At 46.6% G+C, this 143,138-nt stretch overlaps 12 protein-coding genes across 12 annotated transcripts; 4 read left to right on the top strand and 8 right to left on the bottom strand.

The window, feature by feature from the left end:
* Positions 1 to 4,349: 4,349 nt before the first annotated feature.
* Positions 4,350 to 5,288, top strand: LOC102451426 (olfactory receptor 8D4-like). The gene has a single exon (XM_006122737.3). It carries the CDS (start codon positions 4,350 to 4,352, stop codon positions 5,286 to 5,288), a length of 939 nt encoding a protein of 312 aa, XP_006122799.3.
* A 5,770-nt stretch (positions 5,289 to 11,058) lies between these two features.
* On the top strand, positions 11,059 to 11,997 carry LOC102451184 (olfactory receptor 5AR1-like). Its single transcript, XM_006122736.3, has one exon. It carries the CDS (start codon positions 11,059 to 11,061, stop codon positions 11,995 to 11,997), a length of 939 nt encoding a protein of 312 aa, XP_006122798.3.
* An 8,744-nt stretch (positions 11,998 to 20,741) lies between these two features.
* LOC102450256 (olfactory receptor 5AR1-like) lies at positions 20,742 to 21,680 on the bottom strand. The gene has a single exon (XM_006122732.5). The coding sequence runs from the start codon at positions 21,678 to 21,680 to the stop codon at positions 20,742 to 20,744; it is 939 nt and encodes a 312-aa protein (XP_006122794.4).
* A 6,609-nt stretch (positions 21,681 to 28,289) lies between these two features.
* On the top strand, positions 28,290 to 29,228 carry LOC142829033 (olfactory receptor 5W2-like). Its single transcript, XM_075926098.2, has one exon. The coding sequence runs from the start codon at positions 28,290 to 28,292 to the stop codon at positions 29,226 to 29,228; it is 939 nt and encodes a 312-aa protein (XP_075782213.1).
* Positions 29,229 to 36,315: 7,087 nt separating this feature from the next.
* Positions 36,316 to 37,254, bottom strand: LOC142829026 (olfactory receptor 5AR1-like). Its single transcript, XM_075926086.2, has one exon. The coding sequence runs from the start codon at positions 37,252 to 37,254 to the stop codon at positions 36,316 to 36,318; it is 939 nt and encodes a 312-aa protein (XP_075782201.2).
* A 7,829-nt stretch (positions 37,255 to 45,083) lies between these two features.
* Positions 45,084 to 46,022, bottom strand: LOC102450955 (olfactory receptor 5AR1-like). The gene has a single exon (XM_075926100.2). It carries the CDS (start codon positions 46,020 to 46,022, stop codon positions 45,084 to 45,086), a length of 939 nt encoding a protein of 312 aa, XP_075782215.2.
* A 6,702-nt stretch (positions 46,023 to 52,724) lies between these two features.
* Positions 52,725 to 53,663, bottom strand: LOC149524417 (olfactory receptor 5AR1-like). Its single transcript, XM_089778856.1, has one exon. The coding sequence runs from the start codon at positions 53,661 to 53,663 to the stop codon at positions 52,725 to 52,727; it is 939 nt and encodes a 312-aa protein (XP_089634982.1).
* Positions 53,664 to 58,241: 4,578 nt separating this feature from the next.
* LOC102450530 (olfactory receptor-like protein OLF2) lies at positions 58,242 to 58,829 on the bottom strand. The gene has a single exon (XM_006136547.3). It carries the CDS (start codon positions 58,827 to 58,829, stop codon positions 58,242 to 58,244), a length of 588 nt encoding a protein of 195 aa, XP_006136609.3.
* A 7,415-nt stretch (positions 58,830 to 66,244) lies between these two features.
* On the top strand, positions 66,245 to 67,183 carry LOC102450303 (olfactory receptor 5AR1-like). Its single transcript, XM_006136546.4, has one exon. The coding sequence runs from the start codon at positions 66,245 to 66,247 to the stop codon at positions 67,181 to 67,183; it is 939 nt and encodes a 312-aa protein (XP_006136608.3).
* Positions 67,184 to 74,296: 7,113 nt separating this feature from the next.
* On the bottom strand, positions 74,297 to 75,235 carry LOC102450061 (olfactory receptor 8U9-like). Its single transcript, XM_006136545.4, has one exon. The coding sequence runs from the start codon at positions 75,233 to 75,235 to the stop codon at positions 74,297 to 74,299; it is 939 nt and encodes a 312-aa protein (XP_006136607.4).
* An 18,116-nt stretch (positions 75,236 to 93,351) lies between these two features.
* LOC102449095 (olfactory receptor 5AR1-like) lies at positions 93,352 to 94,290 on the bottom strand. The gene has a single exon (XM_006136542.4). The coding sequence runs from the start codon at positions 94,288 to 94,290 to the stop codon at positions 93,352 to 93,354; it is 939 nt and encodes a 312-aa protein (XP_006136604.3).
* A 24,351-nt stretch (positions 94,291 to 118,641) lies between these two features.
* Positions 118,642 to 119,990, bottom strand: LOC149524416 (olfactory receptor 5G3-like). Its single transcript, XM_089778855.1, has 2 exons — positions 119,645 to 119,990; positions 118,642 to 118,697 (listed from the first exon to the last, which is right to left on the bottom strand). The coding sequence occupies exons 1-2, from the start codon at positions 119,988 to 119,990 to the stop codon at positions 118,642 to 118,644; spliced, it is 402 nt and encodes a 133-aa protein (XP_089634981.1).
* Positions 119,991 to 143,138: the final 23,148 nt, after the last annotated feature.

The raw sequence follows: 143,138 nt of genomic DNA, 5'->3' as shown, positions 1-143,138 counted from the left end.
CTTAAACAGTTACAGGTTTATTAAAGAAGCTTATAAATCATATGGTTACAATGGCTATTGCTCTTTTCTTAACTGCTAGCAAATATAGATCTTAAAAATGGTTACAAAGAAAATAAAGAAAGAAAATAGAAATAATGGTACCAAGTGACAGCTTAATCTTTAAAGAGCTCTAAGTCTATGTGTACAGTTAAGACAAAGGACACATCCAGGTACAATTTTTACCCCTTTCTGTGCCTCTCGACTCCAGCGGGTCAGGCCAGGGCTGGTCCCTCAATTCCTAGGAAAGACGAATACGAGGTGGGCATCCCTGTGGAACCTCGGGAGGTCAATCACCTAACCCGACCAGCAGATAGATGGTAGATTGACGCTCAGAGTAAATGTGCTGCTGGACCCATCTTTATACCCCTGGGGGCTCGTATCCTCTTTCTTATCTTAAGATGCCAAATTGTACTGGTCCGTTTTGTGGCGCCAGTTCTTACTAGCAAGTTTCAAGTTAATTTACACATGCAAGAGATATAACTAAATTGTGAGTACTAAACTTTTTTTTACTGGGTGAAAGATTCCTCCCCCCACGGATGGCTGTGTGTTTGTATCAATATGGGTTTGAGTCAAGGGCACTCCTCGGCAGCCTCTTGGTCAGCAATTGGCGTATCTCTGTTTACAGCCATTCACAGTCACAGCAGCCTGGGCCTTTTGTTCTGTGTGCCCTGCATGCTCCAGGCAAACAAAAATGGATGTTACAAGGGGGGATTCCTGTCTGGCTGCAAGTCTCCAGTATGACTTTTTATCTAGCCAAGGGATCTGGGGAGATTCCCGTTTAGAAGATACACTGCAATTCCCATGCCCTGCCAATAGCTTATGAAACATTTTACTGGCACACAAAACCCGAGGCTTCTCTTCCTGATACAGTCTCAGATATCCAGCTGTTGCAATAGACACTCACCAGACATTCCTTTTATGCTTCCTGACTTGTAATCCTGTAACCCCCCCTTTCTCTCTCTAGTCAATAAATGAGGTCTCTTTTGTAACTAAACCCATATGGGTTGTCGTTGAAATATCCAGAAACATCTATGTGAGCACCAGGTTTGTGTATATCATTTTCAACGTAATAAAAAGTCAGATTTTATATGAGCCGGTGTTGTTCACGAGGGTGCTGGACAATATAGGACACACATTCCATTCAGTTTTACTAGGCCCTGTGACCTAGTGGCTAGTGTCCTGTGATTCTCTTCTTCATGAATCTTCCAGACCTAGAGCACAGAGGCTTCGGTGGGAGTTATTTGCACAGGTGTTAAAGGATTTCCCCCAGTTTGAAAGGAACAGTTTTGGGAGCAGAATCCAAATCTTACATACAAAGGGCTGGTGCCCCTGTTGTAGTTCGGTCTGATTCTGAGCTAGGCTACAGCAGTGGGCCTCTGGGTTAACTCTAAGAACATGAGAATGGCCAGACTGGGTCAGGCCAATGCTCCATCCAGCACAGTATCCTGTCTGTCGACAGTGGCCAATACCAGATGCGCCAGAGGAAGGGAACAGAGCAGGTAATCCTCACATGATCTCTCCCTGTCCCCACCTCCAGAGCCAGGGACACCATTCCCACCCATCTTCTCTAGTAGCCATTGATGGGCCTAATCTCCCAGAATCTATCTAGCTCTGTTTTGAACCCAGTTAAGGAACTAGCCTCCACCAAATCCTCCGGCAAGGAGTTCCACAGATTGACTATGCACCAGGTTAAAAAACTCTACTGAAATTATAGGGAGTTATAATATATTGGTACATAGTATAATAAATTGGTGAGAAACTAGGCAAAGCGTCTGGCTGGTGGTATCCAGAGCAACAATGGGAAATGATGTCAAGAGACATTTGGAGAAGTAACCAATCAATACATTGGAATAGGTTCACCTCAGGTGGGGTCATATTTATTTATGTGTGTATCTATTTAAAGTATTTTTACCCTGCTTCTCTATTTCAAATATGCGACGTGGCTTACAAAACATTTTAAAAACACAATAAATAAATATCTATAAAGTAAAATATAGGACCCTAAAGAGGGGGGGCAGATAAAACCTGCTAAAACACCTCAAGAGGAGGGACACGCACACCCCTAAACACCAATAAAAACCGTGGCAAAGTGCTTTTGCGGAAAAGCATCCTGCCAATATAGACGCGCTTTTCCGAAAATGCTTTTAACGGAAAACGTTTCCGTTAAAAGCATTTTCGGAAAATCATGCCAGCGTAGACGTAGCCTGGGTGTGGAGGGATCCCAGATGCCATTTCTTGGTCACCTGGAACCAGGTTTCTAATCTATCCCCTTTTGTAGCTACCAGGAGTTGAGGGGCCCCATGGTCCCAACCACTGCTCTGGGTCCTGGCCCATGGACACCAGAAGCAGCAGTTGCCTGCTAAGTGTCCTCACTGCCCATTGCTGCTCACTCCCTGGGGAACTCCTCCAAGAAGCTGCCCTCTCCTTGCCCTCTTCCCGGGCTTTGAGATCAATTCCTCACTGCACCCTGTGCAGGGTTCTACAAATCGCCATAGCCCAGTATGGCCGGTCTTCAGCCACCGGACCTAGGCTTCAGCTGAGTCTTTAAACCAGCCCTCGCTCAGAGCTGTCCGAGGTATCGCTGCCTTCCCAGACAGTCCCTGGGCCTACCTGACTTGAGCTCCAGAGAGGAACTGCCAGGCCTTTGCCCAGCAGCTTCTTTATACAAGGTTTGCTGGGTCCTGATTGGCTGCAGTAAAAGCAGCCACTCTAGCTTGCCTGGAGGACCTCGCCTCTACTTTTATTTCCTATTGTGGGGAGTGGCAACTTTGATTTCATCGGGGGGGAGGATAGCTTGGTGGTCTGTGCTTTGGTCCCCTAAACCCAGGGTTGTAAGTTCAATCCTTAAGAAGGCCATTTAGAAATCTAGGGCATAAACCTCTAGCAGGGGGCTTTGGACATAGTCCACCACATATCAGGGCACATGCTCCCCTCAATCCCCACCCTTATGTGTAGCTTCCCCCAGTCTTCCCCCCTGCCAGGATGGAAGCAAGGCCAACCATGTCTGGAAAGGGGCCTTTGTTGCTAAACTCAGGCTGGCTGGAAATTTTTCTTGAAAAAGCTTTTGTTTTAAAGTGGGAAATGGGATTTTTATCCCAATTACAGTTCATGCAATTGTTTCACATCCAAAAAGCAAATTCCCCTTCTCGCCAAACTGCCCCAGGGCACTTCCACACAAGGGCAGAGCATCAGTCATGAGAGGGGGATGGAGTCCAGCCTGGGAGATGGGTCGATGGCAGAGAAACGTGAGTAGTGGTACCCGGGGTATCTCTGTGTGTTTTATTTCTGAGCTGAAATGTTTTCAGTTGAAAGACATCGGTCTCCACAAACACACCCTTTGTGGTTCAGCTCTACACAGGACCCAGCTTGCCACGACAAGAGCAGAATGAAATATCCCTCAGGCTTCAACTCTGCAACTCTGATAGAAATTGCATCAGTTACGGACACATGGGAAAAAAGGCACCAAATAAATCCCCGGGGCATCAGCTCCATGGCTGAGATACACTGAGCTTGTTAATTTGTTGTTGTGTCTCTCTGTGCTCAGGTATTCCCAGTGGCTCCAGGGATCTTGTCCCATAGATCACAGATCTCAGTATAAAACTTCCCAATTGCACAAAATATCAGTTTCTGTCGATGGAGAAACACCGGCACGTCTCTCTCTGCTCTCTGCAGGTACGTGCTGTTGTCCTGCATCAAAGTCACACACCCACATGGACACCGTGGCGATTTGTAGGCTCAGAACTGAAGTCCCGGCTCCTACCCGTTGAGCTAAAGAATAAGAAATTTGGTTGGAATTTTAGGCATGGAAGCCATTGGCTTCCTTTACGTCTCAACGGTTTCATATGGACTAATGTAAATGGCGTTATCAGATGCCAAAGAGCTTAATTATATCAGTGAGCAAGTTTCACCCCAAAGTAACTTGCCGAACCACAGAGCTCCCCTTTGTCAATAAAAGTTAGAGAGATTGACACTCATTTACCATCATCCCTTTCTGAGCTAAGTCCCTGTTTGCTGCTCGGATCAATTATCAGGAGTGTTTTTCTGTGTGTGTGTGGGCGGGGAGGGGGGAGGGTGATGATTAACCTGAGAGTCCCTGTATGTGTGCAGTGTGTGAAATTGATCAAACAAATAGAATGAGCAGCTGTGAATACCGAGCTCTGTGGATGAATCCCTTCCCTGATCTAGTACTAGTATCTATTAAGAAACTGACCTCCATTTTTCATCACTTACATATTACAGTGAAGGGACAGGTTCCCCAAGCCATTCACCTGCTCACATCCCTGTAGCTCCCTGATCTCGGTTCAGAGAAGATGGAAGAGGGAAATCACTCGGAGGTGACTGAGTTCTTTCTCTCAGGACTGACAGATCGTCTGGAGCTGCAGGTCCCCCTGTTTGTGTTGTTTCTACTGATTTATATTATCACTGTCATAGGGAATGGGGAGATGATCTTGTTAATCACAATTGACCCCCGACTCCACACCCCCATGTACTTTTTCCTCCAGAATTTGTCTTTCTGTGATCTCTGCTGTTCCTCAGTCATTACCCCTAAGATGCTGCAGATTTTCTTAGCCGAGAGGAAAAGCATTTCTCGCACTGCCTGTGCTGTGCAAATGTATTTCTTTCTTTATTGTGTAGATATTGAGTGTCTCTTGCTGGCTGTGATGGCATATGACCGTTATGTGGCCATCTGTAACCCACTGCTCTATACGGTCACCATGTCCAGTCAGCGCTGTAACCTTCTCGTGGCTGGGGTGTGCACCGTGGGGTTGGTGGATTCTCTGATACTGACGTGCTGTATATTCCGGCTGTCATTCTGCCGCTCCAATCTCATCAGGCATTTCTACTGTCACTTCCCCCCAGTGCTGGAGCTCTCCTGCTCTGACACCCACACCATTGAGATTGTGATGTTTGCCTCCACCTGCTACATTATATTGAGCAGCATTGTGACTGTCCTCCTGTCCTATGTGTGTATCTTCTCCACCATCCTGCGGATTCGCTCTGCCGAGGGCCGGTGCAAAGCCTTCTCCACCTGCGCTTCCCACTTGTGCGCAGTGGGCATGTTTCATGGCACCCAACTCTTCATGTATTTCCGGCCCCCCTCCAGCTATTCCATGGACACCGACAAAATAGCCTCCGTGTTCTACACAGTGGTGGTCTCCATGTTGAACCCCCTCATCTACAGCCTGAGGAACAGGGAAGTGAAGGACGCCCTGAGGAAAGCAATGAACAAACTCCTAACCCAGTCTTGATTGAGTTCATCTCAGTGCTGGCGGAGTGATGGGCAGTGGAAAAAGGGCAATTCAGTTCCCACCCCATAGTGATGTCATTTGACACATCTCGTGGTGGTACTTTTGATTATTATCTTGTTGTTATTATACATGTGTCCGTATTGCCATAAGGGCTGCAGATACCTACAGAGATCAGGGGTTCTTTCATTCATTGCCTCTCTGTGCACATAAAATTATATTTGATGTGCTTTGAAAACAGGGAGCTAATTGTATTAGGAAAAGAGGGGGCATCAAATCTAGCTCCCTCTTCTTTCCAGTGGTGTTGATTGAATTGGGCAGTTCCAAGGGTGACGTGTGTGATTTCTGTGGGTGATCAAAAGGGAGTTTTTCCACCTTCCTGCTACTCTGCAGCTCTTTCTGTGCTCTGTGGGGTTCCTGTACCTATTGTCACCTGCTGTGTGTCCAGGCATGAGGAAAGAGGTGATTTCCATGTGCTAGGGCAATGGGACAGTTATGTCACTGATGTGTTGAGCATGCAACAGAGTGGGAATCCAACCCCTTATTCTATACAATACCGCACTATTCTCCTGATGAACCATGAGTTCATGACAAATGAGTTGAGAGTGTCTTCCGTAGTCTTGTCAGCCGACGGTCAGAGCAGTGTGTGTGTGTGTGTGACACCCAAGTCTTTAACTGCTAAGACACGAAGTCTTGTCGCAGCGGGCAGCCAGGAGGTTGAAGGGAGCCCCGAAAAAGTTTAACGTCCGTGTCTTTACTGCTAGGACTGGGGTCCCTTCACAGAGGGCAGCCAGCAGGCCAACAGACACCCCTTTTATTTATAGGATGAGCTTACTACACCTCAGACTTTAGCTGCTAGGATACAGAATCCCTTCAGAGCGGGAAGTCTGGGAAAGACTGAGAGATGCCCCAATGGATCTGTCACCTGGGAGTGACACAAATCCAAACGCCCAAGCTCTTCCTATACCTGTCCCTTATGACCAGCTGAAGTTCCTTTAAATTGTGCTTGGTTCTGTTACAGCAACTGAAGGAGTCAGGTTAAAACTTAAACAGTTACAGGTTTATTAAAGAAGCTTATAAATCATATGGTTACAATGGCTATTGCTCTATTTCTTAACTGCTAGCAAATATAGATCTTAAAAATGGTTACAAAGAAAATAAAGAAAGAAAATAGAAATAATGGTACCAAGTGACAGCTTAATCTTTAAAGAGCTCTAAGTCTATGTGTACACTTAAGACAAAGGACACATCCAGGTACAATTTTTACCCCTTTCTGTGCCTCTCGACTCCAGCGGGTCAGGCCAGGGCCGGTCCCTCAATTCCTAGGAAAGACGAATACGAGGTGGGCGTCCCCGTGGAACCTCGGGAGGCCAATCACCTAACCCGACCAGCAGATAGATGGTAGATTGACAATCAGAGTAAATGTGCTGCTGGACCCATCTTTATACCCCTGGGGGCTCGTATCCTCTTTCTTATCTTAAGATGCCAAATTGTACTGATCCGTTTTGTGGCGCCAGTTCTTACTAGCAAGTTTCAAGTTAATTTACACTTGCAAGAGATATAACTAAATTGTGAGTACTAGACGTTTTCTTTACTGGGTGAGAGATTCCTCCCCCCGCGGATGGCTGTGTGTTTGTATCAATATGGGTTTGAGTCAAGGGCACTCCTTGGCAGCCTCTTGGTCAGCAATTGGCGTATCTCTGTTTACAGCCATTCACAGTCACAGCAGCCTGGCCTTTTGTTCTGTGTGCCCTGCATGCTCCAGGCAAGCAAAAATGGATGTTACAAGGGGGGTTCCTGTCTGGCTACAAGTCTCCAGTATGACTTTTTATCTAGCCAAGGGATCTGGGGAGATTCCCGTTTGGAAGACACACTGAAATTCCCATGCCCTGCCAACAGCTTATGGGACATTTTATTGGCACACAAAACCCGAGGCTTCTCTTCCTGATATAGTCTCAGATGTCCGGCTATTGCCATAGACACTCACCAGACATTCCTTTCATACTTCCTGACTTGTAATCCTGTAAACCCCCCTTTCTCTCTCTAGTCAATAAATGAGGTCTCTTTTGTAACTAAACCCGCATGGGTTTGCATTGAAATATCCAGAAACATCTATGTGAGCACCAGGTTTGTGTATATCATTTTCAACGTAATAAAAAGTCAGATTTTATATGAGCCGGTGTTGTTCACGAGGGTGCTGGACAATATAGGACACACATTCCATTCAGTTTTACTAGGCCCTGTGACCTAGTGGCTAGTGTCCTGTGATTCTCTTCTTCATGAATCTGCCAGACCTAGAGCACAGAGGCTTCGGTGGGAGTTATTTGCACAGGTGTTAAAGGATTTCCCCCAGTTTGAAAGGAACAGTTTTGGGAGCAGAATCCAAATCTTACATACAAAGGGCTGGTGCCCCTGTTGTAGTTCGGTCTGATTCTGAGCTAGACTACAGCAGTGGGCCTCTGGGTTAACTCTAAGAACATGAGAATGGCCAGACTGGGTCAGGCCAATGCTCCATCCAGCACAGTATCCTGTCTGTCGACAGTGGCCAATACCAGATGCGCCAGAGGAAGGGAACAGAGCAGGTAATCCTCACATGATCTCTCCCTGTCACCCACCTCCAGAGCCAGGGACACCATTCCCACCCGTCTTCTCTAATAGCCATTGATGGGCCTAATCTCCCTGAATCTATCTAGCTCTTTTTTGAACCCAGTTAAGGAACTAGCCTCCACCACATCCTCTGGCAAGGAGTTCCACAGATTGACTGTGCACCAAGGTAAAACTCTACTGAAATTATAGGGGGTTATAATATATTGGTACATAGTATAATAAATTGGTTAGAAACTAGGCAAAGCGTCTGGCTGGTGGAATCCAGAGCAACACTGGGAAATGATGTCAAGAGACATTTGGAGGCGTAACCAACCAATACATTGGAATAGGTTCACCTCATGGTGGGGTCATATTTATTTATGTGTGTATCTATTTAAAGTATTTTTACCCTGCTTCTCTATTTCAAATATGCGATGTGGCTTACAAAACATTTTAAAAACACAATAAATAAATATATATAAAGTAAAATATAGGACCCTGAAGGGGGGGATAGAACCTGCTAAAACACCTCAAGAGGAAGGACACGCACACTCCTAAACACCAATAAAAGCACAGGTAAAAGCACATGGGGCATACAACACCCCAGACCAGCGGATGCTCTTGACCTCTGGATTCCATGCCCAGAAAGAAAGCCGTGGCAAAGGGCGCTTCACGGCCTTTGTCCTGGGAGCAAAGAGGCTCCGGGGTGCAAATCTCAAAGCCATCAGAGCTAGATGTAAGCTCTGCTGCCCCAAAAAGTAGCTCCTGAAGTGAGAAAGGGGAACATTGACGTGCTTAGCAAACAGGGAGCGAGTTGATCTGGTTTGAGGGTTCTAGCCAGGTTCTGCTGCTGTCCTTCTCCACTCATTGCAAGTGCAGGCAGGAAGAACAATGAGGAACCAGCTGTGCTCAGAAGTCACCTCTGTGGGGTCCTGACAGGTGTCTTGCTCTGTAAAATGTTGCACCATTCGTCATGCTGTGGCAAAGTACTTTTGCGGAAAAGCATCCTGCCAATCTAGACGCACTTTTCCGAAAATGCTTTTAATGGAAAACGTTTCCATTAAAAGCATTTTTGGAAAATCATGCCAGCGTAGACGTAGCCTGGGTGTGGAAGGATCCCAGATGCCATTTCTTGGTCACCTGGAACCAGGTTTCTTATCTATCCCCTTTTGTAGCCACCAGAAGTTGAGGGGCCCTATGGTCCCAACCACTGCTCTGGATCCCGGCCCATGGACACCAGAAGCAGCAGTTGCCTGCTAAGTGTCCTCACTGCCCATTGCTGCTCACTCCCAAGGCAACTCCTCCAAGACCTGCCCTCTCCTTGCCCTCTTCCTGGGCTTTGAGATAAACTCCTCACTGCACCCTGTGCAGGGTTCTACAAATGACCAAAGCCGAGCACAGGTAGTCTTCAGCCACTGGACCTGGGCTTCATCTGAGTCTTTAAACCAGCCCCCGCTCAGAGCTGTCCAAGGTACCACTGCCTTCCCAGACAGTCCCTGGGCCTGCTTGACTTGAGCTCCAGAGAGGAACTGCCAGGCCTTCACTCAGCAGCTTCTTTATACAAGGTTTGCTTGGACCTGATTGGCTGCAGTAAAAACAGCTACTCTAGCTTGCTTGGAGGACCTCGCCTCTACTTTTATTTCCTATTGTGGGGAGTGGCAACTTTGATTTCACCTAGGGGGGAGGATAGCTTGGTGGTTTGCGCTTTGGTCCCCTAAACCCAGGGTTGTGAGTTCAATCCTTAAGAAGGCCATTTAGAAATCTAGGGCATAAACCTCCAGCAGGGGGCTTTGGACATAGTCCACCACATATCAGGGCACATGCTCCCCTCAATCCCCACCCTTATGTGTAGCTTCCCCTGGTCCTCCCTCCTGCCAGGATGGAAGCAAGGCCAACCATGTCTGGAAAGGGGCCTTTGTTGCTAAACTCAGGCTGGCTGGAAATTTTTCTCGAAAAAGCTTTTGTTTTAAAGTGGGAAATTGGATTTTTATTCCAATTACAGTTCATGCAATTGTTTTGCATCCAAAAAGCAAATTCTCCTTCTCGCTCAACTGCCCCAGGGCACTTCCACACAAGGGCAGAGCATAAGGCATGAGAGGGGGATGGAGTCCAGCCTAGGAGACAGGTCCATGGCAGAGAAATGTGAGAGGTGGTACCGGGGAATCTCTGTATGTTTTATTTCTGAGCTGAAATGTTTTCAGTTGAAAGATGTGGGTCTCCACAAACACACCCTTTCTGGGTCAGCTCTACACAGGACCCATCTTGCAGTGACAAGAGCAGAATGAAATATCCCTCAGGCTTCAACTCTGCAACTCTGACAGAAATTGCATCAGTTACGGACACAGGGGGAAAGAAGGCAACAAATTAATCCCCAGGGTATCAGTTCCATGGTTGAGATTCACTGAGCTTGTTAATTTGTTGTTGTGTATCTCTGAGCTCAGATATTCCCAGTGGCTCTAGGGATCTTGTCCGATAGATCAGAGATCTCAGTATAAAGCTTCCCAATTGCACGAAGTATCAGTTTCTGTCGATGAAGAAACACCGCCACGTCTCTCTGCTCTCCCCAGGTACGTGCTGTTGTTCTGCATCAAAGTCACACACCCACACGGACACCATGGTGATTGGGAGGCACTGAACTGAAGTCCTGGCTCCTACTCCTTGAGCTAAAGAATAAGAAATTTGGTTGGAATTTTAGGCATGGAAGCCATTGGCTTCCTTTACGTCCCAAGGGTTTCATATGGACTAATATAAATGGCGTTATCAGACGCCAAAGAGCTTAATTATATCAGTGAGCAACTTTCACCCCAAAATAACTTGCCGAGCCACAGAGCTCCCCTTTGTCAATAAAAGTAAGAGAGATTGACACTCGTTTACTATTATCCCTTTCTGATCTAAGCAAGTCCCTCTTTGCTGCTCGGATCAATTCTCAGCAGTGTTTGTGTGGGGGGGGATGATTAACCTGAGAGTCCCTGTATGGTTGCAGTGTGTGAAATTGATCAAACAAATGTAATGAACAGCTGCGAATACCTAGCTCTGTGGATGAAGCCCTTCCCTGATCTAGTACTAGTATTTATTAAGAAACTGACCTCCATTTTTCATCACTTACATTATTACAGCGCAGGGACAGGTTCCCTGAGCCATTCACCTGCCCACATCCCTGTAGCTGCCTGACCTCGGCTCAGAGGAGATGGAAGAGGGAAATCACTCGGAGGTGACTGAGTTCTTTCTCTCAGGACTGACAGATCGTCCGGAGCTGCAGGTCCCCCTGTTTGTGTTGTTCCTACTGATTTATATTATCACTGTCATAGGGAATGGGGGGATGATCTTGTTAATTACAATTGACCCCCGACTCCAAACCCCCATGTACTTTTTCCTCCGGAATTTGTCTTTCTGTGATCTCTGCTGTTCCTCAGTCATTACCCCTAAGATGCTACAGATTTTCTTAGCTGAGCGGAAAAGCATTTCTCGCACTGCCTGTGCTGTGCAAATGTATTTCTTTGTTCATTGTGTAGATATGGAGAGTCTCTTGCTAGCTGTGATGGCATATGACCGTTATGTGGCCATTTGTAACCCGCTGCTGTACACGGTCATCATGTCCCGACAGCGCTGTAACCTGCTGGTGGCTGGGGTGTGCGCTGTGGGGTTGGTGGATTCACTCTTACAGACGTGCTGTATATTCCGGCTGTCATTCTGCCTCTCCAATCTTATCAGGCATTTCTACTGTGACGTCCCCCCAATGCTGGAGCTCTCCTGCTCTGACACCCACACCATTGAGATTGTGATGTTTGCCTCCACCTGCTACATTACACTGAGCACCATTCTGATTGTCCTCCTGTCCTATGTGTGTATCTTCTCCACCATTCTGCGCATCCGCTCTGCCGAGGGCCGGTGCAAAGCCTTCTCCACCTGCGCTTCCCACTTGTGCGCCGTGGGCATGTTTCATGGCACCCAACTCTTCATGTATTTCCGGCCCCCCTCCAGCTATTCCATGGACACCGACAAAATAGCCTCCATGTTCTACACAGTGGTGGTCTCCATGTTGAACCCCCTCATCTACAGCCTGAGGAACAGGGAGGTGAAGGACGCCCTGAGGAAAGCCATCAACAAACTCCTAACCCAGTCTTGATTGTGTTCATCTCAGTGCTGGCTGAGTGATGGGCAGTGGAAACAGGGCAATTCAGTTCTCACCCCATAGTGATGTCATTTGACACATCCCGTGGTGGTACTTTAGATTATTATCTTGTTGTTATTATACATGTGTCGGTATTCCCACAAGGGCTGCAGGTACCTACTGAGATCAGGGGTTCTTTCACACATTGCCTCTCTGCGCACATAAAATTATATTTGATGTGCTTTGAAAACAGGGAGCTAATTGTATTAGGAAAGGAGGGGGCATCAAATCTAGCTCCCTCTTCTTTCCAGTGGTGATGATTGAATTGGCCAGTTCCAAAAGTGACGTGTGTTTTTTCTGTGGGTGATCAAAAGGGAGTTTTGGCACCGTCCTGCTACTCTGCAGCCCTTTCTGTGCTCTGTGGGGTTCCTGTACCTACTGTTACCTGCTTTGTGTCCAGGCATGAGGAGAGAGATGATTTCCATCACACCGTACTAGGGCAATGGGACAGTTCTGTCACTGATGTGTTGAGCTTTGCATTTTTAAGCCCTTTCTGTAATTTGGTACCCGTGGGCTAAGGGAGTGGAGTGTCCACTGTTCTAGACATGGGGCTCTTGGCGTTTCTAAGTAATATTACAGATCTGATATGATATGTTTGCAACTTTATTTTTACTTTCCATCATCAATGAGGTAATTCCTTGAAGACTGGACAATTGTTTGAAATAAGAAAATCTGCCAGTCTGGACAATAGGTAGTTGCTTTTCTCAGTAAAACTTTTCACAGGGAGAAGTTTGAAAAGTATTCATGAATCCAGGGTGCCAATGGACAGGTATGAAAATGTGGCTCTTAAATTCTCTCTGCCTCCCTTTTCCCCATCTCCGAGTGGGAGGAACCAGATGGGTCTGTCTTATTTCAGGCTGCCTAAATGTCTATGTATGTTTCTATGGCCCTCATGAATGTAATGCCTCTGAGCACCTTGCAGGTTTGATTGCCTATATCATCACCATTTCCATGTCAGGCAGTGCAGTGTGATGTGCATGTCACAGAGCAAGAGCTGAGCTAAGAGAAGGAAAATGTCTTTGCTTCATCTTTGCAGAAGAGATCTGCAGTTGAGTCAGGAACTAACCCCAAATTGCAAATTGGCTTCCTAGAAGATCTTTCCTTCTCACAGTAATAGATGAACAGGGATGTCAAGTTGATATGCAACAGATTGGGAATCCAACCCCTTTTTCTATACAATACTGCACTATTCTCCTGATGAACCATGTGTTCATGACAAATGAGTTGAGAGTGTCTTCCATAGTCTTGTCAGCCAACGGTCAGAGCAGTGTGTGTGTGTGTGTGTGACACCCAAGTCTTTAACTGCTAAGACACGAAGTCTTGTCGCAGCGAGCAGCCAGTAAGTTGAAGGGAGCCCTGAAAAAGTTTAACGTCCGTGTCTTTACTGCTTGGACCTGTGTCCCTTCACAGAGGGCAGCCAGCAGGCCAACAGACGCCCCTTTTATTTATAGGATGAGCTTATTACACCTCAGATTTTAGCTGCTAGGATACAGAATCCCTCCGCAGCGGGAAGTCTGGGAAAGACTGAGAGATGCCCCAACGGATCTGTCACCTGGGAGTGACACAAATCCAAACGCCCAAGCTGTTCCTATACCTGTCCCTTATGACCGACTGAAGTTCCTTTAAATTGTGCTTGGTTCTGTTACAGCAACTGAAGGAGTCAGGTTAAAACGTAAACAGTTACAGGTTAATTAAAGAAGCTTATAAATCATACGGTTACAATGGCTATTGCTCTATTTCTTACCTGCTAGCAAATATAGATCTTAAAAATGGTTACAAAGAAAATAAAGAAAGAAAATAGAAATAATGGTACCAAGTGACAGCTTAATCTTTAAAGAGCTCTAAGTCTAATTGTACACTTAAGACAAAGGACACATCCAGGTACAATTTTTACCCCTTTCTGTGCCTCTCGACTCCAGCGGCTCAGGCCAGGGCCAGTCCCTCAATTCCTAGGAAAGACGAATATGAGGTGGGCAGCCCCGTGGAACCTCGGGAGGCCAATCACCTAACCCGACCAGCAGATAAATGGTAGATTGACACTCAGAGTAAATGTGCTGCTGGACCCATCTTTATACCCCTGGGGGCTCGTATCCTCTTTCTTATTTTAAGATGCCAAATTGTACTGGTCCGTTTTGTGGCGCCAGTTCTTACATGCAAGTTTCAAGTTAATTTACATGTGCAAGAGAGATAACTAAATTGTGAGTACTAGACGTTTTCTTTACTGGGTGAGAGATTCTTCCCCCCGTGGATGGCTGTGTGTTCGTATCAATATGGGTTTGAGTCAAGGGCACTCCTCGGCAGCCTCTTAGTCAGCAATTGGCATATCTCTGTTTACAGCTATTCACGGTCACAGCAGCCTGGGCCTTTTGTTCTGTGTGCCCTGCATGCTCCAGGCAAGCAAAAATGGATGTTACAAGGGGGGTTCCTGTCTGGCTACAAGTCTCCAGTATGACTTTTTATCTAGCCAAGGGATCTGGGGAGATTGGAAGATACACTGCAATTCCCATGCCCTGCCAACAGCGTATGAGACATTTTACTGGCACACAAAACCAGAAGCTTCTCTTCCTGATACAGTCTCAGATATCCGGCTGTTGCAATAGACACTCAAGAGACATTCCTTTTATGCTTCCTGACTTGTAATCCTGTAAACCCCCCTTTCTCTCTCTAGTCAATAAATGAGGTCTCTTTTGTAACTAAACCCGCATGGGTTTGCGTTGAAATATCCAGAAACATCTATGTGAGCACCAGGTTTGTGTATATCATTTTCAATGCAATAAAAAGACAGACTTTATATGAGCCGGAGTTGTTCACGAGGATGCTGGACAGTATTGGACACACATTCCATTCAGCACTACCAGGCTTTGTGACCTAGTGGTTAGTGCCCTGTGATTCTCTTCTTCATGAATCTGCCAGACCTAGAGCCGAGAGGCTTTCGTGGGAGTTATTTGCACAGGTGTTAAAGGATTTCCCCCACTTTGAGAGGAACAGTTTTGGGAGCAGAATCCAAATCTTACATACAACGGGCTGGTGCCCAGTTGTAGTTCGGTCTGATTCTGAGCTAGGCTACAGCAGTGGGCCTCTGGGTTAACTCTAAGAACATGAGAATGGACATACTGGGTCAGGCCAATGCTCCATCCAGCACAGTATCCTGTCTGTCGACAGTGGCCAATACCAGATGCGCCAGAGGAAGGGAACAGAGCAGGTAATCCTCACATGATCTCTCCCTGTCACCCACTTCCAGAGCCTGGGACACCATTCCCACCCGTCCTGCCTAATAGCCATTGATGGGCCTAATCTCCCTGAATCTATCTAGCTCTTTTTTGAACCCAGTTAAGGAACTAGCCTCCACCACATCCTCTGGCAAGGAGTTCCACAGATTGACTGTGCACCGAGTGAAAAAACTCTACTGAAATTATAGGGGATTATAATATATTGGTACATAGTATAATAAATTGGTGAGAAACTAGGCAAAGCGTCTGGCTGGTGGTATCCAGAGCAAATCTGGGAAATGATGTCAAGAGACATTTGGAGGAGTGACCAGCCAATACATTGGAATAGGTTCACCTCATTTTGGGGTCATATTTATTTATGTATGTATCTATTTAAAGTATTTTTATCCCACTTCTTTATTTCAAATATGCGACGTGGCTTACAAAACATTTTAAAAACAAAATAAATAAATATCTATAAAGTAAAATATAGGACCCTAAAGGGGGGAGATAGAACCTGCTAAAACACCTCAAGAGGAGGGACATGCACACCCCTAAACACCAATAAAAGCACAGGTAAAAAGATATCATGGGGCATACAACACCCCAGACCAGTGGATGCTCTTGACCTCTGGATTCCATGCCCACAAAGACAGCCGTGGCAAAGGGCGCTTCACGGCCTTTGTCCAGGGAGCAAAGAGGCTCTGGGGAGCAAATCTCAAAGCCGTCAGAGCTAGATGTAAGCTCTGCTGCCCCAAGAAGTGGCTCCCGAGGTGTGAAAGGGGAACATTGACGTGCTTAGCAAACAGGGAGTGAGTTGATCTGGTTGGAGGGTTCTAGCCAGGTTCTGCTGCTGTCCTTCTCAATTCAGTGCAGAGCAGTCAGGAAGAACAATGAGATTCCAGCTGTGCTCAGAAGTTACCCCTGTGGGGTCCTGACAGGTGTCTTGCTCTGTCAAATGTTGCACCATTCGGCTACGTGTCGGCTCCCTCTGTGCACCATCCTGTTCTGTGCAGAAAGCCAGCACTCTGACGGTATGTCTAAGTTGCATTCCTCTTTGGAGAGGCATGCAAATGTAGACATCCAAAATTGCAAATGAAGCAGAGATTTAAATATCCCACTCGTATAATCATGGACGGCCGCTATTTCGAAAGAAAAGATGCTGTTTACACGCGGTTATTTCGAGAGAAAACCCTTCTTCCGAAAGAACCCTTAAACCTCAGAGGCAAGCAGATCGTGTCAGCCTTTAACTGAGGCAGAAAGGAAGGAATCGTGGGACGGACAGGAAGGAATCACCCTAAGGAGAAATTTCCACTTGTCTCCACATATTCACCAATCAAAATGTTCTCTAGCCCAGTGTGAGGTTCTTCAATGTAGGGGAAGCCTTGTGGCTTTTTACATGACTCTGGAAGACTAGGCCTGAGATGCCGTTGCGTGCTCTGTGTTGTGTGTCATGGTGGGGGCACCTCAGAGCAGCCCCCACTAAGACAAAACAAAAGGAACAGGTTTTATTCTGGAAAGAACACAGAGCAGGATTCGAATCCATCACCCTCCTCTCTGCTTGCTGAAGCATAGTGAGCCTTGGGCTACAATAGGAAGGAAAGAGCTTTAGCAAGGGAGGAAGAGGAGTGGTGGGAAAGTGGGGGAAAGTGGCTTTAAGGGGCAGGGGAAAACTCCCGCATTGATTCAGGGAATATCCATAGTAATGTCACGACAGTGATTTAGCCCTAGCGAGGCGTCAGTGTCATAGCGTAGATGTTCTTTCCACACTCATGGAAGGGGGGTTTCCATTGATACCATTAAGCCACATCTCCCAAAGTCAGTAGCTGGGTCAGTGGAAGAATTTTGCAGACAGTTAGTGTAACGTAACTGCGTTGCCCAGGGTGTGAAAAGTTTCTCAGACCCGTGTATCAGAGCTCGGCCGATGTAATTTTTAAGTGTAAAACAGACCTCACAGAAGCAACCCATGGAAGAGACGTTTCATGCCGCTCCCAGTGATCTTTGCTGTTAAACTGCTGGGGAATCGTGGCATGATCATGCTAATCAAACCAAATTATCAGTTAGACATTCCCATGTTGTGTTTTTCCCTCGGGAATTTGACCTGTGTAGAATTTTGAGATTCCCCATTAATCACCTTCCAAGTTTGTACCTGAGCTGATAACAGAGAGGAAAGCCACATCTTATGTGCTGTCTATACTGCGTTGTGGATTTCTGTGGAACTACTCAGGTGCTCCTTCGGGCAGTGATGTTGTAGGACAAATACATGGCCATCTGTGACCTCCTGCATCACACCACTGTCATGTCCTCCACACTCTGTGTCCCGCCAGTGGCTGGGTCATTCCCCAATGGGTTTATAATGGAATGATCCAAATTATACCCATGTTAAAATTGTCCTTCTGTGACTCCAATGTGACTGAGTAACTGTTCTCTGACTTTTCCCCTTGTTTGTTTCTCCCTTGCTGTGAAACCTACATTCACTTGATCATTCTTCTTGTCATGGCTTGCTTGTTTGGGGTGTTCACCAGCCAGATCGTTCCTTTCTCCTCTGTTTTCATCCTGTCCCACACCCTGAAGATCTGCTCCACCCATGGGAAGCGGGGAATTTTCCACATCGGCACCTCTCACTTGATGGTCGTTATTACATTCTACAGCCCCGTTCTGTGTATCTCTGTGCAGCCTAACACCAAACTCATAGGGGATCAGGTCTCTGATCCGTGCAATGGTGACCCCTGTGTTCTACAGCCTGCGGAACAAGGCCACTTGGAAAAGGGGCATAGAAAAAGTTTTGCCCCTTAGGGAGCAAAAGGTGGAAACTTCTGATGCGTGAACCCCCATGAAAACAGGAAAACAACGCTAGATCCTTCTGAAGACGTTTGCATAACCCCATCAGTTTGGTCTGTCAGTCCAGAGACACACTCAGGGTATGTCTACACTACATGCCTCCGTCCACGGAGCCATGTAGATTTGTTTATTGGGCAAAGGGAAATTAAGCGGCTATTTAAATAATTGCCGCTTCATTTAAATTTAAATGGCTGCCGCGCTGAGCCGACAAACAGCTGATCAGCTGTTTGTCGGCTCAGCGCGCTAGTCTGGACACTCCGCTGTCGACATCAAAGCCTTTTGTCGACTGCCCCGATAAACCTCATCCCACGAGGAATAACGGGGTGGTTGACAAAGGGCTTTAATGTCGACAAGGGAGCGTCCAGACTAGCACGCTGAGCCGACAAACAGCTGATCAGCTGTTCGTCGGCTCAGCGCGGCAGCCATTCAAATTTAAACGAAGTGTCAATTATTTAAATCGACGCTTCATTTCCCTTTGCCTACAACCCTAATCTACATGGCTCCATCGATGGAGCCAGGTAGTCTAGACACAGCCTTACATTGGCATGGGGATGTGGCAGGAGGCAATGATGTGGTCAGGAGGCAATTGTGTGCAGAGACCAGAGTTTTCAATAAGTTCTCGCTGTTTGCGGACTAGGAGCCAGAGAACTGCAATGCACGGAAGGAGACGGTGGGATGGTGGGGATGGTGATCATAGAAGCACGGTTTGTGACTGGTAGGTGAGTTTCATGTCTGTGCAAATGTGCAGTTTTGGGCGTATCAGCTCTCCGTTTTCCAGTCTGTCTTGAGCGTGGCTCAGCCCATGGAGGCTGCCCCCGGAGCCGACAGCTCACAGGAAACACAGAGACTGGGAGGAGGAGTTAGGAACTTCCTGAGTAATCCAGGGCACAGTGTTTCCTGGGGGCATACTTGCAGTGACTGAACCTGCTCCTTGAAGTTTCTACGGGTGCTTAGGGGACATGGTTTTGTCTACATTCCTTGACAAAGAATAGAACTGACTTGTAGCATCACGTTTTCCTCCTAATGCCATGAATCCTCCAATATCTACCCAGTAGGCACCACTTCAACGAAGGGGGGAACCAATATGCCCTGTAGCACTGAGGAATACCTGGGATCATTTTTCTACTGCAGTGACAAAGGGAGGAATTTCATTCTGGGGCTCCAGCAGTTTTCTTAAGTGCGGCAAGACCAGAGGAGCCAGTCTCAAAACTGCCAAGCCTAAAGGAGCCGGGCTCAGCCCTGGCCAGCCCTAGCATACGCTTGGCTCTGAGAATAGGAACGGGTTATGTTCAGGACTCCAGAGGGATCCATTTCAAAGTTCAGGCTCAGACCGTTAACGTGCATCGAGTGCTGAAGTTTTACAGCCTACATGTATTGCGTACGAACCCTCCTGCGTGCAGGCTTGGACCAGCACAGTATTTCAATGGGCAAGCACATATACCTGAATGGGATACCACCCCTCATTGCTGCAGAAAGCAAGAATTTGGTTTAGTTTTTACATTTTCCCCACTTGATATCAATAGCGCCTTTTCCGCCGTTCCTACATTGCAGGGCTGCTGACGCCATGTTTGTAGGAGTGGGATGAAGCTAGCAAAAATCACACCCTGCCCAGCAGAGCCTGGAGAGCAAGAGTTTCAAGAATGGCTAGTGCCTTGAATTTTGGGGTGCTCAACTTGAGATGTTGTCATCACAGGGGAGCACAGGAGTGCAGAATCTATTTCCCTTTTCAGTGAGCATTAGCGAACAATGTAGCATCTAAACTGTTCTGTAATGTTCTCTACAGATGTTAAGATCCCCATGTCTGGGAATAGGGACACTCCACACTCTTAGCCCATGGGTAACAAGCAATGGAAAGGGCTTTGAAATTCAACGGCTCCCCACAAAAGCAACATAACTCTCCTACAGCCCGCGCTCAGTGTCAATACCCCTGTACGACATATGTGAAGTTGACGTGAAGTAGTGTGGGATTAGCATACAACAGCCCTGAGAAAGATCCAGGATAGAACATAACCCAGTGACAAGTTGGCTGTCCACCCATTGCTTAATGATTATGATAGAGAAAATTCACACTTTTTGTGCTATTTTCTGTTCAGTTCAGTGCAGACTGTCACAGAGGAGGTGCACACACTGTGCTCTCTCTCGCTAATGCAACACTTACTGTTACTTGCTCTGTTGTTGCTTCACTTAAAATACTTGCCAGTGGATTGGAAATCACCTTTCTCCTCCTTGTGCCAGGACACAAAGCAGATGACAGTATATAGAAGAAATCCACAGAAAGGGCTACAGAGTAGTAGGATGGTGGGAAACACCATGAGAAATCACACACTTCACACTTGGAACTGCATAATGAAATCAACGTGGTTAGAAAAGAGAGGGAGAGAGATTTGTTGCACCCCCCTTCTTTCTCAACACAAACAGCTCCCAGCTTTCAAAGCACATCACATCTATATTTGTGTGCACACAAGGGCAGTAGCCAACAGCAGACCAGATCTCAGCAGGGACCTGCATCCCGTGTTGGAATACAGACACATGCATAATAACACCAAAATAATAATCAATAAAACCACAATGGGCTGTGTGAAACGACCTGCTAATTGAAGTCACCTGCTTCCATTTCCCATCTCTCCACCAGCTCTGAGTCAATCAAACTCAGGACTGGGTCAGGAGTTTGTTCATGGTTTTCCTCAGGGCGTCCTTCACCTCCCTGTTCCTCAAGCTGTAGATGAGGGGGTTCAACATGGGGATCACTAGTGAGTAAAACACTGAAGCTCTTTTGTCCGTGTCCATGGAATAGCTGGAGCTGGGTCGGAAATACATGAAAAGGAGGGCTCCATAAAAGATGCCCACTGCAGTCAAGTGACAAGCGCAGGTGGAGAAGGTTTTGCGCCGGCCTTTGGCAGAGCGAATCCGCAGGATGGTGTAAATGATACAGACGTAGGAGATGAGGATGGTCACAACGCTGATTCCTACAATGTAGAACATGGGAGCCAACTGTAGAATGTCATTAATGCGTGTGTCAGAGCAGGAGAGGACCAGCAGTGGGGGAATATCACAGAAGAAATGATTGATGATGTTGGAGCGGCAGAATGACAGCTGGAATGTATACCACGTGTGTATCACGGAATTCACCAACCCCACAACACACACCTCAGCCACCAGCAGGTTACAACGCTGCCGGGACATGATGACCGTATAGAGCAGCGGGTTACAGATGGCCACATAACGGTCATACGCCATCACAGCCAGCAAGAGACACTCAAAATCAGCAAGAAAGATACAGAAAGTAATCTGCACAGCACAAGCAGTGTAGGAAATGCTTTTCTTCTCAGATAAGAAATTCTGCAGCATCTTAGGGGCAATGACTGAGGAATAGCAGAAATCACAGAAAGACAAATTCCAGAGGAAAAAGTACATTGGAGTGTGGAGTTGGGAGTCAATTGTGATTAACAAGATCATCCCCCCATTCCACACCACAGTGATAACATAAATCAGTAGGAACAACACAAACAGAGGGACCTGCAATTCCGGACGATCTGTCAGTCCTGTGAGAATAAACTCAGTCACCATAGAGTGATTTCCGTCTTCCATCTCCTCTGAGCAGAGATCAGGCAGCTGCAGGGGTGTGGGTAGTTGGATGTCTCAGGGAACCTGTCCCTTTGTTGTAAAGAAGTAAGTGAAAAAAAAGGGAGGTTAGTTTCTTAATAGGTAGCAGTACAAGTTCAGAGAAGGGGTCAGTCCACAGCGCCAGATGTTCATTGCTGCTCATTCTACGTGGTTCATCAATTTCACACACTGCACCCATATAAGGACACTGTGGTGAATCACAGAAACTCTCCTGTTCACTAATCCGGGGAGCAAACAGCAACTTGTGACTCTGCTGAGGGAAAATCGTGGTAAAAATCATCACCATGTGCTGGGATTATTCCGTATCTCAAGAAGGAGTGAGAGTAAATGAGTGTCGGTCTTTCCACCCTCTGGACAAGGGGAGCTCTGTGTCTCTACATGTCGGTTTGGTGTGCTGTGTTAATTAAGCTCTTTGGCATCTGATAATGGCATTTACTTTAGTCTGTATCAAACCCTCAAGACTTAGTGGAACACACCAGCTTCTGTGACTACATCATCACCTATTTTTTTCAATAAAAAATGTCCTTCCTTTAGCTCAGGTTGTAGGAGCTGGGGCTTTTAGCGCTGCAGGACTTCAACTTAGTACCAGACAATCACCATGGTGTTTGTAAAGGCGTGTGACTCTGATGCAGGACAACAGCACGTACCTGCTGACAGCAGAGAGAGATGGGATGGCGCGTCTCCATCCACCAAAACTGACACTTTGGTGCAATAAGGATGTTTTATACTGAGATCTGTAAACTGTGGGACAAGCTTTCAGGAACCACTGAGAATTCCTGAGCTCAGAGGGACACAACAACAAATTAATGAGCTCAGGGAATATCAGCCATAGAGCTGATACCTTGGGGAATAATTTGTCACCTTCTTTTCTCCTATGTTAGTTAGTGATGCAATTTCTATCAGAGTTGCCTGAAGGATATTTCATTCTGCTCTTGTCACTGCAAGTTGGGTCCTGTGTGGAGCTGACCCAGAAAGTGTGTGTTTGTGGAGATCAACATCTTCCAGCTGAACATTTACCATTTCAGGTCAGAAACAAAACACACACGGATGCTCCAGGTACCACATCCCACCTTCTCTACCATGGGCCAGGCTCCCAGGCTGGAATCCATCCCTCTCTGGTGCATGATGGTCTGTCCTCCTGCAGAACTGAGCTGGGACATTGCTAGAGTCCCACCATTGGCTGAGAAGAGAATTTGCTTTAGGAAGGAAAATGTTTCCATGATAAACCAGTTGGAATGAAAATCCAATTTCCCACCAAAAACACTTTTAAAGAAAGTTGTCCCGTCAGCCTTAGCCCCAGATTGGGAACCAAAGGAACAAAAAGCCCCATCTCCATTCATGATTAGCTTGATATCCATCCTGGCAGGGGCATGGACTGGTGGAAGGAAAGAAAGAAGGAAGACAAAACTCTGAGATAGGCATATTGCTGAATAGCTTTAATCAACAGGAGAATTTCCCAGAAAGCTCAGGGCTCCCCCAATTTCCCCATTTTTAACTTAGGAGAGACCTGCTCTATGGAGCTGAGTGGGACCCAAACACAGGGAAGAGCTGCTATCAGCTCCTCGTACCTCAGGAGGCCAAGAGAGAAGTTCTACTTTGGGGACATTCAACGCCATCAGCCGCACGTCTTGGGCAGGAGTAAACAATTAGCCCATTTATTGGCTTGATTCTTCTGGCTAGGGATCCATAAGGAAGCTGCTAACTTTTGTGCATCCTTCATGGATGGCCAGCAAGTGGCGCCAAAAGTTTCAGGGGAGGCTCTCCTGACCCCCTTGTGACTACATCTTTGAAAGAACAGGGGGATGATATTGTGACTCCCTTGAATAAAGGTGTCCATGCCCTGCAACACCTACGGGTCATTTTGTACCGTGCCATGTGTTATCCAGAAGCAGTTCCTTTGTGCTCCTTAACTTGTAGCCACCAAACTGACACAGCTATCCTCTTGGGTGGGCCTACCTGCAGAAATCCTGATGGACCATGGGACAAATTTCAGGTAATGATTGTTAAGAGGGATCTAGACACCTTGCAAGATAAAGCCCCTCCGAACCTTGGTGTACCATTCCCAAACTGGTGGTCTGCTGGAGTATTGCAATCGAACTCTAAGAGTTTATTGAGGAAATTTCTAAATCCTGAGCCTTGTAATTGGGACCAGCTACTTTCCTACTTGATGTTTGTGGTGCGGGAGCTACCTAAGGCCTCATCAGGGTTCTCTCCATGTGAGCTGTTATATGGCTGTCAGTTTGAGGGACACTCAGCCTTCTCAACGACGCATGGGATGAGCGAGCCTGTTGAACCCACAGATGCGAGAATGATGCAGGAACAAGTGGGCCAGGCAGCCAGATTTGCCCAGGAAAATTTGGAAAAAGCTCAACAAACCCAGGCTCGCCATTACATTAAGGTTGCTCAGGAAAAGCTCAGTCAACCTGGGGACCATGTCTTCTTGTTGCTACCCAGCTCCAAAAGTAAATTCTTGGCCAAACGGCAAGGCCCCTCTGAGGTGATATGATGAGTGGGTGAGCTGGCGATCCATTGTCCAGAGAAGAAAAAGGAAAAACAAATATGTCTTTTGAATTAACTAAAACTCTGGAGAGCACAGGAGTCCCTATTCATAGAGCCCCTTGGAAGTGCCAGATGATTTAGGTCCAGAAGTGAACGTCTCTCAGGCTATGCCAATGTGCCCACAACACACGGCCTCCTTCCGCATTTGCATTTCCTGGAACATTCCAATGTCCTTTTCCCCTCACGACCCAGTCAGATGCATTTGGTGGCAAATCACAACTGGGCAGCTCCAATGGCCAAACCCGAACTCAAAACCTACTGATTTCCTGAAAAGCTCCTAAAGCAGGAGGTTCAGGCAATCTCTAGAGTTTGGAGTTAATGATGAGCTCCAAAACCTTTGGTGTAGTCCAGTGCTCCCAACGATGTATGTATTTCACGGCCCAGAATGCAGCCTCACAGTTTGACACTTCTCCCATGCCCCACAGGGATGAACTCTTTGACTAGCTGGCAAAAGCACAGTAAGTAACCACTTTGGACTTAAATTAGGGCTATTGGCAAATACCACTGATGGAAGACTCCTGAAGGGGGAAAAAACACCCTTTGCCACCCCATTAGGGCTCTTCAGCTTTACAGCTCTGCTCTTCAGACTATATAGGGTGCCAGGCACACCTTTCTTTGAGGGGGAAGGTGTGTGATGGGGTGGATAGGCCTGACGCCCCCTGCTGGAGGTTGGTGGAGCTGCCAGACCCTGCCTCAGGGAAAAGAGTAGAGAACCAGTCCTCCAAGTCAGCTAAAGTGGCTTCTTCTGCTGCAGCCAATAAGGGCCCAACAAGCTGATATGGAGAAGCTGCTGGGATAAGGCCTGGCAGTTCCTCTCTGGAGCTCAAGCCAGGAAGACCCAAGGACTGAGTGGGAAGACAGTGATACTATGGACAGCTCCGAGTGTGGGCTGCTTTGCAAACTCATCTGAATCCCAGGTCTGGAGGCTGAAGACCAGCCATGATGGGCTGTGGCAAATTGCAGAACTCTGGACAGGTTGCAGTGAAGACTTCATCTCAAAGTCCTGATAGGCCACAGCTACCCAGCAGGACTAATCTTAAATTAAGCTACGTAACTTGAGCTCTGCTAATGGTGTAGGCAGCTTAAGTTGAAATAGCTTAATTTGATTTTTCGTGCTGTCTGCACAGCAGCTATTTTGAGAGAGAGCACTGTTCCCCCAACTTCCCTTAGGCCTCGTACAATGAGGGTTATAGGAGTCGGGGTAAGCAGTCCTTCAGCATGACAGTATTTTGACATTATGTCGACATAACTGTTGTGTAGACGTAGCCAAAGAGGGCAAGGACAATTCAGCTTCTTCCCAGGCAACTGAGAAGAAAGGGCATCTGGGATACGTCTACTTCCAGATCCAATCAGAGAGGAGCTTTTGGACACACATCCATGGCCACTAGGGGGAACTCGAGAGCCACCTTTGGGACTCTCAGAAATACACAGTAACGTGGCCTTTCGTGAGCGAAACCCTCTTCATCACATGATGAACTGGAGTTGAAATAACAGAACCCAAGTTCTTTACTTTAAAAGTTGCCATTCTTCTAAAATGGCATTTCAGCAGCCAATCACAGAGAGAGTGTGTGGAATTGGCATTCCTCTGCAGATGTGATACTGTTTCCCTGGGCTTGAACAAAGGTATGAACTGAATGTCCCATTATAATGTCTGTGTCCGCTACCTTTAATATCTCATTGTTACATCAAAAGCTAACTATGGGATGCTTCCAGCCCACTTAATTATCCTCATTAGCAAGGACAGGTAATATTTTTCTGTTATAAATAACATGGTTTCTGATACCTTCATTCCAGCTCCTCATCTGAAGAAGTGAGTTTTGCCCACAAAAGCTCATGATACTATATTTGTGTATGTGTTAGTCTCTTTGGGTGCATATACAGAGCTTCCTTACCTTGAAATTTGCATTAGGCAAATTGTGTAGCTTATTTTGAGATAATTTTGAAATAGTGCACTATTCCAAAATTTCCCTTACTCCTTGTAGAATGAGGTTTACAAGGATGTCAGAATAGCGAGCCCAAAATAATGGTCTTGCTGTGAAGACACGGGATAACTATTTTGGGATACTCTGATATCCCAAAATAGCGTTGCAGTGTAGAAGTACCTAAGGTGGTACAGGACTACTACTTGGTTTTCAAGTTACAGACTACCAGGCTAGCCTTCTGAGACTTTTTTAGTGTATTTGTCCTCACAACATCCATGCTATGTAGCACAATTTCACAGAGCACGAGATGAGGCACAGAGAAAGGAAATGTCTTGCTTCAGTGTCAGAGAAGAATTCAGCTTTTGAGCTAGGGACTAAGCCCCAAAATACACAGTACTGGACTAACTACTAGGAGATCTTTCCTTGTCTTGTCACTAGAGGATCAGAGGAGTAAAACTGATGCGAAACAGAGCAGCGATCCAGCCCCTTGTTCTACACCATTGGTTTTCAAACAATGGGTCATGAGCCAGGACTGGGTGATGGAATGTCAGACACTCAGTCTAGTTGTGCAGGGGGATCAGGTGACCCGTGGGGATGCTAAGTCAGACCTGTACAATAACGTACTGTTCTTCAGATTAACCTCGTATAACTCACAAATGACCTGAGTGTACTACTGAGGGAACTGTGTCAATTCTCATGTTGAAGATAAATTGATATCCATGCATGTCATTTGTAGAGTATGACTCATTTGACTGGTACACAAAACCAGAGGCTTCTCTTCTTGGTACAGTCCCAGGTGTCTGGCTGTTGCCACAGACTCGTTTAACTTTGCTGTAGTTGCTACTTCTTACATTGAAGACAGCAGTCCTGTGGCTGTGGGACTCTAGTGATGTCCCGGGGCAGTTCCACAGGAGGACAGACCATCATGCACCAGAGGAGATGGAATTCAGCCTAGGAGCCTAGGAGCCTGGCCCATGGCAAAGAAAGGTGGGATGTGGTAACTGGGGCATATCTGTGTGTTCTGTTTCTGAGATGAAATATGAAGTATTCAGCAAAAAGATGTTGATCTCCACAAACACACACTTTTTGGGTCAGCTCTACACAGGACCCAGCTTGCCATGACAACAGAAGCATGAAATTTCCCACAGGCTTGGACTCTGCAACTCAGATAGAATTTGCAGGAGGAAAGTGGGAGACAAATTAATCCCCAGGGTATCCATTGTATGGTTTAGATTCCCTGAGCTCATTAATTAGCTATTGTGTTTCTCTGGGCTCAGGTATTCCCAGTGGTTCCAAGAATCTTGTCCCATAGATCACAGATCTCAGTATAAAACCTTCCAATTGCACAAAGTGTCAGCTTTGGTGGATGGAGAAACCCCGGCACGTCTCTCTCTGCTGTCAGCAGGTACGTGCTGTTGTCCTGTGTCTGAGTCACACAGCCACACAGATGCCATGGTGATTGGTAGGCACTGAATTGAAATCCTGAAGCACTAAAAAGCTCAGTCCCAGCTCCTACCCAGAATAACATCTTTGGCTGGAAAAATGGGGCAATTAGTTTGTCACAGAAACCGGTGCGCTCCATTAAGTCCGAGGAGTTTCTTAAGGAGTAATGTTAATCCCGTTATCATAAGCCAAATAACTGAATTAGCACAGTACACAAGACTTTCCCCAAACCGACATGCTGAGCCACAGAAATCCCCATGTCTAAACTGGATATAGAGATGGACAGTCATGTACTCTCTCCCCTTCTTGAGCAAAGCAATAATCTCATCACACTAAGATGGTTTCACCTTGACTCTCTCACAGCAGACTCACAAGTAACTGCTGTTCGGTTTAGTGAACAGGAGTGTTTCTGTGTGTCTTGCGTGATTTACCATCGTGTCCTTGTATGTGTACAATGCGTGAAATTGATCAAACGAATGGAATGACCAGCTGTGAAGATCTGGCTCTGTGGACCTGATATGGTAGAGGTGCCTGTTAAAAAACTGATCTCTATTTTTTTTTCACTTACATCGTTACAGAGAAGGGACAGGTTCCCTGAGGCATCCATCTGCCCACATCCCTATTGCTGCCTGATCTCTACTCAGAGAAGATGGAAGAAGGAAATCACTCAGAGGCGACTGAGTTCATTCTCTTAGGACTGACAGATCGTCCGGAGCTGCAGGTCCCCCTGTTTCTGTTGTTCCTTCTTATTTATGTCATCACCCAGGTGGGGAATGGGGGGATGATCTTGTTAATTATGATTGGCCCTCAGCTCCACACCCCCATGTACTTTTTCCTCAGGAATTTGTCTTTCTGTGATCTCTGCTATTCCTCTCTAGTTGGCCCTAAAATGATGCAAAATCTCTTAGCCGAGCAGAAAATCATTTCTCGTGCTGCCTGCGCTGTGCAAATGTTTGTCTCTGTCTTAATTTCAGATATTGAATTTCTCTTGCTGGCTGTGATGGCGTATGACCGTTATCTGGCCATTTGTAACCCGCTGCTCTATACGGTCACCATGTCCAGGCAGCGCTGTAACCGGCTGGTGGCTGGAGTGTGCGCTGTGGGGTTGGTGGATGCAATGATACTCACATGTTGTACATTCCGGCTGTCATTCTGCCGCTCCAACATCATCAGGCATTTTTACTGTGAAATCCCCCCGCTGCTGGTGCTCTCCTGTTCTGACACCCACACCATTGAGATGGCATTGTTTGCTTCTACATGTTACACTGTCATGATCAGCGTTGTGACCATCCTCCTCTCCTATGTCTGTGTCATCGTCACCATCCTGCAGATCCGCTCTGCTGAGGGCCGGTACAAAGCCTTCTCCACCTGCACTTCTCACTTGACTGTGGTGGGCATGTTTTATGGAACCGTCCTTTTCATGTATTTCCGACCCACCTCCAGCTCCTCCATGGATGTAGACAAAGTGGCCTCAGTATTTTACTCACTGGTGATCCCCATGTTGAACCCCCTCATCTACAGCCTGAGGAACAGGGAGGTGAAGGACGCCCTGAGGAAAGCCATGAACAAACTCCTCAGCAATTCTTGAATCTGTTCATCTCTGTATTGGCTGAATGATGGGGGTGTGGAAACAGGGCAATTCAATTCCCAGCCCATAGTGATGTCATTTCACACAGCCTGGGGTGGTATTCTTCGTTGTTATACTGCTCTTATTATACATGTGTTTCTATTCCAACACGGGTTGCAGGTTTCTGCTGGGATCATGGCTTCTTTGGGCTATTGCCCTTGTGTGTGCACAGGTATAGATGTGATGTGCTTTGAAAGCTGGGAGCTGATTGTATTGGGAAAGGAGGGGGCATCAAATCTCTCTCCCTCTTTTCTCTGCTCGTGTTGATTTCATGGTGCAGTTCCAAGGGTGATGTGTGCGATTTCTGTGGGTGAACCAAAGGCAGTTTGCCCACCGTCCTGCTACTCTGCTGCCCTTTCTGTGCTCTGTGGGGTTTGTGTCACCTGCTTTGTGTCCAGGCACGAGGAGGAGAAAGGGGATTTCCACCCCAATGGCCTGCATTTTAAGTGAAGTATCAAGAAAACAAGTAACAGCAAGTGTAGCATGTTCAAGAGAGAACATGGGGTGTGTGCCGCCTCTGTGACGGTCTGCACTGAACAGACTTCAAAATAGCATGAAGACTGTGAATTTTCCCTACCATGTGAATTAAATGAAAAGAAAAATTGTATCAGATGCTGGATATTTATAGCACTTCAGCAGGTTCGCTGTGGGTTCTTCCTCTTAGAGCTGTTGCCCTATATCATAGACTCTGAATAACAGGGATTGTGCGATTGATAGGGCTGGGGGACTGGGTGTGAGAAATGGGCAGAGAAGGGCCAGTAACTTATTTGTGAGTTCACAGTGGGTAAAAGAGTTGAAAAAATGATATTAGGGCAACCTGATCCAAATCTGAAACTTCCCTACAAGTGTGGCCAATGGAACCTCTACAAAACATTTACCAACGTGGTTTGGGTGGGAGAAGAGGCGACGGTGCTGCTTTCCATGTAGAGTTTCACAAAATGATTGGAGCAGTCATGTGAGATATGGGAGACATGGGTCAGTCCTCTCTTTGTCTGATGGGGAGAAGCAGTTGGACAGTGGGTCTTTCTCAGGGCTGGTCTACACTAATCCCACGCTACTTCAAGTCAACTTCACTTATCTCGAATGGAGCTGTGCACACCATGCTAGGGCAATCGGAGAGGTACGTCACTGATGTGCAGCACTTTTGAATTTCAAAGCTCTTTCTATAGCTCGTACCAATGGCTGAAGGAAGTGGAGAGTCTGGAGGGATCTTTGCATGTGTAGGAAACATTACAAACTGATAAGACGCTCCAGTGTTTGCTGATGCTCACAGGAAAGGGAAATAGATTCTGCACTCCTGAGCTCCCCGTCAATTTCTGCACCATCAATAGAAATTGTTTGAAAAATGACCATTTGTGTTTGCAGCTTTGTGTTTACGTTCCATGGTCAATGAGGATGTTCCCTGAAAAATGTAGATTTTTTTTTAAATAAGTAAATCTGACCGTCTGGACAGTATGTCGTTGCCTTTTCCCAGTCAAACTATCCAGAGGCAGCATTTTCAAAAGATTCACTAATTCACGGTGCCTCTGGACAGGTATGAAAATGTGGATCTTACATTTTTTTCTGCCTCCCTTTGCCCATCTGTAAATGGGGGTAGCCAGACGTGCTGCCTTATTACAAGGTTCATAATGGTGTCTACGTCATTCCTTGGCCCTCATCTCTGTAGCACTGCTGAGCACCTCGCAAACTTGATTTCTCATCACAATTTCCATCTTGGGGAGCGCTGTATTATCTGCTGTATTTTGAAGAACTACTGAAACCACCCTGCCCACATGGAACCATTGGAGTTACCATCTGCAAATAGACCTCTGAAAATTAACAGCAGCAGACCTACAAAGGAAGAAATCAGAAAAGTCATTGCCCATCTGAAAAGCAGGAAAACACACGGTCTAGTCAACATCCCCGCAGAAGCAATCAAGGCAGGAAGTGAGACAAATGTCAATATCATATATAATCTATTTGAGAAAATTTGGGACACGGAGGTGATCCCACAAGATTGGAAACAGGGCTACCTTATCAAGCTTCCAAAGAAAGGCAATCAGAAGGAACTGAAGAACTGGAGGGGCATCGCATGACTGTCTATTCCTGGAAAAGTGTTCAATATGATTCTCTTGGAGAGAATAAAGAGAGAAACTGATAGACAGCTCAGGGAAGAACAGGCCGGCTTCTGAAGTGAGCGATCTGGTAGTGATCAAAGAGCAACTCTCAGAATGATCAAAGGACAGTTCCTTGAGTGGAATTCCCCCCTGTTTGTAGCCTTTATAGACTTCGAAAAAGCCATCGACAGCATTGATAGACACCTTGGCTACGTCTAGATTGCATCCCTTTTTCGTAAAATGGATGCAAATTAGACGTATCGCAATTGATAATGACGCAGGGATTTAAATCTCCCCTGCTTCATTAGCATAAAAATGGCTGCTGCTTTTTTTTGGCATGGAGCTTTGCCGGAAAAAAGCACCAGTCTAGATGCGGAGCTTTCGGAAAATAAAGCCTTTTCCGAAAGATCCCTTATCCCTCTTAAAATAAGGGATAAGGGATCTTTCGGAAAAGGCTTTATTTTCCGAAAGATCTGCATCTAGACTGGCGCTTTTTTCCGACAAAGCTCCGTGCTGAAAAAAAAGTGGCAGCCATTTTTATGCTAATGAAGCGGGGGAGATTTAAATCCCCACTTCATTAGCAATTGCGATATGTCTAATTTGCATCCATTTTATGAAAAAGGGATGCAATCTAGATGTAGCCCTTGCGGAAACTGCTGCAACATCTTGGAATTCCCTCTAAAATTATTAACCTGACCCATTCTATGTACGGACCCTCGACATACCAAGTTGTTCACAATGGTGTCTTGAGAGAATCCTTCAGCATACTCTCAGGAGTGTGACAAGGAAGCCTACTGTCACCTTTCCTGTTCTTGGTCACAATGGACTGGATTAGGAGCAGGACAACAGATGGCCATCAACGGGGCATTCAGTGGACACTTTTCAAACAACCAGAGGACATTGATTTTGCTGACAATGTTGCCCTCCTTTCACACCAATCTGAAAGCATGGAAGAAAAGGTCGCAACAAAACTGCTTCAATGACTGAACTGAGCATCAACAAGAGAAAGGCCAGGACAATGAGGATCGCCAGTTCAACAACAACACAATCATGCTGCGAGGGGATGATCTGGAAAATATGGAGCAGTTCACGTACATGGCCATCTGTGAACTCCAACATCGCACCACTTGATACTGTGCCCAGGCAGGGGTTGGGTCATTCCCAGCTGCGTTTGTAGCAGGAATGATCCCAAGTATGACCCTGTTAAAATTGTCCTTCTGTGACCCCCATGTGATTGACCTGCTGTTCTTCTCTGATATTTCCCCTTCTTTGTTATTCCCTTGCTGTGCAAGCAGCATTCACCTGACCATTCTTCTGTGGCTTGCTTGCTCCTGGTATTCACCAGCCAGACCATTCCCTTGTCCTCTGTTTCCACCCTTTCCAGCACAAAGATCTGCTCTACCAATGGGAAGCACAGAATTTTCCACACCTACACGTCCCACTTGCCGGTCATCACCACATTCTACAGCCCTGTTCTGTGTATCTTGTGCAGTCCAATTCTGAACACACATGAGATCAGGTCTCTGATCCGTATGATGGCGACCCGCTGTGATGTACCCCTCGATCAACAACCTGTGGAACAATTGGAAAAAAGGCATAGAAAAGAGGTTCCCCCCATAGGGAGCAAAGGGTGAAACCTTCTGATGAGTGAACTCCTGTGTCAGCAGGAAAACAACACTGGCTCCTTCTGAAGATATTCTCATCACCCGGCAGATTGGTCTCTCAGGTCAGAGCCACATGCCGCCATGGGGTGTGGTGGGCCCTTGTAGCAAAAATGTGTATCTTAGTATTTGTTATAAGACTGTAAGTATGATATATAATTTCATGTAGAATGACTTGCTTATAAGTTCTGTATTTTCTGTTTCTCTCTCTCGTGATTAGATGTCACTGTGGCTACATCTAGACTGCAAAACTCTTTCGGAAGAGGCTTTTTCGAGAGATTCTTTCAAAAAAGCCTCTTTTGAAAAAGAGCGTCTGGACTATCAGCAGAGTTTTTGAAAAAGCGAGCCACTTTGTTGAAAGACAGTCTAGACGCTCTCTTTCGAAAAAGCACAATTTGCATTCATTAGCGCCTTTTTTGGAAAGAGTACTTTCGAAAAAAGGCGTTATTCCTCGCAAAATGAGGTATTCCATGATCGAAAAAACTGTCCCGTTCTTTTGATTTACTTTCGAACATGGCTGCAGTCTAGATGCAGGGGAAGTTTTTTCCGAAAAAAAGGCTACTTTAAAAAAAAAAAAAAACTGTAGTCTAGACATACCCCATAAGGCCTTCCTCCCTGCTAAGAACTGCAAATGAAGTTGTACCCCTTGTAACTATTGATCTTGTCTGAAACTCTGTGCAATTGTGTGGTGTGACTGGAGCAGGGGTGTGAGTGAAACTCATCAGAGATGCCCAGGTGATCAAGAAGAAGTGGAAACTTTGAAACATGCATTGTGTCTGGAGGCTGAATTGAATTGGCAGCATTGACGAACCCTCAAGAGTGAGAAACAACGATGGGAACCCAGATATTCACCATCAAAGTAACACAAATTAACATCCTAAGGATGGATGACTGCAGCATGACACTGCAACACCCACAGACTCCAATGGGAACTGACATGGATAAGAAGGGAAGCTCTTGCCATGGGTCGCTGGGTTCAGTCCCGCAAGCCAAGCCTCCGAGGATCCTCAGAGGAACCCGGACTCCTCGCTCAGTCAGCCTGGCCTGGCCAGTAAGACTGACTTAGCCACCATGGACTGGTAACCATGAACCATCTGTAGGACCTGTGTGTGTATGTGGGTTTGTCTTTAAAGACTATGCAAACTGCTTCTCTACTGTATTCTCAATAAAAGCAGCGGATTGCCTTCTCCCCTGAAAAAGATCCTGTGTGCTTCTTAGAAGCGTAATACCCTTTGGGGTCAGGAGGCAATTGTGTGCAGGGAGTAGAGTTCTCAGTTTCTTCTCGTTGTTTGTGGATTGGAAGCCAGAGACCTGCAATGCATGGGGTGAGCTGGCAGTCGCAGAAACACAGTTTGTGACTGGTGCGAGATTTTCATGTCACTGCAAACGCACAGTTTTGGGCGTACCTGCTCCCCATTCCCCTGTGCTTGGCTTAGCTCATGGACACTGCCCCAGAAGTCTACAGCTCACAGGAAGCAGAGAGCCCAGGAGGAGGGCTTAGGAGCTTCCTAAGGGAATCCAGGGCACAGTGCTTCCTAGGGCATATTTGCAGTGACAGGTGTGGGAGTTTCTGAGTCTTCTGCTCATAGTTTCTACTGGTGCTATGGGGACATGGTTTTGTCTACATTCCTTGACAAAGAATAGAACTGACTTGTAGCATCACGTTTTCCTCCTAATGCCATGAAACCTCCAATATGTCCCCAGTGGACACCACTTCAAAGAAGGGGGGAACCAATATGCCCTGTAGCACTGAGGAATACCTGGGATCATTTTTCTACTGCAGTGACAAAGGGAGGAATTTCATTCTGGGGCTCCAGCAGTTTTCTTATGTGCGGCAAGACCAGAGGGGCCAGTCTCAAAACTGCCAAGCCTAGAGGTGCCAGAGCTTCGCTCTGGCAAGCCCTGGCATACGTGTGGTCCTGAGTGTAGGAACGGGTTATGTTCAGGACTCCAGAGGGAACAATTTCAAAGTTCAGGCTCAGCTCATTAACTTGCATCCAGTCCTGAGGTTTTACAGCCTACGTGCATTCTGTACAAACCGTCCTGCGTGCAGGCTTGGACCAACGCAATAGATTAATAGGCAAGCACACAAACCCGAATGGCATGCCATCCCTCACTGCAGCAGAGAGAAAGAATTTGGTTTAGTTTTTACATTTTCCCCACTTGGTCTCGATAGCGCCTTCTCCGCCGTTCGTACATTGCAGGGCTGCTGACATGATTTATGTAAGAGTGGGATGACCCTAGGAAAAATCACGCCATGCCCAGCATAGCTGGAGAGCAAGAGTTTCAAGAATGGATAGTGCCTTGAATTTTGGGGTGCTCAGCTTGCGAGACTGTCATGACAGGAAAGCTCAGGAGTGCAGAATCTATTTTCCTTTCTTGAGAGCTTCAGCAAACATTGAAGCATCTAAACAGTTCTGTAATGTTCCCAACAGATGCTAAGATCCCCATGTCTGGGAATGGGGACACTCCACAGCCCATGGGTAGCAAGCTATGTAAAGGGATTTGAAATGCAATGGATCCCCACAACAGCGACATAACTCTCCTACTACCCTTGCTCAGTGTCAACACCCCTGCATGACATGAGTGAAGTTGACTTGAAGTAGTGTAGGATTAACATAGACCGGCCCTGAGAAGGATCCAGGATAGAACACAACCCAGTGACAAGTTGGTGCTCACCCATTGCTCAATGCATATGATAGAGAAAATTCACACTTTTCATGCTATTTTGTGTTCAGTTCAGTGCAGACTGTCACAGAGGAGGAGCACACACTGTGCTCTCTCTCGCTAATTCTACGCTTGCTGTTACTTGCTCCGTTGCTACTTTACTTAAAATACTTGCAAGTGGATTGGAAATCATCTTTCTCCTCCTTGTGCCTGGACACAAAGAAGGTGACAGTATATAGAAGAAACCCACAGAAAGGGCTACAGAGTAGTAGGATGGTGGGAAACACCATGAGAAATCACACACTTCACACTTGGAACTGCATAATGAAATCAACGTGGTTAGAAAAGAGAGGGAGAGAGATTTGTTGCACTCGCCTTCTTTCTCAACACAAACAGCTCCCAGCTTTCAAAGCACATCACATCTATATTTGTGTGCACACAAGGGCAGTAGCCAACAGCAGACCAGATCTCAGCAGGGACCTGCATCCCGTGTTGGAATACAGACACATGCATAACACCAAAATAATAATCAATAAAACCAAAATAAGCTCTGTGAAATGACATGCTAATTGAAATCACCTGATTCCATTTCCCATCTTTCCACCAGCACTGAGTCAATCAGACTCAGGACTGGGTCAGGAGTTTGTTCATGGCTTTCCTCAGGGCGTCCTTCACCTCCCTGTTCCTCAAGCTGTAGATCAGGGGGTTCAACATGGGGATCACCAGTGAGTAAAACACTGAAGCTCTTTTGTCCGTGTCCATGGAATAGCTGGAGCTGGGTCGGAAATACATAAAGAGGAGGGTGCCATAAAAGATGCCCACTGCAGTCAAGTGACAAGCGCAGGTGGAGAAGGCTTTGAGCCGGCCCTCGGCAGAGCGGATCTTAAGGATGGTGTACATGATATAGATGTAGGAGAGGAGGGTGGTCACAACACTGATTGCTACAATGTAGAACATGGAAGCCAACTGCACAATGTCACTGATGCGGGTGTCAGAGCAGGAAAGCACCAGCAGTGGGGGAATATCACAGTAGAAATGATTGATGACGTTGGAGCGGCAGAATGACAGCTGAAATATACAAAACACGTGTATCATTGAATCCACCAAACCCACAGCACACACCCCAGCCACCAGCAGGTTACAGCGCTGCCTGGACATGATGACCACATAGAGCAGCGGGTTACAGATGGCCACATAACGGTCGTACGCCATCACAGCCAGCAAGAGACACTCAAAATCAGCAAGAAAGATACAGAAAGTAATCTGCACAGCACAAGCAGTGTAGGAAATGCTTTTCTTCTCAGATAAGAAATTCTGCAGCATCTTAGGGGCGATGACTGAGGAATAGCAGAAATCACATAAAGACAAACTCCAGAGGAAAAAGTACATGGGGGTGTGGAGTTGGGAGTCAATTGTGATTAACAAGATCATTCCCACGTTCCACACCACAGTGATAACATAAATCAGTAGGAACAACACAAACAGAGGGACCTGCAGCTCTGGACGATCGGTCAGTCCAGTGAGAATGAACTCAGTCACCACCGAGTGATTTTCCTCTTTCATCTCCTCTGAGCAGAGATCAGGCAGCCGCAGAGTTGTGGGCAGTTGGATGGCTCAGGGAACCTGTCCCTTTGTTGAAATGAAATAAGTGAAGAAAAAGGGCGGTCAGTTTCTTAATAGGTAGCAGTACTGGATTAGAGAAGGGGTCAGTCAATAGAGCCAGATGTTCATTGCTGCTCATTCCACTTGGTTCATCAATTTCAACTACTGCACCCATACAAGGACACGGTGGTTAATTGTCACAGAAACTCTCCTGTTTACTAATCCGAGCAGCAAACAGCAACTCGTGACTCTGCTGAGGGAGAATCATGGTAAAAATAATCTCCGTGTGATGAGATTATTCCTTATCTCAAGAAGTGGTGAGAGTAAACGAGTGTCGGTCTTTCCACCCTCTTTGGGCAAAGGGAGCTCTGCGGCTCTACATGTCGGTTTGGTGCGCTGTGCTAATGAATCTCTCGGGCGTCTTATAATGGCATTTACATTTGTCTGTATCAAACCCCCAAGTCTTAGTGGAACACACCAGCTTCTGTGACTACATCGTCACCTATTGTTTTCAGTCAAGAGTTTCCTTCCTTAGTTCAGGAGGTAGGAGCTGGTGGGTTTTGTGCTGGAGGACTTCAACTCAGTGCCTGCCAATCACCATGGTGTCTGTACAGGTGTGTGACTCTGATGCAGGACAAGAGCACGTACCTGCTAACAGCAGAGAGAGATGGGATGGCGCGTCTCCATCCACCAAAACTGACACTTTGGTGCAATTGGGAAGGTTTATAATGAGATCTGTGATCTGTGGGACAAGCTCTCGGGAACCACTGAGCTCAGAGAGACAAAACAACAAATTAATGAGCTCAGGGAATGTCAGCCCTGGAGATGATACCTTAGGGAATAATTTGTCACCTTCTTTTCTCCTATGTTAGTTCATAATGCAATTCCTATCAGAATTGCAGAGTCCGTGTTTGAGGGATATTTCATTCTGCTCCAAAAGTAAATTCTTGGCCAAACAGCGAGGCCCCTCTGAGGTGATGTGATGAGTGGGTGAGGTGGAGATCCATTGTCCAGAGAAGAAAAAGAAACTAATAAATAACTTTTCTTTATTCACCCTCTCCGCTCTACTCACGATTTTATATACCTCTATCATATCCCCCCTCAGTCTCCTCTTTTCTAACGTGAAAAGTCCCAGTAGCTTTAACCTCTCTTCATATGGGACCCGTTCCAAATCCCTAATCATTTTAGTTGCCCTTTTCTGAACCCTTTCCAAGGCCCAATTATCTTTTCTGATGTGAGGAGACCACATTTGTACATGGTATTCAAGATGTGGGCGTACCATAGTTTTATACCAGGGCAGTAAGATAGACTGGTACAGAGAAGATAGACAAGAATGGGTACAGAGAAGAGCGACAAGAATGATTAAAGGTCTAGAGAACATGACCTATGAAGCCAGGCTTCATGAACTGGGCTAGTTTAGTTTGGAAAAAAGAAGATTAAGGGGAGACATGATAGAGGTTTTCAAATATCTAAAAGGGTGTCACTAGGAGGAAGGAGAAAATTTGTTCTTCTTGGTTTCTGAGGACAGGACAAGGAGTAATGGGCTTAAAGTGCAGCAAGGGAGGTTTAGATTGGACATTAGGAAAAAATTCCTAACTGTCAGGGTGGTCAAATATTGGAATAAATTGCCAAGGGAGGTGGTGGAATCTCCCTCTCTGGAGATATTTAAGAACAGGTTAGATAGACATCTGTTAGGGATGTTGTAGACGGAGCTTGGTCCTGCCTTGAGGGCGGGGGGCTGGACTCGATGACCTCTCGAGGTCCCTTCTAGTCCTATAATTCTATGATTCTATAATTCTATCACTGTGTCTTATTTTCTATCCCTTTCTTAATAATTCCTAACATCCTGTTTGCCTTTTTGACCGCTGCTGCACATGATGTGGAAGTTTTCAGAGAACTATCCACGATAACTCCAAGATCTCTTTTCTGATTTCTTGTAGCCAACTTAGCCCCCATCATACTGTACGTACAGTTGGGGTTATTTTTCCCAGCGTGCATTACTTTACACTTATCCACATTAAATTTCATTTGCCATTTTGTTGCCCAATCACTCAGTTTGGTGAGAGCTTTTTGAAGTTCTTCACAGTCTGCTTCTGTCTTGACTATCTAAAACAGTTTAGTATCATCCGCAAACTTTACCACCTCACTGCTTACCCCTTTCTTCAGATCATTTGTGAATAGGTTGAACAGTATTGGTGCAAGGACTGATCCGTGGGGGACACCACTAGTTATCCCTGTCCATACTGAAAATTTACCATTTATTCCATCCCTTTGTTTCCTGTCTTTTAACCAGTTCTCAATCCAGGAAAGGCCCTGCCCTCTTATTCAATGGCAATGTAATTTAAACAGGAGCCTTTTGTGAGGGGTGTTGTCAAAAGCTTTCTGAAATCTAAGTATATTATATCTACTGGATCCCCCTTGTCCACATGTTTGTTAACCCCTTCAAAGAACTGTGAGGGTACGTCTACACTACAGCGCTAGTTCGAACTAACTTAGTTCGAATTAGTTAATTCGAACTAAGCTAGTTCGAACTAACGCATCTAGAACTAAAAACTAGTTCGAACTAGCGTTTTGCTAGTTCGAACTAGTAAGTCCACATTGAGTGGACTCTGAACAGGGCTTAAGGATGGCCGGAAGCAGTGCCGGCAGGGCATAAAAGGAGGACTTAGAGCATGGAGATGCTGTCTCAGGCTAGCCGAGGGCTGCGCTTAAAGGGTCCCGACCCCCACCCCGGACACACAGTTCTCAGGGGTGCCCCGCTTGCAAAGAAGTTCTGGCTTGGAGTGCCCTGAGTGCCCACACTGGGCACATCACAGCACTCGGCCATCAGCCCGGCTGCACTTGCCGCAGGCTGCCATCTGGGGAGAGGGAGTAATTGGGGGGCTGCAGGAGAGCTTCCACCCCCAGAAGCCCGCAGAGCCAGCCCAGTCCTCCCCATCGGGGGCTCGTACCCCATTCCTCCCTCACCTCCTTCCACTTGCCCTTCCCTAGCCCCCCTTCTTCTTGATGTACAAAATAAAGATAACGTTTCTTCCAACATTGACTCTGTCTTTATTGAAAAAAACTGGGGGAGACTGGGAAAAGGAGGTGGGAGAGGGGAAGAGAAAGGCTGGGAGAGGGGAGGGCAACTAACATGATCAGGGGTTGGGAACAGGTCCCAGATGAAGAGAGGCTACAGAGACTGGGACTGTTCAGCTTAGAAAAGAGGAGACGGAGGGGGGACAGGATAGAGGTCTCTAAAAGCAGGGGTTGGGTGGAGAGGGTGCATTCAGAAAAGTTCTTCATGAGTTCCCATAAAGAAGGACTAGAGGACACCAAAGGAAAGGACTGGGTAGCAGGCTTGAAACTAGTAAGAGAAAGTTGTTGTTCTTGACAAAGCAAATAGTTAACCTGTGGAACTCCTTGCTGCAGGAGGCTGTGAAGGCTAGAACTAGAACAGAGTTTAAAGGGAAGTGAGATCAAGTCATGGACGTTGGGTCCATGGAGTCCTATTAGCCAGAGGGTAGGAGTGGTGTCCCTGCCCAAAGTTTGTGGAAGGCTGGAGAGGGATGGCACGAGACAAATGGCTTGGTCATTGTCTTCGGTCCATCCCCTCCAGGGTCCCTAGGGTTGGCCGCTGTGGGCAGACAGGCTACTGGGCTAGATGGACCTTTGGTCTGACCCAGGACGGCCATTGTAAGCTCAGGGCTCAGTGTCGGGGGTCTCAGTGGACCCCCTTGATTTTCATGCACACCTGGTCCTGGGTGGCCAGGCTGGCAGCTCTCCTGCCCTAGACGGCCACTTTCCTGTGCCTAGTGCGGAGATCGTGGACGAGGTCCACGATGTCCGCACTAGCCCAGGAAGGTGCCCGCCTCTTGCGGTCCAGGGCAAGCTCCCGGGAGCCGCCAGCCTGGTCCCGGCAAGAGGGGGTGGGCTGGGGGGCATCGGGTGGGTGGATCTGTGCCGTGCCAGGTGCAGGGTCTGCTAGCTGGGTGCTGGCAGGCTTGCACCTGGCACGGGCACCGTAGCCAGCCCGTGCCCCTTTAAGGGGTCCGGGGCCGGGAGGGGGGCATAGAGTTTCCCTGGTGTTGGCCAGAGTGGCCACCAGGGAAACCTGGGGAGGGCTAGCCTCCCACTAGTTCGAACTAAAGGGCTACACAGCCCTTAGTTCGAACTAGCTAGTTCGAACTAGGCGTTAGTCCTCGTAAAATGAGGTTTACCTAGTTCGAACTAAGCGCTCCGCTAGTTCGATTCAAATTCGAACTAGCGGAGCGCTAGTGTAGCGCATAGGAAAGTTAGTTCGAACTAACGTCCGTTAGTTCGAACTAACTTTCTAGTGTAGACATACCCTAATAGATTAGTAAGACAGGATTTCCCTTTACAGAAACCATGCTGACTTTTGTCCAACAAATTATGTTCTTCTACATGCCTGACAATTTTATTCTTTACTATCGTTTCGACTAATTTGCCCGGTACTGAAGTTAGACTTGCCGGTTTGTAATTGCCAAGAACGCCTCTAGAGTCCCTTTTAAATATTGGTATCAATATTATGAAGGGGTGGATAGTCCCGAAGTCCCCTGCTGGAGGTTTGTGGAGCTGCCACACCTTGCTTCAGGGAAAAGAGTAGAGAACCAGTCCTCCAAGCAAGCTAGAGTGGCTGCTTCTGCTACAGCCAATAAGGGCCCAACAAGCTGATGTGGAGAAGCTGCTGAGATAAGGCCTGGCAGTTCCTCTCTGGAGCTCAAGCCAGGCAGACCCAAGGACTGAGTGGGAAGACAGTGATACTATGGACAGCTCCGAGTGTGGGCTGCTTTGCAAACTCAGCTGAATCCCAGGTCTGGAGGCTGAAGACCAGCCATGATGGGCTGTGGCAAATTGCAGAACCCTGGACAGGTTGCAGTGAAGACTTCATCTCAAAGCCCTGATAGGGCATGGCTACTCAGCAGGACTAAACTCAAATTAAGCTACGTAACTTGAGCTATGCTAATGGTGTAGGTAGTTTAAGTTGAAATAGCATATTTTGATTTTTGGTGCTGTCTACACAGCAGCTATTTTGAGAGAGAGCACTGTTCCCCCAACTTCCCTTATCCCTCGTACAATGAGGGTTATAGGAGACATTGTAAGCAGTCCTCCAGCTTGACACTATTTCAACATTATGTCAAAATAGCTGCTTGTTGTGTAGACGTAGCCAAACAGGGCAAGAACAATTCAGCTTCTTCCCAGGAGACTGAGAAGAAAGGGCATCTGGGATACGTCCACTCTCAGAGCAAGCAGAGAGGAGTTGGTGGACACACATCCGTGGCCACAAGGGGAAACTCGAGAGGCACCTTAGAGACTCACAAAAATACACAGTAACATGGCCTTTCGTGAGCAAAACCCACTTCATCACATGGGGTATGTCTAGACTACAGGCTTTTGTCGACCAGGCTTTGTCGACAGATACTGTCGACAACACTTCTCTCAACAAAGAGCATCTAGACTACATCCAGGTCTGTTGTCAAAGCAAGGTGCTTTGTCGACATGACAGTATAGACGCAAAGGACGGTGTAGAGACAATAATGCCTTCTGTTGACAGAACTCTGTCAACAAAAGGCTTTATTCCTCGTAGAAAGATGTTTTCCGCCATCAACAAAACTGCCCAGTTCTGTTAAAATTATGTCGACAGAACTCAGAAGTAGTGTAGACGCAGGTATAGTTCTGTCAACAAAAGGCCTCTTTAGTTGACAAAACCCTGTAATCTAGACACTCCCTGACTTGTAGCATCACGTTTTCCTCCTAATGCCATATATCTTTCAATAGCTCCCCAGTGGGCACCACTTAAAAGGAGGGGGGAACCAATATGCCCTGTAGCACTGAGTAATACCTGGGATAATTTTGTTACTGCAGTGACAAAGGGAGGAATTTCATTCTGGGGCTCCAGCAGTTTTCCTACATGCGTCATTGGTGCGGCAAGACCAGAGGTGCCAGTCTCAAAACTGCCAGGCCTAGAGGTGCCAGGACTCAGCTCTGGCAAGTCCTGGCATATGTTTGGCCCTGAGAATAGGAATAGGTTATGTTCAGGACTCCAGAGGGAACAATTTCAAAGTTCAGGCTCTGCTCATTACCTTGCATTGAGTGCTGAGGTTTTACAGCCTACGTGCATTGTATACGAACCATGCTGCATGCAGGCTCAGACCAGCACAGTATTTTAATAGTCAAACACACAAACCCGAATGGGATACCATCCCTCATTGCTGAAGAGAGAAAGAATTTGGTTTATTTTCTACATTCTCCCCACTTGATCTCGATAGCGCCTTATCCACCATTCCTATGTTGCAGAGCTGCGGAGGCCATGTTTGTAAGAGTGAGATGAACCTAGGCCGTGTCCAGACTCAGGGTTTTTTTCGGGAAAAGTAGCCTTTTCCCGAAAAAACTTCCCCTGCGTCCAGACTCAAGCCGCGTTCTTTCGAAATTATTTCGAAAGAATGCGGCTTTTCTTTCGATGGCGGTAAACCTCATTTCACGAGGAAGAACGCCTTCTTTCGAAAGTTCCTCTTTCGAAAGAAGGCGTTCTTCAATGTAAAGAGGCCGTCTTCGAAAGAGAGCATCCAGACTCACTGGGTGCTCTCTTTCGAAAAAGCGGATTTCTCTTTCGAAAGATCCGCCTGCAGTCTAGACGCGATCTTTCGAAAGAGGCTCTTTCGAAAGATGCTTTCGAAAGAGCCTCTTTCGAAAGAAGCCTGCAGTCTAGACATAGCCCTAGGAGAAATCACGCTATGCCAGGCATAGCCTGCAGAGCATGAGTTTCAAGAGTGCCTTGAATTTTGGGGTGCTCAGATTGAGAGTCTGTCATGACAGAGCAGCCCAGGAATGCAGAATCAATTTCCCTTTCCTGTGAGCATCAGCAAACATGTAGCATCTAAACAGACCTGTAATGTTCACTACAGACATTAAGATCCCCATGTCTTGGAATGGGGACACTCCACACCCTTAGCCTATGGGTAGCAAGCTATGGAAAGGGATGTGAAATACAATGGATCCCCACAACAGACACATAAGTCTCCTACTGCCCTCGCTCAGTGTCAACACCCCTGGACGGTATAAATGAAGTTGACTTGAAGTACTGTGGGATTAACATGGACCAGCCCTGAGAAAGATCCAAGATAGAACATAACCCAGTGAAAAGCTGGCTGTTCAGCAATGTGGGTCACCCGTTGCTCAATGCATATGATAGAGAAAATTCACACTTTCCCTGCTATTTTGTGCTCAGTTCAGTGCAGACTGTCACAGAGGTATTGCACCCACTGTGCTCTCTCTCGCTAATGCTACGCTTGCTATTACTTGCTCTGTTGTTACCTCACTTAAAATACTGGCCGGTGGAATGGAATTCACCTTTCCCCTCGTTCTGCCTGGACACAAAGCAGGTGACAGTCAATAGAAGAACCCCAAAGAAAGGGCTACAGAGTAGCAGGATGATGGGCAAACAGAGCCAGAAATCACACACGTCACCCTTGGAACTGCATAGTGAAATCAACACCTTTGGAAAAAAGAGGGAGCTAGATATGTTACACTCCCTCCCCCCCACACTTTCTCAAAACCAACAGCTCCCAGCTTTCAAAACAGATCTCATCTCTATTTGTGTGCACACAAGGACAGTAGCCAAAGGCAGACCTGATGTCAACAGGGAGCTGCAGCCCGTGTTGGAATACAGACACATGCATAATAACAATATAATAATCAATAAAACCACAATGGGCTGTGTGAAATGACATGCTAATTGAAGTCACCTGCTTCCATTTCCCATCTCTCCACCAGCACTGAGTCAATCAGACTCAGAACTGGGTCAGGAGTTTGTTCGTGGCTTTCCTCAGTGAATCCTTCACCTCCCTGTTCCTCAGGCTGTAGATGAGGGGATTCAATAAGGGGATCACCAGTGTGTAAAACACTGAAGATATTTTGTCCGTGTCCATGGAGTAGCTGGAGGTGGGTCGGAAATACATGAAGAGGAGGGCGCCATAAAACAATCCCACTGCAGCCAGGTGGGAAGCGCAGGTGGAGAAGGCTTTGAGCCGACCCTCAGCAGAGCGGATCCGCAGGATGGTGTAAATGATATAGACGTAGGAGAGGAGGGTGGTCACAACACTGATTCCTACAATGTAGAACATGGCAGCCAACAACACAATGTCACTGATGCGGGTGTCAGAGCAGGAGAGCACCAGCAGTGGGGGAATATCACAGAAGAAATGATTGATGACGTTAGAGAGGCAGAATGACAGCTGGAATGTAAGACACGTGTGTATCACTGAATCCACGAACCCCACAACACAAACCCCGGCCACGAGAAGGTTACAGCGCTGCCGGGACATGATGACCGTATAGAGCAGTGGGTTACGGATGGCCACATAACGGTCGTACGCCATCACAGCCAGCAAGAAACACTCAAAATCAGAGAAAAAGATAGAGAAAAATATCTGCACAGCACAGGCAGTGTAGGAAATGCTTTTCTTCTCAGATAAGAAATCCTGCAGCATCTTAGGGGCTACTACTGTGGAACAGCAGAGATCACAGAAAGACAAAGTCCAGAGGAAAAAGTACATGGGGGTGTGGAGTTGGGAATCGGTTGTGATTAACACCATCATCCCCCCATTCCACACCACAGTGATAACATATATAAGTAGGAACAACACAAAGAGAGGGACCTGCAGCTCCGGACGATCAGTCAGTCCTGTGAGAATGAACTCAGTCACCACGGAGTGATTTCCCTCTTCCATCTCCTCTGAGCAGAGATCAGGCAGCTGCAGGGGTGTGGGCAGTGGGATGTCTCAGGGAACCTGTCCCTTTTTCGTAATGAAGTAAGTGAAGAAAAATGGAGGTTAGTTTCTTAATAGGTAGCAGTACTGGATCAGGGAAGGGCTCGGTCCAGAGAGCCAGATGTTCATAGCTGCTCATTCTACGTGGTTCATCAATTTCAGCCACTGTACCCATACAAGGACACGGTGGTGAATTGTCACAGAAACTCTCCTGTTCGCTAATCTGAGCAGCAAACAGCAACTCGTGACTCTGCTGAGGGTGAATCATGGTAAAAATCATCTTTATGTGATGGGATTATTCCTTATCGTAAAAAGGGGTGAGAGTAAATGAGTGTCGGTCTTTCCACCCTCTTTGGGCAAGGGGAGCTCTGCGGCTCTACATGTCGGTTTGGTGTGGTCTGCTGAGTCTCTTGGGCATCTGATAATGGAATTTATATTTGTCTGTATCAAACCCCCAAGACTTAGTGGAACACACCATCTTCTGTGACTACATCATCACCTATTTTTTTCAATCAAAAATGTCTTTCCTTAATTCAGGAAGTAGGAGCAGGGGCATTTAGTGCTGCAGGACTTCAACTCAGTGCCTGCCAATCACCATGGTGTCTGTACCGGTGTGTGACTATGATGCAGGACAACAGCACGTACCTGCTGACAGCAGAGAGAGATGGGCTGGCGCGTCTCCGTCCACCAAAACTGACACTTTGGTGCAATTGGGAAGGTTTATACTGAGATCTGTGATCTATGGGACAAGATCTCAGGAGTCACTTAGCTCAGAGAGTCACAACAACAAATTAATGAGCTCAGGGAATGTCAGCCATAGAGCTGATACCCTAGGGAATAATTTGGTACCTTCTTTTCTCCTATGTTAGTTAGTGATGCAATTTCTATCAGAGTTGCAGAGTCCATGCTTGTGAGATATTTCATTCTGGTCTTATCTCTGCAAGTTTGGTCCTGTGTGGAGCTGACCCTGAAAGGGTTTGTTTGTGGAGACCAACATCTTCCAGCTGTATATTTACCATTTCAGGTCAGAAACAAAACACACAGAGATGCCCCAGGTACCACATCCCACCTTCTCTGCTATGGGCCGGGCTCCCAGGCTGGAATCCATCCCTCTCTGGTACATGATGGTCTGTCCTCCTGCAGAACTGAGCTGGGACATTGCTAGAGTCTCACAGTCACTATTAGCTGAGAAGGGGAGAATTTGCTTTAGGAAGGAAAATATTTCCATTTAAAACCAGGTGGAATGAAAATCCAATTCCCCACCAATAACACTTTGAAAGAGAATTGTCCAGCCAGCTTTAGCCCCAGCTAGGGAACCAAAGGAACAAAAAGCCCCATCTCTATTCATGATCAGCCTGACTTCCATCCTGTCAGGGGCAAGGACTGGTGGAAGGAAGGACAGAAGGAAGACAAAACTCTGAGAGAGGCGTATTCCTGAGTAGGTGTAATCAGCAGGACGTTTGCCCAGAAAGTTCAGGGCTCCCAATTTCTCCATTTTAAGCTTAGAAAAGACCTGCTCTATTGAGCTGAGCAGGATGCAAACACAGGAAAGAGCTGCTATCAGCACCTGGTACCTCAGGAGGCCAAAAGAGAAGTTCTACATTTGGCACATTGAACACCATCAGCTGGATATCTTGGGCAGGAGAAAACATTAGCTCATTTATTGTCTTGATTCTTCCGGCTGGGGATCCATAAGGAGGCTGCTAACTTTTGCGCATCCTTCCTGGATGGCCTGGAAGAGGCAACAAAAGGTTCACGGCAGGCTCTCCTGATACCCTTGTGGGTCCATCTTTGAAAGAACAGGGGGTTGAAGGCCATGGCCATGGCCACCAGCACATACGGGTCATTGTGGACTGTGCCACGTGTTATCCAGAAGTAGTTCCTTTGTGCTCAGTAACGTGTGCAAACTGTAGCCACCAAATTGGTACAGCTGTCCTCTTCTTTTGGTCTAGCTGCTGAAATCCTGATGGACCAGGGGACAAATTTCAGGTCATGATTGTTAAGAGAGAATCTCAAGTTAAAGCACCTCCAAACCTTGGTGTACCATCTCAAACTGATGGCCCGGTGGAGAGGTGCTATCGAACCCTAAAGAGCTAATTAAAGAAATTTTTTAAATACTGACTCTTGTAGTTGGAACCAGCTATTTTCCTAGTTGATGTTTGTGGTGCAGGAGCTACCCAAGGCCTCAAGAGGGTTCTCTCCATGTGAGCTGTTATATGGCTGGCGGATCGAGGGACCTTCTCAAAGAAGCATGGGATGAGCGACCCTGTTGAACCCACAAATGCGAGAATGATGCAGAAACAACTGGGCCAGGCAGCTGGATTTGCCCAAGAAACTGTAGAAAAAGCTCAGCAAACCGATTACTTTAAGGCTGTCCAGGAAAAGAGCAATCAACCTGGGCACCATGTCTTCTTGCTGCTACCCAGCTCCAAAAGTAAATTCTTGGCCAAACGGTAAGGCCCCTCTGAGGTGATATGATGAGTGGGTGAGCTGGAGATCCATTATCCAGAAAAGAAAACGAAAAAACAAATATTTCATGTGAATTTACTAAAACTCTGGAGAGCACAGGAGTCCCTGTTCAGAGATCCCCCTTGGAAGTGACAGATGATTTAGGCCCAGAAGTGAACGTCTCTCAAGCTATTCCAATGTGCCGACCACAGATGGCCTCCTTCCGCATTTGCATTTGCTGGAACATTCCAATATCTTTTTTCCCTCACAACCCAGTCGGACGCATTTGGTGGCAAATCACAACTGGGCAGCTCCAGTGGCCAAACCTGAACTCAAAACCTACCAATTTCCTGAAAAGCTCCTAAAGCAGGAGGTTCAGGCAATCTTAGAGTTTGGAGTTAATCATGAGCCCCAAAACCCTTGGTGTAGTCCAGTGCTCCCAATTATGTGTGAATTTCAGGGCCCAGAACGCAACCTCATAGTTCGACACTTCTCCCATGCCCCACAGGGATGAACTCTTTATTTAGCTGCCAAAAGCAAAGTATGTAACCACTTTGGACTTAAATTAGGGCTATTGGAAAATACCACTTATGGAAGACTCCTGAGGGGGAAAAATCAGCATTTGCCACCCCATTACGGCTCTTCCACTTTACAACTCTGCTCTTCAGACTATATAGGGTGCCAGCCACCTTCCAGCACTAATACTTATTGGAATCCCCATTCCAGATTATCATTGATCATGGACCTTTGACAAGCTGCAAGTCATGAAAGACACAAACCCACAGATTACAATTGTGTCCGGCATTGCAGCACTATGCCTTCAATATTGGGCATCGCCTGGCATCCCAAAATGGGAACACGGATTTTTTTCTCTCATGCAGGTGAAAGTATTAATTTCAGGGACACACCCCAACCACCCTTTTCTTTGAGGGGGAAGGTGTGTGATAAGAACATAAGAACATAAGAACGGCCGTACTGGGTCAGACCAAAGATCCATCTAGCTCAGTAGCCTGTCTGCCAACAGTAGACAACACCAGGTGCCCCAGAGGGGTTGAATCGAAGACAATGATCAAGCAATTTGTCTCCTGCCATCCTTCTCCAGCCTCTGACAAACAGAGGCCAGGGACACCATTTCTATCCCCTAGCTAATAGCCTTTTATTGACCTAACCGCCATGAAATTATCTAGCTTCTCTTTAAACTCTGTTATAGTCCTAGCCTTCACAGCCTCCTCTGGCAAGGAGTTCCACAGGTTGACTACTCGCTGTGTGAAGAACTTTCTTTTATTAGTTTTAAACCTCCTACCCATTAACTTAATTTGTTCTCCTCTAGTTTTTCTATTGTGGGAACTAATAAATAACGTTTCTTTATTTGCTCTCGCCACACCACTCACAATTTTATATACCTCCATCATATCCCCCCTCAGTCTCCTCTTTTCTAAAGTGGAAAGTCCCAGTTGCTTTAAGCTCTCTTTATATGGGACCCTTTCCAAAATCCTAATCATTTTAGTTGCCCTTTTTTGAACCCTTTCTCAGGCCAAAATATTTTTTTGAGGTGAGGAGACCACATTTGTACACAATATTCAGGATGTGGGAGTATCATAGGTTTATGCTGGGGCAGTAAGATATTCTGTGTCTTATTTACTATCCCTTTCTTAATAATTCCTAACATCCTATTTGCATTTTTGACCGCTGCTGCACATGATGTGGAAGTTTTCAAAGAACTATCCACAATAACTCCAAGATCTCTTTCCTGACGTGTCGTAGTGAAATTAGCCCCCATCATACTGTACGTACAGTTGGAGTTATTTTTCCCAATGTGCATTACTTTACACTTCTCCACATTAAATTTCATTTGCCATTTTGTTGCCCAATCACTCAGTTTGGTGAGATCTTTTTGAAGTTCTTCACAGTCTGCTTCTGTCTGGACTATCTAAAATAGTTTAGTATCATCGGCAAACTTTACCACCTCATTGCTTACCCATTTCTTCAGATCATTTGTGAATAAGTTGAACAGTATTGGTGCAAGGACTGATCCGTGGGGGACACCACCCCTCTCCATTCTGAAAATTTACCATTTATTCCAACCCTTTGTTTTCTATCTTTTAACCAGTTCTCAGTCTATGATAGGACCTACCCTTTTACCCCATGACAATGTAATTTACAAAACAGCCTTTTGTGAGGGGTGTTGTCAAAAGCTTTCTGAAATCTAAGCATATTATATCTACTGGACCCCTCTTGTCCACATGTTTGTTAACCCCTTCAAAGAACTGTAATAGATTAGTAAGACATGATTTCCCTTTACAGAAACCATGCTGACTTTTGTCCAACAAATTATGTTCTTCTACATGCCTGACAATTCTATTCTTTACTATCGTTTCGACTAATTTGCCCGGTACTGAAGTTAAACTTGCCCATTTGTAAATGCTAGTATCGCCTCTAGAGTCCTTTTTAAATATTCGTGTCAATATTGTGATGCGGTGGATAGGCACGAAGAACCCTGCTGGAGCTTTGTGGAGCTACCACACTCTGCCTCAGGGAAAAGAGTAAAGAACTGGTCTTCCAAGCATGCTAGAGTGGCTGCTTCTGCTACAGCCAATAGGGGCCCAACAAGCTGATATGGAGAAGCTGCTGGGATAATGCCTGGGAGTTCCTCTCTGGAGCTCAAGCCAGGCAGACCCAAAGATGGAGTAGGAAATAGTGATACTATGGAGAGCTCTGAATGTGGGCTGGTTTGCAAATTCAGCAGAAGATGAGGTCTGGTGGCTGAAGACCAGCCATGATGGTCAGTCTCAAAACTGTCAGGCCTAGAGGTGCCAGGACTCAGCTCTGACAAGCCCTGGCATACATTTGGCCCTGAGAATAGGAACGGGTTATGTTCAGGACTCCAGAGGGAACAGTTTCAAAGTCCAGGTTCTGCTCATTAGCTTGCATCGAGTGCTGAGGTTTTACAGCCCACATTCATTGTATACAAACTATCTTGCGTGCAGGCTTGGAACCAGCACAGTATTTTAATAGTCAAGCACATATACCCGAATGAGAAACCATCCCTCACTGCTGCAGAGAGAAAGAATTTCGTTTAGTTTTTACAAACTCCCCACCTGTTCTCAATAGCGCCTTGTCCTCCATTCCGATGTTGCAAAGCTGCTGACGTCATGTTTCTAAGAGTGGGATGAACGTAGGACAAATCACTCCATGCCAGGCATAGCCTGCAGAGCAAGAGATTCAAGAATGGCTAGTGCCTTGACTTTTGGGGTGCTCAGCTTGACAGGGCAGCCCAGGAGTACAGAATCTATTTCCCTTTCCTGTGAGCATCAGCAAACATGGTAGCATCTAAACAGATCTGTAATGTTCCCTACAGAGATAAAGATCCCCATGTCTAGGAATGGGGAGACTCTACACTACTGAAGGGGCTTTGAAATACAATGGATCCCCACAACAGACACGTAAGTCTCCTACTGCCCTCGCTCAGTGTCAGCACCCCTGGACGGTATAAATGAAGTTGACTTGAAGGATTGTAGGATTAGCATAGACCAGCCCTGAGAAAGATCCAGGAGAGAACATAACCCAGTGAAAAGTTGGCTGTCCAGCAATGTGGATTACCCATTGCTTAATGCATATGATAGAGAAAATTCACACTTTCCGTGCAATTTTGTGTTCAGTTCAGTGAAGACTGTCACAAAGGAGGTGCACACACCGTGCTCCCTCTCGCTAATGTTACACTTGCTATTACTTGCTCTGTTATTACTTAACTTAAAATACTGGCCAGGGGAATGGAATTCACCTTTCCCCTCATTCTGCCTGGATACAAAGCAGGGGAGTCTATAGAAGAACCCCACAGAAAGTGCTACAGAGTAGCAGGATGATGGGCAAACACCACCAGAAATCACACACAACACCCTTGGAACTGCATAATGAAATCAACACCGTTGGAAAAAAAAGGAAGCCAGATTTGTTGCACTCCCCCCCCTTTCTCAATAACAAAAGATCCCAGATTTCAAAGCACATCACATTTATACTTGTGCACACATAAGGTCAGTAGTCAAATGCAGACCTGATCTCAGCAGGGACCTGCAGCCCGTGTTGGAATACAGACACATGCATAATAACAACAATATATTAATCTATAAAACCACAATGGGCTGTGTGAAACGACATGCAAATGGAAGTCACCTGCTTCCATTTCCCATCTCTCCACCAGCACTGAGTCAATAAGACTCAGAACTTTGTCAGGAGTTTATTCATGGCTTTCCTCAGTGAATCCTTCACCTCCCGGTTCCTTAGGCTGTAGATGAGGGGATTCAATAAGGGGATAACCAGCAAGTAAAACACTGAAGCTCTTTTGTCTGTGTCCATGGAATAGCTGGAGGTGGGTCGGAAATACATAAAGAGGAGGGCACCATAAAACATGCCCACTGCAGTCAAGTGGGAAGCGCAGGTGGAGAAGGCTTTGAGCCGGCCCTCGGCAGAGCGGATCCGCAGGATGGTGTAAACGATATACACATAGGAGAGGAGGGTGGTCACAACACTGATTGCTACAATGTAGAACATGGCAGCCAACTGCACAATGTCACTGATGTGGGTGTCAGAGCAGGAGAGCACCAGCAGTGGGGGAATATCACAGAAGAAATGATTGATGACATGAGAGCGGCAGAATGACAGCTGGAATGTCAGATACACCTGTATCACTGAATCCACGAACCCCACAGCACACACCCCAGCCACCAGCAGGTTGCAACGCTGCCTGGACATGATGACCGTATAGAGCAGTGGGTTACGGATGGCCACATAACGGTCATACGCCATCACAGCCAGCAAGAAACACTCACAATCATTGAAAAAGATACAGAAAAATATCTGCACAGCACAGGCAGTGTAGGAAATGCTTTTCTTCTCAGATAAGAAATTCTGCAGCATCTTAGGGGCTACTACTGTGGAACAGCAGAGATCACAGAAAGACAAAGTCCAGAGGAAAAAGTACATGGGGGTGTGGAGTTGGGAATCAGTTGTGATTAACGCCATCATCCCCCCGTTCCACACCACAGTGATAACATATATAAGTAGAAACAACACAAAGAGGGGGACCTGCAGCTCCGGATGATCAGTCAATCCTGAGAGAATGAAATCAGTTGCCACCGAGTGATTTCCCTCTTCCATCTCCTCTGAGCAGAGATCAGGCAGCAGGTCGGCAGTGGGATGGCTCAGGGAACCTCTTCGTTTGTTGTAATGAAAGAAGTGAAGAAAAAAGGAGGTCAGTTTCTTAATAGGAAGCAATACGAGATCAGGGAAGGGCTCAGTCCGCTTTGCAGATGTTCATTGCTGCTCATTCCACTTGATTGATCAATTCCACACTCTGCACCCATACAAGGACTCGGTGGTTAATCATCACAGAAACTCTTCGGTTTACTAAACCGAGCAGCAAACAGCAACTCGTGACTCTGCTGAGGGAGAATCATGGTAAAAATCATCTCCATGTGATGGGATTATTCCTTATCTCAAGAAGCGGTGAGAGTAAACGAGTGTCGGTGTTTCCACCCTCTTTGGGCAAGGGGAGCTCTGCGGCTCTACATGTCGGTTTCGTGTGCTGTGCTAATGAATTTCTTGGGTATCTGATAATCACATTTACATTTGTCTGTATCAAACCCCCAAGGCTTAGTGGAACACACCAGCTTCTGTGACTACATCATCGCCTATTTTTCCCCCCAAAAGTGTCCTTACTTAGCTCAGAAGGTAGGAGCCGGATCTCTTAGTGCTGGAGGATTTCAACTCAGTGCATGTCAATCACCATGGTGTTTGTAAAGGCGTGTGACTCTGATGCAGGACAACAGCCCGTACCTGCTAACAGCAGAGAGAAATGGGCTGGCGCGTCTCCATCCACCAAGACTGACCCTTTGTTGCAATTGGGAAGTTTTATACTGAGCTTTGTGATCTACGGGACGGTATCTCGGGAGCCACTGAGCTCAAAGAGACACAACAACAAATTAATGAGCTCAGGGAATATAAGCCATGGAGCTGATACCTTGGGGAATAATTTGGTGCCTTCTTTTCTCTATGTTAGTTAGTGATGCAATTTCTATCAGAGTTGCCTGAGGGATATTTCATTCTTCTCTTGTCACTGCAATCTGGGTCCTGTGTGGAGCTGACCCAGAACGTGTGTGTTTGTGTAGACCAACATCTTCCAGCTGAACATTTACCATTTCAGCTCAGAAACAAAATACACAGGTACCACTTCCCACCCTTCTCTGCCATGCTATTTGCTTTAGGATGGAAAATATTTCCATTATAAACCAGTTGGAATGAAAACCAGTTCTCAATCCATTAAATACCTTCCCTTTTACCCCATGGCAATGTAATGTACACAACAGTCTTTGGTGAGGGACGTTGTCAAAAGCTTTCTGAATTCTAAGTATATTATATCTACTGGATCCCCCTTGTCCACATGTTTTTAACGCCTTCAAAGAACTGTAAAACAGTAGTAAGACATGATTTCCCTTTACAGAAACCATGCTGACTTTTGTCCAACAAATTATGTTCTTCTACATGCCTGACAATTTTATTCTTTACTATAGTTTCAACTAATTTGCCTGGTACTGAAGTAAGACTTACCAGTTTGTAATTGCCAGGATCGCCTCTAGAGCCCTTTTAAAATATTGTGAGGGGTGGATAGGCCCGAAGTCCCCTGCTGGAGGTTTGTGGAGCTGCCACACTCTGCCTCAGGGAAAAGAATAGAGAACCGGTCCTTCAAGCAAGCTACAGTGTCTGTTTCTGCTACAGCCAATAAGGGCCCAACAAGCTGATATGGAGAAGCTGCTGGGATAATGCCTGGCAGACCCAAGGACTGAGTGGGAAGATAATGATACTATGGAGAGCTCTGAGTGTGGGCTGGTTTGCAAATTCAACTGAAGCCCAGGTCTGGTGGCTGATGACCGGCCATGATGGGCTGTAGCAAACTGCAGAACCCTGGACAGGGTGCAGTGAGGACTTCATCTCAAAACCCTGATAGGGCATGGCTACTCAGCAGGGCTAATCTCAAAATAAACTATGTAACTTGAGCTATGATAATTGTGTAGCTAGTTTAAGTTGAAATAGCTTAATCTGACTTTTGGTGCTGTCTACACAGCACTTATTTTGAGAGAGAGCACTGTTCCCCCAACTTCCCTTACGCTCATACAATGAGGGTTATAGGAGTCATTGTAAGCAGTCCTCCAGCTTGACATTATTTCAACAGTAAGTCAAAATAGCTGCTTGTTGTGTAGACGTAGCCAAACAGGTCAAGGACAATTCGGCTTCTTCCCAGGAGACTGAGAAGAAAGGGCATCTGGGATATGTCCACTCTCAGAGCCAATCAGAGAGGAGATTGTGGACACACATCCGTGGCCACAAGGGGGAACTCGAGAGGCACTTTAGAGACTCACAAAAATACATAATAACATAGCCTTTTGTGAGCAAAACCAACTTCATCACATGGGGTATGTCTAGAGAGACTTTGTCGACAGATACTGTCGAAAACACTTCTATCATCAAAGAGCGTCTAGACTACATCCGATTCTGTTGTCAAAGCAAGCCACTTTGTTGACATGAGAGTATAGTCGCAAAGGACAGTGTAGCTACAGTAATGCCTTCTGTCGACAGAACTCTGTGAACAAAAGGCATTATTCATCGTAGAAAGATGTTTACCGCCATCGAAAAAATGTAGTGTAGACGCAGGTAAAGTTCTGTCTACAAGGGTGTGTCTAGACTACAGGGTTTTGTCGACAAAAGTGGACTTTTGTCGACAAAACTATACTTGCGTCCACACTGCCTTTGAGTTATGTCGACATAACGTCGACAAAACTCAGCAGTTTTGTCGACGTATGTAAACCTCATTCTATGAGGAATAACGCCTTTTGTCGACAGAGTTCTGTCAATAGAAGGCATTATTGCATCTACACTGTCCTTTGCGTCCACACTGTTATGTCGACAAAGCGGCTTGCTTTGTCGACAGAACTGGATGTAGTCTGGACGCTCTATGTCGACGTAAGTTTTGTCAACAGATTCTGTCGACAAAACTTATGTCGACGTAAGCCTGTAGTCTAGACATACCCCAAAAGGCCACTTTAGTCGACAAAACCCTGTAGTCTAGACACACCCTGACTTGTAGTTTCACGTTTTCCTCCTAATGCCATCAATCTTCCAATAGCTCTCCAGTGGGCACCACTTAAAAGGAGGGAGGAACCAATATGCCCTGTAGCAATGAGGAATACTTGGGATAATTTTGCTACCGCAGTGACAAACGGAGTAATTTCATTCTGGGGCTCCAGCAGTTGTCTCATGTGTGTCACTGGTGCGGCAAGACCAGAGGTGCCAGTCTCAAAACTGTCAGACCTACAGGTGCCAGGACTCAGCTCTGACAAGCCCTGGCATATGTTTGGCCCTGAGAATAGGAATGGGTTATGTTCAGGACTTCAGAGGGAAAAATTTCAAAGTCCAGGTTCTGCTCATTAGCTTGCATCGAGTGCTGAGGTTTTACAGCCCACATTCATTGTACACAAACCATCCTACGTGCAGGCTCGGACCAGCACAGTATTTTAATAGTCAAGCACAAAAACCCGAATGAGATACCATCCCTCACTGCTGCAGAGAGAAAGAATTTCGTTTAGTTTTTACATTCTCCCCACTTGAACTCAATAGCGCCTTTTCTGCCGTTCCTATGTTTCAGAGCAGCTGACACCATGTTTGTAAGAGTGGGATGAACGTAGGACAAATCACGCCATGCCAAGCATAGCCTGCAGAGCAAGAGTTTCAAGAATGGCTAGTGCCTTGAATTTTGGGGTGCTCAGCTTGAGAGGCTGTCATGACAGGGCAGCCCAGGAGTGCAGAATCTATTTCCCTTTTCTGTGAGCATCAGCAAACATGTAGCATCTAAACAGACCTGTAATGTTCCCTACAGAGATAAAGATCCCCATGTCTTGGAATGGGGACACTCCACACCCTTAGCCCATGGGTAGCAAGCTATGGAAAGGGATGTGAAATACAATGGATCCCCACAACAGACACATAAGTCTCCTACTGCCCTCGCTCAGTGTCAGCACCCCTGGACGGTATAAATGAAGTTGACTTGAAGTACTGTGGGATTAGCATGGACCAGCCCTGAGAAAGATCCAGGATAGAACATAACCCAGTGAAAAGTTGGCTGTTCAGCAATGTGGGTTACCCGTTGCTCAATGCATATGATAGAGAAAATTCACAATTTCTGTTCAATTTTGTGTTCGGTTCAGTGTAGACTGTCACATAGGAGGTGCACACACCGTGCTCTCTCTCGCTATCGCTACGCTTGCTGTTACTTGCTCTGTTGTTACTTAACTTAAAATACTGGCCAGTGGAATAGAAATCACCATTATCCTCCTTCTGCCTGGACACAAAGCAGGTGACAGTCAATAGAATAACCCCAAAGAAAGTAGCTGGATGATGGGCAAACACCACCAGAAATCACACACAACACCCTTAGAACTGCATAATGAAATCAACACCGTTGGAAAAAAGAGGGAGCTAGATTTGTTGCACTCCCCCCCCTTTCTCAATAACAAAAGATCCCAGATTTTAAAGCACATCACATCTATACTTGTGCACAGACACATGCATAATAACAACAATATTTTAATCAATAAAACCACAATAGGCTGTGTGAAACGACATGCAAATGGAAGTCACCAGCTTCCATTTCCCATCTCTCCACCAGCACTGAGTCAATCAGACTCAGGACTTTGTCAGGAGTTTGTTTATGGCTTTCCTCAGTGAATCCTTCACCTCCCGGTTCCTTAGGCTGTAGATGAGGGGATTCAATAAGGGGATAACCAGCAAGTAAAACACTGAAGCTCTTTTGTCTGTGTCCATGGAATAGCTGGAGGTGGGTCGGAAATACATAAAGAGGAGGGTGCCATAAAACATGCCAACTGCAGTCAAGTGGGAAGCGCAGGTGGAGAAGGCTTTGAGCCGGCCCTCGGCAGAGCGGATCCGCAGGATGGTGTAAATGATATAGACGTAGGAGAGGAGGGTGGTCACAACACTGATTGCTACAATGTAGAACATGGAAGCCAACTGCACAATGTCACTGATGCGGGTGTTAGAGCAGGAGAGCACCAGCAGTGGGGGAATATCACAATAGAAATGATTGATGACATGAGAGCGGCAGAATGACAGCTGGAATGTCAGATACACATGTATTAATGAATCCACGAACCCCACAGCACACACCGCAGCCACCAGCAGGTTGCAACGCTGCCTGGACATGATGACCGTATAGAGCAGTGGGTTACGGATGGCCACATAACGGTCGTACGCCATCACTGCCAGCAAGAAACACTCACAATCATTGAAAAAGATACAGAAAAATATCTGCACAGCACAGGCAGTGTAGGAAATGCTTTTCTTCTCAGATAAGAAATTCTGCAGCATCTTAGGGGCTACTACTGTGGAACAGCAGAGATCACAGAAAGACAAAGTCCAGAGGAAAAAGTACATGGGGGTGTGGAGTTGGGAATCAGTTGTGATTAACGCCATCATCCCCCCGTTCCACACCACAGTGAAAACATATATAAGTAGGAACAACACAAAGAGGGGGACCTGCAGCTCCGGATGATCAGTCAATCCTGAGAGAATGAAATCAGTTGCCATCGAGTGATTTCCCTCTTCCATCTCCTCTGAGCCAAGATCAGGCAGCAGGTTGGCAGTTGGATGGCTCAGGGCACCTGTTCCTTTATTGTAATGAAAGAAGTGAAGAAAAAAGGAGGTCAGTTTCTTAATAGGAAGCAGTACAAGATCAGGGAAGGGCTCAGTCCACGTAGCAGATGTTCATTGCTGCTCATTCCACTTGATTGATCAATTTCACGCACTGCACCCATACAAGGACACGGTTGTTAATCATCACAGAAAGTCTTCGGTTTATTAAACCGAGCAGAAAACAGCAACTCGTTACTCTGCTGAGGGAGAATCATGGTAAAAATCATCTCCATGTGATAGGATTATTCCTTATCTCAAGAAGCGGTGAGAGTAAATGAGTGTCCGTCTTTCCACCCTCTTTGGGCAAGGGGAGATCTGGGGCTCTACATGTCGGTTTCGTGTGCTGTGCTAATGAATTTCTTGGGTATCTGATAATCACATTTATATTAGTCTGTATCAAACCCCCAAGACTTAGTGGAACACACCAGCTTCTCTGACTACATCATCGCCTATTTTTTTCACCCAAAAGTGTCCTTACTTAGCTCAGGAGGTAGGAGCCAGATCTCTTAGTGCTAGAGGATTTCAACTCAGTGCATGTCAATCACCATGGTGTCTGTACAGGTGTGTGACTCTGATGCAGGACTACAGCACGTACCTGCAGACAGCAGAGAGAGATGGGCTGGCGCGTCTCCGTCCACCAAAACTGACACTTTGGTGCAACTGGGAAGTTTTATACTGAGCTCTGTGATCTATGGGACAAGATCTTGGGAGCCAATGTGCTCAGAGAGACACAAAAACAAATTAATGAGCTCAGGGAATGTTAGCCATGGAGCTGATACCTTGGGGAATAATTTGGCGCCTTGTTTTCTCCTATGTTAGTTAGTGATGCAATTTCTATCAGAGTTGCCTGAGGGATATTTCATTCTGCTCTTGTCACTGCAATCTGGGTCCTGTGTGGATCTAACCCAGAAAGTGTGTGTTTGTGGAGACCAACATCCTCCAGCTGAACATTTACCGTTTCAGGTCAGAAACAAAACACACAGAGGTACCACATCCCACCTTCTCTGCCATGCTATTTGCTTTAGGATGGCAAATATTTCCATGATAAACCAGTTGGAATCAAAATTCAATTCCCCCAAAAAAACACTTTTAAAGAAAATTGTCCAGCCAGGCTTACCCCAGCTGGGGAACCAAAGTAACAAAAAGCCCCATCTCCATTCATGATCAACCTGACTTCCATATTGGCAGGGGCAAGGTCTGGTGGAAGGAAGGACAGAAGGAAGACCAAACTCTGACAGAGGCATATTCCTGAATAGCTGTAATACACAGGCTAGTTGCCCAGAAAGCTCAGAGCTCCCAATTTCTCCATTCTAAGCTTAGACGAGACCTGCTCTATCGAGCTGAGCAGGTCCCAAAAACAGGGAAGAGCTTCTATCAGCTCCTGGTGCCTCAAGAGGCCAAAAGAGAAGTTCTACATATGCACATTGTACATCATCAGCTGGATGTCTTGGGCAGGAGAAAACATTCGCTCATATATTGGCTTGATTCTTCTGGCCAGGGACACATAAGGAGGCTGCTAACTTTTGCGCATCCTTCAAGGATGTCCAGGAAGTGGCAACAAAAGGTTCACGGCAGGCTCTCCTGATACCCTTGTGGGTCCCCCTTTGAAAGAACAGGGGGTTGATATTGTGGGCCCCTTGGTAAAAGTGTCCATGCCCAGCAGCACATATGGGTCATTGTGGACTATGCCATGTGTTATCCAGAAGCAGTTCCTTTCTGCTCAGTAACTTGAGCAAACTGTAGGCACCAAACTGGTACAGCTTTCCTCTTGGTTTGGCCTACCTGCTGAAATCCTGATGAGCCAGGGGACAAATTTCAAATCATGATTGTTAACAGTGAGTTGGACATGTTGCAAGTTGAGGCCTCTCCGAACCGTCGTTTACCATTCCCAAAATGACGGCCTGGTGGAAAGGTGCAATCGAACCCTAAAGAGCTAATTGAGGAAATTTTTAAATAGTGACCCTTGTAATTGGGACCAGCTACTTTCCTACTTGATGTTTGTGGTCCAGGATCTAATAAGGCCTCAAGAGGGTTCTCTCCGTGTTAGTTGTTATATGGCTGGTGGTTCGAGGGACACTAAATCTTTTCAGAGAAACATGGGATGAGCAAGCCTGTTGAACCCACAGATGCGAGAATGATGGAGAAACATCTGGGCCAAGCAGCCAGATTTGCCCAAGAAAATTTAGAAAAAGCTCACCAAACCCAGGCTCTCCATTACAGTAAGCTCACCTTTGAGATGGTGGCAAGTCATGAAAGACATAAACCCCCAGGTTACACAATGGTATCCGGCATTGCAGCCTTATGCCTTCAATATTGGGCATTGCCTGGCATTCCAAAATGGGAACACTGATTTTTTTCTCTCATGGAGGCGAAGTTTCTAATTTCAGGGACACACCCCAGCCACACTCTTCTTTGAGGGGGAAGGTGTGTGTTGGGGTGGATAGGCCCGAAGCCCCCTGCTAGACGTTTGTGGAGCTGCCACACCCTGCTTCAGGAAAAAGAGTGGAGAAGAGGTCCTCCAAGCAAGCTAGAGTGGCTGCTTCTGCTACAGCCAATAAAGGCCCAACAAGCTGATGTGGAGAAGCTGCTGGGATACTGCCTGGCAGTTCCTCTCTGGAGCTCAAGCCAGGCAGACCTAGGGACTGAGTGGGAAGATAGTGATACTATGGACAGCTCCAAGTGTGGGCTGATTTGCAAACTCAGCTGAAGCCCTGGTCTGGCTGCTGAAGACCAGCCATGATGGGCTGTGGCAAATTGCAGAACCCTGGACAGGGTACAGTGAGGACTTCATCTCAAAGCCCTGATAGGGCACGGCTACACAGCAGGGCTAAACTCAAAATAAGCTACGTAACTTGAGCTATGATAATTGTGTAGCTATATTAAGAGGAAATAGCTTAATTTGACTTTTTGTGCTGTCTACACAGCACTTATTTTGAGAGAGAGCACTGTTCCCCCAACTTCCCTAACGCCTCATACAATGAGGGTTATAGGAGTCATTGTAAGCAGTCCTCCAGCTTGACATTATTTCAACATTATGTCGAAATAGCTGCTTGTTGTGTAGACATAGCCAAACAGGTCAAGGACAATGCAGCTTCTTCCCAGGAGACTGAGAAGAAAGGGCATCTGGGATACCTCCATTCTCAGAGACAATCAGAGAGAAGTTTGTGGACACACATCTGTGGCCACAAGAGGGAACTCGAGCGACACTTTAGAGACTCACAAAAATACACAGTTACACGACTTTACGTGAGCAAAACGCACTTCATCACATGATGGGTATGTCTAGACTACAGGCTTTTGTCGACAGAGGCTCACAGATGTCCATGTATTGGCCGTACAACATCACTGCCCAAAGGAGCCCCTGATTAGTCCCACAGAAATCCACAAAGCAGCGTAACACACCACATAAGTCATGGCTTTCCTCTCTGTGATCAGCTCAGCTACAAATGTTGGGGGAGGGGAGGATGAATGTAGAATCCCAGAAATCTAAAAAATCCCAGTTCCCCAGGGGAAAACACAGCATGGGAATGTCAAACGGAGAATTCAGTCTGATTAGCATGAGCATGCCACGGTTCCTCAGCAGTTTAACAGCAAAGATCACTGGGAGCCCCACAAAACGTCTTTTCCATCGGTAACTTCCCCGAACTCTGATACATGGGGCTGACAAACTCTCCACACCCTGGGCGAGGCAATTAGGTTGCACAAACCCTCCGCAAAATTCTTCAATTGACCCAGCTACTGATTCAGAGATGTAGTTTAAGGATGTCCATAGAAACCCCCCTTCCATGAGTGTGGAAATTTCTCCTTGGGATGAGACCTTCCTTGCAGTCCCATGAAGGGCTCGCTGCCCTTTCTGTTAAAGGCTGACAGGGCCTGTTTGCCTATGACATGGTGATGTAGTAAGAGGAGGGCCTGCAGCCTAAGCTTGGGTTGAGGCCTGTGGCCTAGGGAACAGTAGTCAAGGCGTTGACAATAAAAAAGTTGACCTGTGAGCAAGAGGAAGGGCCTGCTCACAGAATCTGGCAGGCACAGAGCAGATGTTGCAGAAACTCTCCTCAGAGGGACTAGGCACAAGCCGTAAATACGTTCCAGAGGGATCATACAAACACCCCCCTCACACACACATGCACGTAAGAGGAACACACCGACCCAGCTGCAGGATTACACCATGCTGGAGAGGAATGTACTGATGAAACCATCATGCACAAGGCAATGGTGGTGTCTACGTACACTAGGGGGTGGCATCCGGTTAGGTCAGGAGTGAGGTGTAGCTAGTTTGTATCAGTGTGTATAGATGTGTCTTTGAGAGGTTTTCCTTGCCCTCGTCCACCATGGGCTGAGCTGGTCCATTGGCAGGGGGCACTCATATACTAGCAGAACTGAAGGCATCAGACCAACGGTGCTGAAGATGGTGATTCTTAGTGTAGCCATAGCCTCAATCTCAAGACAAAACTTCTAGCTGACTCCAGGAGTACCCCAGTTGTTGTCCTTCAATCTCAGTAGATCTTCTCCATGTTGTCTGAGGTCTTCCTCTTTTGATTTTTACTTCGGCGTTCCATGGGAGAGCTTGACACACTAAGCTGGATGATGGTGTCTTGAGAGTGTGGCCTAGCCATCCCCACTTTCTTCTCTCGATTTGAATGTCAAGTGGCTCTTGTCCAGCTCTGTTCCAAGGGTTCATTTGTGACAAAGTCTTGCCATTTGATGTGAAGGATGTACCTCAGGCATCTCTTTATGTATGTCTGTGATTTGTGATTTAAAGACTCTTTAGTGCGCAGGGTCTTGCATCCATGCAAGAGCACACTCTTCACATTTGTGCTGAAGATTTGCAGTTTTGTATTCACAGACACTATTTGTGAGCTCCATAGGGGATGAAGAGTCTTGAATTCAGCTGTTGCTTTCCCTATCCTAGCATTGATATCCTTATCCGATCCTCCATCTCTGCCCACAATACTCCCCAAGTAGGAGAACTGCTCCATATCTTCCAGATCATCCCCTCTCAGCATGATGGTGGGATGTTGTTGGACTGGTTGGTCCTCATTGTCCTAGTCTTTCTCTCCTTATGGATCCCTGGCCAATAAATGTTTTCTCCTGGCCAAGACGTCTAGCTGATGGTTGTTGAAAGGCCCCCTCAGTCACCAGGAGCTGAAAGCAGCTCTTCCCTGTGTTTGGGTCCCACTCAGCTTGATAGAGCAGGTCTCATCTAACTTCAAAATGGAGAAATTGGGAGCCCTGAACTTTCTGGGCAATCGTCCTGCTGATTACAGATATTCAGGAATATGACTCTCTCAGGGTATGTCTACAATACCCCGCTAGTTCGAACTAGCGGGGTAATGTAGGCATACCGCACTTGCAAATGAAGCCCGGGATTTGAATTTCCCGGGCTTCATTTGCATAAGCGGGGAGCTGCCATTTTTAAAACCCCACTGGTTCGAACCCTGTGCAGCGCGGCTACACGGGGCACGAACTAGGTAGTTCGAACTAGGCTTCCTAGTTCGAACTACCGTTACTCCTCGTGAAATATGCCTATCTCAGAGTTTTGTCTTCCTTCTGTCCTTCCTTCCACCAGTCCTTACCCCTGACAGGATGGAAGTCAGGCAGATCATGAATGGAGATGGGGCTTTTTGCTCCTTTGGTTCCCCACATGGGGTGAAGGCTGGCTGGACAACTTTCTTTAAAAGTGTTTTTGGGTGGAATAGAATTTTCTTTCCAATTCGTTTTTCATGGAAATATTTTCCTTCCTAAAGCAAATTCCCCTTCTGAGCCAATGATGGCTGTGGGACTCTAGCGATGTCTCAGGTCAGTTCTGCAGGAGAACAGACCGTCATGTGCCAGAGGGGGATGTAGCCCAGCAGACAAGGTGGGATGTGGTACCTGGGGCATCCTTGTGTATTTTGTTTCTGAGCTGAAATGGCAAATGTTCACCTGGAAGATGTGGGTCTCCACAAACACACCCTTTCTGGGTCAACTCTACATGGGACCCAGCTTCAAGTGAGAAGAGAAGAATGAAATATCCCTCAAGCATGGACTCTGCAACTCTGATAGAAATTGCATCACTAACCAATGTAGGAGAAAAGAAGGCGACAAATTATTCCCCAAGGTATCAGCTCCAGAGCTGACATTCCCTTAGCTCATTAATTTGTTGTTGTGTCTCTCTGAGCTCAGGAATTCCCACTGGCTCCTGGGATCTTGTCCCATAGATCACAGATCTCAGTATAAACCTTCTCATTGCACAAAAGTGTCAATTTTGGTGGAAGGAGATGCACCAGCACATCTCTCTCTGCTGTCAGCAGGTACGGGCTGTTGTCCTGCATCAGAGTCACACACCTGTACAGACACCATAGTGATGGGCAGGCATGGAATTATAGTCCTCCAGTACTAAAAGCCCCAGCTACTAGCACCTGAGCTAAAGGAAGGACAATTTTGGTTGGAAAAAATAGGTGATGATGTAGCCAGAGAAGCTGGTGTGTTCCTCTAAGTCTTGGGGGTTTGATACAGACTAATGTAAATGCTATTATCAGATGCCCAAGAGATTCATTAGCACAGCGCACCAAACCGACATGTAGAGCCGCAGAGCTCCCCTTGCCCAAAGAGCGTGGAAACACTGACACTCATTTCTCTCACTGTTTCTTGAGATAAGGAATAATCCCATCACATGGAGATGATTTTTACCATGATTCTCCCTCAGCAGAGTCACAAGTTGCTGTTTGCTGCTCGGATTAGTGAACAGGAGAGTATCTGTGACAATTAACTACCGTGTCCTTGTATGGGTGCAGTGTGTGAAATTGATGAACCACGTGGAATGAGCAGCAATGAACATCTGACTCTGTGGACTGACCCCTTCTCTGATCTTGTACTGCTACCTATTAAGAAACTGACCTCCCTTTTTCTTCACTTACTTCATTACAACAAAGGGACAGGTTCCCTGAGCCATCCAACTGCCCACAACCCTGCGGCTGCCTGATCTCAGCTCAGAGGAGATGGAAGAGGCAAATCGCTCCGTGGTGACTGAATTCATTCTCACAGGACTGACAGATCAACCAGAGTTTCAGGTCCCTCTGTTTGCATTGTTCCTACTGATTTATGTTATCACTGTGGTATGGAATGGGGGGATGGTCTTCTTAATCACAATTGACTCCCAACTCCACACCCCCATGTACTTTTTCCTCCGGAGTTTGTCTTTCTTTGATCTCTGCTATTCCTCAGCCATTGCCCCTAAGATGCTGCAGAATTTCTTATCTGACAAGAAAAGCATTTCCTACACTGCCTGTGCTGTGCAGATGTTTTTCTGTATCTTTCTTGCTGATAGTGAGAGTTTCTTGCTGGCTGTGATGGCGTACGACCGTTATGTGGCCATCCGTAAACCACTGCTCTATAAGGTCACCATGTCCAGGCAGCGGTGTAGCCTGATGGTAGCTGGGATGTGTGTTGTGGGGTTCGTGGATTCAGTGATACACGTGTGTCTGACATTCCAGCTGTCATTCTGCCGCTCTCATGTCATCAATCATTTCTTCTGTGATATTCCCCCACTGCTGATGCTCTCCTGCTCTGACACCCGCATCATTGACATTTTGCAGTTGGCTTCCATGTTCTACGATGTTGCGATCAGTGTTGTGATCATTTTCCTCTCCTATGTCTGTATCATTTACACCATCCTGCAGACCCACTCTGCCGGGGGTCGGCTCAAAGCCTTCTCCACCTGCGCTTCCCACTTGACTGCAGTGGGATTGTTTTATGGCTCTCTCCTCTTTATGTATTTCCGACCCACCTCCAGCTATTCCATGGACACAGACAAAAGAGCTTCAGTGTTTTACACACTGGTGATCCCCATGTTGAACCCCCTGATCTACAGCCTGAGGAACAGGGAGGTGAAGGACGCCCTGAGGAAAGCCATGAACAAACTCCTGTCCCAGTCCTGAGTCTGATTCTCTCAGTGCTGGTGGAGAGATGGGAAATGGAAGCAGGTGACTTCAATTAGCATGTCGTTTCACACAGCCCATTCTGGTTTTTTGGTTGTTTTATTGTTGTTATTATGCATGTGTCTGTATTGCAAGATGGGCTGCAGGTGCCTGCTGATATCTGTTCTGCTGCTGGCTACTGCCCTTGTGTGCACACAAATATAGATGTGATGTGCTTTGAAAGCTGGGAGCTGTTGGTATTGAGAAAGAAGGGGAGGTGCAATAAATCTCTTTCCCTCTTCTTTCTAACCGTGTTGATTTCATTATGCAGTTCCAGGGGTGTTCTGTGTGATATCTGGCAGTGTTTGCCCACCATCCTGCTACTCTCTTGCCCTTTCTATAGGTTTATTCTACATATTGTCACCTGCTTTGTGTCCAGGCACAAGGAGGAGAAAGTTGATTTCCATTCCACTATCCAGTATTTTAAGTGAAGTAAGAGCAAACAAGTAATAGCAAGTGTAACATTAGCGAGAGAGAGCACGGTGTGTGCACTTCCTCTGTGACAGTCTACACTCGACTGAACACAAAATAGCACGAAAAATGTGAATTTTCTCTATAATATGCATAAGCAATGGGTGTTCCACATTGCTGGACAACCAACTTGTCACTGGGTTATATTTATCCTGGATCTTTCTCAGGGCTGGTCTACGTTAATCCCACACTACTTCTAGTCAACTTCACTTACGTCCTATAGGAGTGTTGACACTAAGTGAGGGCAGTAGGATAGTTATGTCACTGTTATAGGGAGCCATTGAATTTCAAAGCCCTTTCAATACCTTTGTACCCATGGGCTAAGGTTGTGGAGTGGCCCCATTCCCAGACATGGGGATCTTAATGTCTGTAGGGAACATTACAGAACTGTTTAGATGCTACAGTGTTTGTCGATGCTCACAGGAAAGGGAAACAGATTCTGAACTTCTGGGCTGCCCTGTTATGACAGCATCTCAAGCTGCGCACCCCAAATTCCAAGGCACTAGCCATTCTTGAAACTCTTGCTCTGCAGGCTGTGCTGGGCATGGCGTGATTTTCCTAGTGTCATCCCACTCTTACAAACATCACGTGAGCAGCCCTGCAACGGAGGAATGGCAGAGAAGGTGCTTTTGAGACCAAGTGGGGAAAATGTAAAAACTAAACCAAATTCTTGCTCTCTGCAACAATGAGGGACAGTATCCCATTCGGGTTTGTGTGCTTGCCTATTGAAATACTGTGCTCTTCCGAGTGTGCATGCAGGATGGCTCGTACAGAATGCAAGTAGGCTGAAAATCTTCAGCGCTCGATCGAAGTTAATGAGCAGAACTTTGAAATCGTGGTGTCTGGGTACACCAGGGAGTCGCACCAGGTTAGTTCCGGAATGATGTGTAACTAGTTTGTATCAGTGTATGCAGATGTATCCTTGAGGGGTTTTCCCTGTCCCGGTTCACCACGGGCTGAGCTGGTCCATTGGCAGGGGGCACTGACGTATTAGCAGAACTGAAGGCATCTGACCAAAAGAGCTGGAGATGGCGCTTTGCTTGGCAGTCAACCTGGCCTGCTGCCTTCACACTTCACCTGATTTTGTGGTCCTTGGGGGCTCTTTCAGAGTGCCATTTATGTGCACCGAAAAGAGATGGTGAATAGAGGGAGCACAAGCATGTAGCTGAATAGTGCAATATTTGACAGCAAGACGCCTGTCAAGATCCCATATGGGTGTCTTCTGAGCATCACTGGTGCCTCATTGTTCTTCCTGTCTGCACTTGCAATGAGTTGAGGAGGATGGCAGCAGGACCTGGCCAGAACCCTCAAACCAGTCCAAGCCTCAACCCTCTCCCTGTTTCCTAACCACACCGACTTTCCCTTTTCACACCTCGGGAGCCACTTCCCAGGGTAGCAGAGGTTACATATAGTTCTGATGGCTTTGAGATTTGCTCCCTGGAGTCTCCTTGCTCCAACGAGAATGGCCGTGCAGAACTGGAGATGCCGATCATGGCCTCTGTGCAAGCACATCGGCTCTGACGGTGCAGGGCATGGTCGCCCTCACCTCGCAGGGGGGCTGGGCATCATCCACCGTGTCCCCAGGGAGAACTGACCACTTCTCTTCTTTCTCTACAGCTGCACCAGCTGCTCATGCAGGGCGCACCGCACCGTCTGGAACACGCTCCCGCACCCACAGCCTCAGCAGGACCACCACCACGTGACAGGGGTACCGAGAGCAACACCTGCAGGCCCTGCAAGTCCAGACCCGGCTCATGGAGCAGCAGGTGCAGGAAGAACAGGAGTTCCAAAGGAGCTGCTTGCCCAGGGTCATGCCATCTGTCACCATCTGCAGCCCCTATTGCAGAATGTGCATCTGTGGCCACAAGGGGAAAGTCGAGCGACACTTTAGAGACTCACACAAATACACAGTTACATGACCTTACGTGAGCAAAACCCACTTCATCACATGATGGGTATGTCTAGACTACAGGCTTTTGTCGACAGAGGCTCTGTCGACAAAGAGCATCTAGACTACACCCAGTTCTGTTGACAAAGCAAGCCACTTAGTCCACACGACAGTGTAGACATAAAGGACGCTGTAGATGCAATAACGACTTCCGTCGACAGAACTCTTTCAACAAAAGGCATTATTCCTCGTAGAATGAGGTTTACCGCCATCTACAAAACTGCCGAGTTCTGTCGATATTATGCCGACAGAACTTGGAGGTAGTATAGACACAGGTATAGTTCTTTCAACAAAAGGCCACTTTAGTCGAAAACCCTGTAGTCTAGACACACTTTAGTCGACAAAACCATGTTGTCTAGACACAGCCCCAAAGTGTGTTACTCACACAGGATCTTTTTCAGGGGAGAAGGCAATATGCTGCATTTATTGAGAATACAGTAGAGAAGCAGTTAGCATATTCTGTAAAAACAAACCCACATACACACATGCACCCTACTGCTGGTGCATAGTTTCTATTCCATGGTGGCTATGTCAGTCTTATTGGACAGGCCAGGCTGACTGAAGGAGGAGTCAGGGTGGCTCTGAGAATCCTTGGAGACTTGGCTTGCAGGACTGAACCCAGAGTGCCATGGCAAGAACACCAACTCAGTGGGTTTTACAGTGTCATGCTGCTGTCATCCATCCTGAGGAGGTATTAATCTGTGTTCCTTTGATGGTGATTGTCAGGGTTCCCATCTTCGTTTCTCACACATGGTGAGGTCTCTGTTTTTCTCCAGGGTTCGTCAATGCTGTCAATTCAATTCAGCCTCCAGACACAATGTCTCAAAGTTTCCACTTCTTCTTACTCAGCTGTGCGTTTGGGGAATTAAGCTGGGGAACCAAAGGAACAAAAAGCCCCATGTCCCTTCATGATCAGCCTGACTTCCATCCTGTCAGAGGCAAGGACTGGGGGAAGGAAAGACAGAAGGAAGATAAAACTCTGAGAAAGGCGTATTCCTGAATAGCTATAATCAGCAGAACGATTGCCCAGAGAGCTCAGGGTTCCCAGTTTCCCCATTTTGATTGTAGGAGAGACCTGCTCTATTGAGCTGAGCAGGACCCAAACACAGGGAAGAGCTGCTATCAGCTCCTGGTGCCTCAGGAGGCCAAAGGAGAAGTTCTACATTTGGCACATTCAACACCACCAGCTGGACATCTTGGGCAGGAGAAAACATTCGCCCATTTATTGCCTTGATTCTTCTGGCCAGGGATCCATAAGGAGGCTGCTAACTTTTGTGCATCCTTCCTGGATGGCCAGCAAGTGGCAACAATACGTTCAGGAAGGGCTCTCCTGATATCCTTGGGAGTTCACCTTTGAAAGAACAGGGGGTTGATATTGGGGGCCCCTAGGGTAAAAGTGTCTATGGCCACCAGGACATATTGGTCATTGTGGACTGTGCCATGTGTTATCCAGAAGCAGTTCCTTTGTTCTCAGTAACTTGTAGACACCAAACTGGTACAGCTTGGCGGTTTTGAAACTGGCAGCTTTGGTGTTGCCGCACCAGTGACGCACATAAGAAACCTGCTGGAGCCCCAGAAACAAATTCCTCCCTTTGTCACTGCAGTAGAAAAATGATCCCAGGTATTACTCAGTGCTACAGGGCAGACTGGTTCCCCCCTTCTTTTAAGTGGTGTCCACTGAGGAGGTATTGGAGGATTGATGGCATTAGGAGGAAATGTGATACTACAAGTCAGTTATATTCTTTGGCAAGGAATGTAGACAAAACCATGTCCCCTAAGCATCAGGAGAAACTACGAGCAATAGACTCAGAAACCCCCATGCCTGTCACTGCAAATATGCCCCCAGGAAGCACTGTGCCCAGGATTCCTTTCGGAAGTTCCTAACTCCTCCTCCTGGTCCCTTTGTTTCCTGTGGGCTGTAGGCTCCTGGGACAGCCTCCATGGGCTAAGCCACGCTCAGGGCAGGCTGCAAAATGGAGAGCAGATTCACCCCAAACTGCACATTTACACTGACGTGAAAATCACCCACAAGTCACAAATTGTGCTCCTGCGACCGCCATCCATTCCACTGCCTCCGTTTGTGCATTGCATTTTTCTGGTTCCCAATCCACACGCAGCAAGAAGAAACTGAAAACTCTGCTCCCTGCACACAATTGCGTCCTGGCTACAGGGCCCACCACATCCCCATGGCAGTACGTGGCTCTAACCCGAGAGACCAAACTGCCAGGTGATGAGAACATCTTCAGAAGGAGTCAGTGTTGTTTTCCTGCTGACACCGGGATTCACTCATCAGAAGGTTTCACCCTTTGCTCCCTATGGGGGGGATCTCTTTTCTATGTCTTTTTCAAGCGGCCTTGTTCCGCAAGCTGTTGATCGAGGGGTACATCACTGGGAGTCACCATTGTACAGATCAGAGACCTGATCCCATGTGTGTTTAGAGTTCGGCTGCCCAAGATACACAGATCACGGCTCTAGTATGTGGTGTTGACCGGCAAGTGGGAAGTGAAGGAGTGGAAAATTCTGTGCTTCCCATCTGTGGAGTGTTCTGAGTGTTCTGAGCACCAGACCCTTGTACATAAGATTTGGATTCTGCCCCCAACACTACTCTTCCCAAACTGGGTAATTTGTGGAAAATCCCTTAACATGTGTGCAAATAATTCCCACCTAAGTCTCTGGGCTCTATCTCTTGCAGCTTCATGAAGAACAAATTCACATGCTGCTTTTCAACACAACAGCACCAACTGATAGATCACAGGGCGTAGTGCTGAATGAAATGTGTGTCCTTTATCATCCAGCACCTTCCTGAACAGCCTCCTCCAAGTTTTCCCCTCCCCTCTCCCACCCTTTCACTGCCCTTTCACCTCCCCTCTCCCACCCAGCGGGAGCTGCTTGCCCACGGTCATGCCGTCTGTCACCATCTGCAGACCCTGGTGCAGAATGTGCTGCCTGGTGCCAGTCCTGTGCCTGCTGCCCCCCCAGCTACTGTTCCTCCTCCCATTCCTGCCCCTCCCCACCTCTTCCTCCTCAATCTCCACACCCTCCTCCTCAATCTCCACATCCTCCACCCTCATCCCCATCCCTCTGAGGGCACCGAGGCCCCCTCCCCTGCAGTGCTGGAAGCCAGTTGGCAGGATGAGACCTCCACCTCTGAGAACCGAGATTCCCCTCCCCCTTCTTCCCCTTGCTTCCCCCTTCCAGCTCCCTCCTCCAAGTTTTCCCCTCCCCTCTCTCACTCTTTCACCTCCCCTCTCCCACCGCCCTTCCCAATCTCTCCAGTTTGATCCCCCACCCAGTTTTGTTAAATATACAGAGTTTATATTTTTGAGACAAAAGTGCATTTTATTTGACATCAGGAAGTGGAGGCTAGGGAAGGGTAAATGAAAGGATGAGAGGGAGGAATGGGTCAGAAGCCCCCAGTGGAGCAGACCGGGGAGACTGTTAGCGCTGTAGTGTAGACATACCCTTAGCTAGTCTAGCCCTGTGTGATTTGGGGCTTAGTTACTAGCTCAACTGCAGATCTCTTCTACAGCATTGAAGCAAGACATTTCCTTTCTCTGTGCCCCAGCTCTGGTTCTGTGAAATGGAGATCACATGGTACTAGCTTATGTGGAAGATGTGGCCATGAATACAATGAAATTTGTGAGGCACTCAGCACTGTTATGTCGATGAGAGCCACAGAAAGAAGTTCAAACACCCCGTAATAAGGCAGGCATGTCTGGTTACTCCCACCCAGAGAATGGCAAAGGGACGCAGAAAGAATTTAAGATCCACATTTTCATACCTGTCCATAGGCACCCTGAATTTGTGAATACTTTTGAACTTGCTCCCTCTGAACAGTGTGACTGAGAAGATGCAACTACGTCTTGTTCAGACTGACAGATTTTCTTCTTTCCAACAATTCCTGAATTTTTCAAGGACCATGCACATTGAACAAGGGAAGTTAAAATAAAGTTGCAAACACAAATGGTCATTTAAAAAACAATTTGTGCTGATGGTACAGAAAATGACAGGGGAGCCCAGGAGTGCAGAATCTATTTCCCTTTCCCATGGGCATCAGCAAACACTGGAGCATCTTATCAGTTCTATAATGTTATCAACAGATGCTAAGATACCCAGGTCTGGGTAACAAGCTATAGAAAGGACTTTGAAATTCAAAGGTGCTACACATCAGTGACATAACTCTCCCATTGCCCTAGTAATAGAAATCATCTTTCTCTGCCTTGTGCGTGGACACGAAGCAGGTGACACAAACCCCACAGAGCACAGAAAGGGCTGCAGAGTAGAAGGATGGTGTGTAACTCCCTTTGGTTCACCCACAGAAATGACAAATATCATCCTGCGATCTACCCAATGAAAATGAACACCAACAGAAAGAAGAGGGAGTGAGATTTGATGTGTCCCTTCTTTTCCCAAGACAATAGACTCCCAGCTTTTAAAGAATATCACATATAGTTTTATGTGCACACAGAGGAAGTAGATGAATGTAGCCCTGATCTCAGTGGAGAACGGCACCCCTTGTTGGAATACAGACACATGCTTAACAAGATAATAATGAAACATACAACCCTTGACTGTGAATGACATCACTATGGGCTGGGAACTCAATTCATCTGTTTCCATTCCCCATCATTCAACCAGAAGTGAGATGAACAGATTCAAGAATTGGTTAAGAATTTATTCATGGCTTTCCTCAGGACGTCCTTCACCTCCCTGTTCCTCAGGCTGTAGATGAGGGGGTTCAACATGGGGATCAGCAGAGTGTAAAACACTGAGGTTATTTTGTCTGTGTCCATGGAATAGCTGGAGGTGGGTCGGAAATACATAAAAAGGAGAGCGCCATAAAATATGACCACTGCACACAAGTGGGAAGCGCAGGTGGAGAAGGCTTTGCACTGGCCCTCAACAGAGTGGATCTGCAGGATGGTGGAGATGATACAGACATAGGAGAGGAGGATGGTCACAACACTGATCACTACAGTGTAGCACATAGAAACAAATAACACAATCTCATTGGTGCGGGTGTCAGAGCAAGAAAGTGCCATCAGAGCAGAGATATCACAGTAGAAATGCCTGATGAGATTGGAGCGGCAGAATGACAGTCGAAAAGTAAAACATATAAGTATCAATGCATCCACCAACCCCACAGCACACACCCCAGAAACCATCTGGTTACACCGCTGCCTGGACATGGTGACCGTATAGAGCAGCGGGTTACAGATGGCCACATAACGGTCATACGCCATCACAGCCAGCAAGAGACACTCAACATCTGCAAGAAAGATGGTTAAAAACATTTGCACAGCGCAAGCAGTATAAGAAATGCTGTTCCTCTCAGGTAAGAAATTCTGCAGCATTGTAGGGGAAATTACTGAGGAATAGCAGAGATCACAGAAAGACAAGTTACTGAGGAAAAAGTACATGGGGGTGTGGAGTCGGGCATCAGTCGTGATTAACAAGACCATCCCTCCATTCCACACCACAGTGATAACATAAATCAGAAGGAACAACACAAACAGAGGGGCCTGCAACTCCGGATGATCTGTCAGTCCTGAGAGAATGAACTCAGTCGCCTCTGAGTGATTTCCCTCTTCCATCTCCTCTGAGATGAGATCCAGCAGCTACAGGGATGTGGGCAGGTGGATGGCTCGGGGAACCTATCCCTTGTCTGTAATGATGTAAGTGAAGAAAAATGGAGTTCAGTTTCTTAATAAGCACCCGTACCAGCTCAGGGAAGGGCTTAATTCAAAATATCCAGATGTTCACAGCTGATTATTCCACTTCTTTGTTCAATTTCATACACAGCACACATAGAAGAACTCATTTGCTTATCATCCCACACACAGACGGTCCTGTTAACGGCTGCGAGCAGCAAACAGGGACCTGTGACTGCTGTGAGAACCAGGGAGAAACCATCTCAGTGTGATGGAATCCATCCTTAGTTCAAGAAGGGGTGAGAGTAAACGAGTGTCAATCTCTGTACTCGCTTTGGGCAAGGGGAGCTCTGTGGTTCTGCATGTGCGTTTGAGGAAAACCTTGTGTGCTGGTCTAATTAAGCTTTCTGGTATCTGATAATGGCATTTTCATTACGCTCTGTGATAACCCTGAGACATAAAAGAAAGTGCCGGCTTCTGTGAGTACCTTATAGTCAATTTTTTCCAACCAAATTCCTCATTCCTTTAGCTCAATCAGAGAAACTGGGCCTGAGGTTTTTAGTGGGGAAGGACTTCAGTTCAGTACCTGCCTATCACCATGCTGTCTCTGTGGGTGTCTGACTGATGCAGGACAAGAGCACGTACCTGCTGACAGCAGAGAGAGACGTGGCGGCGTTTCTCCATCGATAGAACCTCACACTTTGGTGCAATTGGGATGTTTTATTCTGAGATCTGTGATCTATGGGACAAGATCCTTGGAACCACTGGGAATACCTCAGCTCAGAGAAGCACAACAACAGATTAACGAGCTCAGGGAATGTCCACCATACAGCCGATACCCTGGGAATTAATTTGGCACTTTCTTTCCTCCTGTGTTTGTAACTTTGAAAGAAATTGCATCACTAACTGAGTCCAAGCCTGAGGGATATTTCATTCTGCTCTTGTCACTGCAAGCTGGGTCCTGTGTAGAGTGACCCAGAAAGGGTGTGTTTGTGGAGGCCCACATCTTTCAGCTGAAAACTTAACATTTCAGCTCAGAAACAAAACACACAGGGATGCCCCAGGGACCACGTCCCACCCTTCTCTGCCATGGTCTGGGCTCCCAGGCTGGTCTTCATCCCCTCTGGTGCATGATGGTCTGTCCTGGTGTGGAACTGCCCTGAGACTTCCCTAGAGTCTCCCTGTGGTGAGAATGGGATGTGCTTTTTTGATGAAAGACATGCCATGGAAAACCAGTTGAAATGAAAATCCAATTTCCCACCAAAAACCAGTTTAAAAAAATGTCCAGGCAGCCTTAGCCCCTGGTTTGGAATCAAAGGAAGAAAAATGCCAATTTCCAGACATGGTCGGCCTGACACACCGATACAGGGGCACACACTGGTGTAGGAGCTGCACACAATAGTGGAGATTTGTGGGAGTGTGTGCCCTGACTTGGCCCCTGTGGTAAGGGGACTAGGCCTTATGGCCCCCGTTGGAGACTTGTGGAACTGCCACACTGCCCCTGGAGCAAAGAGCAGAGGAGAGGTCCTCCAGGTACACTAGAGTGGCTGCTTCTGCTGCAGCCAATCAGGGACCAGTATAAAGAAGCTGCGGGGTCAGGGCCTGGCAGTTCCTATGTGGAGCTCAAGCCAGGCAGCCCCAGGGATGGACTGGGAAGGCAGCGGTACCTTGGACAGCTCCCAGTGGGGGCTGGTTTGCAAACTCAGCTGAAGCCCAGGGGTACATCTAGACTACAGGCGTTTGTCAACAGAGGCTTCGTCGACAGATACTGTCGACAAATCTTCTGTCGACAAAGAGCGTCTAGACTACATCCAGTTCTGTTGACAAATCAAGCTTTTTGTCGACATGAGAGTGTAGTAGCAAAGGACAGTGTAGATGCAAGAATGCCTTCTGTCGACAGAACTCTGTCAACAAAAGGCGTTATTCCTCATAGAATGAGGTTTACCGCTTTCGACAAAACTGTCGAGTTCCGTCGATGTTATGTCGACAGAACTTGGCGGTACTGTAGTCACAGGTACAGTTTTGTTGAAAAAAATCCACTTTTGTTAGCAAAACCCTGTAGTCTAGATACACCCTTACTGTAGTGAGTGTAGCAGGTCGGGCAGGCGTTGCTTCATGTGTGAAGTAGGTTGGAGTGGCAGCCCACTGTCCCTGAGGTGAAGTCCCCTCTCCCAAAGTCTTGGTGGGCAGCACCTGGTCGTAACGACCCACCTAGCCAGAAACCATGAAGTGAGGCCAGAGAAATTTTCTCCTTTTCAACAATTCCTTCATTTTTCAAGGACTGTCCTCAATCAGCATGGAATGTAAAAATAATGTTGCAAACACAAATGGTCATTTCTAAAAAATTTTTTATTGATGGTGCAGAAAAGGACAGGGGAGCCTAAGAATGAAGAATCAGTTTCTCTTTCCTGTGATCATCAGCAAACCTGCAGAGCATCTAATCTGTTCTGTAGTGTTACCTATAGATGCTAAGACCCTCCCCCCATTTCTTGAGTGGGGAGCCATGCTACAGAAACGGCTTTGATATTCAAAGGCTTCACAGATCAGTGATGTAACTCTTCCCCTTGCCCTAGAAGAGCGTGCATGCCTCCATATGATGTAAGTGTCATTGACCTGAAGCAGTGTGGGATTAACGTAGACCAGCCCTGAGAGAGATCCAGGATTGAACAGAGCCAGGTCACCAGGGAGCTGTCTGGCAACATGGAAGACCCACTATCCAATTGCTTCTCCCCATCTGAAGGAGGAAGGACTGACCTGTGTCTCCCACAGCCCACAGAAATATTGACTGAAACTCTAGAAGGGAAGAATACTGTCACCTCTTCTCCAACCTGAACCACTTTGCTTAAAGTTTTCTAGGGATCCAATTGGCCAAACATTTAGGGTAAGTCTAAACTACCCTACATTTAAATAATCACTGCTTCATTTAAATAAAAATGGCCACCGTGCTGTACCGATCAGCTCTCCGTCAGCACAGTGCGACAGTTTAGACAGGGATGTGCCGACACCAGAACCCTTCATCGACAGATCCTGTAAGCTTCATCGACAGAATCATGTAGTGTAATATATCAGAGGGGTAGCTGTGTTAGTCTGAATCTGCAAAAGCGGCGAGGAGTCCTGTGGCACCTTATAGACTAACTGAAGTGTAGGAGCATAAGCTTTCGTGGGCAAAGACCCACTTCGTCAGATGCATGTCATATTTGAAGTGGGTCTTTGCCCACGAAAGCTTATGCTCCTACACTTCAGTTAGTATATAAGGTGCCACAGGACTCCTCGCCGCTTATGTAGTGTAAACACACTCTTAGGGAGCATTCAGATGTGGATCAGATTGCTCAAAATATTTTTGTTCATTTTTTTGTAACCACCTGTGAACTCAAAAAATCAGTTATTTGACCAGCTTTTCCACTTTCTATATTCCCAATCCCATGACTCCTTCCAATCCCGCAATCCCTATTCATCAGAGTCTATAACACCTGGCAACAGATGAAAGAAGAAGAACCCATGGCAAACCTGCAAAGCTAGTATAAGTATTGTGCCTCTGATGCAAGTTCTTCATTCTGTTTAATCGATATAGTAGAAAAAATTCACTTTTCATGCTATCTGTATTCTATTTTCTGTTCAGTTCAGACTGTCACAGAGGAGGTGCACACACTGTGCTCTCTCTTGCAAAGTTTACACTTTCTGTTGCCTGTTTCATTGTTACCTTCACTTAAAATACAGGTGAGTGTAATGGAAATCCCCCTTCTCTGACTCGTGCCTGGGAACAAAACAGGTGACAAAAACTCCCTTTGCTTCTCCCATAGTAATTGAACACGTCACCCTTGGAACTGCTCAGTGAAATCAACAGCAGAAGAAAGAAGAGGGAAATGGATTAATTGTCCCCCTTTTTGCCTAACGCAGTAAGCTATCTGCTTTCAAAAAACATCCCGTGTTTGTTTTATGTGCACTCACAGGCAGGAGCCGAATGCAGCCCTAATCTCAGTGGGTACCCACATCCCTTATACAGACACGTATAATAACAACATAATAATGAACAATACCACCACGGGTTTTTTGAAATGACATCACTATGGGATGGGAACTGAATTCACCTCTTTCAACTGCACGTCACTCAACCAGCACAGAGATGAACAGTTTCAGCAGCTAGTTAGGAGTTTATTCATGGCTTTCCTCAGGGCATCCTTCACCTCCCTGTTCCTCAGGCTGTAGATGAGGGGGTTCAACATGGGGATCACCAGTGTGTAGAACACTGAGGCTATTTTGTCGGTGTCTTTGGGAGAGCTGTAGGTGGGTTGGAAATATGTGAAAAGGATAGTGAAATAGAATATTCCCACTGTGATCAGATGACAAGAGCAGGTGGAGAAGGCTTTGTACCGGCCCTCGGCTGAGGAGATCCGCAGGATGGTGGAGATGATGAAGACATAGGACAAAACGATGGTCACAGCACTGGTTATTAAAACACAGCATATAGAAGCCAATTGCACAATGTCACTGATGCGGGTGTTAGAGCAGGATAGCACTAGTAGTGGGGGTAATTCACAAAAGTAATGCGCGATGATGTTGGAGTGGCAGAACAACAACCGGAATGTACAACACGTAAGTGTCAGTGCATCCACCAAACCCACAGCGCACACCCCAGCCACCAGCTGGTAACAACGCTGGCGGGACATGGTGAGCATATAGCGCAGCGGGTTACAGATGGCCATGTAACGGTCATATGACATCACAACCAGCAAGAGGCACTCAATGTCTGAAAGTAAGGTAGAGAAAAAAGTTTGCACAGCGCAGGCAGAGTGAGAAATGCTTTTCCTCTCAGCTAAGAAATTCTTCAGCATGTTAGGGGCAATTACTGAGGAATAGCAGAGATCACAGAAAGACAAACTCCGGAGGAGAAAGTACATAGGGGTGTGGAGTTGGGAGTCAATTGTGATTAACAAGATCATCCCCCCATTTCCCACCAGGGTGATAACGTAAATCAGTAGGAACAACACAAACAGGGGAGCCTGCAGCTCTGGACGATGTGTCAGTCCTGAGAGAACGAACTCAGTCACTTCCGAGTGATTTCCCTCTTCCATCTCCTCTGAGCAGAGATCAGGCAGCTACAAGGATGTGGGCAAGTGGAAGGCTCGGGAAGACAAAAGCTTGGCTGTAATGAAGAAAAGAGGAAATCAGTTTCTTAATAGGCACCAGCGCAGGGAAGGGCTCAGTCCACAGAGCCAGATGTCCACAGCTGGCCATTCCACCTGTTTGATCAGTTTCACACACTGTACCTATACAAGGACACGCAGGTTAATCATGCCACAAACACTGCTGGTCACTGATCCAAGCAGCAGACAGGGATTTGTGACTCTGCTGTGGGAGAATCAGTGTGAAACCATCTTAGTGTGATGGGATCATTCCTTAGCTGAAGAACACGTGAGAGAAAACGAGTGTCGGTCCTTCCACCCTCTTTGGGCAAGAGGAGCTCTGTGGCTCGGCATGTCGCTTTGGGGTGAAACTTGCTCACTGTCATAATTAAGCTCTTTGGCATCTGATAGCGGCATTTACATTAGTCGCTATGAAACCCCTGAGACACACAGCAGGGCGCCGGCTTCTGTACCTAATAGTCAATTGCTTCCAACTAAAGGTCTTGTTCCTTTAGGTCAATGGGTTGGACCTGGGACTGAAGCTTTTAGTGCTGTAGGTCTTCAATGCAGTGCCCACCAATCACGGTATCCGTACGGGTGTGTGCCTCTGATGCAGTACAACAGCACGTACCTACGGACACGAGAGAGAGACGTGGCGGTGTTTCTCCATCGACAGAAACTGAGTCTTTGTGCAATTGGGAGGGTTTATATGAGATCCGTGATCTGTGGAACAGGATCTCTGAAGTCACTGGGAATACCTGAGCTCAGAGACACAACAGCTAATTAATGAGCTCAGTGAACCTCAGCCATGGAGATGGTACCCTGGGGGTAAATTTGGAGCCCTCTTGCCTCCTGTGCCAGTAAATGATGCAATTTCTATCAGAGTTGCAGCATGCAAGCCTGAGGGGTATTTCATTCTGCTTATGTCATGGCAAGCTGGGTCCTGTGTAGAGCTGAGTTTGTGTTTGGTGAGACCTGTGTTTGGTGTGACAAAAATCTTTTGGCTGAGAAGTTAATATTTCAGCTCAGAAATAAAACAGGGATGCCCCAGGCACCACATCCCACCTTTCTTTGCAATGGGCCCAGCTCCCAGGCTGGACTCCATCCCCTCTTAAGCATGACCATCTGTTCTCCTATGTAGAATAGTGATAGAAATGTACCCGTGTTAGTCTGGTGTAGCTATTTAAGGACTATGTAGCACTTTAAAGACTAACAAGATGGTTTATTAGATGATGAGCTTTCGTGGGCCAGACCCACTTCCTCAGATCAAATAATGGAAGAAAATAGTCACAACCATATATACCAAAGGATACAATTAAAAAAAAGTGAACACATATGAAAAGGACAAATCACATTTCAGAACAGAACGGGGATGCGGGGGGGGGGGAAGGAAGGTAAATGCCTGTGAGTTAATCATATTAGAGGTGGGGAAGGGTAGATGTCTGTGAGTTAATGGTATTAGAGGTGATAATTGGGGAAGCTATCTTTTTAATGGGTAAGGTAGTTGGGGTCTTTGTTCAGCCCCCTGCGGAGAGTGTCGAATTGAACTGGCATTCATGCTAAAATTCGACACTCTCCGCAGGGGGCTGAACAAAGACCCCAACTACCTTACCCATTACAAAGATAGCTTCCCCAATTATCACCTCTAATACCATTAACTCACAGACATCTACCCTTCCCCACCTCTAATATGATTAACTCACAGGCATTTACCTTCCTTCTCTCCCCCCCCCCCCCCCCGCATCCCCCTTCTGTTCTGAAATGTGATTTGTCCTTTCCATATGTGTTCACTTTTTTTAATTGTATCCTTTGGTATATATGGTTGTGACTATTTTCCTCCACTATTTGATCTGAGGAAGTGGGTCTGGCCCACGAAAGCTCATCATCTAATAAACCATCTTGTTAGTCTTTAAAGTGCTACATAGTCCTGTATTTTGTTCTCCTATGGAACAGCCCTGGGACTTCTCTAGTGAAACACACAGAAAAAATGTCACGTCCCACCCAATGTCACCATGTTCATGGTGATTTCCCCCTCTTTGGGGCAACTGGAAACTGGGAATCTGATTCTCTCATGTGTTGCCAAGGATCAAACAGGTGTTAGAATGATAGGAATGAGTTTTAAATGTAGACTCCATCAAATGCTTGGAAGTTGCTGTTGGCATTAATATCATGGATAGCCGCTGTAGTGCCACTTACTGGGAAGGCAAAGGGAGGCCCTTTGTTAGGTGGCTAAATGATTTTAGAAAGATAAGGCCAGAAGGGGGCCCCTAACAAAACTGGACCTTCTGTCCGGTTCCGTGACAGCCACCATCTGTCTTCTGGTGGTGTGCCTCCCTCTTCCCTTAAAGAATCAGAGAGGGCAATTTATTGTATGTGAACTGAACATATGGAAAATTGATTTAGGGAAAATCTACAAAATTCAACGGGTAACCACAAGTTGTTCAAAACCAAAACCTGTACAGGAGTCAGTCCCCAGAACCCACTGAACAAAAGAGCTTTTTGGCTGAGTATAAAGAATAAGGTAAGTATGACAAATTTATAGAAACCTTCTTGAAAGTTCCTAAACCCCCACACCCTTCTCCTCAATCTCCACACCCTCCACCTCAACCTCCGCACCCTCCTCCCCATTCCCCCGGAGCACCGAGGCCCCCTCCTCTGCGGTGCTGGGAGGCAGTTGGCCTGGCAAGACCCCCACCCCTGAGCGCTGAAATTCCCCTCCCCCTTCTTCCTCTTCTTTTCCCCTTCCAGTTCCCTCCTCCAAGTTTTCCTCCTCTCCTCTCCCATCCTTTCTCCTTCCCTCTTCCGCCGCCCTTCCCAATCTCTTCAGAGTTTCATCCTCCCCCCCCCCGCAGTTTTGTTAAATATACAGAGTTTGTATTTTTGAGACAAAAGTGCATTTTATTTGACATCAGGAAGGAGGACGCTAGGGAAGGGTAAGTGGAAAGACGAGAAGGAGGAATGGGGCACAAGCCCCCAGTGGGGTAGACTGAGGGAACTGTTAGCGTTCCTCAGGGTGGAAGCTTTCCCGCAGGACCCCCTGGATCCTGACAGCCCCTCGATGGTCCTCCCGGATGGCAGTCTGCAGACAGTGCAGCCAGGCTGCTGGCAACATGTCACGAGACACAGAAGAGTTCTTGGGGGCAGGTCTGGCTCTATGTTGGAGAATGCCGTGGTGTCCTGAGTGAGGGCAAGCAGAGCACGCAGAGACAAAAATGGTTTGCTGTCCCTCAGCAAGGTAGACCAGCAAACCAGCAAGCAGGGAAACCTGAGAACTGTCTGTCCGGGATGGGGGTAGGGTCCCTTTTGGCACAGACCTCGGACAGCTTGAAGAAGCAACCCCACACACTAAATCCGACCCTGATGCCCTGCTGGCAGTGGTTCTGGCCAGCCTTCCCCTCGATTCAGGGTTCACTCAGTGTGGACGCGCTATTTCAAATTAGAAAAACACTATTTCGAATTAGTTTTTGTGTATAGCTGCGTTATTTCAAATGAGCTTATTTCGAATTAACTAATTCGAAATAAGTTAATTTGAAATAGCGATGTAGTGAAGACATACCCTTAGCTAGTCTGGCCCTGTGTGATTTGGGGCTTAGTTCCTAGCTCAACTGCAGATCTCTTCTACAGCTTTGAAGCAAGACGTTTCCTTTCTCTATGCCCCAGCTCTGGTTCTGTGAAACGGAGATCACATGGTACTAGCTTATGGCACAAAGCAGGTGACACAAACCCCACAGAGCACAGAAAGGGCTACAGAGTAGAAGGATGGTGTGCAACTCCCTTTGGTTCACCCACAGAAATGACATATGTCATCCTGCGATCTGCCCAATGAAATCAACACCAGCAGAAAGAAGAGGGAGTGAGATTTGATGTTTCCCCTTTTTTCCCAATACAATAGATCCTCAGCTTTTAAAGCACATCACATATAGTTTTATGTGCACACAGAGGCAGTAGAGGAATGTAGCCCTGATCTCAGTGGAGAACGGCAGCCCTTGTTGGAATACAGACACATGCATAACAAGATAATAATGAAACATACAACCATTGACTCTGTGAAATGACATCACTATGGGCTGGGAACTGAATTCATCTGTTTCCACTGCAAGAATTGGTTAAGAGTTTGTTCCTGGCTTTCCTCAGGGCATCCTTCGCCTCCCTGTTCCCCAGGCTGTAGATGAGGGGGTTCAACATGGGGATCACCATCGGGTAAAACACTGAGGTCATTTTGTCTGTGTCCATGGAATAGCTGGAGGTGGGTCGGAAATACATAAAAAGGAGAGCGCCATAAAATATGACCACCACACACACAAGTGGGAAGCGCAGGTGGAGAAGGCTTTGCACTGGTCCTCAGCAGAGCGGATCTGCACGATGGTGGAGATGATATAGACATGGGAGAGGAGGATGGTCATAACACTGATCACTACAGTGTAGCACATAGAAACAAATGACACAATCTCATTGGTCTGGGTGTCAGAGCAAGAAAGTGCCTGAAGAGCAGAGATATCACAGTCTGATGAGGTTGGAGTGGCAGAATGACGGTCGAAAAGTACAAAATATAAGTATCAATGCATCCACCAACCCCACAGCACACACCCCAGCCACCAGCTGGATACACCTCTGCCTGGACATGGTGACCGTATAGAGCAGTGGGTTACAGATGGCCACATAATGGTCATACACCATCACAGCCAGCAAGAGACACTCAATATCTGCAAGAAAGGTAGCTAAAAACATTTGCACAGCGCAAGCAGTGTAAGAAATGCTGTTCCTCTCAGGTAAGAAAATCTGCAGCATTGTAGGGGCAATTACTGAGGAAAAGCAGAGATCACAGAAAGACAGACTCCTGAGGAAAAAGTACATGGGGGTGTGGAGTCGGGCATCAGTCGTGATTAACAAGATCATCCCCCCATTCCACACCACAGTGATAACATAAATCAGATTTAGATCAGATTGCTCAAAATATTTTTCTTTAATTTTTTGTAAGCACCTGTGAACTCAAAAAGTCAGTTACTTGACCAGCTCTTCCCTTTTCCATATTCCCAATCCCATGACTCCTTCCAATCCCACAATCCCTATTCATCAGAGTCTATAACACTTGGCAACAGATGAAAGAGGAAGAACTCATGGCAAACTTGCTGAGGTGGTATAACTATCGCGTGTGTGATACAAGTGTTTCCTTCTGTTTAATCCACATGGTAGAGAAAATTCACACTTTTCGAGCTAGTCTGTGTCCTGTTCAGTGCAAACTGTCACAGAGGAAGCACACACACTGTGCTCTCTTTCGCTAATGGATTATTTGTCCCCTTTTTGCCTAACACATTCAGCTCTCTGCTTAAAAAAAATCTCATGTATGATTTATGTTTTATGTGCAAACACACAGGCAGTAGCCAAATGCAACGCTGATCTCAGCGGGTACCCGCATCTCTTGTTACAATACAGACACATGTATAATAACAACATAATAATGGACAAAACCACCACGGGTTGTGTGAAATGACATCACTATGGGATGGGAACTGAATTCACCTCTTTCCACTGCCCATCACTCAGCCAGGACAGAGATGCACAGTTTCAGGGACCAGTTAGGAGTTTATTCATGGTTTTCCTCAGGGCATCCTTAACCTCCCTGTTCCTCAGACTGTAGATGAGGGGGTTCAACATGGGGATCACCAGTGTGTAGAACACAGAGGCTATTTTGTCGGTGTCTGTGGGAGAGCTGTAGGTGAGTTGGAAATACATGAAAAGGAGAGTGAAATAGAATACTCCCACTGTGATCAGGTGACAAGCGCAGGTGGAGAAGGCTTTGTACCGGCCTCTGACAGAGTAGATCCGCAGGATGGTGGAGATGATGAAGACATAGGACAGAAGGATGGTCAAAGCGCTGCTTATTAAAACACAGCACAAAGAAGCCAATTGCACAATGTCACTTATGCGGGTGTCAGAGCAAGAGAGCAGCAACAGTTGGGGCATTTCACACAGGTAATGCCTGACAATGTTGGAGCCACAGAACGACAGTTGGAATATAGAACATGTAAGTATCAGTGCATCCATCAAACCCATAGCGCACACCCCAGCCAGCAGCTGGTAACAACGCTGGCGGGACATGGTGAGCATATAGTGCAGCGGGTTGCAGATGGCTACATAACGGTCATACGCCATCACAACCAGCAAGAGACACTCAATGTCTGAAAGTAAGGTAGAGAAAAAAGTTTGCACAGCGCAGGCAGAGTGAGAAATGCTTTTCCTCTCAGCTATGAAGTTCTTCAGCATGTCAGGGACACTTACAGAGCAATAGCAGAGATCACAGAAAGACAAACCCCGGAGGAAAAAGTACATTGGAGTGTGGAGTTGGGGGTCAATTGTGATTAACAAGATCATCCCCCCATTTCCCACCAGGGTGATAACGTAAATCAGTAGGAACAACACAAACAGGGGGACCTGCAGGTCTGGACGATCTGTCAGTCCTGAGAGAATGAACTCAGTCACCTCCGAGTGATTTCCCTCTTCCATCTCCTCTGAGCTTAGATCAGGCAGCTACAGGGATGAGGACAGGTGGAAGGCTCGGGAAAACTAAAGTTTAGCTGTAATGAAGAAAAGTGGGAATCAGTTTCTTAATAGGCACCAGTGAAGGGAAGGGCTTAATCCTCAGAGCCAGATGTTCACAGATGGTCATTCCACTTGTTTGATTAGTTGCACACACTGTACCCATATAAGGACACGCAGGTTAATCATGCCACAAAAACCCCCTGTACACTGATCCAAGCAACAAACAGGGACTTGTGACTCTGCTGTGGGAAAATCAGGGTGAAACCATCTTAGTGTGATGAAATCGTTCCTTAGCTGAAGAACACGTGAGAGAAAATGAGTGTCGGTCCTTCCACCCTCTTTGGGCAAGGGGAGCGCTGTGGCTCGGCATGTTGGTTTGGGGTCAAACTTTCTCACTGTCATAATTAAGTGGCATCTGATAGCGTCATTTACATTAGTTGCTATATAACCGCTGAGACAAAAAGGAAAGTGCCGGTTTCTATGAGTACCTGATAGTCAATTGTTTCCAATCAAAGGTCTCGGTCCTTTACATCAATGCGTAGGACCAGGGGCTGATGCTTTTAGTGCTGTAGGTCTTTAACGCAGTGCCCACCAATCACTGTATCCTTACGGGAGTGTGCCTCTGATGCAGTACAACAGCACGTACCTACCGACAGGAGAGAGAGACGTGCCAGCATTTCTCCATCGACATAAACTGACTTTTTCTGGAAATGGGAAGTTTTATACTGAGATCCGTGATCTATGGGATGTATACCCTGAAGCCACAGGGAAGATCTGAGCTCAGCGACACAACAGCTAATTAATGAGCTCAGTGAATCTCAGCCATGGGACTGATACCTTGGGGATTAATTTGGTTCCCTCTTTCCTCCTGTGTCAGTAACTGATGCAATTTCTATCAGAGTTGCAGAGTCCAAGCCTGAGGGGTATTTCTTTCTGCTCTTATCACTGCAAGCTGGGTCCTGGTACAGGGTGGGCAGTAAACAAACCCAGTCCGTGTAAGGGCCGGCAACAAGCATAGTTAGTTCACAGGTCCAGGCCTTGGTTCAGGCAACAAAGAAACACAGACAGTTTATCATTTCGGAGAGCCCTGGCCCTAGGGCAGGGTGGGGCAGTATACTAGTCCAGCAGTTTAGGAAGCCCAGGCCTGGTTCCAGGCTGGGAAGCAAACACACACAGGCTTGGGGTCTCCTTGTTCAGTGCAGGCAGTTCAACTGCGACAGCAGTGAGGGGGGGAGTGTCACTCAGTAGGTGGGTGGCAGGGAGGGATGCTGGCCCATCACTCTACTCCACCCCAGCCCAGAGCCCTAGATGCAGCAAATCAGCTGCTTCTGGCTCAGTGGAGGCTGCAGCCCAAAACGCGCTGGCCTCAGGCCTTTACCAGCCCTTGCTGTCCCCTGGGCCACTTCCCTTCTTCCCCTCAAGAGGTATCTGGATCTCTGGCAGAGAGAGAGATCCAGGACTGAACAGAGCCAGGTCACTAGGGCGCTGTCCAGCAACGTGGAAGATCCACTGTCCAATTGCTTCTCCCCATCAGACAGAGGGAGGACTGACTTGTGTCTCTCACATCCCGTATGACTATTGAGTGACACTCTACAAGGGTAGAAGCACCGTCACCTCTTCTCCAACCTGAACCACTTTGCTTAAAGTTTTCTAGGGATCCAATTGGCCAAACATTTAGGGAACATTCAGATGTGGATCAGGTTGCTCAGAATATTTTTGTTTAATTTTTTTGTAACCACCTGCGAACTCATAAATCAGTTACTGGCCTACCTCTACCCATTCCACACTTCCAATCCCTCAGCCCTATCTAACCCACAATCCCTATTCATCAGAGTCTATAACACCTGGTAACAGATGTAAGAAGAAGAACTCGTGGTAAACCTGCTGAGGTGGTATAAATATTGAGTGTGTGATGCAAGTTTTTCCTTCTGTTTAATCCACGTGGTAGAGAAAATCACACTTTTCATGCTAATCTGTGATCCGTTCAGTGCAGAGTGTCACAGAGGAGGCACACACACATTGTGCTCTCTCTTGCAAATGTTGCACTTCCTGTTGCTTGTTTTGTTGTTACCTTCACTTAAAATACAGGTCAGTGTGTGGGAAATTCCCTTTCTCCTCCTCGTGCCTGGGCACAAATCAAGTGACAAGACCTCTCTTTGGTTCACCCACAGGAATTGCACACGTCACCCTTGGAACTGCCCAATGAAATCAACACCAACAGAAAGAAAAGGAAAAGGATTTTTTCTCCCCCTTTTTTCCTAATTCAGTCAGCTCTCTGCTTTCAAAACACATCCCATGTATGTTTTTATGTGCACACAGAGGCTACATCTGGACTGCACGCCTTTTTCAACAGAGGCTTTATCGAAAGTAGCCTTTGAAAAAGCCTCTGTCGAAAAAGAGCGTCTAGATTGCATTATGCGGATCGAAAAATCGATCTGCTTTTTTGAAAAAGAGCATCCAGACTGCCGGACGCTCTGTCGAAAAAAAAAGACACCCAGAAGTGCTTCTGGCAGGGCACGGGGGCAGCCTTTATTTCCAGGTGCTGCTGCCTGCCCTTTGCAGAGACAAGTGCTCAAAGGGATCCCCCTGGACAGCCGTTGCTCTGCTCCTGCTTCTGACTTGCCTACCACCTAGAGGGAAAGCAAAGCTGCTGCAGTGATTGCTCTGGTTGCTCTGCTTCCTCGGACACCACAGCAGTTTATCGGCAGGGTTTTTTTCTGCTTTTCACCGTGTTTTTGGCCATGGAGCCTGAACTGCGCCTGGGTAGGTGATGTTCCCACGTTGCCATGCTGCAGCTTCTGCTGCATCTTCATGACTCTGTCATGAATCTCCTGCCCCATATGGACCCGGACCTGAGGAGACCCTCCTCCAGGATGCAGGAGCTCTGTCCTTGCCCCCAAACTTTTTGGAGGACAGGCAGATTTGGAGGCACGAGACGAGTTAGGACTGGTGGGACTGGCTTGTCATGCAGCTCTGTGATGATGAACACTGGCTCCATGACTTCCGGATGCGGAAGGCCACATTCCTGGAGCTGTGTGCCTGGCTCACCCCTGCTCTGGAACACCAGGACACCCACCTGCGGCCCGCCATCCCTCTGCAGAAGCAGGTTGCAATCGCCCTGTGGAAACTGGCCACCACCGACAGCTACCGCTCTGTGGGACACCAGTTTGGCATGGGGAGGTCTACCGTTGGGGCCGTTTTGATGGAGGTAAGTCACTTTCAGGGCATGGGCCATGATTAGTGGGGGGGGGGGGGTTGAGAAAAGGAGACAGCCAGGCAAAGGCAAGAGGGAGTGGGGGATGGAGTGGTACTTGGAGGAAGGGGGGGATGCGGAGTGATGGAGTGGTGCGGAGGAGGGGGGCGTCCTGAGAAGGAGAGGTGTGGGTTGGGAGAGGGGGAAGGTTCTCCTCCCAAGCACTTAGGAAACCTGTCTAACTCCCTGGTTTCTGTCTGTCTATTTGTCTCATGCTGCAGGTGGTGAGGGCCATCAATGCGGAGCTGCTGAAGAGGCTCGTTTGTCTCAGGGACCTGGACAACATCCTTGCTGGGTTTGATGACCTTGGCTTCCCAAACTGTGGAGGAGCCCTCGATGGGACACACATCGCAATCCGCGCACCTCCCCATCAAGCAGCCCAGTTTATAAACAGGAAGGGCTACTATTCCATGGTGCTGCAGGCCCTGGTCGATCACCGGGGATACTTTATGGACATTCATGTCGGTTGCATATTCCGCAACTCCTACCTGTACTGCAGGCAGGAACATTTGCAGGCAGGAACATTTTTCACCCAGTGACACGTCGCACTCTGGGACGTGCAGATGCCGGTGTGCATAGTGGCTGACGCGGCCTACCCCCTGAAGCCGTGGCTCATGAAGCCCTACACCGGCCACCTGGACGCGAGCAAGGAGCTTTTCAACACGCATCTTAGCCACGCTCGCATCCAGGTGGAATGTGCCTTTGTCCAGCTGAAAGGGAGGTTCCGTTGCCTCCTTGCACGGTTGGAGATGGTCAAACGCAACATCCTGGAGGTGGTGGCTGCATGTTGCACCCTCCATAACCTGGTGGAGAGGAAAGGGGCGGTCTTCCTGCCATGGTGGGGGGAGAAGTGCTGATGGCGAGGAGAAGCAATTTCAGCAGCTCTGGACGGCTGCCATATGCCAGGCTCACCAGGCTGGTGTCCAAATCTGAGAGGCCCTGAGGGAGAGATTCTCACAAGGAGCCCACTGACTCTCCCCAAGGCCTCCCCCATGCGAAGTTTGGCCTGGCCCACCCCTACCTTCCCTCCACAATCCTCACTCTCTTCCCATTAAGAAGACAGATAGACCCAGTTTTCTTTGTACACCGAATTTTTTTTATTAGAAACACTAGCAGTACAGAAAATACATGACCTGTGTAGAAAACACCTTTCTCGTTCAACTGTTTATAAACAAAGTAAATCTGTCAGTCAAAAATAAAGATTTTGTAACATAACTGAAATGTCCTTTAACTGGGGTGGTAGGGGACTGAAAACCTGAAGGAGGGAGGGGGACTGAAAGCCTGGAGGGGGGAGGGAGCTAAAGTAGGCCGTTGGTTCTCTCATCACAGGATCCTGCCATCTTCCTGTGTCCTGGCATCGCCACGGCTGTGGGATCAGGTGGAGTGAGAGCCAGTCCTGGCCTGGGGAGGAGGGGAGGCAGCTGTTGGGCCTGTGAGGGCTCAGGAGCAGGAGGGGCTGGGGGGAAGGAGGGACTGGAGGGGCTGGGGGGAAGGGGAGGCTGGAGGAGCAGGGGGAGCAGGGGCCTGGCATCCAGGAGGAACTGTGTCCGTGACAGGAGCAGGCAAGGCGAAGACCTCCTGCATTGTGGCACAGATGACATTGTTGGACTAGCTCATCCAGCAGCCTGGTGCGCCACTCGACCTCTGTCTGTCTGCTGCTGGAAGGTCCTGTTGAGGGCCTGCAGGGCCATTACATGCTCCCTCATCAGGTCCGTGTAGACATGCCAGGGTTCGGGATGGTGGTGGGGCAGGTATGCTGCTCCCCTGTTGGGTAGAGGGTCCGGCTGTGGAGGGAAAGAGAAGGAGGCGATCAATGTCTGTGTGCACCCCTGCTGTCCCTGAGGACATGCCGTGGTTGTCTGGGGCTCTCCTTTGGACAGGAGACTCAGGGGTGTTACATGTGACACCATGTGTGAGTTGGGCAGCAGCCTAAAAGCCTCACAAGGGCCCCAAAGTGGCAATGGGACTAGCTGGCCTCCCACTTGCCAACCCACCCAGGTGTGGTGCCCCTCAAAGCATTCACCTGATGTTCCCGCCCCAATATCCATGAACGCCTGGGAGGCCTCTGGGGTCTGGAGGACCAGCTCCTGGGAGAGGCTCCCTTCTGCCTCCTCCTCCTCCTCCTCCTGTTGCAGCTCTCCCACCTCTCCTGCCTGGTCTTCCTCCCTCAGGAGGGGTCGGTCTACGATGTGGTGGGGTAATCCAGACTCCACCACACGTAGTGGGGTCTAGGCTTCCCCACTACCCAGGATCTGCTCCAACACCTGGTAGTAAGGGCAGCTGTCTGGGGCTGCCCCAGAGCGGGAGCTCTGGTCCCAGGTCCTGGCATATTCCTGCCGCAGCTCTTTTACCTTGGCCCTGACTTGCTCCATAGTGTGGGGGTGATGCCCTTTGGTGGTCAGTCCCTGGGCCATGTGCTTGTAGACATCTGCGTTCCTGCGGTGTGTCTGCAGGGTCTGCAGGACTTCTTCCTGGGACCAGAGCTCCAGCAGGTTTTTAATTTCTGGCCCTGACCAGGCTGGTGCCCGCCTTTTGGTGCCCTTGAGTGGGTTCTCCTCACCAGGGGGGGCCTTGAGGCTGGGACATGAATAGCTCAACAGGCACAGGTGCTCTGGCTGGCTTCCTGACAGCAAGGTCTGTCTGGGTGCTTGTGCCGTTAAGAGGCTGCGGCCAGGAACCACAGAGGTGCTCTACATGTAAAGGCTGGACTGTCCACCAAGGCTTCTTCCTGGAATCTTTTTTTTTTTTTTGTCAGAACTTGCTCCCTGAGTCCACACACACCTTTTCTGGACAGATGTCTGTCGAAAAAGGCGTTCTTCCTCGTAAAATGAGGTTTACCGCTGTCAACAAAACCACCTCGTTCTTTCGATTGACTGTCCAAATAACATGGCGGGAGTCTAGACGCAGGTAAAGTTTTTTCAAAAAGATCATGTTATCTAGACACACCCAGAGGCAATAGATGAAGGCAGCCCTGATCTCAGCAGGTACCCACATCCCTTGTTACAATACAGACACATGTATAATAACAACATAATAATGATCAATACCACCACAGGCTATATGAAATGACATCACTATGGGCTGGGAACTGAATTCATCTGTTGCCACTCCCCATCACTCAGCCAGCACAGAGATGAACAGTTTCAGGGACTGGTTAGGAGTTTGTTCATGGTTTTCCTTAGGGAGTCCTTCACCTCCCTGTTCCTCAGGCTGTAGATGAGGGGGTTCAACATGGGGATCACCAGTGTGTAGAACACGGAGGAAACTTTGTCGGTGTCTGTGGAAGAGCTGTAGGTGGGTTGGAAATACATGAAAAGGATAGTGAAATACAATACTCCGACTGTGATCAAGTGACAAGCGCAGGTGGAGAAGGCTTTGTACCGACCCTCGGCAGAGCGGATCCGCAGGATGGTGGTGAAGATATAGACATAGGAGAGGAGAATGATCACAACGCTGAGTATTACAGTGTAGCACATAGAAGCCAACTGCACAATGTCACTGATGCGGGTGTCAGAGCAGGAGAGTGCCAGCAGTGGGGGCATTTCACAAAAGTAATGCCTGATGATGTTGGAGTGGCAGAATGACAGATGGAATGTACAACACGTAAGTATAAATGCATCCACCAACCCCACAGCCCACACCCCAGCCACCAGCTGGTCACAGCGCTGGCTGGACATGGTAACCATATAGTGCAGCGGGTTACAGATGGCCACATAACGGTCATAGGCCATCACAGCCAGCAAGAGACACTCAACATCTGGAAGTAATACAGAGAAATACATTTGCACAGCGCAGGCCTCGTAAGAAATGCTTTTCCTCTCAGCTAAGAAATTCTTCAGCATGTTAGGGGCAATTACTGAGGAATAGCAGAGATCACAAACAGACAAACTCCGGAGGAAATAGTACATGGGGGTATGAAGTCGGGGGTCAATTGTGATTAACAAGATCATCCCCCCATTCCCCACCAAGGTGATAACATAAATCAGTAGGAACAACACAAACAGAGGGACCTGTAGCTCTGAACGATCTGTCAGTCCTAAGAGAATGAACTCAGTCACCACCGAATGATTTCCCTCTTCCATCTCCTTTGAGCAGAGATCAGGCAGCTACAGGGAAGTGGGCAGGTGGAAGGCTCGGGAAAACTAAAGTTAGCTGTAATGAAGTAAATGCAGAAAAGTGGAAATCAGTTTCTTAATAGGCACCAGCACAGGAAAGGACTTGGTCCTCAGAGCCAGATGTTCACAGCTGGTCAATCCACTTGTTTGATTAGTTTCACACACTGTACCCATATAAGGATAGGCAGGTTAATCATGCCACAAACACTCCTGTACACTGATCCGAGCAGCAAACAGGGACTTGTGACTCTGCTGTGGGAGAATCAGGGTGAAACAATCTTAGTGTGATGAAATCGTTCCTTAGCTGAAGAACACGTGTGAGAAAATGAGTGTCGGTCCTTCCACCCTCTTTGGGCAAGGGGAGCTCTGTGGTTCGGCATGTTGGTTTGGGGTGAAATTTGCTCACTGTCATAATTAAACTCTCTGGCATCTGATAGCGGCATTTACATTAGTCGCTATGAAACCCCTGAGACACACAGGAAGGCATCAGCTTCTGTGATACCCAATAGTCAATATTTTCCAAACAAAGGTTTTGTTCCTTTAAGTCAATGGGTTGGAGCTAGGACTGAGACTTTTAGTGCTGGAGGACTTCAACTCTGTGCCTGCCAATCACAGTGCTGGTATGGGTGTGTGCCTCTAATGAAGCACAACAGCACGTACTTACTGACAGGAGAGAGAGACGTGGCGGCGTTTCTCCATTGACGGAAACTGACTCTTTGTGCACTTGGGAGTTTTATACCGAGATCCGTGATCTATGGGACATGATCTCTGAAGCCACAGGGAACACCTGAGCTCAGAGACACAACAGCTAATTAATGAGCTCAGTGAATCTCAGCCATGGGACTGATACCCTGGTGATTAATTTGGTTCCCTCTTTCCTCCTGTGTCAGTAACTGATGCAATTTCTATCAGAGTTGCAGTGTCCAAGCCTGAGGGATATTTTATTCTGCTCTTGTCAGTGCAAGCTGGGTCCTGTGTAGAGCTGACCCAGAAAGGGTGTGTTTGGTGAGACCAACATCTTTTGTCTGAGAAGTTAATATTCCAGCTCAGAAACAAAACACCCAGGGATGCCCCAGGTACCACGTCCCCACCTTCTCTGTCATGGGCCCGGCTCCCAGGCTGGACTCCATCCCCTCTGAGGCATGACCCTCTGTCACCCTGCAGAACTTCCCTGGGACATCTCTTGTGTCCCACATGTAGTAGTAAGAGGGCCTGACAATGGAGGCCTGATGGGAGGTCTAAGGCATGAACAACAGCCAATGCTTTGCTAACATAAAGCAGAGCTAAACTGCGAGCAAAAGGCAGATACTGCTCACAGAGACTTGGCAAAGACAAGGCTGCTGCTATTACAGAAACACACACACACCTAGGAGGTACTGGGAACAGGCTGTGCACATAAACATTCCAGGAGGATGGTAAGAGAAAATCTCACTGTAGAAACAGCTCAGTACCAGCACACTCCCCATAGACAACAGGGAAAAACTGACCCAGATTCAGCACCGGGTCGGGATGGCAGCATGATGGATCGCGATATTTTGATCAAACCACCCTAAACAAGGTAATGGGAGGTGTCTAGGTATGTCGGGTGTGTCAACCTATTATGTTTAAGGGTGGCACCTTGATACATACAATGTGTAACTTGTTAGTGTCTGTGTATAAAAGTGTATCTAAGAAGGGCTGTCTTGTCCAGCCTAGGGCACAGCGAAAACTCCTGGCCGCTATCTGAATTGAGTGCATTGCATGGGCTTTCGTATGTACTACCGTAAACTGTTGGCGTGTGTCTAGACTACAGGGTTTTGTCGACAAAAGTGGACTTTTGTCGACAAAACTATACCTGCGTCCACACTGCCTTTGAGTTATGTCGACATAACGTCGACAAAACTCAGCAGTTTTGTTGACGTATGTAAACCTCATTCTACGAGGAATAACGCCTTTTATCGACATAGTTCTGTCGATAGAAGGTATTATTGCATCTACACTGTCCTTTGCGTCCACACTGTTATGCGGCTTGCTTTGTCGACAGAACTGGATGTAGTCTAGACACTCATTGTCGACAGAAGTTTTGTCGACAATATCTGTCGACAAAACTTCTGTCGACAAAACCGTGTAGTCTAGACATACCCGTGATGTCTGTAAGTCATTTGACAATAAACCTCGTTCCAGGGCCTTCACACCTTGTCTGAGTTGTGGTCATTGGGGGCTCTTAGAAGTCTGTGGTGTTGGCTACCTGCACAGAGTCCACACAGCATTTGGAAGGAGCACAAGTATTCGGAGAGAGCACACGCCCCGCATGCAGCCGAACGGATATCAACACTGAAGGGCATAGAACAGATGCCAGAGCACCACACCGGTGATGGAGTCTGACTACATCGCTGCCACACTTTGGTGAGGAGGAGAATTTGCTTTTTGGACAGCAAAGAATTCCATGAAAAACCCGTTGAAATGAAAACCTGAATTTTCTATAAAAAAAGGTTTTTGTAACTTTGCCCCGGGTTTGGAATCAAAGGGACAAATAGGCCCACCTCCAGACATGGTTGGCCTGACTCCTGCCCTGACAGAAAGGACAGTGCAGGGAATCTTGTGGCAAGGACCAATGCAGAAGCTGCACACAACAGTGAAAATTTGGGGAGCGTGTGCCCTGGTTCTCCCCCATTTGGCCATGCTCCTGCCCATCATCCTTGCTCGATACAGTGACCAAGGCACAAAATGGAGCCAGCAGTTAGTGGAACTATCCACATGCAGTGTTGGTTCTTTTTTGTTTTTTTTATAGCCAGGAATTTTGGCTGTGAACTAAACAGCTGTCTGTGGAGGGGTAAAGTGGTGCTATTGAAAGGAGTCATCCAACCCACAAATGAATTATTTATTGGTTGGTGTGACGGGGCGCTCCCGCCCCGCACTCAGGGTGCTCGGGGGTACGCTGGGCAGACACACCAGGTGGCGGGGAGCCCGGATGGCCCCAGCATGACGGGCTGCGCAGACGCGCCAGGACCCGGCGCGGGGAGCGCCGGGAGGCAAAGGGCGCTGATAGACAAGGCCCAGGAGGGAGGGGCCAGAGAGGTGCGGGCTGATGAGGTCACAGGGAAGGGAGGCTCTGGGGCGTCGCGGAGGAAGTGACGGACAGGGGGAGCGGAGCCGGCGGGGAATTTAAACCTGGGGCCGGCACTGCGAAGGGAGGAGGAGGAGTAGACCGGAGCGGCAGGGAGGAACGGGAAGGGAGAGGTGAGGCCGGGTAACGCGGCAGGGGCGAGTCCTTAAGGACTGGCGGAGTAGGAAGCGGCCCAGGGCGGGGTCGTGGAGCCCGTGAGCGGGTGTGTTTTGGGGCACTTCCCCCATCCGCTAGGGGGGGACCGTGAGTCCCTGCCTTCAGGGCCCTGGGCCGGGGGTCGGAGAGGGGGTGGGCCCGAACCCCCCTACTCTGCTGGCCGACGAAGCCTTCTCGGGCGTGCATACTCGAGAGAGCGGGGAAGAAAGGACTCAGGGCGGGCCTCAGTGGCAGTTTTGTACCGGTCACGGCGGGTCTGGCCCGCACATTTAATAAACCAGGGGTGGGCCATTGGCCGTGTTGTGGACGAACGGTGTCGGACTTGTTTACAGTTGGATTTTTTATTATCCACTCTTGTTAGTTGTTTTTCGTTGTTGTAAATGGTATCCCCCCCCCCCCCTTCCCTCCAGCAAATTGTAAAGTTCTATCCATGTCCCCTTCACGGTGTCCTGGGTTATGAAGCTCCCTCAACACCTGCTTTTCAGAGTCAAGAAGGTTTTCCAGTTGCCCAAAGAGGAGGCAATCGCCATGAACATGGTGATGTTGGGTGGGATGTGACTTTTTTCTGTTTATTTCACTTTTAGAAAGAAAACCCTACTCTTGAAAGCCATTTTGGTATTCAGTTCAATGCAGACTGTCCAAGAGGATGGCCACAAACACTGGTCTCTCACTGGAACATTATATTTGTTCCTACATCTTCTGCAGTGCTCTTAACCTGTAACACTGGCTATGCTGATGGACAGCATCTTTCCACACTTGGTGCATGGACAACGCACCAGGTAGGGAAAAGAGGGAGATGGCTGAGGTGCCCCACATCTCTGCCAACACAGAGCACTGAGCACGTAAAAAGCACATCACATGTATTTGTCTATTTATACATGAGCTTATGGGTATCTTTGTAACTCAATAGCCTACTGACAAAGAGTCCAATGTCAGGTGAAGCAAATCCTGCCAGACCTGACACATTCACTGCACCCAATGTGTTGCTGGGATGGGTATTGATCTGCAAAGAAAATTGGGTAAGATCGCAAATAGAAACAGATCAAACTGGCCTTCAAAAGCCTGCTGTGAAAGAACCATAACAGAGCTCTGGCCAGGTACCAATAACATGCTCAAATGGTACAACCCAGTTGGCCAAGTCAATGTTTGTTTGCCTTGAGAGGGCGGCAGGCCACCAGCCATCTCCACCAAAGCTGAACCCTGATAAATGCAAAGCTGGAACCCATCTGGCTCTCTCAGGTGTTGCTAAGGTTCAAACAGATGTTAGAATTTTAGGAATGACTTTAAAATTTAGACTCTATCAAAAGCTTGGAAGTTGCTCCTGGCATTAATATCACATATAGCCCCTGCAGTGCCACTTACTTGATTTGAGAAAGTTAAGGCTGCAAGGGTTCCCCCAACAAAACCGAACCCTCTGTCTGGTTCTGTGACAGCCAGCATCTTTCATCCGGTGTTGTGCCTCCCTCTTCCCTTAATGAATCAGACAGGACAATTCGTTGTATGTAAACCGAACATATGGAAAATTGATTTAGGGCTAATGTATAAAAATAGGGAATTCAATGGGTAAGCAGAAGTTGTTCAAAACCAAAAGATCAATTTACCCTGTACAGTAGTCAGTCCCCAGAACCCACTGAACAAAAGAGCTTTTGGCTGAGTTTAAAGGATAAGGTAAGTATGACAAGTTTACGGAAACCTTTTTGAAAGTTCCCAAGACAGATACTCAGGATCACAGGTCTCATGGCTCCTAGGGAGCCTTGAGAGAGGAACACTGAGGAGAACCCTCGTAGTCTTCGCTGCTGCAGCTGGAAGGTCACTGGCAAGGTTACTCTCTGTCTGGTGGTGTATGTGGAGTCTTCAATATGGCTGCATCTGTCTGGTGTATACTCTAGGGGTGCATCTAGATTACTTTTTTCTTTCGAAAGAAGAAATGCAAATTTGGCAGTAATTTGCATATCTTCTTCTTATCGCTTTTTTGAAAGAGTTCTTTTTCAAAAAATCAAGTAGTTCAGATGCGGTTCTTTCGAAACCCCCCCTTTCTTTCGAAATAACCTTCTTCCTCAAAAAGTGAGGTTTACAGGTTCTTTCAAATCAAGATTTTTTTTACGTTTAAACTGCTTCCTTTTTTGAAAAAAAAAACCCCTCTTCCGAAAAAGCGGTCGGAGGAAGATATGGAAATTACCGCCAAATTTGCACGTGTTCCTTCAAATGAAAAATGTGGTCTAGACACACCCTACATGATCTGAAAGGAAAACCCTGCACAACCAGTCAGTAGGATGGGTAGCCCCAAGCTGTTCGGCTTCCAGCCTCTTATACAGTCTTAGCAGGATACCCCTGCGAGGGAAACCCTGTGGAATCTGCCCCTGCAGGGAAACCCCGTTGGATCTTCTGAGGTAATTCTGGTTCTAACTGGAACTTGTTTACCTCTCTGCTGTAAAAAGGCGGGAAAACCTTTGCCTGTAAGATCCAGTGTCTCGGGACTGACCTTCCTTTTTTTTTTCAAAATGGCTGCCCTATCCTATATTTAAACATTACAACCTAGGATTTTTACCCTGAACAATCTCCTCCTTGAAAGATATATTCCTTCACAAAACTAACTAACCATTCATCCTAGGGTTTTCTGATCAAAACACGGATTTAACCTTTTGTTGATTCTTTGTTTTCACAGGTTTACAATATATACAACCAGTTAATACAATTAGGTAAATTAACATGGACCCTTGAATAAGCAATAACGCAGCAATAGGGTGCAGTAAAATGACCCAAGCAGATCTAACTTCTCCCAGATTGTTGGTGAAAATCATTTTTCACCACGGGGAAGCTTTGGTCTCTGCCTTTATCTTCTTGGTAACACTTTTAAGTGACCCATGAGATGTTGTACTATAATTAATGTACTTAAACCTTCATGCTCGAGTTGTTACAAATACTCAGCAAATTTCTTATGTATTAATAACTTTTTCAAGGCCTCCAAGTCAGTACCTATATGTATAGGATGTAAAGCATTGTATCATTTATATACCTTAAAAAAATCTTCTACCTCAACACCATGCACTGATACATTTACATCACATGCTTGCAACCTTAGTACCTGGCACAAACACAGATTTCCCACACCTGTGTTTGAAACATAGGATTGGTTTACCACATGGGAACTCAAAAAGGCCCAGAGCTCTCAGCTGCTGCCACTGCTACTACGGAAGTAGTGGCCTCTCGTTTCCCAAGGCTCCGCCCCTTCTTCCAAGGCCACGCCCTCTTTACCCAAGTCTCCACTCCTTTTTGGAGTACAGAGTCAGTACCCTGCACCTTGCCCAGGGGCTGAGAATTCTGTTGTTACTGCTGAGTACCTCCACCTCATGTCACCTGTTCCATATGTGAGTGGCTTTGTCCACCCATCTGGTCATGTAAGAACTTCTCCTAAACAGCAAGTGCTAGGGCCAGAATATTCAGCACACAGTTTCCTCTTACCGTAACTTAGAGCAAGGTCAGGGTTTGGTTGTGACAGGATAATGGGATGTACCTGGAATGGGACTGCTTCCCAGAAACCATGCAGAAAAGAGATAGGCAGGTGAAAGGGGCTGGCTGGGAATGCAGCCTCCCCCTGTCTGTGACTGCTCCAACCCTGATCTTCTCACCCTGAGGCACCTTAAGAAAGAGTGGGGAGGTGATAGTCACACCCTGGATCTGACCCAGCTGGTGGACATGCACCCCTCCCACACTGTACCCTCTGGAGCTGCAGAGGCCATGGAGAGGCGTTTCTCACCTGACCCTAAGCTGCTGAAGTGAGAGAAGGTCTGGTGTTGTCCTCTTTCTGCTCAGGACAACCTGCACACTCAACCCATCCTCCCCAGCCCCACCCCAGAGCAATGATTTAAATGAAGAAAAACTAAAAGAAATTGAGCTAAGGACCTAAGCAATGCTGAGTAAATCTTCTACTAATGTTATTCTGAGGCCACAGCTCCACTCCTGGAAGATTCATAGTTTCACAGAGTTAGGTGTGTTAATTGGTAGCTGAAAAATCCAAAGAAACAACAAATTCCTTCATGATATAACATTAGTTTAATCCACACAGTAGAGAAAATTTACACTTTTCATGCTTTTCTGCATTCTGTTCAGTGCAGACTGTTACAGAGGAGGCACACACTGTGCTCTCTCTCGCTAATGTTATACTTGTTGTTCCTTGTTTTGTGGTTACCTTCATATAAAATTCAGCTTAGGGTGGTGGAAATCACCTTTCCCCTCCTCATGGCCGGGCACAAATCAGGTGACAAGAACCGCACAGAGCACAGAAAGAGCTGCAGAATAGCAGGACGGTGTGTAATTCCCTTCGGTACACCAACAGAAAATAAACATGTCACCTTTGGAACTGCCCAATGAAATCAACACCAGCAGAAAGAAGAGGGAAAGATTAGTTGTTCTTCCTTGCACCTAATACAATCAGTTCCCTTCCTTCTTTAAAACAATAGCAACACAGGCTGTGTGAAATTATATCGCTCTGGGCTGGGAACTGAATACAACTGTTTCCACACCCCATCATTCAACCAGCACAGAGATGAACAATTTCAGGAACTGGTTAGGAGTTTATTCATGGCTTTCATCAGGGAGTCCTTCACCTCCCTGTTCCTCAGGCTGTAGATGAGGGGGTTTAACATGGGGATCACCAGCGAGTAAAACACGGAGGCAGTTTTGTCGGTGTCTGTGGAAGAGCTGTAGGTTGGTTGGAAATACATGAAAAGAAGAGTGAAATAGAATATTCCCACTGTGATCAAGTGACAAGCGCAGGTGGAGAAGGCTTTGTACCGGCCCTCGGCAGAGCGGATCCGCAGGATGGTGGAGATGATGCAGACATAGGAGAGGAGAATGATCACAACACTGAGTATTAGAATGTAACATGTGGAAGCCAACAGCACAATGTCACTGATGCGGGTGTCAGAGCAGGAGAGCGCAAGCAGTGGGGGAATTTCACAATAGAAATGCCTGATGATGTTGGAGCGACAGAATGAGAGGCGGAAGGTACAACACGTTGTAATCATTTGATCCACCAACCCCACAGCGCACACACCAGCCACTAGCTGGTCACAGCGCTGCCTGGACATAGTGACCGTATAAAGCAGCGGGTTACAGATGGCCACATAACGGTCATACGCCATCACAACTAGCAAAAGACACTGACCATCTGAAAATACGCCACTGAGATATATTTGCACAGCGCAGGCAGTGCGAAAAATGCTTTTCCTCTCGGCTAAGAAATTCTGCAGCATCTTGGGGACAATTACAGATGAATAGCAGAGATCACAGAAAGACAAACCCCGGAGGAAAAAGTACATGGGGATGTGGAGTCGGGGGTCTATTGTGATTAACAAGACCATCCCCCCATTTCCCACCAGGGTGACAACGTAAATCAGTAGGAACAACACAAACAGGGGGACCTGCAGCTCCGGACGATCTGTCAGTCCTGAGAGAATGAACTCAGTTACTTCTGAGTAATTTCCCTCTGCCATCTCCTCTGAGCCGCGATCAGGCTGTTCCAGAGTTGTGGGAAGGGGGATTAGTTTGGAGAATCTGTCTTTCACTGTAATGAAGTTAAGATAAGAGAAGTGGAGGTCAGTTTCATAACAGGTAGCCCTACCCCAAGGTAGGACTCAGTCCACAGATCCGAATGTTCACAGCTGGTCATTCCACTTGTTTGATCCACATCACACACTGCACAAATACAGGGACATGCAAGTTAATCATCTCCCACACTCACAAACTCTCCTGATCAGTGATCCAAACAGCACACAGGGACCTTTGACTCTGCAGTGGGAGAATCAGGGTTTAACCATCTCGGTGTGAGGAGATTATTGTTTAGCTGAAGAAGGGGAGAGCGTAAACGAGTGTCAATCTCTCTAACGTGTACTGACAAGGGAAGCTCTGCAGCTCTGCATGTTACTTTGGGGTGAAACTTGCTCACTGTGATAATTAAGCTCTTTGGCGTCTGATAGCAGCATTTACATTAGTCTCTATGAAACCCCTGAGACACAAAGGGAGGCGTTGGCTTCTGCGAGTACCTAATAGTCAATTGTTTTTGTCCAAAGGTCTCGTTCCTTTAGCTCAGTGGGTAGGAGCTGGGACTGAGGCTTTTAGTGCTGGAGGACTCCAATTCAGTGCCTACTAATCACGGTGTCCCTATGGGTGTGACTGACACAGGACAACAGCACGTACCTGTGGACAGCAGAGAGAGATGTGGCAGTGTTTCTCCATCGACAGAAACCGACACTTTGGTGCAATTGGGAGGTTTTATACTGAGATCTGTGATCTATGGGACAGGATCCCTGAAGCCCCTGGGAATACCTGAGCCCAGAGAGGCACAACAGCTAATTAATGAGCAAAGGGAATCTGAGCCACTCAACTGATACCCGGGGGATTAATTTGGTTCTCTCTTTCCCCCCGTATCCATAAATTATGCAATTTCTATCAGAGTTTCAGTGTCCAAGCCTGAGGGATATTTCTTTCTGATCTTGTCACTGCAAGCTGGGTCCTGTGTAGAGCTGACCCAGAAAGGGTGTGTTTGGTGAGACCAAAATCTTTTGTCTGAGAAGTTAATATTCCAGCTCAGAAACAGAGACACAGGGATGCCCCAGGTACCATGTCCCCGCCCCCTTCTCTGCGATGGGCCTGACTCCCAGGCTGGACTCCATCTCTTCTGACGCAGGAGGGTCTGTCGTCCTGCAGAACTATCCCGGGACATCATTAGTGTCCCACCGCCACATTTTGGTGAGAAGGATAACTTGGTTTTTGGATGGCAAAGAATTCCTTGAAAAACCAATTAAAATAATGGTCTGACTTTCCAATAAAAGAAATCTTTTCATGAAAAATTTCCAGGCAGCCTTAGCCACAGGTTTGGAATGAAATGGACAAACAGGCCATTTCACAGTCAATAGTTCTATCCAGGGTTAGTTCTATCCATGTCCTCTTCACAGAGCCATGAGTTCTGGAGCTCCCTGAACACCTGCTCTTCAGAGACTACCATGCTTTCCAGTAGCTTATGGAGGAGGCAATCACCATGAACACGGTGATGTTAGGTGGGACATGACTTTTTTCTGTTTATTTCACTTTTAGAAGGAACACCCCAACCCTGAATGCTATTTTGGCATTCACTTTAATGCAGACTGCCCAAGAGGATGCCCACAAACACTTCTCTCTGATAGGAACTTTATATTTGTTCCTACTTCTACTGTAGGGCTCTTAACACATAACACGGGTCATTCTGATGAACGACATCTTCCACACTTGGCGCATGGACAATGCACCAGCTAGGGAGAAGCAGGAGATGACTGAGGTGCCCCACATCTCTGCCAACACAGAGCACTGAGCACGTGCAAAGCACATCACATGTAGTTGTATATTTATACATAAGCTTACGAGTACCTTTGTAATTCAATAACCTACTGACAAAGAGTCCAATGTCAGGTGAAGCAAATCCTGCCAGACCTGACACATTCACTGCACCCAATGTGTTGCTGGGATGGGAATTGATCTGCAAAGAAAATTGGGTAAGATCGCAAATAGAAACAGATCAAACTGACCTTGAAAAGCCTGCTGCGATGGAACCATGACAGAGCTCTTGCCAGGTACCAATAACATGCTCAAACGGTGCAACCCCGTTGGCCAAGTCAAACAATGTTGATTTGCCTTGGGAGGGTGGCATGCCAACAGTCAGCTCCACCAAAGCTGGACCCTGATACATACAAAGCTGGAAGCCATCTGTCTCTCTGGTGTGTTGCCAAGGTTCAAACAGGTGTTAGAATTATAGGAATGACTTTATAATTTAGACTCTATCAAACCATTGGAAGTTGCTGTTGGCATTAATATCATGTATAGCCCCTGCAGTGCCACTTACTGGGAGGGCAAAGGGAGCCCCTTTTTTAGATGGCTGAATGATTTTAGAAAGATAAGGCCAGAAAGCTGCCCCCACACAAAACTGGACCCTCTGCCCGGTTTTGTGACCGCCTGCATCTGTCATCTGGTGTTGTGCCTCCCTCTTCCCTTAATGAATCAGACAGGACAATTCGTTGTATGTAAACCGAACATATGGAAAATGGATTTAGGGAAAATTTACAAGAATAAGGAATTCAACGGGTAAACAGAAGTTGTTCAAAACCAAAAGAACAATTTACCTGTACAGTAGTCAGTCCCCAGCACTCCCTGAACAAAAGAGCTTTCGGCTGAGTTTAAAGGATAAGGGAAGTATGACAAGTTTATAGAAACCGTCTTGAATGTTCCCAAGACGGACACTCAGGACCTCAGATCTCATGGCTCCTAGGGAGCCTTGAGAGAAGAGCACTGAGGAGAACCCTCATAGTGTTCCCTGCCGCAGGTGGAAGGTCACTGGCAAGGTTGCTGTCTGTCTGGTGGTGTATGTGGAGTCTTCAGTATGGCTGCAGCTGTCTGGTCTCGAGTCTAGGGATGCATCTAGACTACGTTTTTCTTTCGAAAGAAGACATGCAAATTTGGCAGTAATTTGCATATCTTCTTCCGACAGCTTTTTCGAAAGAGTTTTTTGTTAAAAAGCAAGTAGTTTAAATGCGGTTGTTTTGAAAAAAAACCCCACATTTTTTTCCGAAAGAACCTTCTTCCTCAAAAATTGAGGTTTACAGGTTCTTTCAAAAAAAGTTTTTTTCTGCTTGCTTTTAAAAAAAACCCTCTCTTTCGAAAAAGCGGTCGGAAGAAGATATGCAAATTACTGCCATATTTGCATATCTTCTTTCGAAAGTAAAACATAGTCTAGATGCACCCCTAGACTCGACACCAGATAGCAGCAGCCATACTGAAGACTCCACATACCCCACCGGACAGACAGCAACCTTGCCAGTGACCTTCCAGCTTCAGCGGGGAAGACTACAAGGGTTCTCCTCAGTGCTCCTCTCTCAAGGCTCCCATGAGATCTGAGGTCCTGAGTATCTGTCTTGCGAACTTTCAAAAAGGTTTCTATAATTACCGCCAAATTTGCATATGTTCTTTCAAATGAAAATGTGGTCTAGACACACCCTAGATGACCTAAAAGGAAAACCCTGCACCACCTGCCACTAGGATGGGTAGCCCCAAGCTGTTCGGCTTCCAGCCTCTTATACAGTCTTAGCAGGATCCCCCTGCGAGAGAGACCCTGTGGAATCTGCCCCTGCAGGGAAACCCTGTAGGATCTTCTGAGGTAATTCTGGTTCTAACTGGAATTTGTTTACCTCTCTGCTGTAAAAAGGCGGGAAAACCTTTGCCTGTCAGACCCAGTGTCTCGGGACTGACCTTCCATTTTCTTTTTCAAAATGGATGCCCTATCCTACATTTAAACATTAAAACCTAGGATTTTTACCCTGAACAATCTCCTCCTTGAAGGATATATTCCTTCACAAAACTAACAAACCATTTATCCTGGGGTTTTCTGATCAAACACGGATTTAATCTTTTGTTGATTCTTTGTTTTCACAGGTTTACTATATATACAACCAGTTAATAAAATTAGGTAAATTTACATGAACCCTTGAATAAGCAAGAACGCAGCAATAAGGTGCAATCAAATTACCCAAGCAGATCTAATTTCTCCCAGATTGTTGGTGAAAATCATTTTTCACCACGGGGAAGCTTTGGTCTCTGCCTTTATCTTCTTGGTAACACTTCTTATGTGACCCATGACGTGTTGTACTATAATTTATGTACTTAAATCTTCATGATCGAGTTGTTGCAAATACTCAGCAAATTTCTTATGTATTAATAAATTTTTCAAAGGTTCCAAGTCAGTACCTATATGTATAAGATGTAAAGCATTGTATAATTTATATACCTTAAAAAAATCTTCTACCTCAACACCATGCACCGATACATTTACATCACATGCTTGCAACCTTAGTACCTGGCACAAACACAGATTTCCCACACCTGTGTTGGAAACAAAGCATTGGTTTACCACATGGGAACTCAAAAAGGTCCAGAGCTCTCAGCTGCTGCCACAGCTACTATGGAAGTAGTGGCCTCTCGTTTCCGAAGGCCCTGCCCCTTCTTCCAAGGCCACGCCCTTTTTACCCAAGTCTCCACTCCTTTTTCGAGCACAGAGTCTTAAGATAGAGTGGGAGGTCACACCCTGGAGTTGACCTATCTGGGGGACATGCACCCCTCCTGCACTGTGCCTCCTGGAGCTGAAGGGGCAATGGAGAGGCGTTTCTCATATGATCCTAAGCTGCTGCAGTGAGAGAAGGCCTGGTGGTGTCATCTCTCTGCACAGGACAACCTGCACACTGAACCCATCCTCCCCAGCCCCACCCCAGAGCAATGATTTAAATGAAGAAAAAGAAAAAGGATTTGAGCTAAGAACCTAATCAATGCCTAGTAAATCTTCTAGTAATGATATATCTGAAGTCACATCACCACTTATTGGAGGATTCAAAGTTTCACCGAGGTAGCCATGTTAGTGTGTAGCTGTAAAATCCAAAGAAACAACAAATATTCCTTCAGCGACTTAGAGGGTAACAAAAATGAAGATGGTATCATGAGCTTTCCGGCTCAACCCAAGTCTTCAGATGAAGTTCTGGTGATCGATCCTCTGGGGTTCACTTTAGTGGGGCTAGAAAAGATAACTTAAATCAAATGCTGAGGGAACCCCTATCAGCGCCCGCACTCAAAAACGTTATGCAATAAAATAAAACTGTACTTAGAGTTTGTCACATACATATTCCCAGAGAACAGTGATGATTATGAGCTTTCAAATGATACCTCACAAGATATGCTGTGGACAATTTATATCATCATTAAAAAAAAGAGTTGCGCATTAGGATACACACTGTTGCAACGTGTATATAATTTATTCCCATTCACCTGCTTGAGGTGATTGTCAGTTAAAGGAGTCTGACATCTGAGACCGTACTAGGAAGAGAAACCTCAAATTTGGTGTGCCATTCGAATGTGTCATAAACAGACGGCATTACACAGAATTTGCAGTGTAACTTCAAAATGCAAATTCACCCAGTTCCCTTAATACTGAGGACTACGAGAGACACACTCTGGTCATTTGTGAGTTATACATGGTTAATCTGAAGCAACAGTACGTTACTCTATAGGCCTGCCTTAGCACAGCCACTGGTCACTGGTCACTTGACCCCACTCCCTTAATGAGAACCAGTGCCTGACAATCCATTACCCAGTTGTAGGTTGTGAATCCTAGCCTGAAAACCACTGGATCTCCCCTCTTTTACATATCGATTTGACACCTCTGTTCTTCTATTGCCATGAGATGGAAAGATCTTCTTGTAACTAGCCTAGCTCTGTGTTATTTGGGGCTTAGATCCTGGCTCAACTGCAGATCTCTTCTGTGATGCTGAAGCAAGACATTGCTTTTCTCTGTGCCCCAACTCTGGCTCTGTGACATGGAGAAAACCTTACGCTAGCTAAGAGAGAGGTTGTGATGACCAATCCAGTTTGTGAAGTTCTCAGAGAGGTAACATTGATGAGGACATGGAACAACGTAAAGACATTTATGCACCCTGTTATAAAGCAGGCATGTCTGCTTACACCCACTCAGAGGTGGGCAAAGGGAGGCAAAAAGAATTTAAGATGCAAATTTTCATACGTATTCCCAGGCACCCTGAAAGAGTGACTGCTTTTGAAAACACTGCCTCTGGAATGTTTGACTGAGTAGAGGTAACTGCATATTGCCCAGTCTGGCAGATTTTCTTCTTTCAAATAATTCCTCCCTTCTTCAAAGAATATCCTAATTGAAAATGGGAAGTAAAAATAAATTTCCAAACCCAAATGGTCATTTTTAATACAATTTCTATTGATGGTGCAGAGGAGGACAAGGGAGCCCAGGAGTGCAGAATCTATTTCCCTTGCGTGTGAGCATCAGCAAACACTGGAGAATCGTATGAGATCTAAAATTTTCCTTACAGATGCTAAGATCCCCATGTCTGGGAGCGGGGAGCCAAGCTACAGAAAGTACTTTGATAAAGTGTCAATTTTCTCTACTATGTGGATTAAACCATAGGAAAACTTCTCTCAGACGCTCAATATTTATATCACTTCAGAAGGTTTTATGTGAGGTCTTCCTCTTAGCTCTGTTGCCAATTCTTATAGGCTCTGATGAATAGAGATGGTGGGATAGGTAGGGCTGGGGGACTGGAAGTGTGAAATGGGTATAGGTGGTCCGGTAACTGATTTATGAGTTCACAGGGAGACACGGGTCTGTCCTCTCTCTGTCTGTTGGGGAGAAGCAATTGAACAGTTGGTCTCCCATGTTGCCGAATAGAGCCCTGGTGACAGCTATCTTCTGGATCTCTTTCATGGCTGGACTATGCTAATCCCATGCTACTTGAAGTCAAGGCCACTTATGTCATATGTAGGTGTGTTCACCGTGCAAGGGCAATAGGAGAGTTACGACATAATCAGTTACCGGCCCACCTATACCCATTTCACACTTCCAGTCCCCCAGCCCTACCTATCCCACCATCTCTATTCATCAGAGCCTATAAGAATTGGCAACAGAGCTAAGAGGAAGACCTCACATAAAACCTTCTGAAGTGATATAAATATCGCGCGTCTGAGAGAAGTTTTCCTATGGTTTAATCCACATAGTAGAGAAAATTGACACTTTTCATGCTATTCTGCATTGTGCTCAGTGCAGACTGTCACAGAGGAGGCACACACTGTGCTCTCTCTCGCTAATGTTACGCTTGTTGTTCCTTCATATAAAATTCAGCCTAGGGTGGTGGAAATCACCTTTCTCCTCCTCATGCCTGTGCACAAATCAGGTGACAAGAACCGCACGGAGCACAGAAAGAGTTGCAAAATAGCAGGACGGTTCACCCACAGAAATCAACCATGTCACCCTTGGAACTGCCCAATGAAATCAACACCAGCAGAAAGAAGAGGAAAAGATTTGTTTTTCTTCCTTGCACCTAATACAATCAGCTCCCTTCCTTCTTTCAAACCATGGAACATAGCTATTTTAATTCGCACACAGAGGCAATAACCAAAGGCAGTCCTGAAATCAGTAGGTACCAGCATCCCTTGTTAAAATACAGAAATACATATAAAAACAACGTAATAATAAACAATACCACCACAGACTGTGTGAAATTATATCGCTCTGGGCGGGGAACTGAATTCAACTGTTTCCACTCCCCATCATTCAACCAGCCCAAAGATGAACAGTTTCAGGGACTAGTTAGGCGTTTCTTCATGGCTTTCCTCAGGGCATCCTTCACCTCCCTGTTCCTCAGGCTGTAGATGAGGGGGTTCAACATGGGGATCACCAGTGAGTAAAACACGGAGGCAATTTTGTCGGTGTCTGTGGAAGAGCTGTAGGTTGGTTGGAAATACATGAAAAGGAGAGTGAAATAGAATATTCCCACTGTGATCAAGTGGCAAGCACAGGTAGAGAAGGCTTTGCACCGACCCTCGGCAGAGCGGATCCGTAGGATGGTGGAGATGATGCAGACATAGGAGAGGAGAATGATCACAACACTGAGTATTAGAATGTAACACGTGGAAGCCAACAGCACAATGTCACTGATGCGGGTGTCAGAGCAGGAGAGCGCAAGCAGTGGGGCCATTTCACAGAAGAAATGCCTGATGATGTTGGAGCGGCAGAATGAGAGGCGGAAGGTACAACACGTTACTATCATTGCATCCACCAACCCCACAGCACACACCCCAGCCACTAGCTGGTCACAGCGCTGCCTGGACATCGTGACCGTATAAAGCAGTGGGTTACAGATGGCCACATAACGGTCATAGGCCATCACAACTAGCAAAAGACACTGACCATTCGAAAATAAGCCACTGAGATACATTTGTACAGCACAGGAAGTGCGAAAAATGCTTTTCCTCTCGGCTAAGAAATTCTGCAGCATCTTGGGGACAATTACAGATGAATAGCAGAGATCACAGAAAGACAAACCCCGGAGGAAAAAGTACATGGGGATGTGGAGTCGGGGGTCTATTGTGATTAACAAGACCATCCCCCCATTTCCCACCAGGGTGACAACATAAATCAGTAGGAACAACACAAACAGGGGGACCTGCAGCTCCGGACGATCTGTCAGTCCTGAGAGAATGAACTCAGTCACCTCCGAGTGATTTCCCTCTTCCATCTCCTCTGAGCCGCGATCAGGCAGTTCCAGAGTTGTGGGAAGGGAGATTAGTTTGTAGAATCTGTCTCTTCACTGTAATGAAGTCAAGCGAAGAGAAGCAGAGCTCAGTTTCATAACAGGTAGCCCTACCCCAAGGAAGGGCTCAGTCCACGGATCCGAATGTTCATAGCAGGTCATTCCACTTGTTTGATCAGCATCACACACGGCACACATACAGGGACATGCAGGTTAAGCATCCCCCACACTCACAAACTCTCCTGAAAACTGATCCAAACAGCAAACAGGGACTTTTGACTCTGCTGTGGGAGAATCAGGGTTGAACCATCTCCGTGTGAGGAGATTATTGTCTAGCTGAAGAAGGGCAGAGCGTAAACGAGTGTCAATCTCTCTAACGTGTACTAACAAGGGAAGCTCTGCTGCTCTGCATGTTACTTTGGGGTGAAACTTGCTCACTGTGATAATTAAGCTCTTTGGCGTCTGATAGCAGCATTTACATTAGTCTCTATGAAATCCCTGAAACACAGAGGGAGGCGTTGGCTTCTGTGATTACCTACTAGTCAATTGTTTTTGTTCAAAGGTCTCGTTCCTTTAGCTCATTGGGTAGGAGATAGGACTGAGGCTTTTATTGCTGGAGGACTTCAATTCTGTGCCTACTAATCATGGTGTCCCTACGAGTGTGACTGACATAGGAAAACAGCACGTACCTGTGGACAGCAGAGAGAGATGTGGCAGTGTTTCTCCATCGACAGAAACCGATACTTTGGTGCAATTGGGAGGTTTTATACTGAGATTTGTGATCTATGGGACAGGATCCCTAAAGCCACTGGGAATGCCTGAGCCCAGAGAGGCAAAACAGCTAATGAACTCAGCTGATACCCGGGGGATTAATTTGGTTCTCTCTTTCCCCCCGTGTCCATAAATTATGCAATTTCTATCAGAGTTGCAGAGTCCAAGCCTGAGGGATATTTCATTCTGCTCTTGTCACTGCAAGCTGGGCCCTCTGTAGAGCTGACCCAGAAAGGGTGTGTTTGTAGAGACCAAAATCTTTTGGCTGAGAAGTTAATATTTCAGCTCAGAAAGAAAGAGACACAGAGATGCCCCAGGTACCACATCCCCCCCTTCTCTGCCATGGGCCCGGCTCCCAGGCTGGACTCCATCTCCTTTGATGCAGGAGGGTCTGTCCTCCTGCAGAATGGTTCTGGGACATCATTAGTGTCCCACAGCCACAGGCCATTTCAAATTCAGAAATTCTATCCGGGGTTAGTTCTGTCCATGTCCCCTTCACTGAGCCATGAGTTCCGGAGCTCCCTGAACACCTGCTCTCCAGAGACTACCATGCTTTTCAGTAGCTTAGGGAGGAGCCAATCACCACGAACACGGTGATGTGAGGTGGGATATGAATTTTTTATTTCACTTTTAGAAAGAACATCCCAACCCTGAATGCTATTCTGATATTCACTTAAATGCAGACTGCCCAAGAGGATGCCCACAAACACTTCTCTCTGATAGGAACTTTATATTTGTTCCTACTTCTACTCTTAACACAGTTTGTCAACATTCTGATGAACGACATCTTTCCACACTTGGCGCATGGACAATGCACCAGGTAGGGAGAAGCGTGAGATGGCTGAGGTGCCCCACATCTCTGCCAACACAGAGCACTGAGCACATGCAAAGCACATCACATGTATCTGTCTATTTATACATGAGCTTACGGGTACCTTTGTAACTCAATAGCCTACTGACAAAGAGTCCAATGTCAAGTGAAGCAAATCCTGCCAGACCTGACACATTGATTGCACCCAATGTGTTGCTGGGATGGGTATTGATATGCAAAGAAAATTGGGTAAGATCGCAAATAGAAACAGATCAAACTGGCCTTCAAAAGCCTGCTGTGATGGAAGCATGACAGAGCTCTGGCCAGGTGTCTCGTTTCTGGATTTTGTGGGGAGCAGCCAGATCACTGATGCACCCCTAGGGGGGCTGTTGGCCCCAAAAGTGGTATAAAAGGGGGCCATGTGGGGTGTTGAATAGAAGCTTACTTTCTGCTAATCCTATGTATGATAGTCATGTGATTGTATAATATCTGTGTGTGTAGTTAGGAGTCTGTAATCTGTGTAGATACTGAATATTTCTCTGCATGTGGTTGAGCAGTGGGCAGAGCCCGGCCTATGGACATGCAAATCAGCGAGGCCCTGCGGGATAATGGCACTCAATGGGCCAAGAACACACCTAAAAAATGAGTGATGACTCATACCTAAGGGCTACCAGCAGGATACACAGAGGAATAAGCCGTGGGTCAGGTGACCTTCTGTAGCCAAGAAGAGACCAGGAAAGAGGAATAAATAGGCCATGTGGTGGACTCCATCTTGGTCTTCAGCTCAGCACTTCATCCCAGAGGCAGCAATGCAGGAATCAAAGAGCCAGAAAGAACTGTGGACCCATCCTGATCCTAGGATGTGCAACAAGGACTTTTAAACCAGCAGCTGTAACATCTCTGCTAGAGCCTGCATCGAGAACTGGGAGATTCGATGCATGTAATGTACTATTCCTTTAACAACCTTACTCTCATGCTTTTCTTTCTCGTGGTAATAAACCTTTAGTTGTTAGATGCTAAAGGATTGGCTCAGCGTGATTTGTGGGTAAGGTCCAGAGGGTAAATTGACCAGGGATCTGTGGCTGGTTTCTTGGAACCAGACAGAACTCATTCGGGGTAGGTGGGATTGGGTTCTAAGACCCCCCACCGGTGTATGAGGCCCGGGGCCATCTGGGGCACGGATATTGCTGGGGCGTCGGAGGGGTTTTGCTCGTGAGGCTTCAGGCAGGCAGCTGAAGCGTTCTGTGGGACTGGTTTGTGGCCTGTTTGGGAAGGTAACCAGTCTGGGGGCTGTAAGGAGCCCCGGATTTGACCAATTCACCCTGAGCAGACGCCCTCAGCTGTGCCCAGACACGGCCTGGTCCGTCACACCAGGTACCAATAACATGCTCAAACAGTGCAACCCAGTTGACCAAATCAAACAGTGTTGGTTTGCCTTGGGTGGGCGGCAGGCTGAAAAAGCAGTCGGAAGAAGATAAGAAAATTACTGCCGAATTTGCATATGTTCTTTTGAAAGAAAAATGTAGTCTAGATGCACCCCTAGACTTGAAACCAGAAAGCCACAGCCATACTGAAGACTCCACTACACCACCAAACAGACAGCAACCTTGCCAGTGACTTTCTACCTTCAGCGGGTAAGACTACAATGGTTCTCTGCAGTGTTCCTCTCTCAAGGCTCCCATGAGATCTGAGGTCCTGAGTATCTGTCTTGGGAACTTTCAAAAAGGTTTCTATAATTACCGCCAAATTTGCATGTGTTCTTTCACATGAAACATGTGGTCTAGACACACCCTAGATGACCTGAAAGGAAAACCCTGCACCACCTGCCACTAGGATGGGTAGCCCCAAGCTGTTCGGATTCCAACCTCTTATAGAGTCTTAGCAGGATACCCCTGCGAGGGAGACCTTGTGGAATCTGCCCCTGCAGGGAAACCCCGTAGGATCTTCTGAGGTAATTCTGGTTCTAACTGGAACTTGTTTACCTCTCTGCTGTAAAAAGGCGGGAAAACCTTTGCCTGTGAGACCCAGTGTCTCGGGACTGACCTTCCATTTTTTTTTCAAAATGGATGCCCTATCCTATATTTAAACATTAAAACCTAGGATTTTTACCCAGAACAATCTCCTCCTTGAAGGATATATTCCTTCACAAAACTAACTAACCATTCATCCTAGGGTTTTCTGATCAAACACGGATTTAACCTTTTGTTGATTCTTTGTTTTCACAGGTTTACAATATATACAACCAGTTAATACAATTAGGTAAATTAACATGGATCCTTGAATAAGCAATAATGCAGCAATAGGGTGCAATAAAATTATCCAAGTATATCTAACTTCTCCCAGTTTGTTGGTGAAAATCATTTTTCACCACGGAGAAGCTTTGGTCTCTGCCTTTATCTTCTTGGTAATACCTTTTATGTGACCCATGGCATGTTGTACTGTAATTAATGTACTTTAACCTTCATGCTCAAGTTGTTGCAAATACTCAGCAAATTTCTTATGTATTAATAACTTTTTCAAGGCCTCCAAGTCAGTACCTATATGTATAGGATGTAAAGCATTGTATAATTTATATACCTTAAAAAAATCTTCTACCTCAACACCATGCACCGATAATTTACATGACATGCTTGCAACCTTAGTACCTGGTACAAACACAGATTTCCCACACCTGTGTTGGAAACATAGGATTGGTTTACCACATGGGAACTCAAAAAGGCCCAGAGATCTCAGCTGCTGCCACAGCTACTACGGAAGTAGTGGCCTCTCGTTTCCCAAGGCTCCACCCCTTCTTCCAAGGCCACGCCCTTTTTACCCAAGTCTCCATTCCTATTTGGAGTACAGATTCAGTACCCCGCACTTTGCCCAGAGGCTGAGAATTTTGTTGTTCCTGCTGAGTACCTCCACCTCATGTCACCTGTTCCATATGTGAGTGGCTTTGCCCACCCATCTGGTTGTGCAAGAACTTCTCCTAAACAGCAGGAGCTAGGGCCAGAATATTCAGTACACAGTTTCCTCTTACTGTAACTTAGAGCAAGGTCAGGGGTTGGTTGTGCCGGGATAATGGGATGTATCTGGAATGGGACTGCTTCTCAGAAACCATGCTGAAAAGAGAGAGACTCACCAGGCAGGTGAAAGGGGCTGGCTGGGAATGCAGCCTCCCCCTGTCTGGGACTGCTCCAACCCTGATCCTCTCACTCTGAGGCACCTTAAGAAAGAGTCGGGAGAGGATATTCACACCCTGGATCTGACCCAGTTGGTGGACATGCACTCCTCCCGCACTCTACCCCCTGGAGCTGCAGAGGCCATGCAGAGGCATTTCTCACCTGACCCTAAGCTGCTGCAGTGAGAGAAGGTCTGGTGTTGTTATCTCTCTGCTCAGGACATCCTACAAACTGAACCCATCCTCCCGAGCCCCATCCCAAAGGAATGATTTAAATGAAGAAAAAGAAAAAGGAATTGAGCTAAGGACCCAAGCAATGCTCAGTAAATCTTCTAGTAATGTTATATCTGGGGCCACAGCTCCACTCCTGGAGGATTCATAGTTTCACAGAGGTAGCTGTGTTAGTGTGTAGCTGAAAAAATCAATAAATATTCCTTCAGCAAGTTAGAGGGCAAAGAAAGTGAAGATGGTAGCATGAGCTCTTGGGCTCAACCCAAGTCTTCAGATGAAGCTCTGGTGATTGATCCTCTGGGGTCCATTTTAGTGGCGCTAGAAAAGATTATTTTAATCAAATGCTGAGGGAACCCCCATAAGCACCTGCACTCAATAAAGTTATACAATAAAATGCTCTAACTGTACTTAGAGTTTGTCACAGACATTTTCCCAGAGGACAATGATGATCAGCAGATTATGAGCTTTGAAATGATACCTCACAAGTCATGCTTTGGACAACATGTATCGTCATTAAAAACAAAGCAGTCTGCATTTGGATACACACTGTTGCAACGTGTATATAATTTATTTCCATCCACCTGCTTGTGGTGGCTGTCAGTTAAAGGAGTCAATGCAGGAACAGTACGTTATTGTATAGGCCTGCCTTAGCCACTGGTCCCTTGACCCCACTCCCTTAATGAGACCCAATGCCTGACAATCCATTACCCAGTACTAGGTCCTGAACCCTAGTGTGAAAACCACTGGATCTCCCCTCTTTTACATATTGATTTGACACCACTGTTCTTCTATTGCCATGAGATGGAAAGATCTTCTTGTAACTAGCCTAACCCTGTGTTATTTGGGGCTTATATCCTGGCTCAACTGCAGATCTCTTCTGTGATGCTGAAGCAAGACATTTCCTTTCTCTGTGCCCCAACTCTGGCTCTGTGACATGGAGAGAACCTTACGCTAGCTAACAGAGATGTTGTGATGACCAATCCGGTTTGTGAGGGTCTCAGAGAGGCTACATTGATGAGGGCCATGGAATGATGTAAGGACATTTAATTTACGCACCCTGTGATGAAGCAGGCATGTCTGGTCACACCCACTCACAGGTGGGAAAAGGCAGGCGAACAGAATTTAAGATCCACATTTTCATACGTATCCCTGGGCACCCCGAATGAATGAAGTGCTTTTGAAAAAGCTGTGTCTGGAATGTTTGACTAAGCAGTCCTAACTGCATATTGTCCAGTCTGGCAGATTTTTTTTCTTTCAAACAATTCCTCCATTCTTCAGAGAATATCCTAATTGAAAATGGGAAGTAAAAATAAAGTTCCAAACACAAATGGTTATTTTTAAAACAATTTCTATTGATGGGTCAGAGGAGGACAGGGGAGCCCAGGAGTGCAGACTCTATTTCCCTTTCCTGTGAGCATCAGCAAACACTGGAAAGTCTTACCAGTTCTACAATGTTCCTTACAGACGCTAAGATCCCCATGTCGGGGACCAAGCTACAGAAAGGGTTTTGATATTGAAAGGCTCCACAGATCAGTGATGTAGCTTTCCTATTGCATAATGAACACGCCCCATATGACGTATGTGGGTTTGACATCAAGTAACATGGGATTAGCATAGTCCAGCCATGAGAGACAACCAGAAGAGAGCTCATTCACCAGGGCACTGTCCAGCAACATGGGAGACCCACTGTTCAATTGCTTCTCCCCAACAGACAGAGAGAGGCCTGACCTGTGTCTCCCACATCTCACACGAATATTCAGTGAAACTCTACAAGGGCAGAAGCACCATCACCTCCTCTCCCACCCAAGCCACTAAAAGATTTCTAGGGATCCCAGTTGGCCAAACAGGTAGGAAACATTCAGATGTGGATCAGGTTACTCTGAATATTTTTGTTTAATTTTTGGGTAAGCTCCTGTAAACTCACAAATCAGTTACTGGCCCACCTCTACCCAGTTCACACTCCCAGTCTCTCAGGCATACCTATCCCACAGTCCTTATTCATGAGAGTCTCTAAAACAAAGATGAGTGGAAGATCTCACCTAGAACCTGCTGAGGTGGCATAAATATCTAGAGTCTGATACAAGTTTTTCCTACTGTTTAATCCACATAGCAGAGTTTATCCACGTTTTATGCTATTCTGCATTCTGCTCAGTCACAGAGGAGGCACACACCACGCTGTCTCTTACTAATGTTATGCTTGTCGTTCCTTTTTTTGTTGTTACCTTCATATAAAATTCACCCCAAAGTGGTAGAAATCACCTTTCTCCTCCTTATGACCGGGCACAAATCAGGTGACAAGAACCGCACAGAGCACAGAATAGGCTGCAGAGTAGCAGGACGGTGTGTAATTCCCTTCGGTTCACCCATAGAAATAAAAAATGTCACCCTTGGAACTGCCCAATGAAATCAACACCAGAAGAAAGAAGAGGGAAATGGATTTGTTCTTCTCCCTTGCACCTAATACAATCAGCTCCCTTCCTTCTTTCAAACCATGTCACATAGCTATTTTAATTCGCACACAGAGGCAATAACCAAAGGCAGTCCTGATATCACTGGGTACCTGCATCCTTTGTTACAATACAGACACACGTATAAAAACAACGTAATGCTGATCAATACCACCATGGCCTGTGTGAAATGCCATCTCTCTGGGCTGGGAACTGAATTCACCTCTTTCCACTCCCCATCACTCAACCAGCACAGAGATGAACAGTTTCAAGAACTGGTTAGGAGTTTATTCATGGCTTTCCCCAGGGCGTCCTTCACCTCCCTGTTCCTCAGGCTGTAGATGAGGGGGTTCAACATGGGGATCACCAGTGAGTAGAAGATGGAGGCGATTTTGTTGGTGTCTGTGGAAGAGCTGTAGGTTGGTTGGAAATACGTGAAAAGGAGAGTGAAATAGAATATTCCCACTGTGATCAAGTGACAAGCGCAGGTGGAGAAGGCTTTGCTCCTACCCTCAGCAGAGTGGATCCTCAGGATGGTGGAGATGATGCAGACATAGGAGAGGAGAATGATTACAACACTTAGTATTAGAATGTAACACGTGGAAGCCAACTGCACAATGTCACTGATGCGGGTGTCAGAGCAGGAGAGTGCCAGCAGTGGGGGCATTTCACAGAAGAAATGCCTGACGATGTTGGAGCGGCAGAATGAGAGGCGGAAGGTACAACACGTTATTATCATTGCATCCACCAACCCCACAGCGCACACCCCAGCCACTAGCTGGTCACAGCGCTGGCAGGACATGATGACCGTGTAAAGCAGCGGGTTACAGATGGCCACATAACGGTCATAGGCCATCACAACGAGCAAAAGACACTGACCATCTGAAAATAAGAAACTGAGATACATTTGCACAGCACAGGCAGTGCGGAAAATGCTTTTCCTCTCGGCTAAGAAATTCTGCAGCATCTTGGGGACAATTACAGATGAATAGCAGAGATCACAGAAAGACAAACCCCGGAGGAAAAAGTACATGGGGGTGTGGAGTCGGGGGTCTACTGTGATTAACAAGACCATCCCCCCATTTCCAACCAGGGTGACAACATAAATCAGTAGGAACAACACAAACAGGGGGACCTGCAGCTCCGGACGATCTGTCAGTCCTGAGAGAATGAACTCAGTCGCCTCTGAGGAATTTCCCTTTTCCATCCCCTCTGAGCCGCAATCAGTCAGTTCCAGAGTTGTGGGAAGGGGGATTAGTTTGGAGTATCTCTCTCTTCACTGTAATGAAGTTAATTTAAGAGAAGTGGAGGTCAGTTTTATAACAGGTAGCCGTACCCCAAGGAAGGGCTCAGTCCACAGATCCGAATGTACACAGCTGGTCATTCCACTTGTTTGATCAACATCACACACGGCACACATACACGGACACGCAGGTTAATCATCCCCCACACTCATAAACTCTCCTGATCACTGATCCAAACAGCAAACAGGGACCTTTCACTCTGCTGTGGGAGAATCAGGGTTTAACCATCTCCGTGTGAGGAAATTATTGTTTAGCTGAAGAAGGGGAGAGCGTAAACGAGTGTCAATCTCTCTAACGTGTACTGACAAGGGAAGCTCTGCAGCTCTGCATGTTACTTTGGGGTGAAACTTGCTCACTGTGATAATTTAGCTCTTTGGCGTCTGATAGCAGCATTTACATTAGTCTCTATGAAACCCCTGAAACACAGAGGGAGGTGTTGGCTTCTGTGATTACCTAATAGTCAATTGTTTTTGTCCAAAGGTCTCGTTCCTTTAGCTCGGTGGGTAGGAGCTGGGACTGAGGCTTTTATTGCTGGAGAACATCAATTCAGTGCCTACTAATCACGGTGTCCCTACGGGTGTGACTGACACAGGACAACAGCACGTACCTGTGGACAGCAGAGAGAGATGTGGCAGTGTTTCTCCATCGACAGAAACCGACACTTTGGTGCAATTGGGAGGTTTTATACTGAGATCTGTGATCTGTGGGATAGGATTCCTGAAGCCACTGGGAATACCTGAGCCCAGAGAGGCACAACAGCTAATTAACGAGCAAAGGGAATCTGAGCCATTCAACTGATACCCGGGGGATTAATTTGTTTCCCTCTTACCCCCTGTGGTTGTTACTGATGCAATTTCTATCAGAGTTGCAGAGTCCAAGCCTGAGGGATATTTCATTCTGCTCTTGTCACTGCAAGGTGGGTCTTCTGTAGAGCTGACCCAGAAAGGGTGTGTTTGTAGGGACCAAAATCTTTTGGCTGAGAAGTTAATATTCCAGCTCAGAAACAAAGGGAGACAGAGATGCCCCAGGTACCACATCCCCCCCTTCTCTGCTATGGGCCTGGCTCCCAGGCTGGACTCCATCCCCTCTGATGCAGGAGGGTCTGTCCTCCTGCAGAACTGTCGCGGGACATCATTAGTGTCCCACAGCCACAGTCTGGTGAGAGGGATAACTTGGTTTTTGGATGGCAGAGAATTCCATGAGAAACCAATTAAAATGAAGGTCTGACTTTCCAATAAAAGAAATCATTTCACGAAAAATTTCCAGGCAGCCTTAGCCCCAGGTTTGGAATGAAATGGATAAACAGGCCCATCTGCAGATATGGTTGACCTGACTCCCACCCCGATAGAAAGGTGGGTGGAGGAAATTTAGTAGGAAGAGCTGGTGCAGAACCTTCACACAAGGGTGGAGATTTGGGGGAATGTGTGCTCTGGTCCCCATTTGGCCAGGCTCCTGCCCATCATCCTTGCTCCATACAGTGACCAAGATACAAAATGGAATCACATGTGAGTTAAATTTCCACACGCAGTGTGGGGTAAATTTCTTTTTTGGACAGGAATTTTGTCCATGACCTAAACAGCTGGAGGTGGAGGCGTAAAGTGGTGCTATTGAAAGGAGTCATCTAACCCACGGTGAATTATTTGTTGGTCAACTGTTTTAATTCTCCACTATTGTTGACTGGTTTTGGCTTGGGGTCAATGTTTTTTTCCCCCCACAGCAAATTCAAAAGTTCTATCCAGGGTTAGTTCTATCCATGTCCCCTTCACAGAGCCATGAGTTTTGGGGCTTCCTGAACACCTGCTCTTCAGAGACTACCATGCTTTCCAGTAGCTTAGGGAGGAAGCAATCACCATGAACACGGTGATGTTAGGTGGGACATGACTTTTTTCTGTTTATTTCACTTTTAGAAGGAACACCCCAACCCTGAATGCTATTCCGGTATTCACTTTAATGCAGCCTGCCCAAGAGGATGCCCACAAACACTTCTCTCTGATAGGAACTTTATATTTGTTCCTACTTCTACTGTAGTGCTCTTAACACATAACACAGGCCATTCTGATGAACGACATCTTTCCACACTTGGGCTATGTCTAGACTGCAGGGTTTTTTCCAAAAAAGTAGCCTTTTTTTAAAAAAAGTCACCTGCGTCTAGACTACAGCCGCGTTCTTTCGAAATTAAATCGAAAGAATGCGGCTTTTCTTTCTATGGCGGTACCCCTCATTTCATGAGGAAGAACGCCTTTTTTTGAAAGTGCTCTTTCGAAAAAAGGCGTTCTTGAATGCAAACAGGGCTTTTTCGAAAGAGAGCATCCAGACTGCCTGGGTGCTCTCTTTCGAAAAAGCGGCTTGCTTTTTCAAAAGTACTGGTTGCAGTATAGACGCTCTTTTTCGAAAGACGCTTTTTCAAAATTATCTTTCGAAAAATCCTCTTTTGAAAGAGGCTTGCAGTCTAGACGTAGCCTTGGGCTTTTTCGTAAAAGGGATGAAAATTAGACGTATCGCAATTGTTAATGAAGTGGGAATTTAAATCTCCCCTGCTTCATTAGCATAAAAATGGCTGCCGCTTTTTTTCAGCAGGGAGCTTTGCCGGAAAAAAGCACCAGTCTAGACGCGGATCTTGCGGAAAATAAAGCCTTTTCCAAAAGATCCCTTATCCCTCTTAAAATAAGGGATAAGAGATCTTTCGGAAAAGGCTTTATTTTCCAAAAGATCCGCGTTTAGACTGGTGCTTTTTTTTTTTTGCTTGACTTAAGAGCGGGAAATGGGAGGACTTATAATGCATTGTTTCCTACAAACATCAATGACTTTAGCACGGAACAGATGTAAACCGGGGCGATTTATAGCGAGGGTGCTCTGTATCTGACGCCACATCTCCAGTTACTGGAGGATCAATAGTTTCAGAGGGGGAGCCGTGTTAGTCTGTTGGAGTATAAGATGAGGTTTAAGAATTATTTTGGATGAAAGTTGTCCCAAAATAATCACATCTACACTGCATTTGTTATTTCGAAATAGCGCTATTTCAAAATAGCGCCATAATACAATTATGTAAATGAAGCATGGGATATTTAAATCTTGGCCTCATTTGCAATTTCGAATGTCTTCATTTGCATTCCTCTATCGAAAGAGGGTGCAAGTGTAGACATACGCTCACTGAAAAAACTTAGAGGACAACAAAGTTCTGCAGCACCGTAGAGACGAACAAAAAAAAATGATGGTATCATGAGCATTTGTGGATTCAACCTACTTCTTCAAATGAAGCACTGGTGATCCAACCTCTGGGGTTCAATTTAGCAGGGATAGAAAAGATGCCTTTAATCAATTACTCAGGCTGCCCCCATTAGTTTCCGCACTCAAAAATGTTATACAATGAAATGCTCTAATTGTACACAGAGTTTTGCCACATATATTTTACCAGAGGACAATGATGGTCAGCAGATTATGAGCTTTCAAATGACACCTCACAAGACCATGCTTTGGACAACATGTATCATTTAAAAAAAAATAGGTGCACATAAGGATTCAGGCTGTTGTAATGTGTATTCAATTATTACCATCCACTCTTTTTGTGGCAGCTGTATTTAATTTAAGAAATAGCAACCAAGCAACAGTTAAAGGAGTCAGCGCAGCAGCCTGACGTCTGAGACTGTACTAGGAAGAGAAGCCTCAGGTTTGGAGTGTCACTCGAATTTCTCGTAAACAGCTTATCTCCAAAAGGAGAGTCCACACAGTTTCCTTAGTATTGGAGACTATGAGAGACACTCCAGTCATTTCTGAGATATAAATTATTAAACTGAAGAATATTACATTAGTGTATAGTGTAAGTATCAGAGGGGTAGCCATGTTAGTCTGAATCTGCAAAAGTGGCTAGGAGTCCTGTGGCACCTTATAGACTAATTGAAGTGTTGGAGCATAAGCTTTCGTGGGCAAAGACCCACTTCGTCAGATGCATCTGACGAAGTGGGTCTTTGCCCATGAAAGCTTATGCTCCAACACTTCAGTTAGTCTATAAGGTGCCACAGGACTCCTCGCCACCACATTGATGAGACCCAGTGCCCAACAATCCATAATCCAGTAGTAGGTTGTGAAGCCTAGTGTGAAAACCATTGATATGGAAGAAGGGATGGGGTCGCCTCTCTGTTACACATCAATTTGACACCACTGTTGCCCTAACGCCATGAGATGGAAAGATTTTCTCGTAGCTAGTCTAGCCCTGTGTGATTTGGGGCCTAGCTCCTGGCTGAACTGTAGAACTCTTCTGCATCCCTGAAGCAAAACATGGCTGGGATGATCAAGTTGGAGTTGGTCCTCCTTTGGGCAGGACTCGATGATTCCTGAGGTCTCTTCTAGCCCTGGAATTCTATTATTTCCTTTCTCTGTGCCCCAGCTCTGGCTCTGTGAGAGGGAGATACCCCTGCACTAGCTAACAGAGATGTTGTGATGACCAGTGAAGTCTGTGAGGTTCTCAGGGGAGCTACACTGATGAGGTCCATGGAACGACATAAGGACATTTATGCACCTTCTTATAAAGCAGGCATATCTGGTTACACCCACCCTGAAATGGGCAAAGGGAGGCACCAAGAATTTAAGATGCACATTTTCATATGTATCCCATATCACCCTGAATGAGTGACTGCTTTTGAATATGTTGCCTCTGTAATGTTTGACTAAGAAGAAGAAGTAACTACATATTGTCCAGTCTGGCAGATTTTCTTCTTTCAAACAATTCCTCCATTCTGCAAGGAATATCCTCATTCAACATGGAAAGTAAAAATAAAGTTGCAAATACAAATGGTGTAGGAGTCAAATGTGGAAGAACTCTGAACGTGGAAATGTATGGGCGTGGTGAGGCCTGCATTCCCCCCTTCCCTACTTCTGATGAGCCAGAAGGCAGCCTCTAGGAACATACGCCATTGTAGCAAGAATGAATTGTAGATAAAGGCGGGAACATAACAATCTTGTTTACCTAAGTGTACTGATCATGTAAACAAAGTAAAAGGACAAGCAGTACAGCTGAGCCATACTGTAACAAGCGATGAGTAACCCCCGGAAACTTCCAAACTACCAAACAAGGTAAAGACACTGTATTTAAAGCTGCACCAGAGGACAGCAATTTAGACCTCGCCGATGGGCTTTGGGTACTGGCAGTTCGGAAGCTGAGACAGTCTTCCACTTCATCCGAGGCTGAAACAGGGTTCCCTGGCTAGCAGAAGAGATGTAAGAACATCACTTTTCCTATTATGTTGTTCTTTTAGTTAAGGGGCACAACTGATAGCTGTCAGAAAATAAACTGCTTGTGTTTGACAGACACCTGTGTAGCATGTCTTTGTACATTGAGAACCGAGTTTCGGACAAAATACAGGACTATGTAGCACTTTAAAGACTAACAAAATGGTTTATTAGGTGATGAGCTTTTGTGGGCCAGACCCACTTCCTCAGATCAAATAGTGGAAGAAAATTGTCACAACCATATATACCAAAGGATACAATTTAAAAAAATGAACACATATGAAAAGGACAAACCAAATTTCAGAACAGAAGGGGGATGGGGGGAGGTAAATGTCTGTGAGCTAATGATATTAGAGGTGATAATTGCGGAAGCTATCTTTGTAAAGGGTAAGATAATTAGTGTCTTTATTCAAACTTAGGTGTAAAGTGTCAAATTTAAGCATTAATGACAGTTCAGAGGATTCTTTCAAGTGTAGTCTTAAAAGGCCTTTGAAGTAGGATGCAGGTAATCAAGTTGTTGAGACAATGTCCTTTCTGGTTGAAATGGCAAGAAACTGTTTTTTCTTTGTGATCCTGTCTAATATCTGTTTTGTGGGCATTGATCCTTTGGTGAAGTGTCAGACCAGAGATTTAGTCTTGCCAGCAACATATGGTCATTTTTAAAACAATTAGTATTGATGGGGCAGAGAAGGACCGGGGATCCCAAAGAGTGTAGAATCTGTTCCCTTTCCTGTGAGTATCAGCAAACACTAGAGAATCTTATCAGTTCTGCAATGTTCCCTACAGGTACTAAAATCCCCATGTCCGGAATTGAGCTAAGGACCTGAGCAAGGCTGAGTAAATCTTCTAGTAATGTTGTATCTGAAGCCACATCTCCACTTACCGGACAATTAATAGTTTCCGACAGGTAGCCGTGTTATTGTGTAACTGAAAAATCTAAAGAAATAACAAATATTCCTTGAGCGATTTAGAGGGCAAGAAAATGAAAATGGTATCAGGAGCTTTCGTGGGTTCAACCCACGTCTTCAGATGAAGCTCTGGTGATTGATTCTTTGGGGTTCACTTTAGTGGAGCTAGAAAATATTATTTTAATCAAATGCTGAGGGAACACCCATCAGTACCCACACTCAATAACGTTATACAATAAGATGCCCAAACTGTACTTGGAGTTTGTCCCATGCATTTTCCCAGAGGACAACGATGATCAGCGGATTATGAGCTTTCAAATGACACTTCACAAGACATGCTTTGGACAACAAAGATCATCATTAAAAAAAAGAAGTGTGTATGGGGGATACATACTGTTGAAAGGTGTATATATTTTATTCCCATCCACCTACTTGTGGCAGCTATCTTTAATTTAAGAAGTTGCAACCAAGCAACAGTTAAAGGAGTCAGCGCAGCAGCCTGACAATTGAGACTGTACCAGGAAGAGAAGCCTGTGGTTTGGTGTGCCAGTTGAATGTGTCGTAAACATATGGTATCACATAGAATTTGCAGTGTAACTTCAAAATGAAATTCACCCAGCTCCCTTAACACTGAAGACTACGAGAGACACACTCTGGTTATTTGTGAGTTATATGTGGTTAATCTGAAGGAACAGTACACTATTGTATAGGCCTGCCTTAGCACACCCGCTGGTCACTTGACCCCACTTCCTTAATGAGACCCAGTGCCCGACAATCCATTACCAAATACTAGGTCCTGAAGCCTAGTATGAAAACCACTGGGTCACCGCTCTTATACCACTCAGTTTGACACCACTGTTCCTCTATTGCACGAGAGGGAAAGATCTTCTTGTAACTAGTCTAGTCCTGTGTAATTTGGGGATTAGATCCTGGCTTAACTGCAGATCTCTTCTGCAATGCAGAAGCAAGACATTTCCTTTCTCTGTGCCCCAGCTCTGGCTCTAGCGCTAGCTAACCGAGACATTGTGATGACCAATCCAGTTTGTGAGGTTGTCAGAGGGGCTGCGTTGATGAGGACCATGGAACAACTTAAGGACATTTATGCACCTTGTTATAAGGCGGGCACGTCTGGCTACATCCACTCAAAGGTGGGCAAAGGGAGGCAAAAAGAATTTAAGATCCACATTTTCATGCGTACCCCTTGGCATGCTGAATGAGTGACTGCTTTTGAGAACGCTGCCTCTGGAATGTTTGACTGACTAGAGGTAACTGCATGTTGTCCAGTCTGGCAGATTTTCTTCCTTCAAACGATTCCTCCGTTCTTCAAGGAATATCCTCATTGAAAATGGGAAGTAAAAATAAAGTTGCAAACCCAAATGGTCATTTTAAAACAATTTGTACTGATGGTGCAGAGAAGGACAGGGGAACCCATGAATGCAGAATCTATTTCCCTTTCCTGTGAGCATCAGCAAACTCTGGAGAATCTTATGAGATCTGCAATGTTCCCTACAGACGCTAAGATCCCGGAGAGTGTGGGGGGGGGGGCAAGCTAGACCAAGGGCTTTGATATTCAAAGGCTTCATAGATCAGTGATGTAACTCTCCCATTCCCCTTGCATGGAGTGCACTCCTCTGTAAGACATAAGTGACCCTGACTTGCAGTAGTGTGCGATTAGCATAGACCAGCCATGAGAGAGATCCAGAACAGAGTCCAGTCACCAGGGCACTGTCCGGCAATGAGGGAAACCCACTGTCCAATGGCTTCTCCTCAACACACAGAGGGAGGACTGACCTGTGTCTCCCCCATCCCACATGACTAATGAGTGAAACTCTAGAAGGGCAGAAGCACCGTCACCTCCTCTCCCACCTGAACCACTTTGCTAAAAGTTTTCTAGGGATCCAACTGGCCAGACTTTTAGGGAACATTCAGATGTGGATCAGGTTGATCTGAATATTTTTGCTTAATTTTTTGTAACCACCTGTGAACTCATGAATCAGGTACTGGACCACGTCTTCCCTTTTCTGTTTTCCCAGTACCAGGACCTCTAACAATCCCACAATCACTATTCATCAGAGTCTCTACCACTTGGCAACAAAGCTGAAAGGAAGAACTCACCGTGAACCTTCTGAGGTGGTATAAATATTGAGAGTCTTATACAAGTTTTTCCTTCTGTTTAATCCACATAGCAGAGAAAATTCACACTTTTCATGCTATTCTATGTTCCGCTCAATGCAGACTGTCACAGAGGAGGTGCACACGTTGTGCTGTCTCTCGCTGATGTTGCACTTGTTGTTCCTGGTTTTCTTGTTACCGTCATCAAAAATTCAGCCCAGTGTGGTGGAAATCACCTGTCTCCTCCTCATGCCTGGGCAAAAATTAGGTGACAAGAACCCCATGGACCACACAAAGGGCTGCAGAGGAGAAGGACGGTGTGTAATTCCTTTGGTTCACCCACAGAAATGAAACTTGTCACCCTTGGAACAGCCCAATGAAATCAAAACCAGCAGAAAGAAGAGGGAAATTGATTTGTTGTTCCCCTTGCACCTAATACAATCAGCTCCCTTCCTTCTTTGAAAACACATCACATAGTTATTTTAATGTGCACACAGAGGCAATAGCTGAAGGCAGTCCTGATCTCAGCAGGTACCTGCAGCCTTTGTTACAATACAGACACACGTATCAAAACAACATAATAATGAACAATAGCACCACGGGCTGTGTGAAATTACATCATTCTGGGCTGGGAACTGAATTCACCTGTTTCCACTCCCCATCATTCAACCAGCACATAGATGAACAGTTTCAGAGACTGGTTAGGAGTTTATTCATGGCTTTCCCCAGGGCGTCCTTCACCTCCCTGTTCCTCAGGCTGTAGATGAGGGGGTTCAACATGGGGATCACCAGCGAGTAAAAAACGGAGGCAATTTTGTCAGTGTCTGTGGAAGAGCTGTAGGTGGGTTGGAAATACATGAAAAGGAGAGTGAAATAAAAAACTCCCACTGTGATCAAGTGACAAGCGCAGGTGGAGAAGGCTTTGTACCGGCCCTCGGCAGAGCGGATCTGCAGGATGGCGGAGATGATGCAAACATAGGAGAGGAGAATGATCACAACGCTGAGTATTAGAATATAACATGTGGAAGCCAACAGCACAATGTCACTGATGCGGGTGTCAGAACAGGAGAGCGCCAGAAGTGGGGGCATTTCACAGAAGAAATGCCTGATGATGTTGGAGCGACAGAATGACAGGAGGAATGTACAACACGTCAGTATCAATGAATCCACCCACCCCACAGCACACACCCCAGCCACTAGCTGGTCACAACGCTGGCGGGACATGGTGACCATATAGAGCAGTGGGTTACAGATGGCCACATAACGGTCATAGGCCATCACAACCAGCAAAAGACACTGAATATCTGAAAGACAGAAAGAGACACACATTTGCACAGCACAGGCAGTGCGAGAAATGCTTTTCCTCTCGGCTAAGAAATTCTGTAGCATCTTAGGGACAATTACCGAGGAATAGCAGAGATCACAGAAAGACAAACCCCGTAGGAAAATGTACATGGGGGTGTGGAGTCGGGGGTCTATTGTTATTAACAAGACCATCCCCCCATTTCCCACCAGTGTGATAACATAAATCATTAGGAACACCCCAAACAGGGGGACCTGAAGCTCCAGACGATCCGTCAGTCCTGTGAGAATGAACTCAGTCACCTCCGAGTGATTTCCCTCTTCCATCTTCTCTGAGCAGAGATCAGGCAGTTCCAGGGATATGGGCAGGGGGATTGGTTTGGAGAATCTGTCTCTTCACTGTAATGAAGTAAGTGAAGAAAAGTGGAGATCAGTTTCATAACAGATAGCAGTAGTATATCCGGGAAGGGCTTAGTCCACAGGGCCAGATGTTCACAGGTGCTCATTCCACTTGTTTGATCAACATCACACACTGCACACATACAGGGACATGCAGGTTAATCATCTCCCACACTCACAAACTCTCCTGATCACTGATCCAAACAGCAAACAGGGACTTGTGACTCTGCTCTGGCAGAATCAGGGTTTAACCATCTCCGTGTGAGGAGATTATTGCTTAGCTGAAGAAGGGGAGAGCGTAAACGAGCGTCAATCTCTCTAATATCTGCTGACAAGGGGAGCTCTGCGGCTCTGCATGTCACTTCGGTGTGAAATTTGCTCACTATGATAATTAAGCTCTTTGGCATCTGATAACGGCATTTACATTAGTCTCTACGAAACCCCTGAGACACAAAGGAAGGTGCCGGTTTCTGTTTGTACCTAACAGTCAATTGTTTCTGTCCAAAGGTCTCGTTCCTTTAGCTCAGTGTGTAGGAGCTATGACTAAGGCTTTTAGTGCTGGAGGACTTCAATTCAGTGCTTATTAATCATGGTGCCCCTACGGGTCTGACTCTGACACAGGACAACAGCACGTACCTGTAGACCGACGAGAGAGACCTAGTGGCGTTTGCCATCCACAGAAACGGACACCAGTGCAATTAGGAGGTTTTATGCTGAGATCTGTGAACTATGGGACAGGATCCCTGAAGCCACTGGGAATACCTGAGCCCACAGAGGCACGACAGCTAATTATCAAGCTCGGTGAATCTCAGCCATGGGACTAGTACCCGGGGGATTAATTTGGTTCTCTCTTTCCCCCCGTATCCATAAATTATGCAATTTCTATCAGAGTTTCAGTGTCCAAGCCTGAGGGATATTTCATTCTGCTCTTGTCACTGCAAGGTAGGTCCTCCGTAGAGGTGACTCAGAAAGGGTGTGTTTGTAGGGACCTAAATCTTTTGGCTGAGAAGTTAATATTTCAGATCAGAAACAAAAAGACACAGAGATGTCCCAGTTACCACATCTCCCGTTTCTCTGCCATGGGCCCGGCTCCCAGGCTGGACTCCATCCCCTCTGATGCAGGAGGGTCTGTCCTCCTGCAGAACTGTCCCGGGACATCATTAGAGTCCCACAGCCACAGTCTGGCATGAAGGAGAATTTGGTTTTTGGATGGCAAAGAGCTCCATGAACAACCAGATAAAATAAAGATCTGAATTTCCAATACAAGAAAACTTTTCACAAAAAATTTCCAGGCATACTTGCCATGGGTTTGTAATCAAAGGGACAAACAGACCCGTCTCTAGACATGGTTGGCCTGACTCCCACCGTGGCAGAAAGGTGGGTGGAGGGAATCTTGTGACAAGCACTGGAGCAGAATCTGCACACAAGGGTAGAGATTTGGGGCAACATGTGCCTTGGCCTGCCCCCAATAAGCCATTCATCTATGCATCATACTTATTCCATACACTGACCATGACAGAAAATGGAAACAGAAATGGGTGGAACTGTCTACACACAGTGTTGGGTCAATTTTTTTTCGGCCAGGAATTTTAGCCATGAACTAAAGAGCTGGCATTGCAAGGGTATACTTGTGCTATTGAAATGAGTCATGCAACCCACAATGAAGTATGTGAAGAAAAGTGGAGGTCAATTTCATAACAGATAGCAGTAGTATATGCGGGAAGGGCTTAATCCACAGGGCCAGATGTTAACAAGTGATCATTCCACTTGTTTGATCAACATCACACACTGCACACATACAGGGAACCACAGGTTAATCATCCCCCACACTCACAAACTCTCCTGATCACTGATCCAAACAGCAAACAGGGACTTGTGACTCTGCTCTGGCAGAATCAGGGTTTAACCATCTCCGTGTGAGGAGATTATTGCTTAGCTGAAGAAGGAGAGAGCGTAAACGAGTGTCAATCCCTCTAACGTGTACTGACAAGGGAAGCTCTGCGGCTCTGCATGTTACTTTGGGGTGAAACTTGCTCACTGTGATAATTAAGCTCTTTCGTGTCTGATAGCAGCATTTACATTAGTGTCTATGAAACCCCTGAGGCGCACAGGAAGGAGTTGGCTTCTGCGAGTACCTAATAGTTGTTTTCGTCCAAAGGTCTCGTTCCTTTAGCTCAGTGTTTAGGAGCTAGGACTGGAGAACATCAATTCCGTGCCTACTAATCACAGTGTCCCTATGGGTATGACTGACACAGGACAACAGCACGTACCTGCGGAGAGCAGAGAGAGATGTGGCAGTGTTTCTCCATCGACAGAAACTGACACTTTGGTGCAATTGGGAGGTTTTATACTGAGATCTGTGGTCTATGGGACAGGATCCCTGGAGCCACTGGGAATACCTGAGCTCAGAGCGGCAAAACAGCTAATTAACGAGCAAAGGGAATCTGAGCCATGGAACTGATACCCAGGGCATTAATTTGGTTCCCTCTTTCCCCCTGTGGTTGTTACTGATGCAATTTCTATCAGAGTTTCAGAATCCAAGCCTGAGGGATATTTCATTAGGCTCTTGTCATGGCATGATGGGCCCTCAGTAAGGGTGTGTTTCTAGGAACCAAAATCTTTGGCTTGAGAAGTTAATGTTTCAGCTCTGAAACAAAAAGACACAGAGGTGCCCCAGGTACCACATTCCCCTCCCCTTCTCTGCCATGGGCCCAGTTCTCAGGCTGGACTCCATCCTCTCTGACGTATGAGGGTCTCTCCTTCTGCAGAACTGCCCAGGACATCTCTAGAGTCCCTCCGCCACAGTCTGGCATGAAGGAGAATTTGGTTTTTGGCTAAAATAAAGATCTGAATTTCCAATAAAAGAAACCTTTTCATGAAAAATTTCCAGGCAGTCTTTGCCATGAGTTTGGAATCAAAGAGAGAAATCGGCCTGTCTCCAGACATGGTTGGCCTGACTCCCACCCTGGCAGAAAGGTGGGTGCAGGGAATCTTGTGGCAAGCACCAGAGCAGAAACTGCACATGAGGGTAGAGATTTTGGGGTTGTGTCCTCTATCCCCCATTTGAGCATGCACCTGCACATTCTCCTTGCTTCATACAGTGACCATGACACAAAACAGAAGTGAGTGAAACTATCCACACTCTGTGTTGGGTCAATTTTTTTTTCGGCCAGGAATTCTGGCCATGAACTAAACAGCTAGCGTTGGATTGGTAAGGTGGTGCTATTGAAAGGAGTCATCCAACCCACAATGAATTATTAGTTGGTCGAGTTTTTCAATTTCCCGCTATTGTTGGCTGGTTTGGGTTGTCATCTATGGTATTTTTTCCACACAGCAAACTGAAAAGTTCTATCCATGTTCAGTTCTATCCATGTCACCTTCACAGTGTGCTGTGTTATGAAGCTCCCTGAACAGCTGTTCTTCAGAGTCTAAAAATTTTCCAGTTGCCCAAAGAGGAGACAATCACCGTGAACATGGCAAAAGCACAACTGGAATTACAGCTGGCAATGGATGTGAAGGGTAACAGAAAAGGTTTCTAAAAGGGATGTTATCATTAAGAGGATGATCAGGGAGAGTGTGAGGCCCTTACTGGATTAGGGAGGTAACCTTGTGACAGATGAGGTGGGAAAAGCTGAAATACTCAATGGTTTCTTAGCCTCTGTCTTCACAGACAAGGTCAGCTCCTAGACAACTGCACTAAGGAACACAGTGTAGGAAGGAGGTAGGCAGCCCTCAGTGGGGAAAGAACAGGTTAAGAACTATTTAGAAAAGCTAGAAATACACAAATCCATGGGTCAAGATTTAATGCATCCGAGAGTACTGAAGGAGTTGGCAAATGTCATTACAGAGCCTTTGGCTATTACCTTGGAAAAGTTATGGAGATTGGGCAAGATTACAGATGATTGGAAAAAGGCAAATATAGTGCCCATCTTAGGGCAGGGATTGGGTCCAGAGTGACCTAGACAAAGTGGAGGATTGGTCCAAAAGAAATCTGATGAGGTTCAACAAGGACAAGTGCAGAGTCCTGCCCTTGGGATCAAGAATCCCAAGCATTGTTACAGGCTGGAGACCAATTGGCTAAGCAGCAGTTTGGAAGAAAAGGACGTGGGGATTACAATGGATGAGAAGATGGATATGAGTCAACAGTGTGCCCTTGTAGCAAAGAAGGCAAATGACATATTAGGGTGCATTAGAAGGAGCATTGCCAGCAGATCTAGAGAAGTTACTATTCCCCTTTATTTTGCACTGGTGAGGCCACATCTGGTATACTGCGTCCAGTTCTGGCCCCCTCCCCACTACAGAAACTATGTGGATGCATTGGAGAGGGTCCATCGGAGAGCAACCAAAATGATTAGGGGGCTGGAGCGCATGACTTATTAGGGGATGCTGAGGGATTTGGGCTTGTTTAGTCTGCAGAAGAGAAGAGTGAGGGGGGATTTGAGAGCAGCCTTCAACTTCCTGAAGGGCAGTTCCAAAGAAGATGGAGTCAGGACAATGGGCTGTGCCTGGAATGGGACTGCTTCTCAGATACCATACAGAAAATATGGAGACACACCAGACAGGGGAAAGGAGTTGGCTGGGAATGCACCCCTCCCCCTCAATGAGACTGCTCCAACCCTGATCCTTTCACCCTGAGGCACCTTTAGAGAAAGTGGGGCACTGATACTCTCCCCCCTGGAGCTGACTCAGCTGTGGGACATGCACCTCTCTCGCACTGTGCCCACTGGAGCTGCAGAGGCCATGGAGAGGAACTTCTCACCTGACCCTCAGCTGCTGCAGTGAGAGAAGGGCTGGGATTGTCCTCTCTCTACCCAGAGCAACCTGCAACTGAACCCCTCCTCTCCAGCCCCACTCATAGTAATGATTTAAATGAAGAAAAACAAAGAAGAAATTGAGCTAATGACCAGAGCAATGCCGAGTAAATCTTCTAGTAATGGTATACAGGCCGTCCTCACTATAAGTCCCAGATATGATCCAAATAACTTGGACTTACAGTAAAACAACTTAAAGTGGGGAACTTTTTCCCCATGACTGACTTCCATTTGTGCCAGTTGAGGAGCCTTTTTTTGCTCGACTTAAGAGTGGGGAATTGGAGGACTTATAATGCATAATTTCCTACAAAAGTCAAAGACTTTAGCACGGAACAGATGTAAACCGGGGTGATTTATAGTGGGGGTGCTCTGTATCTGAAGCCACATCTCCACTTACTGGAGGATCAATAGTTTCAGAGGGGGAGCCGTGTTAGTATGTTACTGAAAAAACTTTAAAAACAACAAATAGTTCTGCTGCACCTTAGAGAAGAACAAAAAAAAAATGATGGTATTATGAGCATTTGTGGGTACAAGTCACTTAATCAAATGAACCTCTAGTGATCGATCCTCTAGGGTTCAATTTGGCAGGGCTAGAAAAGATTCCTTTAATCAATTGCTCAGGCTGCCTCCATCAGCACTCGCACTCAAAAACGTTATACAGTGAAATGCTCTAACTGTACATAGAGTTTTGCCACATATATTTTCCCAGAGGGCAATGATGATCAGTGGATTATGAGCTTTCAAATGATACTTCACAAGACATGCTTTGGACAACATATATCATCTTTAAAAGGTGCACAGCTGTTGCAATGTGTATATAATTTATTCCCATCCACTCTTTTTGTGGAGGCTGTCTTTAATTTAAGAAATAGCAACCGAGCAACACTTAAAAGAGTCAGCACAGCAGCCTGACATCTGAGACCGTACTAGGAAGAGATTTCGAGTGTCAGTCAAATGTCTTGTAAACAAAGTATCTTCAAAATGAGACTCCACACAGTTCCCTTAGCATTGAAGACTATGAGAGACACTGCAGTCATTTGGGAGCTATAAATGGTTATTCTGAAGAATATTGCATTATTGTATAGGCCTGCCTTACTAACCCCACTGGTCACTTGATCCCATCACATTAACATGTCCCAGGGCCCGACAGTCCATAACCCAGTACTAGCTTGTGAAGCCTAGTGTGAAAACCACTGGTATGGAATGAGGGGCTGCATCACCGCTCTGTTACACATCGATTTGGCACCACTGTTCCCCTAGGCTATGTCTAGACTGCAAGCCTCTTTCGAAAGAGAGCGTCTAGACTGCACACGGAACTTTCGAAAAAGCAAGCCGCTTTTTCGAAAGAAAGCACCCAGTGAGTCTGGATGCTCTCTTTCGAAGAAGCCCTATTTACATTCAAGAACGCCTTCTTTCGAAAGAGCACTTTCAAAAGAAGGCGTTCTTCCTCGTGAAATGAGGTTTACCACCGTCGAAAGAAAAGCCGCTTTCGATTTAATTTCGAAAGAACGCGGCTGCAGTCTAGACACAGGTGAAGTTTTTTCAAAAAAAGGCTTTTTTCGAAAAAACCCCTGAGTCTGGACACAGCCCTAGTGGCATGAGATGGAAAGATCTTCTCGTAGCTAGTTTAGCCCTGTGTGATTTGGGGACTAGCTCCTGGCTGAACTATAGAACTCTTCTGTAGCCTTGAAGAAAAACATGGCTGGGATGATTGAGTTGCGGTTGGTCCTCCTTTGAGCAGGGGGCTGGACTCGATGCAATGACTCCTGGGGTCTCTTCTAGCCCTGGGGTTCTATGATTCTATGACATTTCCTTTCTCTCTGCCCCAGATCTGGCTCTGTGACATGGAGACAACACTGTGCTAGCTAACAGATGTTGTGATGACCGATCGAGTCTGTGAGGTTCTCAGAGGTGCTACATTGGTAAGGGCTATGGAACAAGGTACGGACATTTATGCACCTTTTTATAAAGCAGGCACGTCTGACTACACCCACTCAGAAATAAGCAAAGGGGGGCAGGCAGAATTTAAGATCCACATTTTCAGATGTATCCCTGGGCACCCTGAATGAGTGACTGCTTTTGTAAATGCTGCCTCTGCAATGTTTGACTAAGTAGAGGCCTATTGTCCAAACTGGCAGATTTTCTTCTTTCAGACAATTCCTCCACTCTTCAAGGAAAATCCTCATTCAACATGGAAAGTAAAAATAAAGTTGCAAACACAAATGATGTAAGGGTCAATTGAGGAAAAACTCTGTATGTGTGAAGTATAAGGGTGGTGAGGCCTGCATTGCCCCCCTTCCCTACTACTACTAAGCCAGAAGCAAGCCTCTAGGAACATATGCCATTGCAGCAAGAACAAATTATAGATAAGTCTGGGAATATAACAATCTTGTTTACCTAAATCTACTGATCATGTAAACAAAGTCAAAGGACAAGCAGTACAGCTGAGCCATACTGTACCAAGCGATGAATAACCCTCGCAAACTTCCAAACTGCCAAACAAGGTAGAGACACTGTATTTAAAGCTGCACCAGAGAACAGAAATTTGGACCTCACCGATGGGCTTTGGGTACTGGCGCCGTGGAAGCTGAGACAGTCTTCTACTTCATCTGCAGCCAAATCAGGGTTCCCCAGCTAGCAGAAGTGACATAAGAACATCGCTTTTCCTATCATGTTGTTCTTTTAGTTAAAGGTCACATCTGATAGTTGTCAGAAAATAACCTGATTGTGTTTGACAGATACCCGTGTAGCATGTCTTTGTACTTTGAGAACCTAGTGTAGGACCTGAGATTAACTCTTGCTGGCAATAAATGGTCATTTTAAAAACAATTAGTATTGATGGTACAAAGAAGAACAGGAGATCCCAGGAGTGGAGAATCTGTTTCCCTGTAGAGTAAACTGAGGCAGTCCATGGTATCTTGCTGAGAACTGATAACTCAAATCCTAAATCATTAGGCCAGGCCTGGGAAGCACACAGACAGCATTTAACTTGACTGTGGTCGTCCTGGCGACTACATTCCAAAGGAGCCTCACTCTGATAAGGCCTGGCTGGTATCCGCCAGGCTGAGCAGTTTTTCTTACTGTCTCCTGTGATTTCAGATTAATCAGCTTGGATCCCAAGGACTGTGCCAACACAAGGAAGAAGTCATCTCACAGTAGACATCACAATTTCAGCAAAACAAGCTAACAGCAACATGTTCATTTCAGGGCCTTCCATCCTGTTTATGTTGGCTCAGTTAGCTTGTAAAGAATAACTACCTGTATTAGTGATAAGATGTGTAATTGGCAATGGGCAGAGATACTGTGTAACTTTTGTAGTTCGTTGGCTTATGTGCATATCTTATTTCCGCTGCTAGACCTATCAAATCACTTCTCCTCCGTCTATCTCTTCCGTATATAATCTAATGTAGTGCTCACCAGGCTAACCCCCTGTTGGGTACTCCACCAGCTGTGTGAACCAATAAATCCTCTGCTTGTTTTCACCTGCACCCAGTGTGTCCAGAATTATTCCCTACACTCCCTTTCCTGTGAGTATCAGCAAACACTGGAGAATCTGATCGTTTCTGCAATGTTCTCTACAGATGCTAAAATCCCCATGTCCGGAAGTGGGAAGCCAAGCAATAGAAAGAGCTTTGATATTCAAAGGCCCAACGGATCAGTGACGTAAACCTCCCTTCACTCTTGCATGGTGTGCACACCTCCTTAAGACATCCGTGTTGTTGACTTTAAGCACTGTGGGATTAGCGCAGACCAGCCCTGAGAGAGCTCCAGAATAGAATAGAGCTCAGTCACAGGGCTCTGTCCAGCAACATGGGAGACCCACTGTCCAATTGCTTCTCCCCATCAAAGGAGGACTGACCCGTGTCTCCCACATCCCACACGAGTGCACTAATCATTGAGTGAAACTATACAAAGGCAGCGGCACTGTCGCCTCTTCTGCCACCTGAAGCACTTTGCTAAAAGTTTTCTAGGGATCCAATTGGCCAAACATGTAGGGACCATTCAGATGTGGATCAGGTTGCTCTGAATATTTTTGTTTAATTTTTTGTAACCATCTGTGAACTCATAAATCAGTTACTGGCCCAGCTATACGCATTTCTCTCTCCCAGTTCTACCTATCCCACAATCCCTATTTGTCAGAATCTATAACGCTTGGCAACAGAGCTTAGAGGAAGAACTCACAGTGAGCCCGCTGATGCAGTATAAATATCAAGAGTGCGATGCAAGTTTTTCCTTCTGTTTAATTCATATGTCGAGAAAATTAATACTTTTTGTACTATTCCATGTTCTGTTCAGACTGTCACAGAGGAGACACAAACACTGCACCTATTCTCGATAATGTTATGCTTGCTGTTACTTGTTTTGTTATTACTATCACAGAAAATACAAGCAAGTGTGATGGAAATCACCTTTCTCCTCCTTGTACCTGGAGAGAAATCAGGTGAGAAGAACCCCACAGAGCACAGAAAGGGTCACAGATTGGTAGGACGGTGTGTTACTTTGGTTCACCCACAGAATTCTCACAGCTCATCCGGGGAACTGCCCACTGAAATCAACACCAGCAGAAAGAAGAGGGATATGGATTTGTTGATCCCCTTTTTACCTCCCTGCTTTCAAAAAAAATCCCATGTATGTTTTTATGTGCAGACAGAGGCAATAACTAAATGAAGCCCTGATCTCAGTGGGGACCTGCAGCCCTTGTTAGAATAGGGACACATATGGAAATCGACATCCATATAGGCTGGAAACTGAATTCAGCTGTTTCCACTGCCCATCACTCAACCAGCACAGAGTTTCAGGGACTGGTTAGGAGTTTATTCATGGTTTTCGTCAGGGCGTCCTTCACCTCCCTGTTCCTCAGGCTGTAGATTATGGGGTTCAACATGGGGATCACCAGTGCGTAAAACACGGATGCTATTTTGTCATTGTCCATGGGAGAGCTGTAGGTGGGTTGGAAATACATGAAAAGGAGAGTGAAATAGAATACTCCCACCGTGATCAAGTGACAAGCGCAGGTGGAGAAGGCTTTGTACCGGCCCTCGGCAGAGCGGATCCTCAGGATGGTGGTGAAGATATAGACATAGGAAAGGAGAATGATCACAACACTGAGCATTACAGTGTAGCACATAGAAGCCAACTGCACAATGTCACTGATGCGGGTGTTAGAACAGGAGAGTGCCAGCAGGGGGGGCATTTCACAGAAGAACTGCCTGATGATGTTGGAGCGGCAGAATGACAGTCGGAATGTAAAATACGTGAGTATCAATGCATCCAGCACCCCTACGGCACACACCCCAGCCACTAGCTGGTTACACCGCTGCCTGGACATAGTGACCATATAGAGCAGCGGGTTACAGATGGCCACATAACGGTCATATGCCATCACAACCAGCAAGAGACACTGAATATCTGAAAGACACAGGGAGACATACATTTGCACAGCACAGGCAGTGCGAGAAATGCTTTTCCTCTCAGCTAAGAAATTCTGCAGTAGCGTAGGGACAATTACCGAGCAATAACAGAGATCACAGAAAGACAAACTCCTGAGGAAAAAGTACATGGGGGTGTGGAGTCGGGGATCAATCGTGATTAACAGGACCATCCCCAAGTTCCCCACGACAGTGATAACATAAATCATTAGGAAAATCCCAAACAGAGGGGCTTGTAGCTCCGGACGGTCTGTCAGCCCTGAGAGAATGAACTCAGTCGCCTCCGAATGATTTCCCTCTTCCATCTCCTCTGAGCCAAGATCAGGCAGCTACAGGGATGTGGGCAGGTGGAAGGCTTGGGAAAACTGCATCTTTGCTGTAATGAAGTAAGTGAAGAAAAATGGAGGTCAGTTTCTTAATAGGTACCAGTACTAATACAGGGAAGGGCTTCGTCCACAGACTAGATGTTCACAGCTGGTCGTTCCACTTGTTTGATTAATTTCACACACTGCACATATAGAGGGACACGCAGATGAATCATGCCACACACACAAACACTTCTGATTACTGATCCGAGAAGGAAACTTGTGACACTTGTGAGAGAAGCCGGGTGAAACCATCTCAATGTGATGTGATTATTGCTTAGCTCAAATGCGGTACGAGTCAATGAGCATCAATCTCTCCACCGTCCTTGGGCAAGGGGAGTTGTGTGGGTCAGCATGTGGGATTGCGGTAACGTTCGTGTGCTCTGCTACTTAAGCTTTTTGGCATCTGATAACAACATTTACATTAGTCTGTATGAAACTCCTGAGACTTAGATGAGCGCACGGATTTCTGTGACTAACTAACTGCCTTCTTTTTCTAACCAAATTCTTCATTAGCTCAACGGGTAAGAGCTGGAACTGAGGCTATCATTGCTGGAGGAGTGCAGTTCAATGCCTGCCAATCACCATGGTGTCTGTGTGGGTGTGTGACTCTGATGCAGAACAACAGCACGTACCTGCGGACAGCAGAGAGAGACATGGTGGTGTTTCTCCATCGATAGAAACTGACACTATGGTGCAGTTGGATAGTTTTATACTGAGATATCTCATCTATTGGACAAGATCCCTGGAGCAACTGGGAATACCTGAGCTCAGAGACACAACAGCTAATTAATGAGCTCAGAGAATCTCAGCGACGGAACGGATACCCTGGGGATTAATTTGGCCCCTCTTTTTTCCTGTGTCAGTAACAGATGCAATTTCTATTAGAGTTGCAGAGTAGAAGCCTGAGGGTTATTTCATTCTGCTCTTGTCATTGCAAGTTGGGTCCTGACTCAGAAAGGGCATGTTTCTGGAGACCCACATCTTTTTGTTGAAGATTTAATATTTCAGCTCAGAAACAAAACACATAGACTACGTCTAGACTGGCATGATTTTCCGCAAATGCTTTTAACGGAAAAGTTTTCCGTTAAAGGCATTTGCGGAAAAGAGCGTCTAGATTGGCACGAACGCTTTTCCGCAAAAGCACTTTTTGTGGAAAAGCATCCGTGCCAATCTAGACGCGGTTTTGCGCAAGAAAGACCCGATCACCATTTTCGCTGTCAGGGCTTTTTTGCACAAAACAATACTGCGTTGTCTACACTGGCCCTCTTATGCAAAAACATTTTCCCAAGAGGGCTTTTGCCCGAATGGGAGCAGCATAGTATTTCCGCAAGAACACTGACAATCTTACATGAGATCATCAGTGTTCTTGCGCAAATTCAAGTGGCCAGTGTAGACAGTTGGCAAATTTTTCCGCAAAAGCACCTGCTTTTGCGAAAAAACTTACCAGTCTAGACGCAGACATAGAGATGCCCCAGGTACCACATTCCACCCTTCTCTAGCATGGGCCAGGCTCCCTGGCTCGACTCCATCCCCTCTGGCGAATGATGCTCTGCACTCCTGTGGAACTGCCCTGGGATGTCACTTGAATCCCACAGCCACAGGACGACTCTGCAATTTAGGAAGTGACCTCTAGACCAAAGTTGAAGGAGAGTGTTGACACCTGAGATTGGATCAGGAAGAGGAGCCTCAGGTTTGGGGTGCCAGTTGAATGAGTCATAAGGTGATGGCACTGCATGGAAATCTCAGTGTATCTTCAAAATGAGAATCCACCCCGTTCCCTTCAATTGTAAAAAAGTCACTATTGGAGACTACAAGAGACACAGCTCATTTGTGCAACATAAGTGATTTATCTAAATAATTGTGTTGTTCGGGCCTTCCTTAGCAACTCAACTGGTCACCTGATCCCCCTGCAGCCACGGGACCCAGTGCCAGACATTCCACCAACCAGTCCTGAGTCATGACCTGTAGACTGAAAACTGCTAGTATGGAACAAGGGGCTGGGTTGCCATTCTGCTACACATCGATTTGACACCACTGTTCCTCTAGTGCCACGAGATGGAAAGATCTTCCCATAGCTAGTCTAGCCCTGTGTGATTTGGGGCTAAGTTCAACTGCAGATCTCTTCTGCAGACATGTAGCAAGCCA

Source organism: Pelodiscus sinensis, chromosome 5, assembly GCF_052426305.1.
Source record: "Pelodiscus sinensis isolate ZL-2025 chromosome 5, ASM5242630v1, whole genome shotgun sequence".
NCBI lineage: Eukaryota > Metazoa > Chordata > Testudines > Trionychidae > Pelodiscus > Pelodiscus sinensis.
The sequence above is the reverse complement of the archived record's forward strand: the minus strand, read 5'-3'. Positions and strand labels throughout refer to the sequence as shown.

Coding starts and splice junctions, on each gene's coding strand:
- LOC102450256 (XM_006122732.5), bottom strand. CDS start 21,680: ATGGAAGACGGAAATCACTCTATGGTGACTGAGTTTATTCTCACAGGA.
- LOC102450530 (XM_006136547.3), bottom strand. CDS start 58,829: ATGGCGTACGACCGTTATGTGGCCATCCGTAACCCACTGCTCTATACG.
- LOC102451426 (XM_006122737.3), top strand. CDS start 4,350: ATGGAAGAGGGAAATCACTCGGAGGTGACTGAGTTCTTTCTCTCAGGA.
- LOC142829033 (XM_075926098.2), top strand. CDS start 28,290: ATGGAAGAAGGAAATCACTCAGAGGCGACTGAGTTCATTCTCTTAGGA.
- LOC102449095 (XM_006136542.4), bottom strand. CDS start 94,290: ATGGAAGAGGGAAATCATTCGGTGGTGACTGAGTTCATTCTCTTAGGA.
- LOC149524416 (XM_089778855.1), bottom strand. CDS start 119,990: ATGGCCTATGACCGTTATGTGGCCATCTGTAACCCGCTGCTTTACACG. Junction 118,698..119,644: donor GAGGATCCACTCTGCTGAGG/GTAGGAGCAAAG, acceptor TCTTTGTTTTAG/AGACTCTCATGAATAAGGAC.
- LOC102450955 (XM_075926100.2), bottom strand. CDS start 46,022: ATGGAAGAGGGAAATCACTCCGTGGTGACTGAGTTCATTCTCACAGGA.
- LOC142829026 (XM_075926086.2), bottom strand. CDS start 37,254: ATGAAAGAGGAAAATCACTCGGTGGTGACTGAGTTCATTCTCACTGGA.
- LOC102450303 (XM_006136546.4), top strand. CDS start 66,245: ATGGAAGAGGCAAATCGCTCCGTGGTGACTGAATTCATTCTCACAGGA.
- LOC102451184 (XM_006122736.3), top strand. CDS start 11,059: ATGGAAGAGGGAAATCACTCGGAGGTGACTGAGTTCTTTCTCTCAGGA.
- LOC102450061 (XM_006136545.4), bottom strand. CDS start 75,235: ATGGAAGAGGGAAATCACTCAGAGGCGACTGAGTTCATTCTCTCAGGA.
- LOC149524417 (XM_089778856.1), bottom strand. CDS start 53,663: ATGGAAGAGGGAAATCACTCGGTGGCAACTGATTTCATTCTCTCAGGA.